This window comes from Eretmochelys imbricata, chromosome 20, assembly GCF_965152235.1.
Source record: "Eretmochelys imbricata isolate rEreImb1 chromosome 20, rEreImb1.hap1, whole genome shotgun sequence".
In the NCBI taxonomy this organism is placed as follows: Eukaryota; Metazoa; Chordata; order Testudines; family Cheloniidae; genus Eretmochelys; species Eretmochelys imbricata.
The window spans coordinates 8,067,124-8,207,371 of NC_135591.1; the positions used below are offsets into that span (position 1 = coordinate 8,067,124).

Below are 140,248 nucleotides of genomic sequence, written 5' to 3' on the forward strand. Positions count from 1 at the left end.
TATACAGTTATTGTTAAGAATCTTGATGATTCATGCAGTTAGCTAGCAAGACCCTTATTATTTGGGTAGTTTTACCTAGGTTCCCCAGGGCTGGGTTCCTCCAGCCTCAGAACCAGATGAACGAACACACACTCACACACACACACTCACTCTCTCTCTCTCTCTCTCTCTCTCTCTCAGCAAGTCTGAGTGGACTGGGTCAATCAGCACCCTCCAGCTGATCCCCTCATATGCCGCTGTAGTCAATGGACTGGGTGAAGCAGCATTCTCAAGCTGAACCCCTTATCTGCCCGGGCCTGGTCTCAAGAGGCTGGGTCGAGCAGCACTTTCACCCCCCCCCCCATATGCCACAGGTTTAACATGTCCCTATCCCACTTTCACGTCACAATTGTACTGCCAGTAACCCACTTGATGAGCAAACCCCACAGTATTTTTGGGTGCTACAGGGATCTGTAGCTTAGGTGAAAGAAGCATTGCTGCAGAGTTAAATGGTGAAGATACAAACACAAGAGTAAAGCTGAGAGAGAGTATCAACCAGCTTAACCATAAAAGTTATTTATTGAATCATAGTGATAACTACTCAAGGAGGGCTAAACAAAATAAGTTACATTATTAAAGGTTAATACCTGAGGTAGAAAAGGAAACAGAGAGAGAGGGAGGGATCTCACCCACTCCAGGAAGCTTGAAGTCATCAGGGGTCCCAGGTGACAGTGGTAGCTCAGGGTCTTGGATCTGTCAGGAGCAGATGAAATCGCAGTGTATCTGAGGCAGAGTTTGGTCTGTGCATCAGAACACTTACTGGGGTATGAGTAGCGGTTTTTGTAGAGAAAATACAATGATTGAAGGGAGGACACTAGATTTGTTTATGGGTAAACTGATGACTCAAGCATTTTCTTTAGGCTAGACAAGAGGAGCTGATCACTCCTAGCTATGGCTGATATTCCTTCAGGAAGCTCACAACGAAATTGGGCTGCTTCAGTATTTTGGACATCAGTCAAGGATTCCTTACTAGAATTGTCTGATAACTGCTGAGCTGCGTGTGTGCAGGCATAGGTTCATTAACATTTGGGGCACAGATCTCCCATGATGCAGTTGTTCCCTGCTTTTTTGGTCCCAGAGTTCAGTGCCGTTCTCTGTTCCCCATTCTGTATGCTAATGAGATGTCTCTTTTCCCCATCTTTCATGCAGATGAGGCTAGGGGATTGGCCTCTGTTCTACATTCTGTATACTAATGAAGATGGCTCTGTACCCTTGTCATGAGGGGTCTAGGTGTGTTTCACACCACCATTCACTGATAGGTATCATCTGTGACTGCAGAGATGTTAACAGGGCATTGAGTATGAAATGATCTTTAACAATATGTTGTGACTACTTACATTAAAGAAATCCATTCTACCTTGGTTTTGTAGAGAGCCCTTTGATTGACCAATAAGAATCTGGTGTTGCAGGTCCCCATAGTGCAATTATATTTGATTCTCCATTCTCAGTGCAGCTTTTATTTTGGTGAGTTTTGCACACAGATGCAGAAATGTGGACTTGTGCATCCAAAAGTTCTGCAGCCACTGCTCATGAGCCCAAGCCATCATTATTGCAGAAGATTTCTGCCCTTGGGAAGGATGTAAGATGACACAAGATAATACACTTACTGAATATTTGTGAATCAGCTTCTACACAGAAGCAATGACATGTGAACATGGGACATTAAGGGTTGGATTCACAGGCAAGATATATGCATATCAAGATATATGCAATAACAACTACTTAAATTTTTTTTTATTAGCATAAGCTATTAGAAGAAAAAATAAACAGCACAATGACATGCACTGATCAGTGATGATACAGATAAATGACGAAGTGTTAAGAGTAATAAGAGTAATAGAAATAACATTTTTAAAGGAGCAAAGCTATAATTAAAATGGATTACAAGGAAGAGAGCGCAGTTCAGGGAATCACAGCAGCTGATAAGACAAATTTGTGAACTCTTATGAGACTTCACATAGACGAATAGTTATAAGAGAGGTTTCAGAGTAGCAGCCGTGTTAGTCTGTATTCGCAAAAAGAAAAGGAGGAGTTGTGGCACCTTAGAGACTAACCAATTTATTTGAGCATAAGCTTTCGTGAGCTACAGCTCAATTCATTGGATGTATCGACGAAGTGAGCTGTAGCTCACGAAAGTTTATGCTCAAATAAATTGGTTAGTCTCTAAGGTGCCACAAGTCCTCCTTTTCTAGTTATAAGAGACTTTTAAATACTCAAAATGTGTGACGCAGAGTTTGAGGGAAAATGTAGGGAAATTATTTCACTGCATCAAGTCTCCTGTAGCAGTAAAGTAGCACCAGGTTTTTATATTTTTTGGTGGTGTCCAGAAAAGGTGCAAGGGAGTTTTGCTATGGGAGGGGTCTGGGGTCAGTACCGTGTTTACAATGGTGCCGTGGCAACAGGCCCACTCTGGGAAGTTGCCCATTACAGACCCCTCTTACCCATCCACACAGCCGGTTCTGGCCCCTCGCCTGGGGCAGTCCAGCACACAGGCCTTGCTGTGTGAGCCTCTCTCAGCCAGCAGGTTTCACTCGCCTGTTGGCGGCTCATCACCCAGCAGCTGGGGTCCACCATGCAGGCTGGGCAGGGCTGCTGGCCCTGGGGCCAATGGGTGTGGCTGGGCGGGGTGGGATCTCTGGAGTCAGGTCCCTAGGATCTGCCATGTTTCTTAGCACTGCTCCAGCTCTGAGCTGTCTCCACTGCCTGGGATCTGTGGGGTCCCACCTGCCTCCCTTCGGGGCAGAGCCACCTGGGACTGGTGCAGAGACCGGGCCAGTCTCAGCCAGTCACAGGGGACAGTGCAGGGGAGCTCAGGTGGGTCCTGCCAGGCATGTGGGTCCTGAGGGAGCCTGGCCCAGGCAGGCTCTGCTCCTGCTCCAGTTTGGCTGATTGCAGCACTCCCAAGGGGCTGGAGTTATCCTGCCCCAGGACCAGCCCTGGAAGCGCTGCCGGCTCAGCCTGGCAGACACAGTCACCTCCCATCAGGTCCAGCTATTGTGGACATGGGTCAGGGCATAGGAGAGTAGGGTCTCTAAAGGGTCGGGGGGGGGGTGCTGGGCAGTGAGGGGGTGGGGAGATCTGTGTGTGTTGGGCTGTGAAGTGGGGGAGATCTGTGTGTGTCAAGGCACTGGGAAGTGGGGGGGGGGTCTGTGCAGGGCATTGTGCAGTTGTGGCGGTGGTGCTGTGGGGGGCACTAAGCAGTGAGGGGATCTGGGGGGGGCTGTGGGCGGGAAGGTGCATGGCACTGTGCAGTTGTGGGAGGGCTGTGGGGGGTGTTTGGGTAGGGGCGCACTGGGCAGTGAGAGGATCTCTGAGGGGGTTCTGGGCAGGTGGAGGTGTGCTAGGCATCATGGTCTGTGGGAGGGCACTGGGCATAGGCATTTGTGGGGGTCTCTGGGCAGTGTGGCACTGTGCGTAGGGGGTCCGAGCCGCGCTAGGCAGGGGGTAGCACGGTGTGGCGTGGGCCCACCCACAAGGGGAAGAAGCATGGTGGCAGCGCAGAGCCCAGCAGGCCAGTGTCCATCCGGCAGCTGTCGGTTTGTAAACAGTGCCCTTGTACTGGGCTGGGTGGAGGGGGGCCGTCCCTGCCGTGCCATGACCCACCTCCCATTGCTCCCGGCCAGCCCCTCGCTCTGAAGACTCTGCCCCCCCCGCCCCATGTCCCCTTAGCCCCCATGGGGGCCCACAAATAGGTTCAGCACCAGGCCCACAAAAGGGTAACGTGGCTGTGCCCGGGGTGCAGGATCTGGGACAGCGGTTGGGTACCGGCTATGGGGAGTTTGGGTGAGGGGTGCAGGCTCTGACCTGGGGCAGGGGGCTAGGGCACAGGAGGGGGTGTGGGCTCTGGGGGGGGGGGGTGTCTGTACAATATTTCATAGCATTAAGCCTCCTGGCTGTAGCAGTAACGTAGCCCCTCTCCCGCCGCTACCCACACCAGCTTGATCCGCCAGAGGGCGGCAACGCGCGGGGGAGTGAGGGCAGAGAGAGGGCACCGGCACCAGGGAAGGGTACTGCGCATGCTCCGTTCGGGCGAGCATGCTCCGTGCCCCCGAAGGCGGGCGCTGGGCGGGGGGAGCGTTTGGTGTCGCACCGGGCTGCAGGCTGCGGCGGGGCCGCGGAGGTAGGGGCGGGGGCGGGCGCTGAGTGCGCGATCCCGAGGGAGCCGCTTCTAGGGCCCGCGGGGGGTGGCTGCACGCGCGGGCAGGGGGCAACCCCTGGGGTGGGAAAAGGGACCATGGGGGGCTAGCGGTGTGGACGGGGGAAGTGTGCGGGGTCGGTGAGTGGCCGTGCGGGAGGGGCTGTGGGGGGGCGGGGCTGGGGTGGGCTCAGGGTGGGGTTGGTGAGTGGTCGTGCGGGAGGGGGTGTGTGCGGGGCCAGGGCGGGGTGTGTGTGGGGGGGAGGGGGCTGTGTACGGCGCCAGGGCAGGGTGTGTGTGGGGGAGGGGAGGGGCTGGGGTGTGGCCAGGGTGGGGTGTGTGTGGGAGGGGCTGTGTGTGGGGCCAGGGCGGGGTGTGTGTGTGGGGGGGAGGGGCTGTGTGTGAAGCCAGGGCGGGGTGTGTGGGGGGGGCTGTGTGTGGAGCCAGGGCGGGGTGTGTGTGTGTGTGTGTGGGAGGGGCTGTGTGTGGGGCCAGGGCGGGGGGTGTGTGGGAGGGGCTGCGTGTGGGGCCAGGGCGGGGTGTGTGTGTGTGTGTGTGGGAGGGGCTGTGTGTGGGGCCAGGGCGGGGGGTGTGTGGGAGGGGCTGCGTGTGGGGCCAGGGCGGAGTGTGTGTGGGGGAGGAGCTGTGTGCGGGGCCGGGGCGCGGTGGGTGTGTGGGGCTGGGGAGGGGCTGTGTGCGGGGCCGGGGCGGGGCTGTGGGTGTGTGGGGCTGGGGAGGGGCTGTGTGTGGGGCCGAGGTGGGGTGGGTGGGCTGTGGTGGGTGTGTGCGGGGGGAGGGGCTGTGGTGGGCTCAGGGTGGGGTCAGTGAGTGGCTGTGCGGGAGGGCCTGTGGTGGGGCCAAGGCAGGGTGTGGGTGTGCGGGGAGGGGCTGTGGGGGGGCCGGGGCGGGGGGTGTGTGTGGGGGGGAGGGGCTGTGGTGGGTATGTGGCTGGCAGCGCAGGCAGGCGCAGTGCATAGGGTGGGTGCGTGAGCAAGTGGAGGGGCTGTGGTGGGGCCGGGGTGGGGTGGGTATGTGGCTGGCAGCGCAGGCGGGAGCAATGTGTAGGGTGGGTGTCCAGGGGGAGGGGCTGTGGTGGGGTCAGGGCGGGGTGTGTGTGGGGGGGAGGGGCTGTGGGGGAGGAGGGCGGGGTGTGTGTGGGGGGGAGGAGGGCGGGGTAGGTATGTGGTTGGCAGCACAGGCGGGGGCAGTGCGTGGGGTGAGTGTCTGGGCATGGGCGAAGGGCAGTTCATGGGGTGTGGTGCTAGGTATTGGGGTAGAGGGATGGTGTGCGGGAGTATGTTGTTGCCTAGGGGTGTTGTCGCAGATAGTGGGGGGTTGGTGGGGATAGGTGTGTGGGGAGGATTTCGTACTGGTTAGCAATAAGGGTTGGAGGCAATGCGTCACTGGCAGGGTGTAGATGTAACTAGTTTGTTGGGGGCCAGTGTGGGAGGTATTACTGTCTGACTAGCTAGCAGTGTGTCTGGTTGGAGGGCTTATTGGGCTGAGTAGTGTGTGTGCATGTGGGGGGTGATAAGCAGATGTTTTGTCTGGGTCCATAGGGCTGGGTCACTGGCTCTGGGTGGGAGGCCAGGGTGCCTGCTTGTGCAATGAGGCAGTGGCTTACTGGGAGAACTGGTGTTTTGTGTTCCTGACGTCACTGGCTGGTTTGGGCGCAGTGAGGCTGGGTGTCTGGTGGTGGGCCCATTGATGGGGTTGGTTGGCAGCTAGTGTTTGCTGGGCAGTGGCCTGGGACATTGGGAGTGGCTGGCTCAGAGCAGGCAGTAGTGATGAATAGTTTTGTTGGGGCAGTACTAGGGGGCAGCCAGGAGGGGATAGGTCACCAGTTGTCGCTGTGTAGCTGCTGAGGCTACTTCCAGGGGGTGGTGGGCTCTGCTTGGTTCTGGGGGAGCAAGTGCTAGGTGCTTCAGAAAGGCGCTGGGGGAGCGGGTGGCGCTGGGCAGGTGGGGGAGGCGCTGGGTGGGGCAGCTCAGGAATTGGGCTATGGTGGAACTTGGTGTGGCTGGCACTGCGCCTGCCTGGCTCTGGCACAGCAGCAGGAGTCCGGGGTCTCTGGCTCCCAGATGCCATTGGCTCAGCACATGGCATGTATAGGGCGTGCACTGCCACGCAGGATGGACCCATCTCTCTCTCTCTCCCCCCCATGACCCATCTTCTCTGGGCTGCTGCTCTTATTAGCCATGTAGCAGAACGCTCCCCAAGCCCCGCCTTGGGGCCTGCAGGCCCAGCTCAGTATGAGTGTCAAACAGCTCCAGGGCACTGATAAATCCCCCTCTGCAAGGATTCTTTCCCAGGCTCCGTGACCCACTCTCAACAGTGAGTAACTCATCGTCTGCCTCCTGTTGAGTTCTGGCAGCAGGATAGGGGCCCTGCTAAGCTGGGCACAGGCCAGAGAGTTGATTTCCAGGGGTGAGCACTTCTGTTCCCTCATCCTTGCACCAGTGCTCACTGTCACAGGGCAGTGTGATTGACAGCTCCTCTCATCCCAGGAGGAGCCAGCTGGTACATGTAGAGGGTGAGGGGATCCATCCTTGAGTGAACATGGGGGTGACTCATCATCAGCCCCACCGTGTCTGGGAGGGATGAGCTGTGTTGATCCGTGAGGCTGTTACTCTCCAAAGTGCCCCCTGGGCCTGTAGCTGGACACTGGCTCTGTGAGCTTGCAGGCAGCTGACATTGGTGCTGCCCTTCTAGCCCTTAGTGACACAGTGGGCCTGGCTAGTGGCTTTGAGAGTGAAGGAGTGGTCTGGCCAGTTGGAAACTGGTCCATGAGCTCTCTGTGCTTCTCTGAGCCATGTGGCTACTGATCATCATCAGCTCTCAAACATGCCAGCATGACCCCCGGTCTGAGTCCTGTAGGCCTAGGAGAGCGCCAAGCCCCTGCTGTGCCCAGTGATTCTGCTACAGAGAACGATGACCGGCCCTCTCAATGCAGCTCTCCCCTCTCCTTCCCGGGAGCTGACCCTTTAAGCACGCTTCTCTGGATTTGTATTAGGTGTGTTTTGTAGATTGGCCTCTCTGTGCCTCAGTTTCACAAATGACTCTCCCAGAGTCACAGAGGGAGTTGGTGGCAGAGCTGAGCATGAAAACCTGGAGTCCTGACCCCCTGCCCACCAGGCGATCGTGCTCCGCATCCCCCGGTGTCTCATCTGGTTTGACCTACATGGTTCCAATGAAGGCCTGGCTGTTCACCTGCCTTTGTAGGGGCAGTGTGCATGAAAGGCCAGGATTCCCTGAGCCTAGGAGGTGCAGCTGTTACCCTGAGTAATGGTGGGGCAGAAGGGGATTGAAGGCCAGAGCCTGAGAGGTGAGAGTCAAGGGGCTGCTCGCCTGTGTCCACTGCTAACTCTCCCCCTTGAGCGTGTTGCTTTGGGCCAGGTCTGGCAGAGTTGCAGCTAGTTCTGCACTCTGCAAGGGCTGGGCAAGCGACGGGTGTGTGATGCGATGAAAACCCTCATCTAAGCTGACAGTGCCCAGGAGACAGGCTCTGCAGCACCAACTGACTCCCAGGAGACCTCAGCTGAGTTGCTCCCCTCTGTCACATGGGGCCAGTCATCCCCCCAGGAGGGGCACTGGGGCTGAGTAGCTGGTTTGTGGTGGGCGTGGCGTCTCTGATGAAAGGCCGAGTATTAATAACAGGTGCCCACCATACCGGTGAGCTGCCTGAGTGCCAGCGTCACGAGAGTGCTGCTGCCGAGCTCTGCTGTGGGTCCAGGGCCAGGAAACGTGCTCGGGAACGGGCACTCGTGCAGCCCGCGGAGCTAACCTAGGGGCGACTGTGTGTGAGGAACCCAGCTTGGCTGTGCCAGGCTCCCTGTGTCCTAGTGCATGGGCAGCAATGCGGACGCACTGACGGCCAGGCGAGAGCATAGCCTGGGTATTCGGGCTGCTGCTCACAGCTGGTGTGGACACGCTGCCTCCTTTGCTATGCGAGAGACATGCCTGGCACTTCCCATGCCAGACGCCCTGCGGCAGCTCTCAGCAGGAGCCCTGCCTTTAGACCCTGCTGCAGCCTCATTTCTCGCTCCTGCTGTAAGGGCAGATGCTGGTTCCTAATGGGGAGCATCTGGCAGTGCCCGTTCTGCTGGGGCCAGTCACCAGGGCAAAGTGTGCTTGGCAACGAATTGAAAAGAGAAAATGGCAGAATGGATGCCAAGCTGGATACCAGTACTTCTGGGAATGCCAGCCTGGGCCCCCAACTCCAGCTAAGGAGGGTGGCAGATCTCCTGCCTTCAGAAGCCTGTCTGTGGCCAACTCCACCTTCTGTCTGAACAGCGGCATGCAATGCTGTCAGCCCCTCTGGGGGTGCAGTCAGCGTCCATCTCACAGTTGTCTTGTGGCTGATCTGCCCAGTGTGGGGGCTGCTGCACTGGGGTGTTGAGTTCCCTCCTTTGCCTGGCACCAGCTCTCACTAAGGTTGTTGGCCTTCTGGAGCATCCTCCTTTGTATCTAGCTTGCAGCCGAAGGCACAAACCTTGTGCACAGGAGCAAGTTGACACCTCACTGCCTCCCACCGGGCATTGCCATCCTGTGCAGGGGTGAGGTCACTCCCTTACCAGTTCTCCTCACAGGTCGCTGCTCTCCACTTGGAGTCTCTTTTTCACATTGCCCTTCTCAGCTAATGTGTTGTGTGTGGACACAGCCCCTAATGTGAACAAAGACCTGGACCCTGCAGCGCCAGGCCAGGCCATGATTGAAGAGATGCCATCAGTGCCAGCAGCTGCTGGGCAAGAGGGACCCTGGCTTTGATTCCACCTGGCAGTTCCTGTGGTCCTAGACAGCAGTAGGTTCAGGAGACTGGGTGTTCTGCACTCGTTAGACTCTGCACTGAGCTTTGGGAGCGGGTGGGGAGAGTGGGTGGGTGGGTGTGGGGGGGTATGTCTACACTGCCGTGAAAGCCACAGCTGGCCTGGGTCAGCTGATTTGGGCTGAGGGGCTATAAAACTGCTGGCTGGGGGACCTGTGTTCTGCTTCCCTGCAGAGAGGTGGGGGAAATCTCCTCCTCGGTTGCTAGTTGTGACTGCCCTGGCTTTTGGGGCTCCCCTTGTATTTTCAGATCCTCCACTGACATGGGTCAGTTTCAACCAGTCCTTAATGACCCATTCATTCAACTTCAGACAGCGTGACCCAACACCTCTTAAGAACGGCCATACAGGGTCGGACCAAAGGTCCATCCAGCCCGTATCCTGTCTTCCAGCAGTGCCGAGGTGCTGGAACTAGGAGTGCTGGGGATGTGGCAGAACCCTCTTGCTTGAAGTGGTTTCCCTCATATAGTGCATTTAGTTTTGCTCAGTGGCTTTGAGCACCTCCACTATAAAAATGGTGCCAGTGCCCTACAACAGTGGCCAGTGCCAGACGCTTCAGAGAGAATGACCAGAAGAAGGCAATTTTGAGTGATCCGTCCCCATCATCCAGTCCCAGGTTCTGGCGTTCGGTGGTTTAGGGAAACCCAGAGCATGGGGTTGCATCCTTGACCATCTTGGCTAATAGTCATTGATGGACCTGTCCTCCAGGAACTTCTCTCATTCTTTTTGAACCCAGCTGTATTTCTGGCCTTCACAACATCCCCTGCCAATGAGTTCAACAGCTTGTCTGTGCACTGTGTGAAGAAGTACTTCCTTAAGGTAGTTTTAACCCGCTGCCGATAAATTTCATTGGGTGACCCCCTGGTTCTTCTGACGTGAAGAGAGAACGAACATTTCCTTCTTCATTCTTTTCACACCACTCGTGATTTTATAGACCTCCCGTCATTGTCTATTTTTCCAAGCTGAAAAGTCCCAGTCTTTTTAATCTCCCCTCCTACGGGAAGCTGTTCTACCCCCTTCATCATTTTTCTTGCCCTTCTCAGTACCCTTTCCAACTCTAATATACCTTTTTTGAGATGGGTCAATCATCTGTGCATAGTATACAACTTGTGGGCATACCATGGATTTATATAGAGACATTATGGCATCTTCTGTCTCATTATCTATCCCTTTCCTAATGGTTGCTCACATTCTGTTAGCTTTTTTGACTGCTGCTGCACACTGAGCAGATGCTTTCAGAGAACTATCCACAGTGAGCCCAGGATCTTTCTTGAGTAGTAACAGCTCATCATTGATATGATAAACCCCCCTCATTTTCTATGTATCGTTGGGATTATGTTTTCCAATGAGCATTACTTTGCACTTACCAACATGGAATTTCATCTGCCATTTTGTTGCCCAGTCACCCAGTTGTCTGAGATTCCTTTGTAATTCTTCACGGTCTGCTTTGGACTTATCTGTCTTGACTAAGTTTCTATCATTTGCACTTTTTGCCACATCACCATTTACCCCCTTTTCCAGATCATTTATGAATATGTTGAACATCACTAGCCCCAGTACAGATCCCTGGGGGACACCACTATTTACCTCTCTCCATTCTGAATATTGACCATTTATTCCTATCCTTTGTTTCTTGTCTTTTAAGTTACTGATCCATGAGAGGACTTTCCCTCTTATCCCATGACTGCTTACTTTGCTTAGGACCCCCACCAAAGGCTCTCTGTCAAAGGCTTTCTGAAAGTCTGGGCACCTCATGTCTCCTGCTTTGCCCCCTGGGCATTTTAACCCTTCTGGACCCATTGGGTAACAGTGTGAAGTACAGAGGGAAACTGAGGCAAGCATAGGATTAATTAAAAATATTACAGAAAATTCCCACTTTATTACGCTCTGGTAGGTTTTAAACTTGATTCTGCCCATGGAAATGTGTCCAGCTGTCTCTCAGGCATGGGCCATGCCCCTTGTGTGCTCCTTTCTCCCCAATATCACACTTGTGACAGAGTGCTCCCAAGCAGGGCACAGCTGGGCACCTGGGAACAGAGCTGAGCCTCCCCTGAGCACAGCCAAGGTCACTGGCTCTCAGGAGAACTGGTGGATTTGTTAAAGTCTCAGCTCCTGGAGTCATGTGAATTTGTGAGAATTCCAGCTTTAGCTTAGCCAATGAAATCAGTGTCTAGCACTCATGGCTGGGGAGCATGGTCCAGCGGCTCCATGGAGGGATGAATAAAAAACCCAAATTGATCAGTTTTGTAATCCCATGATTTTGGGGGCCTCACTTGTGAGCACTGAAGCTGGTGACACTGCATAGATGGTGGGCTCTATGTGCCTATGAGCTCCAAAGTACGCTAGTAACAACCAGCACAGAGATGTCCTCTGAAGTAGCTGACACTGTTAATGAGGGGAGCTGCAAGGCTTAGCTGAGCCACTGGGTGGGAAAGGGTGGGTTGGGGGGTGGGATGCTGGGTGGGGCAGGGCAGGGTGGAGAGAGTGAGGTGGCAAGTGGGGAAGACTGACTGATCGGGGGGGAGGGAAGGCTGGCTGAGGGTGGCAGGGAAGGCTTGTGGGGAAGGGGGTGGGGCGGTGGCAGCAGCAGGTGCTGGAAGGAGGGTGGCAGGCATCGGATAGGAAGTTGAGGGGGTGTTGGTTGTGGGAAGGCTGGGTTGGGGGAAGCAGGTGCTGGGTGGGAAAAGTTGGGGGGTTGGGGAAAGGGGGGACATGGGCGGTGGGCTAGGAGGGGCAAAGGCTAGGCTGGGTTTGGCAGATGCTAGGCAGGGAAGGCTGGGCTGGTGGGGTGGGGAAAGCCACGGGCACTTTGCTTGGCCTTTCCACAGAGCATCTGTCTGTCCAGCCCTGTTATCAGGGCGTGGCCTCGCTTGCTGATCAGTCTTCAGAGGCTGTTGCTGCAGTGCAAAGGCAATCAAGAGCTGGATTAATCTGGCTGCTTCTGCCGTATGCCTCAGTGGGCACCCTGCATGAGAGCCAGCAGAGGGACCCTTGCGTCCTGAGCAAAGCTCCCTGCCAAGGGGTTCTCCCAGGCAGCTTTTCCTTCTGTGCCTTCTCCTTTTTGGGGTGGGAGGAGATGGCTGCCCTGGCAGGAATCTGGGTCCCATTGATCCAACACCCTTTGTCCCTTGGGTGGCTGTTAACAGCATCCCGGGCTCGTCTGTGAGCCTGTGTGGGATAGAGGGCGGCTGCTGTTCATTGATCCCTCACCCTCGTTATCTGTAGCCTCTCCCTGGCCGATAAGGGGGCTACAGGGTGAGGGCGGGGCCTGGAGCCTGAGCTTTGGTAACCTGCCACCAACTGCCATGCCGGTGTCACCAGGACTCTGATTTGAACTCTGCTTCATGCTGTCACCTTGGGCTTGGAGCTTCGCCACCTGGTGTTCGCCTGAAGGTAGTGAATGGTTTTCTTCTAATGTTTGAGCCAAATCCGTGCAGTTGTTTGAGTCCCACAGGGTGGGTCTTTACACTGTGATGTGGAGAATGAACTCTGCGGGTGGGGCAAGGGCTCTGCCGCTGGGGCAGCGGGGGCCTGCTCTGCAGGCCAGTTCTCTAAAGTCAGCCTTTGTATCTTAAGAACATAAGAACGGCCTGGCTGGGTCAGCCCAATGGTCCATCCAGCCCAGTATCCTGCCTTCAGAGGGAATGAACAGAACAGGCCCGCGTGATCCATCCCATCCTCCACGCCCAGCTTCTGGCAGTTAGAGGCTTAGGACACCCAGGGGTTGCCTCCCTGACCATCTTGGCTAATAGCCATTGGTGGACCTATTCTCCAGGACCCCTTGGTGCTGCTTGTGCTCAGCAAGGCCTTGATTCTGCCTCCCTGAGCTCAGTGGGAGCTATGTGGCTGATTCAAAGGGCACAGGGGCCAGCCCCAGTCCCCTTCTCATGCTCGCTGTGCTGCTCCTACCTGCAGGAGGCAGGTGGCTGATTGGAGGAAGCCAGCTGGAAACCTTGCTGATTGTAACACAGCAACTGCTGCGGTTTCCGGGGCTCGGCAAGTCCAGCTTCTCCCTGTGGTGAACTGCAGGAAGCAAACTGTGTGCGGTGGGAAGCGCTTGCTCTGTCGCTGGCTGGGGTGGAGCCCACCAGCATTGTGCTGCAGTTAGACAGTGGGGCCTTGGCAGACGGAGCTGGTGACGTGCTGGCTGCGAGCGCTCATCCTAAACCAAGTCCAGGCAGAGCTAAATGAACGTAACACCCGGGTTGCCGTATCCGTGCTCTGGAGATATTCCCATTACCCAGTGCTCCGTAGGATCTGACGTGATGAGATGTCCAACCGTTCACTGATGAGAGTCCAACCGAACCTGTAACCTTGGTGGTGAAGCATGGGGGGAAGAGGGGGGGAATTGCTGAAAGGGGGTGGCATGTCCACAGGTCTCACAGGACTGGGGCAGGGTATTGAGCAGACTCTGTGGTTGGTACCATGCACCACCTCCCTGCGTTAGCCCTGCCCATGTGCTGCCCAGAAAGGGGGCTGGGTTGATAGAACCCGCAGGGCTCACCGCATGTCCATCGTTGAGGCATTTCCTGGGCCACCGTTGGGACCAAACCACAAATGAGGGTGGGGGTGAACTGGACAGTGGGTGGCCAGTGGAAGAGAGGCCTGAGGGAGAAATGGGGCCAGGATGCAAAGGTGCAGGGTCCAGGAGCTGCCAGAGGTGGCAGGCTGAAATGGGACCCCCAGAGCAGGGCCCGCAGCACAGGGGCATTGCCCAGCTTGCGCAGGGGATGGGGAGCCCTGACATGGCAAGAGGGATGCAGAGATGCTGGCATGTCTGCAGCTCTGGGAGTGCGTTGCTCTCTGCCTTGCCCACAGCTGACCCCAGCCAAGGAGCACACCTCCTGGGTGAGACCCTGGGGCCGTGGGGTGAAGGGTATGCCTGCAGCAGGAGCTACCAGCACATGACTGGTAAGGGTGGGCTGGCCACGGGCAGTGCCTTGGGGGGTGAGGGGGTGGAAAGCTGGAGGAAGCCCCAGAGGCAAAGGGATAACTGAGTGCAATTCCTGGAGAAATGCTCCCCAATTCTGAAGCCCAGCCCCAGGGAGGGTGTGCAGTGGTGGGGGGGAGGAATCCGAACTTGCTGAGACCTGGGACTGCTGGGTTGGACAAAGGAAGTGACTCTTTGGGTGGGGTGGTGTGACGGCAAGGGGGATGCATGGACTGTAGCCCCTCTGGGCAGGGAGTGGGGGTTGGGTCTCTGCGGGCACCCATTGTTCTGTCCTGGCTCTGCAGCTCTCGGTTGAACCTGAGGGCTGCTTTTATCGGGTTCCTGCTGACCCTTCCCCCTCCCATACAGCCGCTGCACTTTGCGGGTCCGCTAGCGCTGGAGGCCAGGGCAGGGAGGAGGCCAGCTGGTAGCTCACTGCGTGGGGCCTCCTTCCTGCGCTCTGTGTTAAATGCTGGGGCTGGCAGAGAACGGAGCAGGAGCGGGGAATGACAGCGTGGTGACGTCACCGCCGCTCTGCTGCATGGGCTGGGTGCAGCCCGGTCTAACCCGGGAGCAGCTCACAGGGGAAGCTTTCCAAGGCATTGGCACTGCATCCCATCACAGAGCCTGGGGCACAGGGAGACAGGTATTGTCCCCATGGCTGAGGGGTCTGCACTCTGCACAGTGCCCTGGCCTTGCAGCCCAGATCCCCAACCTGGGGCTGGCTGGCTGGCCCTGTGGTTGTGGTTCTGCTCATATTTCCCCTCCTCGAGCCCTAGAGGAAGTGCCTTGGGGCTGAGCTTACTTGCACAATCTCCTGCGAGTGGAAGGGAGTGAGAGGTTCACAGGAGTCAGTTCCCACAACTTCAGTTACCCAGGTTGAAAACATGACATATGCCTGGGCTCCTCCTCCCAAAGCTTGCACACCAACCAGCCCCTGCTCCTCAGCCCTGGCTGCCAGACACATTGTTGGGCACTATCCCGATGCTTTCTTGCCTCTGCTGTGTCACTCCCTGGGACGGGGAAAGGGCTAAAATGGATTTCCCCAGTGGGCCTTAGTCCAAGCTCCTTTCTCACCCTGAATAGTAGCTGGCCTGAGCACACGCATCCAGCATTGGAGCCAGGTTATTCTGGGTGAACGGCCCTCCCTAGGGGACTGGTGCTGGCCCTGGCCCTCCAACAGCCTTTCCCATGTGTTCCCTGGCCAGCCAGGGCTCTGTTGGCATCCCCTTCCCCTGAGACCACAGAGCTCGGCCTTGGCTGGCGAAGGTTAAGCTGCCCCTGTATGTTGCTGCTTTGCCTGCCCTGCCCGTGTGGCAAGCTGCAGCAAGCGAGTTCCTGGTGAGGTCCTGGTGTGCAGCGAGAATGTCCTGCTGGAGTCATTTCAGCCCAGGGCCTGTGCCCGCACGGGGTGCTGGGGCAGGGCAGCACTGGCAGGAGAGGTTGCAGGGGCAGCACTGGCTAGTGCTGCTCTGATGGAAGCCAACACAGCATGGGGGAGAACGTTACTAACGAGGGATTGGGGGGTGCGGGGGGGTTGTCCCTGTTGGAGGGAATGAGTGAGTCTGTCTTATCACCCCCTCCTTTCTAGGGGCTGGCACCCCTCTTGAACATCCTTCCTCATCTGCCCCAGGCAACACACGGCCTGGGTGGCCTTTAGTGGCCTCTCCCTGCCTACGGTCTATCCCGGGGTGGCCACCCTGTGGCTCCAGAGCCACATGCGGCTCTTCAGAGCTTAATATGCGGCTCGTTGTATCGACGCCAACTCCAGGGCTGGAGCTACTGGCGCCAACTTTCCAGTGTGCTACAGGGTGCTCACTGCTCAACTCCGGGCTCTGTCCCAGGCCCCGGCCCCCGCCCCTTCCCCGGAGTCTGCCGCGCCCTTGCTCCTCCTCCCCCCTCCCCCGCGAGCCTTCGGCACGCCACAGAACAGCGGATCGCGGCGGGGGGAGGCACAGGGATGGAGAGTTAGGCGCTGGTCGGCGGTGCTGCTGGTGGCCGGGAGACACCGGGGGCGGGAGGGGGTGGCTGAAGGGGGGCTGCTGACGTGTTACTGTGGCTCTTTGGCAAGGCACCTTGGTAAATTCTGGCTCCGTCTCAGGCTGGTCACCCCTGGTCTATCTACACAGCAGCTAGGAGGTTGCTCCCTAGCCAGGTGGAGAGAGGCAAAGTTTTACGCAAGCTGGCGCGTGAACAATAGCAGTGTGGCCCCAGTGTGCGGGTGGCCACCAGAGTACAATCCCGCTCACCCCCAGGGAACATACTCAGGTGGGAGTCAACCGGCTGCCGTGGCCGTGCTGCTGTTGGAAACAGGCGAACTCCTGTGTACCCGTCTGCCCATGCTGGGAGGCAGCCCCTGCGTCTCAGTACAGGCCTGACCCCCAGTGCCCAGCCCTGTCCTGAGCTGGAAATTGCCCACTTCCACAGTGCGAACTGGGACTCTCTCCTCCACACCCCGCACTCTGCACAGCTGGCAGGGGCTTGGGGTCTGAGTCATGGTGCCTGTGTTCTTGGGCAAAGCATCTCCGGTCTGTGTCTGGTGATAGACAAGGAGGTGACTCAGAGGGTAGGTGCAGAGGGCCCATCTGCCCTGGAATGGGGCAGGGACACCCCTGGCTCAGGAGGTGAGTGGGCAGGGTCTGGACTCTGCCTGGGACCTTTCTCCTTGGCAGACGTCAAGCAGCAACACTCCTGCCCAAAACAGTGGGACTAGCACTGGTGGGGAGCCACAGGACCAGCTGCTCCCCAGGTGTGTCTGCAGTTCAGGTCAAGGGCAGTAGGGTGAGGATCAGTGAGGGAAGGGCCAGCCCCATGTTGCCCTGTGACCTGTGCTCCCAGCCAGGAACCAGCAGGAGGTAACAGGCTGTCTGGGAGGGTGCTGTCTTGGGGAGGTGGGGTGGGGGGAATGGGGCCCTCTGTGAGGGAAGGAAAACTATTGGGAGGGTGAGTAAGGAGGTATGTGGTTCTGGGGGGTCATGGGAGCTGTGCATGGTGGACCCTGGCTTCCCCCAAAGGGCACAGCATAAACGTCTCTGCTTGTTCTCAGGCACCTTGCTGGGACGGGCCTGGGACCAGGGCCAGCAGCAGACATGGGGCAGAGTGAGTCCGAGCCCCAGGATGAGCAGGAGGTAGGTGCAGTCTAGTTCCTTGCTGGGGCCCCTGGCAGTTTGTCCTCTGTAGCCTGGCAGTCACTGGAGCGAGCGAGTTCCCAGCCTCTCAACCCATCGTGCTACCCGGGCCACCCACGTTCAGAGAGCTCCCCCTTCTGGTGCTGTCCACTGGCTGGACAAGGACCTGAAGAGACCCTCCCCACCAGCACCATTTCCTGGGGGCTGTCAACACTTTCCTAGTGCAGGGCATCTTGGCTGGCATCCCAGTCAGAGTCCTCGTCAGGACGCCCACTTGCCCCAGCAGGGTGCCCCTCCCCTCTGACTTGGGAATGTTCAATCCAGCATCCAGGTCACGTTCCAGCTCCAAGGATCCCCCATCTCCCATGGGAACCTTCTTCCCAGATGTGGTCCTGGGTTTGGCAGAAACCTATCCAGAGCCCAGCGGCCCTCTGGGATGTGTCTGGGTAGGTGTGGCCTGCTGGGGCCTGCCCAGGACACAGTGTCCCAGGATTGCTGGAGTCTTGCCCTCCACTTCAATGTCCGTTCTACGTCTGCACTGTTATGTGCCCCTTGAACAGCTGTCAGCCTCACTCCAGTGGTGGCTGCATTTCAGTGGTGGGCCAGTGGTCCCTGCACACACTGCACACTCAGCAAAGTGTGCTGGGATGGAACGTGCTATAGACAGACCCTTATGCCCAGATGTTGGGTGGAGCAGCCATAGGGGTGGGCCCCTGGGCTTTGATGGCAGCATCAGCCTGCCTCCTGGCGCTGAGGCTCTGTCTGCACCTCTCTCCACACAGGATGCAGTGCTCACAGCCGTGCTGCCCAACCTTAAGCTCTTTGTGGAAGATCAGCTCCAGACCAGCATGGTGAGGAGGGGCGGCTGGGGGGTTATGCCTGGGAGGTGGGGCCAGGTGTGGTGTCTCCTGGAGGGATTGTGTTCCTGGGGGATATGGAGCAGTGTAGCAGTCCCTCCCGTGGACAGTGGAAGTGCTGGCCCGCTGGCATAGCCCACGGTCCCCAGCCCAAGGCAGCACAGCTCCTGGTGGGATGGGAGGCTCTGGTACTTGCCCAGGAATGCGCTGGCACTTTTGGGGCTCAGCCATCCCTGGGCAAGTCTTGGCTGGTGGGTGGAGGGGTTGATGGGGTCAGACACTGTCCTTGGACTGGGGGAGGGGCTGGGAAAGAATTTCCCCCTGGTTTGAGCTGTGGGGAGCCTGCTGGCTTCCAGTTCCTCTAGTGCTGTGTGTGGCTGCCCTGCCCAGCCCACATTGGTCCCTCTGACAGCAGGGGTGGGGTATGTGGCAGGCGGGAGTAGATGCTGGCCGAAGGGCAGGCTGGGAGGGGTTCTCCCTACTCTTCCCAAGACCTGGCCAGGGGCAGCCTTGCTGGTGGAGCAGCCAACCCAGCTACTGTACAGCCCGGGCACCCTACAGTGCAGCCTCCTTCCCTGTGGTGTGGCCCATGCAGTCGCAGCTGTGCAGGTCAGGTACTTGGCTTGTGATGCTGCACTATGTGCTGGGACCAGTTGTTCCTAATTCACAGGGTCTGGGGTCTGTGCCGCGTCCTTTGCAGAGCATCCTGGGGTGAGCCCCATAATGCATCAGATCCCAGGGGTCATTGTCTCTGCAGGGCAAGCCACACAGCCTCAGCACCTCTGAGCCTGGGCCTCTGGACTCCAGCGTCCCCTGCTGCTCACAGTGAGCTCATGTTTGGGGACATTTTCCCTGTCAGGGATTGCTGCATAAGCTAGTACCTGCAGTGACACTGTGTGGCCTTTCCAGAGTGGGGGTAGTAACCAATCACCTGCAATATGGTGTTGAGGACCCTTAGGTTAGCATGAGACAGTTTGTCTTGTTGGGAGCCAGGGCTGTGCCATGTCCTGATCCTTTGAGCTCCATCCTTGTGTTCTCCCCATTTGGAGTCTCTGCTCCCAGAAGCACCCTGCAGCCATCTGTTCCCCTGCCCTCCCCTGGTCTCCAGCCAGGCTGCATGCCCACACCCAGCCTGCCTCGGCTTAACAGTGAACGGCCCAGTCCTTGGGGCTCTGTTGTCTCTTTGGGATCCTCCACCACAGGGGCAGGTGTGACAAAATGGGTATTTTTTATAATATTTTTGAGTCCCACTTGCCTCAGTTTCCCCTATATTTTGCATGGCTACCCAGTGGGTGAAAAGGCTTGTTTGCTCTCAGGGCAGACTGAGAGACATGAGCGGGAGGGGTGTGTTTGTGTCCTCGCTGTCTGAGCGGACTGAAGTGGTCATTAGACAGGACTGGCTAAGGCCGACCCATATCAGTGAAAAACCCCGGTCACCAGGACATGGACAACTGGCAACCAGTGCCCCACCGCCTCTGCAAAGGGAAGCTGAGCAGAGACCCTTGCTTGAGACCAAAGGACTGGGTGGCAGGAGGTGGGGGGAAAAGAGTGCTCTTCTGGAAGAGTCTGGGAGCTCTCACTGCTTGGTCCAAGGAAGGGAGTCAGAGACAGCTGGCATGGCATTGCTCTGGGCTGGCAGGAACTGCCTGTGCTTTAAGGCTTATGGTGACCCGAGCACTTCCCATGCTGGGTTCCAGCTGCCGAATCAACCTGCCTGGGTGAGTGTCTCTGGTGCATTGGTCCCTGCGGAGTGGACTCTGCAGCACCGCAGCAGTTCGGCCTCAGGGGGCGGTGCAGCTCCGTGGCCTGCCCTGGAGGAACCTTGGCAGCAGAGGTGACACGTGGGGGTATCATGCCATACGCCCTGTGGGCTGCAGCACGGCCTCCCAGTCACTCACTGTGCCTTCTTCAGTGCCATGCAGGGCCACTTCCCAGCTCAGAACCAGCTCCTGCCCGCCCACCCTCCTCTGCCAGCCCCACCTTTGGCCGCAGGCTCCCGGTCCTGCCTGGCCTTTGGCCGCGGGATCCAGCTCCCCATGCTCTATTCCTGGCTCTGGGGTGGACTCTGTGAGGTTGGACACTGGTGTTGGTGCAGCCCCGGCGCACACACATGCCCACACAGCTGCAGGAGGTTAAATGCCAAGGCTTCCCCCTCTCTCTGATGGGGGATCCCCACTTCGCTGCCAGCGGGGCGCTGTGGCTTGCGATGCGCTTGGAGCCCCTCAGGGCCACACTGCTGGAGCAGGGCAAGCTGCTTGAGGGAGACACGCCCCAAGAGCCAGCCTCGGAGACCATCCCCGCTGCCCTGAGCCCTCCCGGATTTCTGCCGGGCAGAGGCGATGCCTTTCTGTAGCTCGTGCCGGGGCACAAATTAAAGGTTCTGGTGTGAACCCTGGTAGAAATCGGGGAGCACATGACTGCACGTCCCCCACCTCCATCTCCCCTGGGGGTCTCCATCTCGAAGGGGTTCCTCCAAGAGAGTGGTCCAAAGCTGGGGGCCTAGCACTGATCCTGTGGCTCCCTGACAGTGGGATCGGTTCAGTTCATGTGAATGCTGGTCTCCAGGCAGGTGGCTTCTTGAGTCAGACACTTTGTGCCTTCTCTTTCCCACTCGCTGCATAGCAGGACAAAGCCCACAGGGAAACTGAGGCACACACTGCTCATAAAAATATTGCCTGAATTTCCACGTCCACAAAAGTGCTCCAGAGGATGAGGGCGACTCTCGCCTGCCCTGTTCAGGCCCCCAGAGCATGGCTAGTGCTGCCTTGGACCCACCTGCGGCCTGTCTGGAAGCCTGGTCTGGAACATGCCTCTTCCCATAGGTGCTGGGTGTCATGATTGGCGTTGGTATTTCCATGTTGCTCATCGCCACCTTGATCCTGGTGCTGGTCCGTAGGCTGCGCCACAAGAGTAAGTGCCCATCCCTGCAGGGAGCAAATCTGATCCCTTTCGCAGCCATGGCTCAGGCACGCTGCTGCCCATCAGGCCGTCTTGGGCTTAGTGTCTGCATGCCTGTATAGGCAGTGAGACCGTAATAGCTAGAGCAGGGGGCTGGCAACCAGGAGTCCTGGGTTCTCTCCTACTGACTCACTGCCTGGGCAAGTCCCTTCACGGTCTTGTGCTTCAGTTTCCCAACATACAAAGGGATTGTGAGCAGTATCCAGGGACTGGTTGGGAAGGGCATAAAGCTCTTGGGGTTCTTTGCGGGCAGCCCAGCTTCCTGGGGCTGGAGTGGGGAGGGGTAGGTCAGGCAGGACTCTGCCATCTGTACCCCCAAGGCCTCTGCACCCTTCCCTGGGCTGGGAGGTGGGTTGCAATGGGGAGTGCAAGCAGGGAGTCAGATTGGTGGGGAAGGGAGCAGGCTCCAACCCTTGCTGGGGTGGGGCCCTGGGTTTCCTGCACTGGTAACCTTTCATGTCTCCCTCTCTCTCAGAGGTTCAGGCTCAGGAGACGCCCAAGTATCGATTCCGCAAGCGGGACAAAGTGCTGTTCTATGGGCGCAAGATCATGCGCAAGGTATGGGGCTGGGGCAGAGCACCATGCGCTGGCCAGGCTGGGGAGTCAGTGGGTGCTGGCAGTGAAAGTTGTGGTAGGAACCATTCCTTTCCCTGTCCGTTTGTCTGCCTCAGGTCAGCGCTGTGTGTCTGGGGACACGTCTACACTGCAATGAAAAACCCACCACTGTGAGGCTGGGCCCGGGCCAATTGACTTGGGCTCACAGGGCTAAAAATCAAAGTGTTGGCATTTGGGCCAACGCTGGAGCCTGGGCTCTGAAACCCCACGAGTGGGGAGGGCCCCAGAGCATAGACTCCAGCCCGAAACATCTATACTGCAATTTTTAGTGCCGCAGCTTCAGTCATCTGACCTGGGTCAGCTGTGGTTGGGCCATAGGTCTTTTCTTGCAGTGTAGACATAGGCTCTCCCCACAGCTCAGCTCTCCCCACAGCCACCTGGTTTTGTTCTCCGGACCCAGCCATGCTGTGCTCACCTTGCCTCTGAACCAGGTGTCTGTCTCCAGGCACTGAGGGTCTGCTGCTCAGATATGTTGATTCCAGCCCAGAAAGTCCGAGCAACTCTGTCTCAGATCCCTGGCCAGCTCTCCCATGGCCTAGGGAGAGAATGAATTCTTTCCCCCAGCGGGTAGTGGTGCCAGGGTGCTCGGTGCAGAATGGTGCAGACAGCTCATGAACACCTTCCAGAGCTTTGTCACACTAAGTAACAGCAGTGGGGTTAGCAGACAGGGCAGGGCATTGGCTGTCTGCCCAGGCAGCCAGGAGCTGGGGGCCCTGCCTGGAGGGAGGGACAGGCTCACCATGTGAGGCCCCCAGGAACCTGCCCCGAGGGGACAGTCTGGCTGGTGACAGGGACCTATCCAGGCCCATGCTCCAAAGGTGGGGAGAGTGTTTTCAAAGCACTAACATCCCCAGCCTCTGCCAGCCCCTCTTCTCCCTGCTCCCCACACCCACTTGGCCCTGCCTGAGGGCAAAGGTGGGGCAGCACTGGCCGAGATGTGGAGCGGGGGGTGTTCATGGATCAGTTTGGGATAGAGGGGCAAGTCTCCTGGTGCTGGTTGTCTCTGCAGGAAGCAGTGAGGGTGAGCTGGGACAGAACTGCGGGCGGGGAGTGAACTCCAGCTGGGAGCAGTGGCAGGAGATGGGCTCCTGCTGGGGGCATGCTGCAGCCCAGCTGGGTCATGTTGCCAGGAACTGGGGCACAGCAGCAGATAGCTCTGCCAGAGCCTGGGCCTCGGAAGGGTCCTGTGGGATCACTAATCCCAGATATGTGAGCAGGACCCCATCCCTATCACTGAGAGTCCTGTCCAGCAGCCCCCCACTGAGCTGCTTGCTGAGAGGGTCGGGGCGAGGCAGCAGGATGCTGGGCTTTCCCAAGGCCTCTGTCCCAGGCCCATCATCTGACTGCCTCTCAGGATTCAGGGTGGCAGGGAACCAGGCACGAGGAGCTGGGAGGGCTGGCACTGGAGCAGGGTGACCTGCAGGAGAAGGCCAGTTCCCCTACTGTGTCTCCTGCCTGGCTCGCTGGCAGCATGGGGCTGGCTGAGTGCCGAATCTCCTCGCCTAGACCCCTGGCTCCAGCTGGTGCTGTTTGTGGGAGTGGCTGGTGCCTTACCTGGGCTGTCTCTACAGGTGTCCCAGTCCACCTCCTCCCTTGTGGACACAACGATCTCCAGCACCTCCCGGCCCCGCATGAAGAAGAAGCTCAAGATGTTGAACATTGCCAAAAAGTAAGTGGGTTCGCTCACCCTCCATGGTGTGAGACAACTGGGGCTGGCCCAGCCCTGCTGCGGGAGTGGGTCGTATGTCTCTTCCCCCCCCCCCCCCCAGCCATTAGCACTAACTCTGACCTCTCCTTGCTCTGCAAAGCAGCTGCACCCCAGCCTGGTCACCAGCCTCGAGAACCCACCCCCAGAGCAGTTGACTGGCACCGGACCAGCCTGTGGCACGGTGCTGCTCAGCTCCCTGGGTGGGGCCCTTGGGCCTCAGGCCCCTCACATGAGGGAGTGCCATGGCTCAGGAACAAGTCCTGCCTCCTTGATGCATGATGCAGATTCTTTCCTGCCCTGGGTGTGTGTGGGGGAATCTGCCCCTGCAGGCAACTCTCTGGTTGGCCCCATCTATCCCCTCTCCTCTCTGTCCCTGTGCCCAGGATCCTGCGCATCAAGAAGGAGCTGCCCATCCTGCAGCTGAAGGAGCCGCCACCTTCAGTGCTGGAAGCGGATCTGACTGAGTTTGACGTGGCCAACTCCCACTTGCCGTCCGAGGTGCTGTACATGTTGAAGAACGTCCGGTGAGTGCCCCCATGCACCGTGGCCCCGAGCCCAGACTCAGCTGCAGCCACATTTCCCCCTCCCTGCAAGCAAGCTTGAGCTAGGATGGGCACCTCTGAGGTTCGAAATCCAGGAGAGCTGGGATGATCCTGAGCCCATGACCTGGCCAGCTGGCTGTGTGTAATGGAGCACTCTGTCCAACTGATTTCCCGGCATGGTCCTGGGAAAACCGGGACAGGTGGCCTGGACGCAGTGTGAGCCTGTCAGATCATCTAGTCCAGTGGGTCCCAACCTTTCTTCATTTGCGGATTCCTCTGGAAATTTTGAATGGAGGTGCGGACTCCTTGGGAAATCTGTCTGTACCAACAACTGAATTCTATTCAATCTGTTTTTAACCTGTCCTTTGTGGACCCTTTAGGCATAGTGTGTGGACCCCAGGGGTCTGCGGACCACAGATTGAGAACCACTGGCCTAAGCTGTGCAGGCTCCAGCCCAGGCAGACCATACGTGGGAGAGTTGCCAAGAATGCTCTGGAGCAGCAGGAATGGTGGCCCTGGTTCTCCAGTAGGGAGCACTCTTCCCTTTTGGCTGATACAGATCTAGTGCTCCCCAGGGTAGGGCAGCTGGAGGCATCCTCTGTCGGGTGAGAGCAAATGCCCTTGTGGGCTTGTGGTGGGACCCAGCACAGCGTTAGTCCTGGCTGAGTCCCAGCAGTGTTGCTGTGGGGCTATTGCATCAGACAGACTCTTCCCCAGAAGTGGCTGTGTTTGGGGTCAGGGAGAGATCTCTGTCCCTAGGGGTGACATCTTGTGGGCACTGGAGCAGGGTAGTGTCACTGGAGGCTTGACCCTCTGGGGCAGCTCCAGCTCCCCCATGCATTGAGATGGGCGGTGGGGGGATGATTGACAGACCCCGCCTAGCCAGCTGGGCTCTGGGCGGGTGCTCTGGCCCATGTGATGCAGAAGCTTGGGCTGGGCCCAAGGGCCCCTCATGACATGAGCCCCAAGTCCCTGCCATGAGTTGCTGAAGGCTTTGCTCCCCCTTTTGCCCACCATGACCCGCCCTTCCTTGCAGGGTGCTGGGCCATTTTGAGAAGCCGCTCTTCCTGGAGCTCTGTAAGCACATGATCTTCCAGCAGTTCCAACAGGGCGAGTACGTCTTCCGGCCCGGCCAGCCCGACACCAGCATCTACGTGGTGCAGGATGGCAAGCTGGAGCTCTTCCTGACCCAGCAGGTGAGGGGGGCATGTCCCAGCCCACCCTGCCGTGTCCATCTGCTGGAGGCACCTGTCTGCTCAGCAGCCACCAGCAACCCCTCCTGCCCCAAGCCAGCTGGGGAGGCTGGTTGTGGCCCCAGTGCTCTGCACCCCTTGGCTGGGTAGTCCCCTGCACCTGGGACACAATGGCTGAGGCCAGCTGCCTTTGGGATCACCGTGGCTGTAGGCATGGAGGCTCCCCAGGGCTACTTCCCTTCCAGGGAGGGGCTCATGGAGCAGGCCTCCACAGAATCTGGTGCCAAGCGAGTTTTGGTGGCAGGGATGACGAGGGTGGTGATGGGGTCCCCTAAGGAGGGTGTTGCTGTGTTGCAGGACGGGAAGGAGACCCTGGTGAAGGAGGTGTTCCCCGGCGACAGCGTGCACAGCCTGCTCAGCATTCTTGATGTCATCACGGTACCAGCCCTGTCCCTCCACCTCCTGTTGGCCAGTTGGCCCCATCCCATTCCCCTGCCCCTCTGGTGCTGGAGTGAACAGTTCAGCTCACTGGGTGATTGTCAGCCATGGGCTCCCCCCAGTTCTGCTCATGCCCCTCAATTCCAACCCGCAACCCCCTGCTCTCTTAACCCTGGGTCCCTAACGAAAGGCTAAATCCGGGTAGGCCCTGTGGGATGTGTGTGCTGACCCCGCCCCGTGATGGGTTTGCAGCCTGGTCCCAGGACCCTGCCCCGTGCTTGCCACCTTGCCCCACACGAAGTCTAGAGGAGATTAACCGTTCCTCCACTGGGTCTCGGCCTTGGCTGGCTGCTGGGCTCGGGTGAATGTGGCTGTAGGCTGCTCTCTGGACTTTTTGGCCTGAAGCCATGGGGTAGCCCCCCAGATCCCAGGCTGTCCTTGCCAGTGCCCCCCATTGGAAGGCTGCTCTCCCCGAAGGAGGAGGCCGGGGCACGCCCGCCTTGGTGCAGGGACCCATGGGCACACGGTTCTCACACAGGGGCACCAGCGGCCGTACCGGACAGTGTCTGCACGGGCGGGCGAGGACTCCACAGTGCTGCGGCTGCCAGTCGAGGCCTTCTCTGCAGTCTTTGAGAAGTACCCCGAGAGCCTGGTGCGGGTGGTACAGGTGAGTGCGGCCTCAGCCCCCGTCCCACATGCTGACACCCTCTGCTCCTCCGCATTGTGCCCCACGTTCAGACTCTCCCCTTCCCTTCCAGATCATCATGGTGCGTCTGCAGCGGGTCACCTTCCTGGCCCTGCACAACTACCTGGGGCTGACCAATGAACTCTTCAGCCATGTGAGTGATGGGCCCTGCCCTGGAGCTCCTCCCATGAGAGTGGTGGGTCCTGCTCCCTGCACCAGAACCTTCGTCCTTCCCACCCCCGGTTCCTCCTGCCCATGGCAGTTTGGGCCAGACTTGGGCCAGTGTCCAAACCCTGGTCCCACTAGTGGGGCTGGAGGCCGGCACCCAGCTGGGTAGAGGACAGAAAGAGCTAGAACCTCCCGAGCAAAGTCCTCGTGTCTGCAAGGGAGGGATCCCGGTGCAGCAGGGATGGAACAGGGCTTGGCAGGGTGCCCCCTGCTTGCAGCAAGTCACAGCGAGAGGCCTTAACACCTGGCCTGGCGGCTTTGGTGAGGTGGAGAATCCTGCGCCCCAGCGGCCCCCCTCCCCCTCCGGTACAGGCCTGCTTTTGGCTGCTGGAGCAGCGTTCCCTGCCTTGCTGGGTGCAGCGTTTGGGTCAGGGTGGAGCCAAGGCCTCTGGGAACAGCCAGGTCCGTCCTCTGATGCCTGAGGAACCAGCCCAGCGTTCAGATGGGTCACTGGGCTGGCGCTGTGACCCCCCCGTGCCCCAGCTGCCAGGGAATCAGCAGCCCGAGAGCAAGCTTTGCGGGGCTGTCATGTGGAGGCAGCACTTGGTGCTCTGGGCTCTGCGCTCTCCTTGTCTACACTGACACATCCGGCCCCTCCCAAGTTATGCAGCTCCGTGGACACGGGTCTCCCCCAGACAAGCCACGCAGCTGCTGGCGTGGAGCATGTTCCCTCCTGGGCCATCAGCCAAGTGAGGGGCAGCCAAGCCGTCCCTGTGCCCCTCCCCGTCCCTGTCCTGCCCATTCTGCCTCAGCTCTGCTCTGGGGTGGGGGCAGGACTTGCTGTGGGAGGTGTTGCCCCTGTGTGACAGGGGAGGTCAGACAAGATGCTCTGAATGGCTCCTGTTGGCCTTGAGTGGTGGGTGTGGCTGGTCCCCAGGCTGGCACTGCCCAGCCTGGCCTGGTGCTGATGTCAGCTGTGTCTGTGGCAGGAGATGCAGCCGCTGCGCCTCTTCCCCCAGCCCAGCCATGCCTCGCGCACCAGCCCTGTCAGACACAGCAAGCGCGTCATCAGCGTCTCCTCCATCGACGATCATAAGGAGAACTCTGGGAGGCCGCCAGATGCCAGCGCCAAGGACCTGGGTAAGGGTTGCCCTGGCTCAGGGAGGGGAACGCAGCAGCTGTGCTCTCCCTCAGAGCAACTGAGCTGGGCATGGACCGGACAGGGGTAAAAGAAGTCAAGAGTGCAGAAGAGCTCAGTACGGGGTGCTGTGCTGCAGGGATCAGGGTGGAGGCCCTGGCACTCCCCTTGCATGCCATGACAGCTGTGGAGTGGCTCTCGTCACCAATCCTACCCCTGGAGGTGGCCTGGCTATAGCGTCCGACCCAGGGCAGGGGAGGCTCTGGACTCCGTGTGCTCGCTGTGCCAGCATAACGGGATGTGTGTGTCAACCTCACAGCTGATCAGCTCAAGCTGGGGCCCCTGGAGCCCTCTGCAGTGCCACTGCTGAGCCGCTGCATCTCCATGCCAGTCGATATCTCGGGTAAGTGGAACTGTCCCAGGATGGGACCAGGTTGGGGATGGGACCCATGGGATCCTGAGGCAGCAGGCGATGGTGGGGGAACTTCTGGCACCCGCCCTGCCTGCTGCAGGGTGGGGTTGCTGCCTGGCCAATGGGTATGGTGGTTGCTGCCCCAATTGAGCTGGGGAGGGTTAGACTGCAGGAAGCAGGCTCAGGGCACAGTTGGTTTTGGAACCAACTGGGGAGAGCCCAGAGGCCACAGGTGCCAAGGGACCAGGGGGCAGGCGGAAGGTCTGAGACGTGCCGCCAGGACGTGGACATCCTAGGGAATGGCAGTGAAGGAAAGTCAAGGGGCTAAGCTGACTAAGGTGCGGAGCAGCCTGGCCTTTGCAGAGATCTCTGTGGTGCTGGCTGTGTTGGGCACCCGGTGGGGAGGGGCGGGCATCGTGGCTCTGCAGTGAGCGCTGCCCCTGTCTTCTCTCCTGCACAGGCCTCCAGAAGGGTCCCCGCTCAGACTTCGACATGGCCTATGAGCGTGGCAGGATCTCGGTGTCGCTGCAGGAAGAGAGCTCTGGCACCATGGCCTCCTTCTCCAGGGTAGGTCCCCCGCACACACCTCTCCGACTGGGCCAGCGCTTGGTGCCCTCCAACCAGCTGCAGAGCTGGGGCTGCTCCCTCCCAAGGCGCAAGGTGCCCAGCGGGGCCTGGTGTGGGGCAGACGCTCCTCACAACGGGGTGTGAAGGCGCACTGCCTGCTGGGGGGTGGGGCCAGCCTGTGCTCTGTCACACTCCCTTGTCCAGGACAGCAGAGCTGGCCGTCAGGCAGCAGGTGGGCAATTCTGTGGGTAGCAGAAACAGCCTGGGGGCTGCCTCCAAGGGCAGCTTCACTTGGGGTTGCCCCCATAGAAGTGTGGGGGTTTGGCAGCCGGGCACAGAGTTGGAGTGGCGGGCCGGGGGGGAGAAGGGGAGTTGGCAGCTGGCAAAGGCCCAGGCAGAACTGAGTCACTGCAAGGGATGGGGAGGTGCCCTCTGGGGTCTGGGCAGTGGCAGGGGGCAGGGGCAGAGTCAGAGGCTGTGACAGGGCAACCCTGCCATGCTCTGAGTGTCCACCCCCGTCTCTGCAGTCTGTCTCCCAGGAGCCCAAGGAGCGCAAGGCAGTGATGGTGGAGGAGCAGCCACCTGGTACTTACCACTACAACTACTGCGAGGACGACTCGGCAGGCGGCGCCTGCCCCTTTGGGCCTTACCAGGGCCGCCAGACCAGTGCCATCTTCGAGGCTGCCAAGCAGGAGCTGGTGAAGCTCATGAAGATTGAGGTGAAGGGGCAGCGAGGGGCACAGCCACAGGGGGGCAGGGCAGGGTGGACTCCCAGGGTCTGGTGAGCACAGGGCAGAGCGGTTCCCTGGGGTCTGCCTGAAAGATGAGGGGGCAGGGCTGGGTGGTTCCCCCAGCCCGGGTGAGCTGTGCCTGGGGGAGGGGGAAGGGCCGGGTGAGTCCCCGGGCTCTGCCTGGGGGAGGGGGAAGGGCCGGGTGCCCTTAGGGAGCCTGGGGTTATTCTGGCTCTGGTGGCCGTGCCTGCCTCATGCCATTGGTTCTCCCGCTTCCAGAGCCATAGGTCAGCCAGGTTGTGGCCAGTCCTGCTCTGGGCTGCACAGCCACTGCCTCCCAGCTTGGCCCTGGGCAGCTCCTGTGCATAGGCTCTGTGGAAGAGCTGGGCTGGGATGTTTGGCTGCCGGATTCTCGGCCCTTGGGGGAGGAGGGGTGGCCCAGGGTGGGATGGACAGCTGGGCTCCCAGGTGGGGAGGGCTGAGCTGCCCTGTCTGTGATTGGAGGGGCTGGCCAATCCATCAGGTCAGCACAGGGGCAGGAAAGGACTGGAGGGGAGGCCCCAGCATGGAGGGCAGCTCTGAGCAGCTCCCGTTTGGTGCAGCAGAGCTCAGCACTGCTAGGGCCCTGCCTGCAAGCCCCTCCGCCCCCATTGCTGGGTGCTCTGCCTGGTCCCTCACTGCTGCTCTCCCCACAGGACCCCTCCCTTCTCAACAACCGGGTGCTGCTGCACCACGCCAAGGCCGGGACAGTCATCGCCCGCCAGGGGGACCAGGTAGGTGCCCGGGGGGTGTCAGTGCCCAGCAGCCACGGGGTGAAACTGGTAGCAGGTTCTCTTAGCTGGTGCTGCCGTTGTCTCTTGGCAGCTGGGGCCTGGTTCCCACTGTGCTGCGGCAGCCCCAGTGTGGAGTGGGCAGGACATGCTGCCTGCTGGGGTGGGGGCACCACACCCACTCTGCGTTGATGCTGATGGCTGCGTGAGGAGCAGGGCAATGGGGCTGCCAAGCTGCCTGGAGTGGCTGACGAACGTGTGTGCCAACCTCAGGGCAGACTTACAAACCAGGGCACAAACCCCAAACTGGCTATGTGCTCTGTAAAGAGTTCACCAAGTAACAAGTGTGAACTCCTAAAGCACTATAACAGCCTTACCATGGAGTCACAGACAGTCCCGTGTAGCACCTGGATTTAGCTTGCCACCCAGGCAAGCCGGCCTTTGTGATAGACGAGCCCTTACACCAAGAATCACAGCAGTATTCAGGTTTCAGAGTAGCAGCCGTGTTAGTCTGTATTTGCAAAAAGAAAAGGACTTGTGGCACCTTAGAGACTAACAAATTTATTTGAGCATAAGCTTTCGTGAGCTACCTGCTCACTTCATCGGATGCATTCAATGGAAAATACAGTGGGGAGATTTATATACATAGAGAACATGAAACAATGGGTGTTACCATACACACTGTAACAAGAGTGATCACTTAAGGTGAGCTATTACCAGCAAGGGTGGGGGGGGGGAGGGAGCCTTTTGTAGTGATAATCAAGGTGGCCATTCAATCTCTTTGGTTACTCAATTACAGACCTAAAAGTTGCAATTCTTCAACAAAAAACTTCAAAAACAAACTCCAATGAGAGACTGCTGAATTGGAATTAATTTGCAAACTGGATACAATTAACTTAGGCTTGAATAAAGACTGGGAGTGGATGGGTCATTACACAAAGTAAAACTGTTTCCCCATGTTTATTCCCCCCCTCCACTGTTCCTCAGCCGTTCTTGTCAACTGCTGGAAATGGCCCACCTTGATTATCACTACAAAAGGTGTGTCCCACCCCCCCACCCCCACCCCGGCTCTCCTGCTGATATTAGCTCATCTTAAGTGATCACTCTCCTTGATGTAACTTTACACCATGGGCTCCAGTGATGTGATAAGTGAGATCAACATCCTACAAGCATTTCAGCATTTCTAAACACCAAACACATTCTCATCAACTTCACATCTATTCTAACAGTGCGAACAGACTGGTGAGCCAGCCTGGTTCCCGGCTCTGCATTTGTCAGTGTTCAGTGAGGCCTGGGGGCCTTGGCATGAGCTGGCACCTGGTCTGCCAGCATCACAGGTTTTGCTGCTTCCTCAGCCTCTCACGCTAAGTCCCTCCTTGTGGAGGTCAATGGCACTGCGGCCATAGGTGCTGACTTCTGCTGGTGCCAATGGGTGCTGCCCCCCTCTGCACTTGGCCCCGTCCTGACTCCACCCCTTCCCTGCCCCATTCCAACCCCTTCTCCAAATCCCCTGCCAACCTCCACCTCTTCCCCTAAGTGCACCACGTTCCCGCTCCTCCTCCTCCCTCCTGGAGCATTGTTACGCTGCAAAACAGCTGTTTTGCGGCAGCAAACACTGGGAGGTAGGCAGAGGAGCGGGAACGCAACGCGCTCGGGGAGGAGGCAGAGGTGGAGGTGAGGTGGGGCAGGGAGGGAAGCTTAGCTGCCGGTGGGTGCAGAGCACCCACTAATTTTTCCTCGTGGGTGCTCCAGCCCCAGAGCACCCACAGAGTCGGCACCTATAACTGTGGCGCACTGGAGTCCCATTCCCCCAGTTCCCCTCTGTCCTCTCCCCATGGGGAGTGAGAGCCTTCCCTGCAGCTCTTACCAAATGGATCCAGGGGCTGCTAACCCCAAGTGTCCTGCTCCGAGCACCCCATCCCTTTCCTTTGCACCTTGTTACCCCATTACAGCACCCTCGGCAGGGGTTCCCTGTGTGCAACCACTCCCCCCCCCCCCCCCCGAGGGTTGCATGCCTATTGGGCAGGTGGGATGGCAGCCCCCCCTTCTTCCCTCCCCCTTGGGTGCTGGGACTTAGGCCTAGGAAGCATTAAACCCCTGCACAGCTGGAATGGGGAGGGTTGGTTTCCATGGAGCTGGGGGAATTTATGCTGGACTGTGGCTCTGCCGAGGTTAGTGGGGTACTCCAGAGACTTCAGGCTCAGCCGGAGCTGTAGGCTGTCCCCCAGTCTCCTGGCAGCCTATCTGTGGGTGTGCACCTTGGGGGCAGGCCTGCCCCTCACCCTGGGGCTGACATTCCTCTCTCTCCTCCACCCCACCCACCAACAGGACGTCAGCCTTCACTTCGTGCTGTGGGGCTGCCTTCACGTCTACCAGCGCATGATCGACAAAGCGGAGGATGTGTGCCTCTTCCTGACGCAGCCCGGCGAGATGGTGGGCCAGCTGGCTGTGCTGACCGGGGAGCCCCTCATCTTCACCATCAAGGCCAACCGTGACTGCACCTTCCTCAAGATCTCCAAGTCGGACTTCTACGAGTTGGTGTCCCCCTTCCCCTCCTCATCCTGTGGGCAGGCTCTGCCCACCTCCCACCCCACTTCCATCTAGACTGGTGGCCCTGCCCTGGGCCAGATTGGGGCAGTGCCACCTAGAGGGGAAAGGCACCGTGTCCCATTCCCCACCCCATAAACCAGCCAGTCCCCTGCCCTGGGCTGGATTGGAGCTGCCGCCCCCTAGAGGGGAAAGGCCCCATGTCCCAATCCTCCAATTGTGCACCTGTTGCATGGGCCTGGATTCTCCTGCCCTGGTCTGTGATCTGTCCTAGTGCCATGTTTTCTTGGATGGCTCTGTTCCAGAGGAGGTGGGGTGACTCAGGGATGGGGCGGCTGCTGTCAGCGGCACACTGGCAGCAATGGGGCCACCTGTGCACTGACGAGCTACCTGGTCTCTCCCCAGGATCATGCGGGAACAGCCCAGTGTGGTGCTCAGTGTTGCCCATACTGTGGCCGCCCGCATGTCCCCATTTGTGCGCCAGATGGACTTTGCCATCGACTGGATGGCAGTGGAGGCCGGACGGGCCTTGTACAGGTGAGTGAGGCCTGTGCTAGGGGGATGCTGGGAGACCCTGGCTGGGGAACCCCAGCTTCTCCTCCTAGCCCAGGGCACAGCTGGGACCAACTCTTCCTGCTGTGTTTAACCCCTTCCGCGCCAGGGTAATGGGCATCCGTTACTCTCAGCCTCATCCATGCCCTTCCTGCAGCAAAAATGACTCCGGCATCCCAGTGCCCTGGGCAGGCGCTGTCCAGGCCAGGAGCCATGCAGTTTCCAGAGGAGCCAGGCGAGAACTGCCCAGGTGCCTGTGACCCCTCCATGGGACTCAGGTTTTCACCTGGGCTGACCTGACTTCAACCCTTTCCTGGCTGCAGGTGTTGGATTGAGAGCACCCCTGGTGCTCTGGGGATGGGGGCATCTCAGCCCAGGGCGGCTGCCAGCTGGGGCTCTCAGACTTGCCGCTCATTGCATGCGCTCTCCCTGGGGCAGACACTGGCTCAGGATCCAGACCCGCCGCTCATTGCATGTGCTGTCCCAGCCCAGCCTGTAGGGGGTGCTCTCCCTGGGGTAGGCACTGGCTCGGCTGGCTGATTCACCGCTTGCTGCATGTGCTTTCCAGGCAGGGCGACAAGTCGGACTGCACCTACATCGTGCTGAATGGGCGCCTGCGCTCTGTCATCCAGAAAGGCAGCGGCAAGAAAGAGCTGGTCGGGGAGTACGGTCGTGGGGACCTCATTGGAGTGGTGAGTTTCCTCCCAGGGCACTGTTGGGGTGGGGATGTCCCCACCTGACCTCACCCTGTCACTGCCCTGCACTCTCCCGCCAAGGGGATGGGGCCAGTCTCTGCAGACAGCGCTGGGGTGGTGGGTGGGGCCCTCTAGCACGGTGGGGTGGATAGGTGGGGCCCCCTTAAGCTTGCTGTGATGATGAGTAGCTGCAAGTCGCGGGCCAGGCTGCTCCAAGGGTGCAGCCATGGGGCAGTGTCCATTCCCTGCTTCTCCAGACCCTCCTGGCTTGGGTGCTAGGCAGATCATCACCTGCTGCTGGCAAGTGGCACTCCATCTCCAGCCAGCGACTGTCCCTTATGCTCTCACACTGCTGACTGCTCCTGGGATGTGGCTTGGCCTAGTATTGGAGACTGGCAGAGGAGTCTCCAGGCTAGAGTGAGGAGTGTGAGGCTGAGCATTTGGACTCCTGGCTTCTCTTCCCAGCTCAGGGAGGGCTAGTGAGTTAGAACAGAGAGCCAAGACACCTGGGTTCTGCACCTCTCCAGGTGCCTCTCCCTGTGATGCCAGGCAGCCCTTAGCTGGGAGGGCAAAGGACTCCCCTCCCCGGTCTGTAATGTGGTCTGTGTGCTCTTCTCTAGGTGGAAGCCCTGACCCGGCAGCCCCGAGCCACCACCGTCCATGCTGTGAGAGACACAGAGCTGGCCAAGCTGCCTGAGGGCACCCTGAACAACATTAAGCGCAGATACCCCCAGGTACCGGGGCAGGATGGGTGCCATCCCTCCCTGCAGGAAACAGCCCATCCCAGTGCCTCAGCTGGCCACGCTGTGGGTGCTGCTGTCCAGGCAAGGGCAGGCCGGGGTGGGGGCAAGTTGCGGTGATGCAGGAGCTCTGTCCTCTCGGGGAGAAAGCTGCTCAAGAGCTAGGCCTGAGAATCACACCACCACCACGAGGAGGCAGGTCTACATGACTGGGGACTCCCCTACTAAGAAGAACAGACAGGCCTGTTACCAGAGCTGATCTGGAGCACAGAGGGGTGAGCTGTCTGCCAAGAGCTAAGATTCAGGATGTGGATCTGAGGCTGAAGAGGATCCTAATGGGAGCAGGAAAGAATCCACTGATTGTCCTTCATGTGGGAACAAATTACACTAGATTCTCATATCAAGGGAGACTGTGCCAGGCTGGGGAAGATGCTTAAGGAAATGGAGGCTCCGGTGATCTTCAGTGGGATTCTCCCCTCCCTAGAGGAAGAGAGTGAAGGCAAGACAAGATTAGATGATCAATTAGAGGGCTGAGGCAGTGGTGCTAGGAGGAGGGCTTTGGGATGTTTGACTGCTGGGAGGCATTCACGAGCAGAGGACTGTTCTCATGGGATGGACCGAAACCTGAGTGGGGAGGGAAATAGCCTTTTGGGATGGAGTTGGTACAACTGGTTAAAAGAGCTTTAAACTAGGAACTCACAGGAGAGGTTGGGAGATGCTCATGTAATCTCCATGTCTGATTCTAATATTGACCTGGAGGAAAATCAAGAAAGAGAGGACACAGCAATGGAGAAGGGACCAGCAGTGGGTAGGAGAATGGACATTTAGAGGAAGGACAGTGCCCATACCATTCAGGAAGGCGATACTGGAAGCAGAATTGGGCAAGGAATGTGGGTGAAGCCAAGCAGCAGCAATGAAGATGCCTGTACACCAATGCAAGGAGGCTGGGTAACAAAATGGAGGAACTAGAGCTACTGGTGCAGAAAGTGAAACCAGACACTGTAGGGATAACAGAAACCTGGTGGAATAGGCATGACTGGAGTACAGGGATTGAAGGGTGTGTGCTGTTCAGGAGAGACAGAAACAAAGGCAAAGGTGGAGGAGTTAATGATGAGGTAGACTGTAAAGAAATTAGAAGTGATGGAATGGATAAGACTGAGTCTGTTTGGGCCAAAATCATTCTGGGGAAGAAGCTACCAGATGTTCCCATGGGCAGCGCTTGGGATGTGCTACAGACCCTCAGGATCCGATCTGGATAAAGACCTCTTTAATGTTTTTGATTAAATACTACTGGGAATTGTGTGATTATGGGAGACTTTTTAACTTTCCAGAGATAAATTGGAGGACAAGTGCTACTAATAACAGCAGGGCCCAGGTTTTCCTGGATGTGATAGCTGACAGATTTCTTCACCAAACAGTCCCTGAACCTACACGAGGTGATGTCATTTTAGATTTGGTATTGGTGAGCAGTGAGGCCCTCGTAGAAGAGCTGGTTGCAGGAGATAACTTTGGTTCAAGTGATCATGAGCTAATTCAGTTTAAACTACATGGAAGGATAAACAAAAATCGATCCGCACTGAGGGGCCTTGATTTCAAAAGGGCAAACTTTAAATAATGAAGGGAATTAGGGACGTGGGCTGGACTGAAGAACCCCAAGGATCTGAATGTGGAGGAGGCCTGGAATTACTTTGTCAAAGTTCAGAAGCTCTCTGAAGCCTGCATCCCAGGCAACAGGGCTGTCCCTAGGCATACGCAGCTGCGTAGGGCATCATACGCAGCTGCGTAGGGCATCATACGCGGCAACACCAGCCCCGGCGACTAGCCTATCCCTCGGCCGCCCCCGCCCCCTCACCCCAACTGCAAGGGGCAGGGCCATCCCTAGGGGAATGTGGGGCCCTGGACAACTCCCTCCGCCCCACCTATTACCTTTCCCGCCTGCTCCACCCCCGGCCCACCCCCATTCCCCCTCTTCCCCCAGCAACCCCACCCTCACTGGCAGCAGTGGGAAGCGGAGCAACCTGGCCCAGCCCGCTCCACTCTGCCAGCTCCCAGCCGTGTCGCTCCACTTCTCGCTGCCGGTAAAGTTGGGGAAAGGATGCCCCCGCACTCACCGGCGGTGGGAAGTGGAGCAATGCATAGTTAAGTCCTATGGTTGCGTCCCTTGAATAGCTATGCAGATAGAGCTGGCACCGGGGTTTGTTGCAGGATTTGGTTCCTGGGTTAGTGTTTTTGTTGTGTGGTGTGCAGTTGCTGGTGAGTGTTTGCTTCAGGTTGGGGGGCTGTCTGTAAGCGAGGACTGGCCTGTCTCCCAAGGTCTGTGAGAGTGAGGGATCGTCCTTCAGGATAGGTTGTAGATCCTTGATGATGCGCTGGAGAGGTTTTTAGCTGGGGGCTGTAAGTGATGGCTAGTGGCATTCTGTTACTTTCTTTGTTGGGCCTGTCCTGTAGTAGGTGACTTCTGGGTACCCTTCTGGCTCTGTCAATCCGTTTCTTCGCTTCCCCAGGTGGGTATTATAGTTTTAAGAAAGCTTGATAGAGATCCTGTAGGTGTTTGTCTCTGTCTGAGGGATTGGAGCAAATGCGGTTGTATTTTAGAGCTTGGCTGTAGATCGTGTGATGTGGTCTGGATGAAAGCTGGAGGCATGTAGGTAAGTATAGCGGTCAGTAGGTTTCCGGTATAGGGTGGTGTTTATGTGACCATCGCATATTAGCACTGTAGTGTCTGGGAAGTGGATCTCTTGTGTGGACTGGTACAGGGTGAGGTTGATGGTGGGGTGGAAATTGTTGAAATCCAGGTGGAATTCCTTAAAGGCCTCCTTCCCATGGGTCCAGATGATGAAGATGTCATCAGTGTAGTGCAAGTAGAGTAGGGGTGTTAGGAGACAAGAGGTGAGGAAATGGTGTTCTAAGTCAGTCATAAAAATCTTGGCATACTGTGGGGCCATGCAGGTACCCATAGCAGTCCCACTGACTTGAAGGTATAAATTGTCCCCAAATCTGAAATAGTTGCGGGTGAGGACAAAGTCACAAAGTTCAGCCACCAGGTTTGCCGTGACATTATCGGGGATACCATTCCTGACTGCTTGGTGTCCGTCTTTGTGTGGAATGTTGGTGTAGAGATCTTCTACGTCCATAGTGGCTAGGATGGTGTTTTTGGATTGTAGTTTCCTCAGGAAGTCAGTGATCTCGAAGACAGCTGGGAGTACTGGTAGCGTAGGGCCTGAGGTGGGATGAAATTTAATAGTGCAGATTGCAAGCTCATGGACTTAACGACTAACAAGAATTTTTGCTGTAAGCTGGGGACGTATCAGTTGGAAGTGACAGAGGAGGAGAAAGACATGGGTGTATTGGTTCATCACCGGATGACTATGAGCCACCAATGTGATGTGGCTGTGAAAAAGGCTAATGCAGTCCTAGGATGCATCAGATGTGGTATTTCCAGTCGACAGGGACATGTTAGTACCATTGTACAAGACACTGGTGAGACCTCACCTGGAATACTGCGAGCAATTCTGGTCTCCCATGTTTAAGAAAGATTAATTCAAACTGGTACAGGTGCAAAGGAGAGCAACAAGGATGATCGGAAGAATGGAAAACCGACCTTGTGAGAGGAGACTCAAAGAGCTTGGTTTGTGCAGCCTAGCCACATGAAGGCTGAAGGGAGATCTGATTGCTCTCTCTGAATACATCAGAGGGATAAATACGAGGGAGGGGGAGGAGTCATTTAAGTAAGGGCCAATGCGGACATAAGAACAAATGAATATAAACTGCACATCAATAAGTTTAGGCTTGAAATTAGATGAAGGTTTCTAACCATCAGAGGAGAGAAGGTCTGGAACAACTTCCCAAGGGAAGCAGTGGGGGCAAAAAAACCTAACTGGCTCAAGACTGAGTTTGAGAAGTTTCTGGAGGGGATCAGATGAGGGGACTGCCTACGATGGCATGTAGTCGAACTGCGACTGCTAGCAGCAAATATCCCGAATGGCTGGAAATGGGACACTAGATGGTTACTACAGAGAATTCTTTCCCAGGTGTCTGGCTGCTGGGTCTTGCCCACATGCTCAGAGTCTAACTGATCACCAGATTTGGGATCAGGAAGGAAGTTTCTCCTGGGTCAGATTGGCAGAGACCCTGGAGAGTTTTTGCCTTCCTCTGCAGCATGGCGCACGGGTCACTTGCAGGTTTAAACTAGTGTAAATGGTGGATTCTCTGTAACTTGAAGTCTTTAAATCAGAATTTGAGGACTTCAGTAACTCAGCCAGTGGTTCGGGGTCTATTACAGGAATAGGTGGGTGAGGTTCTGTGGCCTGCAATATGCAAGAGGTCAGACTAGATGATCATGATGGTTCCTTCTGGTTTTAAAGGCTAAGTCTGTGAGCTTCCAGATCTGGCTAGGTCCGTTCCCATCCAGCATCCCAGCAAGCTGAGGCCAGGGCCACGTTGAAGCCCTGCTCAGGGATGGTGACTGGCCAGGGAAGACCTGATTGTGGCTATCTCTGTAGCAGGATGGGGCTGTTCTCTCTGTCCAGGCCATGGGAGAGCAACACCCACACCCCTCATGAGGGAGTGGGGTTGGAGTTTCTGAATCGCACAGTGTTCTCCGGTTCTGGCTGTCCCCTGGGTGGAACCTGTGGCCTGACCTACTCAGCTGTGTCCCACCCCCGCATGGTGATTTGGCTCCGGTTGTGCCTGGGAAGCATGAGGGGGCAGAGGACATCTTGGTTTAGCCTGGGCTGGGTTTGCCAGCCTCTTGCTGTGTCTAGCCTCTGCACTGATTAAGGGAGAGCTCTGGTGCCCATGTCCCACTGCCATGATAACGCCAGCATTCTGTTCCCTGGGTCATCCCCTTCCTGAGTCCCACAGTGCAAAAGAGTAGCATGTGGTTCTGGGCCCAGCCACCAGGGGCCCAGCCACCAGGGAGTGCAGGAAGTGTTTCACACCTGTCTCTCCAGAGCAGACTGCACCCCGTGCCATGTCATAGAATCATAGAATATCAGGGTTGGAAGGGACCTCAGGAGGTCACCTAGTCCAACCCCCTGCTCAAAGCAGGACCATTCCCCAACTAAATCATCCCAGCCAGGGCTTTGACAAGCCTGACCTTAAAAATATCTAAGGAAGGAGATTCCACCACCTCCCTAGGTAACGCATTCCAGTGTTTCACCACCCTCCTAGTGAAAAAGTTTTTTCTGATATCCAACCTAAACCTCCCCCACTGCAACTTGAGACCACTACTCCTTGATCTGTCATCAGCTACCACTGAGAACAGTCTAGATCCATCCTCTTTGGAACCCCCTTTCAGGTAGTTGAAAGCAGCTATCAAATCCCCCCTCATTCTTCTCTTCTGCAGACTAAACAATCCGAGTTCCCTCAGCCTCTCCTCATAAGTCATGTGTTCCAGTCCCCTAATAATTTTTGTTGCCCTCCGCTGGACTCTTTCCAATTTCTCCACATCCTTCTTGTAGTGAGGGGCCCAAAACTGGACACAGTACTCCAGATGAGGCCTCACCAATGTCGAATAGAGGGGAACGATCACGTCCCTCGATCTGCTGGCAGTGCCCCTACTTATACATCCCAAAATGCCGTTGGCCTTCTTGGCAACAACAGCACACTGTTGACTTATATCCAGCTTCTTGTCCACTGTAACCCCTAGGTCCTTTTCTGCAGAACTGCTGCCGAGCCATTCGGTCCCTAGTCTGTAGCGGTGCATGGGATTCTTCCATCCTAAGTGCAGGACTCTGCACTTGTCCTTGTTGAACCTCATCAGATTTCTTTTGGCCCAATCCTCTAATTTGTCTAGGGCCCTCTGTATCCTATCCCTACCCTCCAGTGTATCTACCTCTCCTCCCAGTTTAGTGTCATCTGCAATCTTGCTGAGGGTGCAATCCACAACATCCTCCAGATCATTTATGAAGATATTGAACAAAACCGGCCCAAGGACCGACCCTTGGGGCACTCCACTTCATACCAGCTGCCAACTAGACATGGAGCCATTGATCGCTACCCGTTGAGCCGGACAATCTAGCTAACTTTCTATCCACCTTACAGTCTATTCATCCAGCCCATACTTCTTTAACTTGCTGGCAAGAATACTGTGGGAGACCGTGTCAAAAGCTTTGCTAAAGTCAAGGAACAACACGTCCACTGCTTTCCCCTCATCCACAGAGCCAGTTATCTCGTCATAGAAGGCAATTAGATTAGTCAGGCATGACTTGCCCTTGGTGAATCCACGCTGACTGTTCCTGATCACTTTCCTCTCCTCTAAGTGCTTCAGAATTGATTCCTTGAGGACCTGCTCCATGATTTTTCCAGGGACTGAGGTGAAGCTGACTGGCCTGTAGTTCCCAGGATCCTCCTTCTTCCCTTTTTAAAAAAGGCACTACATTAGCCTTTTTCCAGTTGTCCGGGACTTCCCCCGATCGCCATGAGTTTTCAAAGATAATGGCCAACGGCTCTGCAGTCACATTCGCCAACTCCTTTAGCACTCTCGGATGCAGCGCATCCGGCCCCATGGACTTGTGCTCATCCAGCTTTTCTAAATAGTCCCGAACCACTTCTTTCTCCACAGAGGGCTGGTCATCTCCTCCCCATGCTGTGCTGCCCAGTGCAGTAGTCTGGGAGCTGACCTTGTTTGTGAAGACAGAGGCAAAAAAAGCATTGAGTACATTATCTTTTTCCACATCCTCTGTCACTAGGTTGCCTCCCTCATTCAGTAAGGGGCCCACGCTTTCCTTGACTTTCTTCTTGTTGCTAACATACCTGAAGAAACCCTTCTTGTTACTCTTAACATCTCTTGCTAGCTGCAACTCCAGGTGTGATTTGGCTTTCCTGATTTCACTCCTGCATGCCCGAGCAATATTTTTATACTCCTCCCTGGTCATTTGTCCAATCTTCCACTTCTTGTAAGCTTCTTTTTTGTGTTTAAGATCAGTAAGGATTTCACTGTTAAGCCAAGCTGGTCGGCTGCCATATTTACTCTTCTTTCTACACATTGGGATGGTTTGTCCCTGTAACCTCAATAAGGATTCTTTAAAATACTGCCAGCTCTCCTGGACTCCTTTCCCCCTCATGTTGTTCTCTCAGGGGATCCTGCCTATCAGTTCCCTGAGGGAGTCAAAGTCTGCTTTTCTGAAGTCCAGGGTCCGTATTCTGCTGCTCTCCTTTCTTCCCTGTGTCAGGATCCTGAACTCAACCATCTCATGGTCACTGCCTCCCAGGTTCCCATCCCACTTTAGCTTCCCCTACTAATTCTTCCTAGTTTGTGAGCAGCAGGTCAAGAAGAGCTCTGCCCCAGTTTGTTCCTCCAGCACTTGCACCAGGAAATGTCCAAGCCGGGCAGGCCCCTGAGCCCTGCTCTCTGGTGTCCTGGCACTTGTTCTCCTCCCCACCACACACACACGCCTGGGCCCTAAGAGGTGGGCTGGCAGACAAGAGCATCTCTGGGATTCCTGGGAGGCTGGCTGGGCTGAGTTCTGCCCCTCTCCACATGCTCCACACTCATCCCAGGTCCCCTCTTCTCTGACTTGGGTTGGCTGCTGTTCCTGACAGGTCGTGACCCGCCTGATCCACTTGCTGAGCCAGAAGATCCTTGGGAACCTACAGCAGCTGTGTGGGCCCTTCACAGGTAGGGGCTTTGGGGGGAGGGTTAAATTGCAGCTTGCCCTAATGGGGGTGCAGCCTGTCAGGGTTACAGAGGCCCCAGCATGCCATGCGGGGACCTCTGTCCCTAGCCGGGGCTCGAGGCTGTGACTCCATCACCATGCAGGGGAGGTGGCTTGGTGCTGGCATTTCCCCGCTCCTCCCCCAGCCACAGTCAAGACCTGAGGAGCCACTGGCAGACCTGCTGAGGACTGACCCACCCTGGGGATTAAACCAGGGCTCCAGGACTAGAAGCAGGAGCTGCTGTGGCTGGAGCTGAGAGCCAGGCTCCCTGGCTGGGGTGGGAACTGGCTCCTCTCCTTGTGGGCCGGGCCAGTGCTGATGCTAGGTGTCACAGGGCAGAGCTCCAGGCCGGGTCCTGCAGTTGGTCAGTTGATAGGGTTGCCAATCCTCCTGGTTTTGCCAGGAATCTCCTGGAATTGGGCTCCATCTCCCAGAGGCTACTGAAGCCAAACCGTGAGATTTTAGGCCGCTAAAAGTCTGGCGGGGCTAAGGCAGGCTCCTACCTGACCTGGCTCCGCAGTGCTCCTGGAAGCAGCAACGTGTCCCTGCGGCCCCTCGCGGGGGTCTCTGCCCGTGCCCCAAGCACTGACTTTGCAGCTGCCATTGGCCGGGAACTCTTGGTTGGTGGGTGTCTTGCCCTCTGGGCCCCTCAGACGGTCGGTCACTCTGTCTTGCCCACAGGTTCCAGTCTTGGTGTGGCCTCCAGCTCGGAGCTAACCAACCCAGCCAGTAACCTGTCCACGGTGGCGGTGCTGCCAGTGTGTGACGATGTGCCCATGGCAGCCTTCACGCTGGAGCTGGAACATGCCCTCAACACCATAGGTGAGTGAGGGCCAGGGCCTCGCACTCCATCTGGTCATGCTTGGGGTGCAGGCCCAACATGATAGTCCTGTTCACTCTTCCAGGTCCCACCCTGCTTCTGACCAGTGACATCATCCGAGCACGGCTTGGTGCCTCAGCGCTGGACAGGTAGGGGATTGGCACAGGCGGTAGGTGGGCTGAAGGGGCTGGCTCCTAGTCCCTCATCTCTTCGTTCTCCATAAAACGACCCCCCACCACTTGACACCTGCAGGGCTGTGGTATGGGGCTTATGCCATTCGGACACAGAAGGTGGGGTCTAGCTGGCTGATAGCAAGGCCCTCTCCAGGAGACGGTGCAGCAGGGGATCCTTGTTGGAGATGGGCTGGAGCAATGGGCGGGGGGGTGTGGGGAACGTAGCTGGGGGGCTGCTCATTAGGAGCTTGGAATGGGGTGTCCTGCTGGTTGCTGGAGAGTAGAAGGGGATCCCTGTTGGAAGGGGTGTTGCACAGGTCCTGGGAGAACCCCTTCAGTGAGCCAGACCCCATAGGGGTCTCACTCTTCCTCCAGGGCAAAGTCACAGAGCTTCACCGCCTGCTTAGGCTGGACCTCTGAGCCTTCAGCACCCCTGCTTCACACTCGGAGCTCCACTCAGCAAGTCCAACTGAGGCAGATCTCTGAGGGAGACTTGTACAATCTCAGGGAGCAATGCTCCTCCTCCACCAGCATCCGCAGGGACACCCAGCCAGCGCTGTCACACAGAAGAGCTTATTAGTTGGCTGGAACACAGCAAAGGAAGTCCTTGGCTAGCACAGAGAAAAGGATGTTACAGCAGAGTCCATCCTGGTCAGCACAGAGCCCAGAGCTCTGTCGCTCTGATCGCTCTGTCCCAGTTCAGGTGTGCCCCCAACTGCTTCCCACAGCCCACACTTAACACCCCCATCTCCCCTCCCCCAGTTTTCTGTTCCCGATCTGGAGAGATGCAGCTCAGCCGAGAGGGGAAGTCCGTATCTCTCTGGGTCGTTGATTGCTAGGGATCCGTGTCTGGGCAACTGGATTTGCCATTGTCTTCTCAAGAGCTCAACTGATGTGGGACCTAGAGCCCCAGAGAGCTAGGAGCTGTTCACACCTGTGTTCTTTAGCCTGGCCAGAGAGCAAACAGACCTTCCTCACACACCACTAGGTAACAATGCAGCATATAGGGGAAACTGAGGCATACATGGGCTTCATAAAAATATTACAAAAAACCTCCCATTTTGTCAGAGTGTGCAGCTGGGGAACTGCATGCTGGGAACTTGTTGGACAGGTCCCCATTGGGATCCAGCAGTGGGGTAGAGGGAAGGGGGGGCTGCATGGTGGGAGCTCGGAGGAGGGCCAGAAGCAGGGGCTGGAGCAATGGAGTGGGGCTGGACAGAGCTGGGGGCTGCCCGCTGACATCCTCTCCCTGGCAGCATCCAGGAGTACCGGCTGTCAGGCTGGCTGGCGCAGCAGGAGGACATCCACCGCATTGTGCTGTACCAGACCGACTGCACGCTGACGCCCTGGACTGTGCGCTGCATCCGCCAAGCTGACTGCATCCTCATTGCTGGGCTCGGGGACCAGGAGCCAGCCCTAGGCAAGGTGAGGCTGGGGCCCGCTGTACCGTGCTCGGGGGAATGCTGCATCCTGAGCCCAAGGGGGTGGCCAGCATGGTCTGGGATGCTGCATCAGCCTGTGGAGTGCAGCCTGGAAGCACCATTGGGGCTCCCCTGTCCCCGCTCTCGGATGATAGAGAAATTAGGGTCCCTTTGTGAGCTGGACACAAGCAAAAACAATCTGTGTTTTAATGTGACTTAGTGTATATGTCTACATCTACAAGCAAAGACTGTAGGCCGTGCTGACAGGGTGGGGGGCCCTGTCCTGGGAAGCAGGGACTCTGAAAAAGACATGGGGATCGTGGTGGACAATCAGCTGAACATGAGCGCCCAGCATAATGCTGTGGCCAGAAGGGCTAATGCGATCCTGGGATGCATAAGTAGGAGAATCTCAAGTAGGAGGAGGGAGGTTTAACCTCGTATCTGGCACTGGTTCAGCTGCTACTGGAATCCCGTGTCCAGCTCTGCAGCCTGCAATTCAGGAAGAATGTGGATAAATTGGAGAGGGATCAGAGACGAGCCATGAGATGAAAAGATTAGAAACCTACCTTAGAGTCAGACTCACGGAGCTCTATCTAGTTAGCATAACAAAGAGAGGGTTAAGGGGTGACTAGATCTCAGTTCCTACTTGGGGAACAGATATTTGATACTGGGATCATCAGTCTAGCTGAGGAAGGTCTAACGTGATCCAGTCGCTGATAGTTAAAGCTACAGCCCTGCACAGATACAAAAATATATATCCGCATCTGATCCGTGATCCGCAAAAATTGTCTGTGGATCTCTGCATTCCTGAATGGGGATATCTGCAGATATCCACAGATATCCAGGGCTCTACTAACAGCTTCACAGGTCACCGTGCAGCAGTGACACAGGGCTGTGCCAAGTCCCCGACCCCAACTGCCCCGCCGATGGCTCTGTCCCTGCTGCCCCTCCTGCCTAGGGTTGCCAATTTTGGTTGGATTTATTCCTGGAGATTTCATCACATGACATAATCTTTAATTGGAGGTTAATCTTCAATTCCTGGAGACTCCGGGCCAATCCTGGAAGGTTGGCAACCCTACATCCTGCCCCACTCCAGAGAGGGAGGCTACAATCCTGAGCCCTCATGTGCAGCGCCACCCTCCCAGTGGCTCGGACAGCCCTATGCAGCCGCGGCGGGTCCAGCGCACGCAGACCCGGCCGGGACAGACAGGCTGCTCTCCTCACAGCACCGCAGTTGCCACTTGCTAATTTAAAGTACAACCACACCTCTTTCAAATGGCGCTTGGCTCACTCCCTTCTGGGAGCTGTAGTTTATCTCCTCTGCCAAGCAAGCTGGGGACTACAACTCCCAGGATGCTCAGTGGGCTAGGCCTATATGATTGAGAGAGCTGAGCTGGAGCCTGAGGGCTGATGACAGCCCCTGCCTTTGGCTTAGCATGTTCTGCAGAGCCCTGCGCGGAAACAACATCTGAATGTGCACCTGAGCCGCAAGCCGGAAAATGGTCCCCCGATAGCCACATCCCCAGATATAAAGCGGATATCCGCGGTTTTGCAGGGCTCTTCTTAAAGCTAGACAAAGTCAGAGAGGAGACAGACAGAGTGATTAACAATTGGAACAACTGACCAGCGGTGGCAGTGGATTCTCCCTCGCTCACCATTTTAAATTCAAGATGGGATGTTGTCTAAAACAGTGGTTCTCAACCAGGGGTACGTGCATAGGCACCAACTTCCCCTCTTTCTCTTGGATGCTCCACCTCTTCCATGAGGCCCCACCCCTGCCCTGCCCCCATTCCAACTCCTTTTCCAAATCCCCGCCTCTTCCCCGCCTCCTCCCCTGAGCGCGTCGTGTTCCCGCTCCTCCCCCTCCTCCCACAGCATTCTAACGCTCTTTGTTGACGGCCAGGTGGGAAGCGCTGGGAGGTAGGCGAAGGAGCAGGGATGTGGCAGGGACGATCAGGGAAGGGGGCGGAGGAGGAAGAGGTGGGGCGGGGAGTGAGGGGAGCTTGGCTGCCAGTGATTGCAGAGCACCCGCTAATATTTCCCCGTGGGTGCTCCAACCTGGAGTCACGGGGTCAGACTTTTAGCGGCTTAAAATCTCCCGGTTTGGCTTCAGTAGCCTCCAGGAGATGGAGCCCGATTCCAGGAGGCTCCTGGCGGAACTGGGAGGATTGGCAACCCTATCAACTGACCAACTGCAGGACCCGGCCTGGAGCTTTGCCCTGTGGCACCTAGCATCAGCATTGGCCTGGCCCACAAGGAGAGGAGCTAGTTCCCACCCCAGCCAGGGAGCCTGGCTCTCAGCTCAGCCATAGCAGCTCCTGCTTCTAGTCCTGGAGCCCTGATTTAATTCAGGATATGGATACGTGTACCCCTGGGGGTACACAGGTCTTCCCAGGGTACATCAACTCATCAAGATATTTGCCTAGTTTTATAACAGGCTACATAAAAAGCGCTAGCAAAGTGAGTACAAACTAAAATTTCATACAGACAATGACTTGCTTATCCTGCTCTGTACACTCCACACTGACATGTAAGCACAGTATTTATATTCCAATTGATTTATTTTATAATTATGTGGTAAAAATGAGAAAGGAAGCTGTTTTTCAGTAATAGTGTGGCTGTGACATTTTTGTATTTTTATGTCTGATTTTGTAAGCAAGTAGATTTGAAGTGAGGTGAAACCTGGGGTGTGCAAGACAAATTAGTCGCCTGAATGGGGTACAGTAGTTTGGAAAGATTGAGAGCCACTGGTCTAAAAGATCTGCTCTAGGACTCCACCGGGGAGGTGGCTCATTCTAGGGGCCCCTGTTCTGCCCTTGCAGCTGGAGCAGATGCTGGAGAACACAGCCGTGCGTGCCCTGAAGCAGCTGATTCTGCTGCACCGGGAGGACGGCCCCAGCCCCTCCCGCACCGTTGAGTGGCTCAACATGCGCAGCTGGTGCTCAGGACACCTTCACATCAAGTGCCCACGCCGTGTCTTCTCCCGCCGGAGCCCCAACAAGCTGGTACTGTCCCTCTCATCCCCAGGACTCTTTGGGCTGGTGCAGCATGGTGCCACATGACGAAGCTGTCTGTGCTAAGGAAGACAAGGCCCCATGGGGGTGGGCACAGAGCTGCTGTCTCAGAAAAGACCCCCCAGGCCAGTGTGGTCCCTGTGGTGCCTCTGCTGCCTTCCATGGCATTAACCTGGGCAGAGCCTGATGCCAGCCTGGCATAGGTCTGTGATGGCATCAGCCCTCTCTGGAATGCGGGGTACAGAGCCAGGGAGTTCCCTGTTATAAGGGGGTGGGAGGGTGCTGTGTGTGTGGGAAGGAGTTGCTGTGGGGTGGGCTCTGGGGGTGAATGCGTGCTGTATGGGGGTTGCTAGCCTTTGGGGGGTGGCAGCCGGTCTGACTCTTGCTCCTGGCCCTGCAGAGGGAGATGTATGCGAAGGTCTTTGAGAAGGAAGCTGACCGGCACAGCGACTTCTCCCGCCTGGCACGGGTCCTGACCGGCAACAGCATTGCCCTGGTGCTGGGAGGAGGAGGGGCCAGGTAGGGGCTCAGACAGGGCCTGGCTGGGGCACTGAATTCCCATGGTACTCCTCTGCACCCAGGCGCAAACCAGCCCCCAAAGGGGGGCCGTAGGCATCCACAACCCCAGCTTTACAGTGGGCTGGGGGGACAAACCCGGGGATAGAACCCAGGAATCCTCGCTCCCAGCCCCATGTCCCTAGTGGTACACGAACACTGCCTCTCAATAAGAGCCGTGGGATTGGGGCTGGGACAGTGACCCTGCTGCCCAGCACCCTGCCCGGAGCAGTGCATGCTGGGAGCACCATTGCAGACCGTCTGGCCTGTTGGAGGCATGGCAGCTGCGTGGCAGGTTGCAGAGTTTGGGGCTGTGTGATGGGCCCTGGGACAGGCTCCCTGCCTGCCATTGGTCTCTGACCCCGCCCTTCCCACCAGGGGCTGCTCCCACATCGGGGTGATCAAGGCCATGGAGGAAGCCGGGATCCCTATTGACCTGATCGGGGGCACATCCATTGGCTCCTTCATCGGGGCTCTCTATGCTGAAGAGCGCAGTGCTGTGCGCACCAAGCAGCGTGCCCGTGAATGGGCCAAGGTGAGGGGCAAGGCCTGCTGTGGGGTGGGGCAGACGCAGGGTGGGTGTGCTGTGGGGCAGGGCCAGACTTGGGAGGGTGGGAGCAGGAGAACTCCCCAAACCAGCCCCTCCCAGAGCTGCCATCCCGTGACCCAGCCTTCCCCACAGCCGCTGGCAGCCAGGCCCAGGGCTGCACTCGGAGCTGGGCATCACGGCCAGCAAGTGCAATACAGAGGTCCCAGCATGCACTGGGGCCTGATCACTCTGCCTGAGGGGGCCTAGAGACCCTCCAGGCTCTCTCTGCTGCAGGCGTCTCTGCCCCCTGCCCATGCTGTGCAGCTCTGCCCTGTGGGTTCAGAGGCAAGCCTGCAGGCTGTGGGGGTTTGTCCTCCCTTTGGCCCTGGGACGTCTGCTTGGCTTGGAGCGGAGAGCCCCATGGCGCGCCGCAGCATTGTGCTGCTAGGCATGGCAACCTCTGCTGCGCATGCAGCAGGCTCGGGCAGCAGGGGGGTTCCGGTGGGAACCGCAGCATCCCCAGTAACAAGCCGTCATGCTAGTTGGCACACAGTGCTTTGGCTGGAGGACATGCCACCCCACACCAGCAGTTCCGGGGCTGGCATGCCAAGTGGAGGGGCTGCACCAGGGCACCGCCTGCTTCACAGCCACATGCAGTGGGTGAGTGTCCTGTGAGCTTCAGGCTCGCTGCCGGCTCCCCGACAATCCTCCCTGCCTGTCCCCATGAGCCTGGACTCCAAACACTGCTTGTGCTGGGCCGTGCCCCCCGCGGAGTGACCCCTCGCCCTCCTCCTGCAGAGCATGAACTCCGTGTTTGAGACGGTTCTGGACCTCACCTACCCCATCACCTCCATGTTCTCCGGCTCAGCCTTCAACACCAGCATCAGCAAGGTCTTCCAGGACAAGCAGATTGAGGTAGGGAGATCCAGGAAGCTGGGCGGGGGTCCTGGTGGAGAACACTCAAAGTAGCGTCTTGCTGGGCAGCCCTGAGCAACGCCCCCTGCCGGCAGCGGTGTTCCCTGGAGCCCGGCCTTGCCCAAGGAGCGTGGTGCCTTGCACAGCCCCCACAGCAGCACCCTGGGCTGTAACACGTCTCTGATTAGCCCTTTGTGCCCCTGCAGGATCTGTGGCTCCCCTACTTCAACGTGACGACGGACATCACAGCCTCGGCCATGCGGGTCCACAAGGACGGTAAGCACCTGCGCCCCACACCCGTGGCGTGTCCCAGGCTGCACGAGGTGCATGGCGCCCTGGCTGTTGGGGCCCAAGTCCTCAGCATCCTGCTCCTGTGAGGGCCCAGAGCCAGAGGCCTCTCCCTGCCCCCCACCCTGAGCCAGGAGCGCAGCCTGTGGGGTGGAGCCTGGTTGGTTGCTGAGAGTAATGGGCCTCACTGGCCTGTCTCGGCCCCTGCTGGCTCTCTCCAAAGAGCCCTGCTGTGTGTGTGCTCGATGGGTCCACGTGGCCAGGCCAGGCCTGGGCTCAGCTTAGGGAGGCCTACTCTGACTGAAGCTATTTCAGGAGATTTTTTTTTTCCAACATGACATAATGTCGTTTCCTTAAAATAGCCTATCAAAATCTCCTGAATGGCTTTCAGTAGATGCCGGGGGATCGATGCTGGTTTCGGGAGACTCCAGGCCAAACCTGGAGGGTTGGCAACCCTAGCTGAGCATTGCCGCCCCTCAGGTGCTGAACCGATGTCTCTAAGGATGGGAGCAGGTTATCGCCTGCTCTAGAGAGTGCCCCCTGCCCCCCAGGAATCAGTGCTTGTAACCCCTAGCCCGCATCAGCTGGCATGGGCCACCCGACTGCCAAGCCATCTACTAACACAGTGAGGGACTGGGCTGGGCATGGCCATCTCAATGTCTTTGCCCCCACACCTGGCAGGGCCCCTCGGCACCCTGCCCTGCAGAGAAGGATAATGTTACAGGAAAGGGCTGAAAGGAGGGCAGGGGCTGTCAGGGCAGGGCTCCAGAGGTCTAATTAGGAGTGATGGGCTGAAATAAAGGAGAGACGCCCCCACCCCTGCGAGAGAGCCAGGGCAGAAGCTGCTGTTGGGGGCACAGGGAGCGCTAGCTCTGCTGCCAGGGCTGGGCTACAGGCGAAGCCAGGCTCTGGGCCACCCCCTCCTTCCGCAGCAGTGCTGTCCTGGGGCAGCAACCCTGGCTGCTCTCCCAGGGGCTGGGGCACCCCTTATAGGGAGCACTCAGCCCGAATTGACTGGGGCCAAACACCAGAGCCTGGGGGCTTCCCCCACCCAGGGCTCTGCCCGTGGCAGCAGGAGCTGCTGGCTCCCCCTAATCACCTGGCCTCAGGGCCCAGAATCCCCAAGCGGCCAAACACCATTCCTGTCTTTCTGGGGGCAGCAAGGGCCAGCCTGGGCCAGCAGAACCCAGGCCCAAGAGCTGCTGACGCTGCTCCTGGTCAGAGCTGGTCCCTCCCTTCCCCCTTGCCCATTCCCACACTCTGCTGCCCACTTGGTCACTGTCTGGCTCTTCCCCTGTTCCCTGACTGTAACAATTCTGCTACTCACTAACCCCTGGTAACACCCTCCACTCCTGACTGTGTGGAGAGAACACAAGATGGGGCTATGGGACACACTAACCTTGCTGCCCCCTGCCCCCCACGTCTGGCCTCAGCGGCCCTCCTGTCATCTGACACCCCCATTGGGCCAGCTGGATGGCGTGTTAGCAGCAGCAGCAGGGGCAGCTCTGGGTGAGTGGGGGGAGCTGTGGCAGCATTCTGTCCTTGCACTTGGGTGGTGGTGGTTGGGAGCTCTGGGTGGAGCGAGGGCCTGCTATGGGGGTGGGTGGGTGTGTGGTGAGGCTGGGGCTGAGGCAGACAAGGGGCAGCGTTCTGTTCTTGCACTCAGGCGGTGGTGGTTGGAGGCTCTTGGGGGAGGCAGGTGGAGGGGGGTGCATGTGGTGGGGCTGGGGCGGACAAGGGGCAGCGTTCCGTCCTTGCACTTAGGTGCTGGTTGAGGGCTCCCTGGAGAGGTAGGAGGGGGGAGCTGCTGGTTCAAACTCAGTCTCTGCCCTCGGTCCTCATCTTGTGCCTTGTCTGTCACAGGCGCCTGATCTCACCTGGGACATTGATCCATCCATGCCTGTCCACGGGGCGCCCTGGCAGCTGTAACTGCCTGGCTCTCACTCTGCCTGCTTGTCTGTCCTAACGCCAACTAACCCCACTCACCCCTAACTCACTGCGTCCATGGGCCAGGGGCCAGGGAGATGGGTCAGGGAGGGGCAGGGCTGGCTCTGCTGTGTGTCTGTGTGTGTGTGAGTGCTCTCTTCCTGGGCAGATGCCAGGGGAAGGCCTTCTCCCTACCAGGACCCTGCTGTCCTACCCAGGGGTCCTCAGCTGGCATCCAGAGGCATCAGCTGAAGCCCTTCCCCCAAAGCCCATGGAATGGGGCCTCTGCCTCCTGCAGTGATTGGGGACCCGCTGCACTCTCATCTCAGCATGTGCCTCCATCTCCTCCTGGGCCAGCGGTGCCCAGCCTGTGCTGCTGCCTCCGGCCCTGGACAGTCCTGTCCTGGCGTCTGAGCCCTGGGCGCTGAAGAGCTCTGTCTAAGGTGGAGGCTGCAGGCTGAGGCAAAGTCCTGCAAAGAGCTCCTGACAGCCAACTGAAGTCATAGCCTGCGCAGCCTCATTCCCGAGCTGGCCTGGCCCCCGGGGTCCCGCAGCCCCTTGAGTGCTGGTCCCAACATGCCTGTGTGCGTGTTGCTGGGCAGCCTTCTGCCAGCAAGCACACAGCAGCGTCTCGTTGGGCCAGGGCCTGGCACTGCCCCATGGCAGGGAGAGCGAGCAGGACATTGGGGTAGGTAGAATAGCCCAGCCCAGTTGTCAGTGTAGCCACCACTAGCTGGAATGGGCTGAGGGGGACGGGTGTTCAGGGAATTGGTCCCTCCTCTGGTGGGGGGCGGATTTCTGGGTATGTCACAAGGGTCTGTCCCTCTATTAGGCTGGGGGTGGCAGGGGACACCTGTTCCCACACCCAGCCTGACTCCTAGCACAGACCACCCCTTGTCTGAGCCGGTGTGCCCTCTCCCTGCCAGGCTGGGGAGACCTCCCAGTACCCCTGCTCCAAAGAAGGCATCTGGATTTCTGAAGCTTCTGTCCTGTCGTTTCCTGTCTTCTCTCCGTCTGTGCTGTCCCCGTGCCCTGTGACTGTCTCCTCTCCCTCCAGCAGGCAGTGTATGGCGCTACGTCAGAGCCAGTGCATCTTACCCCCCCTACCTGCCTCCTCTCTGCGACCCCAAGGACAGCCACCTGCTTGTGGACGGCTGCTATGTTAACAATGTCCCAGGTCAGCATCATGCGCTCCTCGGGCCCTGGGCCACGGGGATGACCTGTGTGGCTTGGAAGGGAGGGCCAGGCTGGGCCGGGGTGGCAACTGGCTGCAACCCCTGCCCACCATACTCTGCCACGGCCGCCCCAAGTTGGGCTGCAGCCACTGCCTCCTTCCATGCCATAGCTTGTCCTTCCCTGGCGAGGGCTGGTTCTGACAGGCCTGAGGGCACAGGCTGGATCCCAGCACCCCGGCCAGATGCGTGCTGCTCAAGCTGAGAAATCTGCACCTCATGGGGGCTGGTGCTGGGAGCCTCGGCCACGGGCCAGGTGCTCGGTCTCTCCTGAGGCCTTTGGGAGTCAATCCAAGGCACCGGCTGTTCCAGAGCAAGGGGCAAGGACGGGACCCAACCCCTGGCTGAGTTCTAGGCAGTTGGCTAGACTCTCGCTGGCTCCAAGGACTCTGCAGATTCCCCAGCCTGGGTGCCGAGGCGCCCTTCCTTTCCCGGGGGCTCCGGGCCTGCAAGAGGCCGTCTCCTGACTGCGTCTGTTCCTGCCGGTTAGGCTCGCTGTGGCGGTATGTGCGAGCGAGCATGACCCTTTCCGGGTACCTGCCGCCACTCTGTGATCCAAAGGATGGCAACTTACTGATGGACGGTGGCTACACCAACAACCTGCCAGGCAAGTACCTGCCGCTGATGGAGACGCTGCTCACAGACCGCGAAGCAGGCCATCGGGGGAGGCACCACCGCTGACAGAGTTCCCTGCCCCCGTCGCCTGGCTCTGCCCTGGCGCGTCTCCATCGCCCCCCTCTGGTGTCTCCGCAGCACTAGAGCCTCCTCACGGCTGAGCTGGGGCCCGGGCCTCTTGCCCTTGTGTGGGGCTGGAGGAATGTTATTGTTAAAACCAGCAACTCACCCGAAGTGGGGATCCTGCTCAGGGAGTGGGGCTTCCCTCCCACCACCCTGCGGGGCTGGTGCAGCACCTGGGCCCATGGCCAGCTGGGCAGGCTCATGTTATATGTGTGTGTAGGGGAGCAGCACTTCCCCAATGGCTCCTTTGCGTTCTTGCTGTCTGCTGTCCCTGGCATCCCAAGTGGGGAATGGGTTTGGGGGGTCGGGGGGTCCCTGCTTTGCCTCCCCCTTGGAGTCAGGCTGAGGGCTGGACATTATGGAACCGCAGTGCTGGGCCCCGGCCTGGGTGAGGGCTTCTTAAACTGGAGCAAAGGCCACGGAAGAACCCCAGGCTGCTCCCCAACTGGAACCGTGCCCAGCTCTTTACCCATGGAGGTTTTGAGCTTTTTCTTCAGCCCCTGGCCCCACAAGCCCCCGAGCAGGGACGGGGGAGGCTTGTACCTGAGGCTCCAGAGCAAACAGCCTCAGGTCCCAAGGAACCAGGTTCCCTTTGCAGCTGCGTGGAGTCGCACTGAGCTCAGCCTCGTGCATCAGCACCTGCCGATCCGGGCTGCAGCCAAATGGTGCCAGCGCAGGCAGGCAGCCCCGGGGAGGCGCGGGGTCTGGCTGCTTGGAACGGAGCACCAGCCTTGTTGCTGATGCCCTGGGCCGAGCGGGCTCCACGAATGGCGGTTCCCATCGCTACATGCAGGAGCTGGGCTGAGCGTGGGCCTGTCAGGCCCTGGAATGTCCCTGTTCCCCTTCAGCCCCAGTGAAGTGAGGCCTTGCCGGGGCCTCCTCCTACAGGGAGAACCAGGTGGTTCTGTCTGTGGACTGAGAACGCCCCCAGCCGCCTTCACATGGGAGCAGCAGGAGCAAACAGCAGCAGGCACGTTCCTTGGTCCCGATTTCCCAGCTGCCTGTCCTGTCCCCCCAGAGCTCTGTCTCTGTCCCCGTCATGGCCGCCCCCACCATTACTACTGCCGCCGGCTGCTCGGTTCAGGTCCTCACAGCTTCAACCAGTCCCCCCTCTGTCCTGGTGTCCCAGGGTGCCCATCATGCTCAGGATGCCCCTATGGTTGTGCTAGGCCTCAGGCCTCCTCTTTGCAAGGGCGAGCCCCACGACTCTGAGACTTCAGGCTCCAGCCCCCCCGCTTCTCGCCGGGGCTCCCCAGTGAGTCCAGCTGAGTGTAGACCCCGTGAGAGACTCGACCCTTTTGGCAACAATGCAGCCAGCAGGGAGTGGCAGTGACGCTGCACAGCCTGTTCAGACGATGCCCCCGTCATTAGTCACCTGGACTCCAGGACCGAGGGGCTCAAGTCTGTCTGAACTCACAGCCTTTGTTAGCAGTAGCCTCTGCTCCAATCCGCCTGCATTCTCAATCTTCCGGCTGGGCAGCAGCCATCTTAACTCCCTCCACACACATACACCTGCTCTCTTTGTCTCCGCGGCTGTCCTGCGGGGCTCCCCTCAGCTCCCACTCTGTGACAGTCACTGTCCGCTCACGGTGTCTCCGAGGCAACTTTATCCATGTGGGGACAGTTCTTGATAGTTCATTCAAACCACCGCAGACCTGCCTCTGTAACACCCACAGCTCATCTCCCTGTCCCTGAGGAGTGATTAGCCCCTTCATACCCAGGAGGTAGCATTACACAATAGGGAACCTGAGTCACACACTTTCAAAAAAAATTACAAAAACTTACAGGGAAGCCTTCAGCCCACGCAGTTCAGCTGATGGTTGGCCTTGCCATGTGACCCACCCAGGGCCTTGGGCAATGGCTTCTGTTTAGTTACCTCACTCCATAAAGGGGCTTAATTGCTCCTTCCATGGAGCCTAACAGAAGAGACTGCACCCATTGGCAGTCACGGGCTTGGGTGAAGCCTTCAGCAGGTCTTTGGCAGACAGCCATTTACACACTGCCCCTGGAGCTGCACTGGGCCCTCCCCAGCACTGCGATGGGCTGTCCCTGTCGCAGCTTGGAGTCCAGAGTTCAGCGTGGGACAGTCCTGCTGCAGCTTGTCTGGCCAGGGGTCCTTGCCTGGGACGAGTTGTGGGTTCCTACTGCCCTCTGAATGTGCCATGGAGGGGGAGCTCCCAGGCAGAACAGAGCCAGCCGGGGGAGGCTGGGTGAGCTGGACCTGCACTTCACACAGAGAAAGTCAGAGGGGGGATGGGGAAGATCTGGCCATGCTGGACCCTGCACTGGGAAGCTCCACGCCTGGCCAGTTGGGCAGTGCTAGTGGGAAGGGGTCCCTGGACTCCCTGGTGCTGCGGAGCCACCCCCACCTACCCCGCCCGCTCTCATGCTGGTCATGCCTCCCACGCAAATGGGGGTGAGGGGAGAAAAGTGGTTGCTGCAAACCTGGCTTTGCTCCCCACCTCCTGCTTGTGGCTGGGGTTCTGCCCTGCTCCCCAGCTGTGGTTGGGGCATGGGGCGGGGAGCTGCCCTAATGGCAACAGGCAGGAGCATGGGGAGCCGGCAGTGCCATTCCCTGCCGGGCCGCCTCCCCTGACGCGCTCTCTCTGACGGCAGCGGACATTGCCCGGACCATGGGCGCCAAAACAGTGGTCGCCATCGACGTGGGCAGCCAGGACGAGACTGACCTCTGCAACTACGGCGACAGCCTCTCAGGCTGGTGGCTGCTGTGGAAACGCCTCAATCCCTGGACCCAGAAGGTCAAGGTGAGCCCTGCCCTGCCCTGGGGGCTTCCGTGCCCGAGAGCCCCCTCCAAGGGGAATCTGCCCCATCTCTCCTGCTGCCTCCAGGCACGTCCCCCCAGCCACCTGGGCCGCACCTGACACATGCTGCAGGCCGGGGGGGCATGTGAGGGGAGGCAGGCGGGCCCCACCCACCCAGGGCTGGGGCTTTTCACCATCCCTCTCCCCTTCTGTGACTCTGCCCTCTACCCCAAGGGCAGCGACAGCCCTTGGTGCTGGCAGGGTCCCTTCCACCACAGCCCCTGCCTCCCAGGGCTGCTCCTGCCTGAGCATGCGGGCCTGCCTTGGCAGCCAGGTGGCTTCCCTCAGGCTGGCTGGGCACAGTCACTCCTGATGCCCCAGTAGCAGTTGCTGGGATCCGGCTCCAGCCACTCAGCTGGACTGAGCCAGCTGGAGGGGAGTCAGACCTGCAGAAAGTAGGAGAGACTGTCCCTTGCAGCCTCCTGCCCCAGGATGCTGTCCCAGGTGGGGCTGATCCAGCCCCTTGCAGGACACTCCTGTTTTTCCCCACACACGTACAGGTGCCTGACATGGCAGAGATCCAGTCACGCCTGGCCTATGTGTCGTGTGTGCGCCAGCTGGAGGTAGTAAAGTCGAGCTCCTACTGCGAATACATTCGCCCGCCCATCGACCGCTTCAAAACCATGGACTTTGGCAAGTTCGACGAGATCTACGTGAGTCCAGATGGCCTGGGCTGTAGGGGTGGGGAGTGTGGGAGGGCCTGATTAGCCGGGGGTGTCTGTGCTCGGCTGGGGGCGGGGTGGTGGGAGGCCCTACTCTGGGCCCTGGGCTGCACTGGCCTGGGGGTGAGAGGCCCTGATCTGGGGGGTGGGGGTGGAGGCCCTGATCTGGAGGGCCAGGGGAGGGTCTCTGCTCAGCCGGGGGTGGGGTGGGTGGGAGGTCCTGATCTGGGGGGAGGGCGGGGTCTGTGCTCAGCAGGGTGTGGGAGGCTGAGGGCTGCACTTGGCTGGGGAGGGTGGGAGGCCCTGATCTGTGCCATGAGCTGTGCCCAGGTAGGGGAGGGAGAGGCCCTGCTTGCGGGGATGGGTTGGAAATCTGATGGCCACCCTTGTGAGGAGCAGCCCCCCAGCTGCATCAGAGCACCCAGGGCAAATCCATGTCTTGCTCTGCAGCGGGCGCAGCCTGGCCTGGCCAGTCCCCCCCGCAGCTGGCTGGGAGGAGTGGGCCCCTCATCCTGCCCATCCATCTCATGCAGGACGTGGGCTACCAGCACGGCAAGGTGGTATTCAGCGGCTGGAGCCGCGGCGACATCATTGAGAAGATGGTGAAGGACCGGCGCTCGGCCGACTTCTACGAGAGCAAGCGCATGGATGTGAGTGAGGGGGCAGCAGTGGGGCATGGGCCAGTGGGGGATGGGTAGCTACAGTGTGTGCCTTGTCATACTCCAGCCACTTAGCTCCCTTTTGTGCCAAGCTGATGTTCCTGGCTGTGGCAGCCCTGTGGCGCAGCACCAGTGCCTGAGGCAGGGGGAACAACCAGGTCTGCCCTGGCGCCCCAAGGGGTAGGGCTGGGGGCTCCAAGAGGAGTTGTGGGGGCTTGGCAAGGAAGTGCCCTCCCCCATCAGTGCAGACCCCAGTTCCAGCAGGAGCTGCCCTGAGACTCTGGTCCCTTTGTCCTTAGGCTGAGCAGGAACCCCCAGCCCCTTGGCGAAGTGGGGGATCCCCTCAGGGCTGGACTCAGAACCACCTGCATGGGGTGAGAGCCTGACCCAAGAATTGACTTGTCCTTTGCCACAATGACCCCCACTCCTTGTCCTCACCCACTGGAGCCCTCCTGAACCACCCACTCTCTAGCTCAGCCCACATAGCACTTCTTCCCTGTGTCCCAGCCCCCCAGGGCTACCTGACGGGGACATCTCTAGACTGGCTCTCATCCCCCAGGTGCTGACTTGCCCCAGCGCAGGGTTCACTGATCTGGCCGAGATTGTGTCTCGCATCGAGCCGACCAAGAGCTACCTGTCTGATGGCTACGCTGATGGTGAGTGGGGGCAGGGGGTGTGGCGCAGGGCTCTCTGCCCATGTCACTCCAGTAGGATTCTGGGGCCCCAGCAAGGCTGTGGGATGGGAGTTAGGGCTGGGATAGAAGAGGGGACTGCGGGTAGGGATTGAGGGGCAGCAGGGCCAGGCCAGGAGCAACTGCCAGCCCCATGTGTGCTCCCATCCAGGTGAGGAATCTGACTACCTGACAGAGTACGAGGAGGAAGGGCTGGACCCCGCACGGGGAGAGGAAGAGTTGTTAGCATCGGCTGAGTGGACCCACACTGAGGTATTTGAGACTGTAAGCTCTGGACTCTGCTCCCTGGGGTGGGGGTGTGCTGGGCCCAGCTGCTTCTCCTGGGGCCCTCTCCAGGAGGGGGAGCTGGTCGAGGTGGGGCTCCGTCTGTGTCACTGTTCTGGCAGCTGTAGGGAGAGCTGGTCCCAGATGCTGCTACCCATGCTCCAGGGAGCAAGGGTGGGCCTGGATTCCCCAGCCCCTGGGACCATGCCCCCCTTCCCTGCACAAACACTGCGGGCTCCCCACAGGGTGCTCTCCACAGTCCCCCGCTCCTCTGGGGGAGAGGTTCCCATTGACACTCTCCATGTCAGCTCCTGGGCTCCTTGCTCTCAGGCTGGCATTGCCCTGCTCCGGAGCCCACAGAGGCCAGATCCTGTGGGTGGGGCTAAGAGTTGTGTGGGAGGGGGTGGGAAATGGACCTTCCCCTCTTGAATATGGGCACCAGCCCCACCCACCGCAATATGGGGCTTGTCTGGACTAGACGTTGCCCTAGATGACCCTGGTGTGCTCGGGGTGGGGAGGCTCCTGGCCACGTGGCTCGTCCTTACCCAGCTCTCACTAAACAGGCCTGAATTGTCCCTGCCTCGGCCTGGGAAGAAGCAGGGCGATTGCCCTGGGGGCAGCTCTCCTGGGACACGGGGGTCTCACTCCGGACTGGATGGAGGGATGGGGTGTGTGTTCTCCACTCAGGCACTGACTGGACTTTAGTCTGAGTTCACGCTCGTCCTGCTGGTCCTTCCTGGCCCTGAGCTCTCTGGCCTGGGGGCAAGGGCCCATCATGACAGCAGCACTGCTGCCCCCTCCTGCCCCTTGGTGGCTGGCTGGGCCCCATTCTCCCCGAGGGCTGGGTCTGTGCCGTCACACAGTGTCTTCTCCTTCCAGGATGAGGGGAAGAGTCTGCGACACCGCAACTCCCCGCCCCAGGAGTGAGCCCAGCCGCCTGCTCCCGCACTGGGACAGATGGAGCCTGCAGGCCCAGGGCTGGCGCTTGGAGACTGCGGCCTGCATGTAGCTGGGGCACTGGAGCCTATCCTGCGCTAGATCCCCCCAGCCTGCATCTGCTGCTGGAGTCCTGAGGCCAGCCTGGTTCCACTCCGTTAATGGCCAGGGTTCTGCTGGGGTCAGCAGCCCTTCTGCATCTTCCAGTATGCCGTGGGACCTGGCCTGGACGCACTGCGGGGTGGAGGGGCGGCTACTAGGCCCAGCACTCTCCATCAGCCAGTACTTGACCCAGGCCAGCGCTGCTGCAGTTCCAGGGGGGCCCTCAGCTAACCGCTGTATCAGTTGCAGGCCTATGCTGCTCGCTCCAGGGACAGCAGGGCCCAGTCCAGCAGCCTCTGCTGGTAGGGCATGAGGATAAGGGCTGGATGCTGGGCAGGACTACCCCAGCCCCCTCCCCGCCACACACACGAGGGCCCATGGCCCTTCCTTGCTGCTCCCTTTGCCTGCCTTTTGCCTGCCTCATGGAGGGCCACAGGGTGCAGCTGGCAGCCAGGGCCATGCACGCTTCCCCCATGGCCCTATGCCTGCACGCTCCTTGCTGGGTGCCAGGGCTCAGCTCCTGGCCACGTGCTGCTGCATGACCCACTCAGGTGAGGGGGGGTTTGCCAGAGGAGGTGCCTGAGGGGTGAGGCAGATGCCCCCAAGCCCTTCTAGGTCCAACCCCAGCTTCTGCCAGCTTCTCTTCCCCTGGGTTGCCACCTGGGGGGCACACTAAGTCCAGAACCTGGGAGTCCTATGTCCTGTCCATCCCCCCCGGCACCCCCCCAGGCTGAGTGCTTTGGTGAAAACACTGCCTCTCCCTCCTCCCCTACATGCACTGTGTATGGGGCAGTGTCATTTCCCTCTTGCCCTCCTCCGCATTGCTGCTGTGGGACATACCCCTCAGCATCTCTCCTACAGCTGCTTCTCCTTCCCAGCCCCACCTGCCACCCCTAGAGAGGCCTGGGCTTCCGGGGGGGTAGGGCTGGGCCCTGCACTCAGTATCAGGGATCAGCAGGGCCTGCTATAGCCCCAGCTTGCCTGGCTTGTAGGGGAAGCCAGGGGACCCATAGCCAGGGGGTGGTGGGTGATTTAGGCCAGAGCCTTGCTCCCTGTGTGTAACTCTGCCAGGTCAGGCTGCTATTCCTGGGCTCAGCAGGCATCCACCCACTCCTGGGCACCCCCACATTCCTGGCTGAGCTGCTGGGATGCTGTTTGCACCTCCCTCCAGGCACCCCATCACTGTCATGGAGCCCTCACATCCCAGCTGCGGCCAGGGTGGGAGCAATATAACCCTAGATGCTACTTATTTTTGTTAAGTTATTGCTGAGGGTGGGAGCTGCAGGGGGCTCAGGGGCTGGCACGGAGAGGCCTGGGCACTGGGATTCTGTTATTTTTTATTTAAAAGAAACCTGCTCGTGGCTGTCCGGCTGAGGTGGGGCCTGCCCATCCTGCCAGAATAAAAGCTTCCACTGGCCGGGGCTGACAGTCAGTCTCTGCCAACTCTGATCAGCCACTGGGGCTCCTGGGGCGGCCGGCAGCTCAGCCTCCTCCAGGGGAGGGCTTGGGAAAAACAGGAGTGGGCCTCTGGCTCCACGGGCCCCCACTCAGCCGAGGCTGGCTCCTTCAGAAGAAAGCCAGGTGCTCAGGAGCTGCTGTCCCTGCTCTGCTGCTGGGGCAGGGGTTGGCTTGTTTTCCCTCACACCGTGAGTCCTGTCCCACCACAGGTGGGTGCAGCCCCTGCCAAGCTGTGGGCCCACTGAGCCATGCACGGTTCCCTTCCCGTCATGGGCTCCAGCATGTAGGAAACTGGGGCCTGGCCCCCCAACTCACTGCAGGGGCCTGGCCCCCCAACTCACTGCAGGGGCAGGTGCCTGGTAGGTCAGAGGAGGCTCCAACTCCATCCCCTGTGCTGCACTGGGGCCGAGCTCCTGTGCTCGGCAGGCTCTGTGCCTGCTCATGCCCTTCACCCTCCCCCCCATGTGGTGCAGGATCAGCTCCCAGCAGATTCATGCTGTGTGGGGCTGTGCCCACCTGGCTGCAGCTCCCATGGGCCCTGCAGCCTGCATCCAGCAGCTGGGAAGGTGAATCTGCCCCCCTCCCCAGCACTGCAACTGCTCCCAACTGGGGAGCCCCAGGCCTGAATTCCCAGCGAAGCCCTGGGGGCTGCTCCTGTAGGTGGCTTTGGCCCTGGTGCCAGCTTGAGCTGCAGGACACCCTGGCCTGGGACCAGCTGCAGCTTAGGGGGTGCGTATCGGCACAGGATCTTCGATGAGATCTGCTGGCCAAGTGGTCACTCACTTCTCAACCCAAGGACCAGGACCTGTGTAGCCCCAGCTTCTGCAATTAACCTTGGTCTAGCAGCAGCAAGGAGAAATTGCAGCCACCTGATGGGCAGTTGGCCATGGCTGAGCAGGCCCCACACCCCCGTCGGCTGCTTGGCCTAGCTCTCCTGTCAGCTATTCCCCAGTTACTGCCCTTGGATCACTGCACAGGTGGCCTCCCACCTGCCCTAAGGGCCTCCCTCTGGCCCAGGAGATGCGGCCCAGTCTGGCTCCCAGCAGGGCCCAGTGGGAGTCCAGGAGCTGTCCCCCGGCTTTGCTCTAAGAAGTCTCCACTATATGGAAAAGCTTAGGCCTGCCCAGAGACCCAAACTGCAGGGTCCCCCCCTTACTGCAACCCCCAAGAGCCCCCTCCCCCAGGCACCAGGCCCCTAGCAGAGAGATGCCCCTCAGCTGGGCACCTGTGATGCTCATGCTAAATCCAGGGCCAAGGCACCCATGCAGCATGCGGGCCCCATCACCGGGAATCGATGCTCCAGGGGTTAACGGCCAAGGTGCCTGCTGCTAGTGACCAGGACCACAGTAACATGCAGCAGAGCTGGTGCCCCTCAGCCTGCTGCCTAGCGGGGAGCGTTCAGGTCTAGGGAGCTGGAACTATGAGGAGCTGCGGCTCCTAGGAAAGCCAAGACCCAATCGCTGCCCCTCTCCACCAGACCTGGGCACAGACCCCCGGGCCTGAAGCCATCTCCCCTCTGCTCATTGTCAGCCCGCCTTGCTGACACCAGGCAGTGGCTGCCTGGCCATGGTGCTGCTGCCATGTCCCACCCCACAGGTGGCAGATGAGGCGTAAAGCTGATCTGGGGCTCTGGGCCCATAAGCAAGGCCCCGAGTACCCAGGCCTGCTGCAGGCCATTCTGCAGCAGCTTTAGACACTTCCAGGCAGAGGAAATGCAGAGCCTGCGCAGGGCCACAGCGGGCTGGTGATTTCCACAGGCAGCTGACGGCGGTGTCCTCATGCAGGCTGGTCTCGCAGCGCAGCAGGATTGTGACCAGAGCCAACCGAGCCCCGTCCCACCTGGCGGCTGGAGAAACTGGGATGGAAGAGAGGGCACGCTGCGGGGCTGCAAGCTGAACAGAACCCTCCCGCTGCGGTGCTAAGAGCTGGGAAGCAAAACAGTCACTGACAGTGCAAAGGATCATGCCCTGCTGAGACGAGGGAGACAGCTAGCTCCTCTCAGAGTGACTGGCGCGGACCAGGGAGGTGGCACTGCCAATGTTCACACACAATGTGGTGGCAACAAAAGCCCGCAGAGAGACATTTCTCCAAAACGGAGCCAGGATGTGGCAGCACCAATGAAGCCATAGCAACACCGGGTGCCTGTGCCCAGCTGGCATTCCCCTCGGGAGCGCTTGGTGCAGTCAGGCCATGGGGCCCAGTGCCTGCCCGCTGCAGACATGACACAGGGCCCCTGGGAATTTCACAGGTTTATTTTCACTTTGTAACAAAACATTTTAGAAAATTCATTAGAAGCTGCTCCTGCAGCCAGCCCCCCCATCCCTCCACCCAGCCCCTCCCGTTTCCCACAAGCCTGCATTGAGTGCTGGCGTCCCCCTGCTTCTGTTCCCCAGCCCTGCACACGTCTGGGCAGCTGCAGGGCGGGCTTTGGCTTGGCTGGGCCACACCGCAGGGCCCAGGGTGCTGGAGCAGCAGCCGCCTGGGCAGCACCAGCCAGCAAAAGGGGAGAAAAATGGGGTCAGGCACTGCCTGGGCACAGCCCCCATTCCCTGAGCCCCACCCCTGAGCAGGGCCCCACCTGCAGGAAGCTCTGCCCCCATGTTTGCTACCTGGGGCTGGAGAAACCATGACTGGTGGCAGCAGCTTCACTCGCTCTCAGTACCTGGACAGGCAACGCAGGCCTGGCCCAGCCAGCCCCATTCCTGGCAGCGGGCGGGGGAGTGGCCATGCACAAGTACGGACTCTGGTCAGGGCCAGACCAGGCCAGGACCCTCCCAGCATGAGGGGGGTGGGAGTCACCGGCTGCCAGTGATGTCCCGGGGGCTGGGCTGTCACTCAGCAGCGTGCACCCGCTGGTGCAGCAGGAGGTTGGAGCTGCGGGTGTAGCCGCGCCCGCACTGCCCGCAGCGGAAGGGGCAGGCTCCGGCATGGGAGCGCTGGTGGCGAAGCAGGGCCGAGCGGTGGCGGAAGCGGCGCCCGCAGCGGGGGCAGGCGTGAGGTTTCTCGCCCGTGTGCCGCCGGCGGTGCTCCACCAGGCTGGCCAGCTGGGCGAAGTGGCACCCGCACTGGGCACAGGGGTAGGGGCGCTCCCCGCTGTGTGCCCGCTGGTGCGCAGCCAGGGCTGAACGGTGCCCGAAGGCTCGGCCGCACTGGCTGCAGCGGAACGGCTGCTCCCCGCTGTGTGTGCGCCCGTGCTCCCGGAGGTGTGCCAGCTGGGCAAAGCACCGCCCGCACTCGGCACAGGCGTGGGGTCGGGCGCCTGCGTGGCCCCGCTGGTGCCGCAGGAGGTTGGCACGGTCGGCAAAGGCACGGCCGCAGTCCGGGCAGGGGAAGGGGCCAGTGGTGAGCTGGAGCTGGTTCTCACTGGTTCGCTAGAACCAGTTGTTCCATTTAGAAGCCCTTTTAGAACCAGTTGTTCCGCGAGGGAGAACCGGTTCTAAACGGGCTTCTAAATTTAACCGGCCCAAAGTGGCGTCTAAATTTAACCGGCCCAAACCGGCCCAAAGTGCTCCAGCCCTGGAGCACCCAAGGGGAAAATTTGGTGGGTGCAGAGCACCCACCAGCAGCTCCCCGCCCCGCCCCACCCCCGGCCCCAGCTCACCTCACCTCACCTCCGCCTCCACCTCCACCTCCTCCCCTGCCGCGCTCTGCTTCTCCGCCCCCCCAGGCTTCCTGCGAATCAGCTGCTCGCGCGGGAAGCCGGGGCGGACTGAGAAGCAAGCGGCGGCTTTGGGCTTAGGCCCAGGGAGGCGGAGCGGAGATGGGCTTGGGCGGGGGGGCACGAGGAGGGCCACCCACGCCACAGCAGGTAACCGGGGGGGGGGGGTGCGCAGGGGAACCGTTCCCCGCCCCAGCTCACCTCAGCCTGAGCTGGAAGCCGCCGCCTGCTTCTCAGCCTTCCCCGGCTTCCCGCCGAACAGCCGATTTGGGGCGGCGCATTCAGGGGATGAGGCGGAGTGGAGGTGAGCTGGGGCCAGGCGCGGGGCAGGGAGCTGCCGGTGGGTGCTCTGCACCCACAAAAATTTTCCCCGTGGGTGCTCCAGCCCCAGAGCACCCGGGGAGTTGGGGCCTAAGGCGCCACTTTTGATGTGATCAGTGGGGGGAGCGGCTGTACTTCCCCCAGCTGCGCTCCCCCACCCCTAGGAGCCAGAGGGACCTGCCGGATGCTTCCTGGGAGCTGCCCTAGGTAAGCACCTCTGGGACTCCCCACCTCGTCCCCCGGCAGGTGCCTCTGGCTCTTAGGGGTGGGCACCCAGTACGGTGGCCCATGAGACCCTCCTGCCTGGTTCTGGGGGCAGTCAAGGGACAGGGGAGGGGGGTGGATGGGGCATGGGCGTCAAGGAACGCGGGGGGTTGGATGGGGCAGGAGTCCCAGGGCGCGGGGGTGGGCAACGACCCCCTCGTGGGGTGAGGAGGGAACCCATAGTTAAGATTTTGGCAGCTCATCACTGGAAGGGGCGTTCACCCGTGTGCGCTAGCCGGTGCCGGAGCAGGTGGGCTCGCTGGCGGAAGCGGCGAGGGCAGTCAGGGCAGGCGTGGGGGCGTTCGGCGCTGTGTGTCTGCAGGTGCCGTGCCAGCGTGGAGCGCAGCCCGAAGCTCTTGCCGCAGCGACCGCAGGTGTGGGGGCGCTGGCTGGCGTGGGCGCCCTGCTGGTGCTGCGTCAGGTGGGCGCTCTGCCGGAAGCTCTGCCTGCACTCGCTGCATTTAAAGGGCCACCTGGCTGCGGGGTCTCTGTGCCGCGCCGGCTCTGCAGAAGCGCTACCTCCCGGCACAGCCTCCTCCGCCCTGGCACTGCCTCCTCGCACAGCTGCCTCTGCCCCCGCAGCAGGGTCTTCGTGCCACGCTCCCCCCACCAGCTCCACACCAGTGCTGCTGCTGCCCCTTCCCGGTGCAGCATCCTCTGCCCCAGCCACGCTCGCCAGCCTCTCACCTGCAGGAACAAATGGGCAATCAGGCATGAGCCGTCCCCACAGGAGGCCAGCTAGGACAGGGCCCCTGAGGCACCACCCACGTGGCCCCGCCCCCCCCTGGAGCCGGTTTCCACACACCTCTTGCAGCTTTTTCAGGCGGCTGCAGACTCAGGCAGGCGTCAGCACCACCCAGCTCAGGTTCACAAGCCTTTCTTTGCCTCTGTGTAGGCTGGAAATATTATTTGCATTTTCAGTGAGAGCCAAGACATGGCTCTCATCTGGTTCTGGGGGCCCTGGCGCAGGTGGTGGGATGGGTGCAGTGGTGCACACAGATCAGGGAGAGGGTGGTGACAACTTCTCAGAGGAGCTGGGCCAGGAGGGCTTGCAGGGGTGGCTTTGGGGGGGGTCCCATCTGCCCCCATCCCTCTCAGCTGGGCTTATTTATCCCCCACCTGTTTGGGAGCCAGGCCAGCTCTCCTCATCCTCGCCTTTGCTGAGATCTGGGACTTGCAGCTCTTCCCCTAGCTCCATCCAGTATTGGGATTGGGGCCCTGCTGGGAGAGAACAGAGCAGGTGGGATCCAGCTAAATACCCACCCAGCTCAGCGTTCATCTGCCACTCTGGGCTGGCATGGACAGAACAGCCAGGAAACACCTGTGGAAACACAGGAGGGTCAATTCAGACACAAACAATCAGAGTGGAGGGGAGACGACCCCACGGACTCCCCGAGCCATGGTGCCAGCGAGGCCCCACAGCCGTTCACTAACACAGGGGTATAAAAGCCCCCTGCCAGCTTCAGACTTGAACCAAACTGGCTCCGTGCAGCGCCAGGACTGAGCCTCTGAACGGAACTGGTAGGAAACAGTTGCCCTGGCTAATGCCACCCTGTGTGGTGAACACCAACTCCGTGCAAAGGAGCAAGCCAGGGAAGCACCCATGTCCCGTGAGCCAACAGCCCCACCGGGGACCCCACTGCATGGAGCAGAGAGCCAGCAATCCCCTCGGTCACAAGAGGGTGGCAGAGACTCCTGCACTTTCCAGAGCAGACCGCGTACTCAGGCCCTGCAGGGGAAACAGACCACGGCCCTCCCGAAAGAGCCCCAAACCAGCCTCAGAGCGCACAGCCTGGCCATCAGAGCTCTACAGGGAACAGCTCTGTGGTCTTCTGAGCCACAGAGCCCTGAGCGCGCTCGTGCTGGAGACATCTGACAGCATCACACCACTGGATTCGACCTAGGGAGGAAGTGCCTCACACTAATGAGGAAACCCCCTCGCTCCACAGCACACCCAGGGACCCCTGCCGCTAGGACAGCACCCCAGCTCCTTGGCACAAGGAGCGTCTTCGTTCTGGGCTTGTGCAGGGCCCGGCGCCATAAGGCCTGATCTCCAAATGGCTCAGAGTACTACCATGGGCCAAAGAGCAATCACCAGCTGGTGCTGCCATTGAAAGCAGCACCTTTCCCGATTCCCCCAATCATAGAACTGGAAGGGACCTCGGGAGGTCATCTAGTCCAGTCCCCTGCACTCATGGCAGGAGTGAGCATTATCCCTGACAGGGGTTTGTCTAACCTGCTCCTAAAAATCTCCAGTGATGGAGATTCCACAGCCTCCCTAGGCAATTGATTCCAGTGCTTAACTACTCTGACAGGTAGGAAGTTTTTCCTAATGTCCAACCTAAACTGCCCTTGCTGCAATTTAAGCCCATTGCTGCTTTATCCTCAGGGTTAAGGAGAACAATTTACCTCCCTCCTCCTGGTAACAGCCTTTTATGTACTCGAAAAATGGGGAGCATGTCCCCCCTCAGTCTTTTCTTCTCCACACTAAACGAACCCAGTTTTTTCAATCTTCCCTCATAAGTCATGTTTTTTAGACGTTTAATCATTTTTGTTGCTCGTCATAAATATAAAGGGAAGGGTAAACACCTTTAAATCCCTCCTGGCCAGAGGAAAAACCCTTTCACCTGTAAAGGGTTTAGAAGCTAAGATAACCTCACTGGCACCTGACCAAAATGACCAATGAGGAGACAAGATACTTTCAAAGCTAGAAGGGGGAGAACAAAGGGTTCTCTCTGTCTGTGTGTTATCTTTTGCCGGGACTAGAGCAGGAATGCAGGTCAGAATTCCTGTAAAGGGCTAATAAGCAATCTAATTAGATGTGTGTGAGATTCTGTTTTGTTTAAATGGCTGATAAAATAAGCTGTGCTGAATGGAATGTATATTTCTGTTTTTGTGTCTTTTTGTAACTTAAGGTTTTGCCGAGAGGGATTCTCTATGTTTTGAATCTGATTACCCTGTAAGGTATTTACCATCCTGATTTTACAGAGGTGATTCTTTTACTTTTTCTTCAATTAAAATTCTTCTTTTAAGAACCTGATTGCTTTTTCATTGTTCTTAAGAACCAAGGGTTTGGGTCTGTGTTCACCTATGCAAATTGGTGAGGATTTTTATCAAACCTTCCCCAGGAAAGGGGGTGTAGGGCTTGGGGGGATATTGGGGGGGAAAGAAGTTTCCAAGTGGGCTCTTTCCTGGTTATATTTGTTAGACACTTGGTGGTGGCAGCAATAAAGTCCAAGGGCAAAAGGTAAAATAGTTTGTACCTTGGGGAAGTTTTAACCTAAGCTGGTAAAAATAAGCTTAAGGGGTTTTTCATGCAGGTCCCCACATCTGTACCCTAGAGTTCAGAGTGGGGAAGGAACCTTGACATTGTTTTTCTCCAATTTGTCCACATCTTTCCTGAAAGGTGATGCTCAGAACTGGACACAATACTCAGTTGAGAGCATATCAATGTGGAGTAGAGCATAAGAATTACTTCTTGAGTCTTGCTTACAACACTCCTGCGAATACATCCCGGAACGATGTTTGCTTTTTTTACAACAGTGTTACATTGTTGATTCATATTTAGCTTGTGATCCACTCTGACCCCCAAATCCCTTTCCGCAGTACTCCTTCCTAGGCAGTCATTTCCCAGTTTGTATGTGCGCAACTGATTATTCCTTCCTAAGGGGAGTACTTTGCATTTGTTCGTATTGAATTTCATCCTATTTACTTAGACCATTTCTCCAGATCATTTTGAATTTTAATCCTATGTTCCAAAGCACTTGCAACCCCTCTCTGCTTGGTATTGTCCACAAACATTAATAGTGCACTCTCTGCGCCATCATCTAAGTCACTGAAGATATTGAACAGAACCAGACAGAACTCTAACCCTAACCCAGAACTGATCCTCCCCACCCCCCAAACACACACACACACACCCCTGCAGAGACACTGGTCACACCACCCCCATACCCCTGCACAGACACCAGTCACACACACCCCTCACGCGTATACACAGACCCTTTTCTGGGGCAGGGAGTGGCAAGGCCTCCAGCAGAGGACCTCAGAGGGTCTGGTACACCCCTTCTGGAGACATTATACACTAGTTACAAAGGAAGGAATTTGTTGTTTGGTGAATTAAGAACGGGAAAATGGCAATATTTATCTAAATTTGTTTCATTGTGTTAATAAAAATAATTAAATATATTATTAAAGTTGTGTGTTTTGCATGTTACACAAGAAAATTCATATGAAGACAATGCTTGGGCATAGATGGCTCTCAGATAACCATGTTTATTAACTATGTGCAAACATCCAAGATCTAGTTTAACCTATCCTGCGGTTCTGAGTGATTTCTGATGGCTTCTAAAATATAGACAACAGTGAATAGCACTACAGCGCTCCCAAACTCTGTCTGTCCCATCTCTATGGGGTCGGATCTCTGAGTCCTTCTTCAACTTCGAGTTTGTCTCAAAGCAGTAGAGTGCTCACAAACTACTTAAAGAAATACTCTCCTAGTCCTAGATACTACACTAAGTTAAACCCGCTAGCATCCTTAGTGTTTTCGGGAGACTCGTACAGCAGCAATGTGGCTTGGTATGCGTTAATAGAGTTTGGAAACTCTATCATATTGCTAGAATACCTACACCTCCTTTCCTTTTATATTCCCCAAACTCCATCATAGAAATGCCAGCTCTCAGTTTGACCATGTTTGTGGAAATATACAAAGTGGTTCTCACTGTCGTATGTTACTCCGACAGCTTTGAAGCTATCATGACACCTTTGCTTTAATACATGCTACTGTTTATGCAAATAATTTTGATGATTTCTATTGAACTGATCAATAGTTGAAACATTATTTTAAATATTAATGCTACATTCAAGTTACATGGAAAAGTGCTACAGAGAGGGCAGACGAAGAATTTTGTGGGACAGTGGTGTAGTCATGCAGGATTTACATACTGCTTGCTATTTTAACTGAGATTTACAGCTCAAGCACTGGGGTAACAGTTTTAGTCAGTGGCTCTCAACCTTTCCAGACTAATGGACCCCTTTCAGGAGTCTGATTTGTCTTATGCACCCCAAGTTTCACCTCACTTAAAAACTACTTGCTTACAAAATCAGACATAAAAATACAAAAGTGTCACAGCCACACTATTACTGAAAAATTGCTGACTGTCTCATTTTTGCCATATAATTATAAAATAAATCAATTGGAATAGAAATATTGTACTTACATGTCAGTGTACGATATATAGAGCAGTCTAAACAAGCCATTGTATGACATTTTAGTTTGTACTGACTTCACTAGTGCTTTTTATGTAGCTTGTTGTAAAACTAGGCAAATATCTAGATGAGTTGATGTACCCCTTGGAAGACCTCTGCGTACCTCCAGTGTACACGTACCCCTGGTTGAGAACCACTTACATGATTCTCAACTGTAGGGACTGAGCACAGCCAAAGGAAAGGTTACAATTTTCTTATTTTCTGTTTGTTTATTTTGGGTAAAGGAAACAGAACAAAAGTAAAGCAAAAACAGGAGCATCAGCAGAGCAACTGCAAAGCTAGAGCTGGCCAAATTGGAGACTGACAAATCAAGACAGAAGCACGAATGCCAGAACTGTTTAGCTGAGCAGGAAGCCAAAGAGCGTGAACACCAAAATTGGGAAGCAGGAGCCCAGGAGCGGGAGGCAGAAAAGCAGCAGCAAGAAGACGCACACTGACAGGCTGTGGAAGCAGAAGCAGCTGCACACCAATGATCCATGGTCCTTCCTTCGCCACCAGGCTCAGCATCACCTTTCTCACAGCTTGACTAAATGTTGAGGTGTAACCTTCAGAAGGAACCATTGCAAAGGCTCCCTGCACTATAAAAGAGAGGGACAAAGACCCCCAAATGTTCTTTCACCTAAGAAGACAAAGGAGCCAGCACTTTGGCTTCTAGAGGAGATTCTGACTGAGGGTGGGAGGGACAGCCGCCATCCTGCTGGAAGACTTTGGGTGAGAAAAGCCATCTTGAACAAAGACTGTATCTTGCTAAGTTCAGTTTTAGTCACTGGAAAGCGTTTCACTTTTATCTGTTTGAAACCACTTCTGCCTTTATCTCTTATACCTGAACTCACATCAAATCCTATCTTCTTTTGTTACTAAACTTGTTTTACTTTTGAGCTAAACCAACAGTGCTGTGTTTGAATAAAAGTGTTGGCTAACTCCACTGAATGTGGCAAGCTGTGCATTTTGTCTCTTTAGAGGAGGAAACAGACCTTATTATTCCTCTGAATGCTGCAGGAGAGGGCTGGACATCGCAGAACACATAGGTTTGAGACGGGAGGTGTGCTGGGGTCACCTGCTAACACCAGCCAAGTCAGGAAGCCAAGAGTATGTCTGTGAGAAGTGGTGGCAGGCTGCTGGATGCAAAATGGCTGAATCAGAGCTATACATGAATGAGAGAGGTAAATAGTGGTGTCCCCCCACCGCAGGGTTCTGTACTGGGCCCAGTCCTATTTGACATATTCATAAATGATCTGGAAAAAGGGGTAATACAGTGAAGTGGCAAAATTTGCAGATGATACAAAACTACTCAAGACAGTTAAGTCCCAGGCAGACTGCAAAGAGCTATAAAAGGATCTCTCAAAACTGGGTGACTGGGCAACAAAATGGCAGATGAAATTTAATGTTTATAAATGCAAAGTGATACACACTGGAAAACATAATCCCAACTATACATATAAAATGATGGGGTCTAAATTAGCTGTTACCACTCAGATCTTGGAGTCACAGTGGATAGTTCTCTGAAAACATCCACTCAGTGTGCAGTGGCAATCAAAAAAGTGAACAGAATGTTGGGAATCATTAAGAAAGGGACAGATAATAAGACAGAAAATATCATATTGCTGCTACATAAATCCATGGTATGCCCACATCTTGAATACGGCATGCAGACGTGGTTGCCCCATCTCTAAAAAGATATATTGGAATTGGAAAAGGTTCAGAAAATGGCAACAAAAATTATTAGGGGTATAGAATGGCTGCCATATGGGAGCGATTAATAAGACTGGGAATTTTCAGCTTGAAAAAGAAAGGACTAAGGGGGGGGATATGACAGAGGTCTATAAAATCATAAAAGAAAAGGAGTACTTGTGGCACCTTAGAGACTAACCAATTTATTTGAGCATGAGCTTTCGTGAGCTACAGCTCACTTCATCGGATGCATACCGTGGAAACTGCAGCAGACTTTATATACACACAGAGAATATGAAACAATACCTCCTCCCACCCCACTGTAGTAAATAAGTGTTATTTACTACTTCTCATAACACAAGAACTAAGGGTCACCAAGTGAAATTAATAGGCAGCAGATTTAAAACAAACAAAAAGAAGTATTTTTTCACACAATGCACAGTCGACCTGTGGAACTCCTTGCCGGAGGATGTTGTGAAGGCCAAGACTATAACAGGATTAAAAAAAGAACTAGATAAGTTCATGGAGGATAGGTCCATCAATTGCCATTAGCCAGGATGGGCAGGGATGGTGTCCCTAGCCTCTGTTTGCCAGAAGCTGTCTGGGGCACCTGGCATTGGCCATTGTAGGAAGACGGGATACTGGGCCAGATGGACTTTTGGTCTGACCCAATATGGCTGTTCATATGTTTTTATGTTCTCATGTACAGTACACAGAACACAGTGCATGCTGGTTGAAGGCTGTGTACCCCCAGGCAGGCAGCCACAGGAGCAGAAGCATTTTGGGGCACGTAGGGTTATAATACCAGCAGTGACACAACATCTCACTGAGCTGAAATGCACTCCAGAACGTGGTACTAATCCTTATTTGAAACCGCATTGTAAATATGAATGCCATATTCAGGTTACATGAAAAATGCTCCAGAGAGGTCAAATGAAGCATTTTTGTGGGGTAGGGGCATTGCATTTTTGTCTGTATGACCAGTGAATGGTATTTGAAAAGAGGCAGGTCACTACTTTGAGATGTATTAATCAAGACACATCTTGTTTTCTTTCAATTTACTTGCCATCATGCACAGAATTCTCCAATGGAAATAGTTAAGGGCCAAAGACTTTAATCTTTCTGTGATCGGACTTAACTGCAAGTGGAACAAGTGATATGCATGGCTCACCAGTAATGTAATGATGTGCACATTCTTGACATAATCTATTAAACTTGTTCACTTTGACTCAAGAAATTGCTACTTTCAAAATATTTGAAATAAATGAGCAATTGTTGCTGTTAGTGCTGACCACCGGTAACCCCTATATTTAAGCGTTAGTGAGGATTTGTACAATAAGCTCCTGTTTTGCACAAAAGGAAAGTTTCTTCATGAATTTCTGCATGGACTTGCTGCATCATTTGGTGTTCTCTGCCTCTGCATAAAGAGTTTTTCTGGTCTGTAATCCTCACACAACCAAACACTGCATTAAACTTCCACACGGAGGGGGAAACGTTGCCCCCCTCTTTTATAGCCCAGTGAACTTTTGAAATGCATTTTCAAAGTTCAGTGCACTGTGGTGAGGAGAGGTTCCAGGGAGTCTGATGATGAAGATTCATGCTGTTTCTTTCCCTCTGGTGTGTTCCTCTATGCAAATTACTGTTTACCCACATCCCAACCTTGTCTAGTTCAAACACATTTTAGTAACATCACAGTGTGACAAAGTTCCTCCGCTGCCTTGGTGGGTCCTGTGCTTATTGGCGGATTTGCTCACCTCAGAGATTCACAGCAGCCCTCAGTTTGGTCACTTTTGCTCGTGGCTCAAACCTGCCATTCACTCAGCTAACCTCACCACTGGCCAGCATGGGGGAAACGGAGAACAATCCCCACAGTCTCTGTGTCCCATCTAGTGGGTCAGGGACAGGCCAGAGCCCTTTCCAATTTAGAACTTCCCTTCTGGTGTTTCTCACAAACCAAGTCAACTCCTCCTGTGTCCGATCAGGAGTTGGGGGGGATAGGGGGAAGCCGGGCCCACCCTCTGCTCTGGGTTCTAGCTCAGGGCCCTGTGGATAGCAGCTGTCTACAATGTTCCCTGTATCAGCTGTGTGACAACTACAACTCCCTGGGCTACTTCCCCATGGCCTTCCCCCAGCACTTCCTTTATTCTCACAGCAGGATCTTCCTCCTGAAGCCTGATCGTACTTGAACTCTTCACTCATCCAGCAGCACACCTTCTCACTCCCTGCTCCTGGCACACCCCCTTACTCACTGATGGGAGGTCCTTTTTAAACCAGGTCTCCTGATTAGCCTGCTTGCCAAATGGATTTTAGAAAGTTCTTAATTGGCTCCAGGTGTCTTGATTAGCTTGCCTGTCTTAATTCGTTCTAGCAGGTTCCTGATTGCTCTAGGGTAGCCCCTGCTCTGGTCACCCAGGGAACAGAAACCTGTTCAGCCAGTGGCCAGTAGATCTGCTTTTGACTGCTCTGCTGAACCCAGCTGGCCTGGAGGGAGACTGCTGCTGGGCCTTGGCCTCTTGCTACCACTGCCGCCACCCAAGCTGCTCCCCTGGCTGAGCCGGACACCCCCCACCCCCCTTCTCTGCTACCTGGTTGCTGACTAGCTGCTGGACTCCCCCACCCTTGGGTGCTACTGCTCCAACTACAGCCCCTTGGGGGGGGGCTGCTGGCCCGCTCCCCAGAGGGGGGAAATGAGGGGCCCCAGCCGTTGCCGCTGTGGATACCATCATCACTGTCACCTAGGAGGGGTCCTATAACACGTGGGTGTAATCCCCCCCACCCCAAACCGCCCACCCCGCAGCTGTGCCCATCTTGTCGGGCACTCTCAGGAAAGGAATAATCGGTGACACTGGGCGTGGCACTAGGTAACTCGAGGGGGTGGAAGACCACGAGTGTCGAGGAAACCCCCCCCGCTCTAGGCCACCAGGTAACTCAGCAGGGTGGAAGACCACGAGTGTCGAGGAAGCCCCCCCCCCTGGGCCCAGGCTAGCCTGAACACTTCTCCCTCCTGAAGGCTGCTGTGTCATACCTTCTGTTTGCTTTTGTTTTGTTGCATAGTTTTGCTTTATCCCCTCTGGTGATTCTTTGTAAGTGTTACACAAATAAAATTCTTTTCTGCTTCAAAAAAAAAAAAAAAAAAAAAACTGCTCTGCTGAACCCAGCTGGCCTGGAGGGAGACTGCTGCTGGGCCTTGGCCTCTTGCTACCACTGCCACCACCCAAGCTGCTCCCCTGGCTGGGCCGGACACCCCCCACCCCCCTTCTCTGCTACCTGGTTGCTGACTAGCTGCTGGACTCCCCCACCCTTGGGTGCTGCTGCTCCAACTACAGCCCCTTGGGGGGGGGGGGTGCTGGCCCCCTCCCCAGAGGGGGGGAGTGAGGGACCCCTGCCCCAGCCGTTGCTATTGCTGCTGTGGACACCACCACTGAGGGGCCCTCTCTGCCTGCCGAGCTGCTGCTGCCCTTGCTGCCTGGGAGCTGCTGGACCCCAAAGGAGGAGGGGACGGGGCCATCTGCTGCTGGGGGGGTGCACAGGGTCTCTGCAGACCACTGTGGAGGGGGCCTGAAGGCAGAGTAACTTTTGAACTGTGCTCTTGTGGTGGGGGTTTTGACTGTGTGTGGGGACACAGGGGGCGTGGCGTGGAGCCTGCCCCCCAATCCATCTGTGTGTCCCAACCCCCACCACCACCGTCGTTGCTGCCCCCTCCACCACCCCCAGTGGACACTGCCTCAAGCTCCCGCCTCTGGCACGCCGCTGCTTGCTTGGCCTGCCACCCCCTTTCTCCACCTTTTGGGCCTGAAGCAGCAGCCAGCCTGCACTGACTCTTTGCAAGCGCGCGTGGGCGCATGTGCCCCCCCCCCCATCCTGGACTGGCCCCCTTCAGCAAGCCCCCAGCTTTGTCCCTTGCTATCTGCCCCATTTTGCCCCTCGCAGCCTTTTTGCCCTCCCCTTTACCCCAGCACCTCGCTGGCTTGAGTTTGTTTGCCTGCTCCGCCCTTTTCCCTCTGCAGCCTTTGTTTGTTTGCCTTGCCCCAGCCTCTGAAGCTGCCCCCTTGGTTCCCTGTCCTGCCTCCAGCCTGGTTCCCCCCCCCTCCCCACGTGGTACCCCTGCCCTGATTGGCCCCTTCCTCAGTGCACCCATGCCCCCTCCCATGCGCTTGTGCCCTTCCCCTGTTTGAGTTTGCCCTGATCTCACTGCACCCTCCTAATGTTGTTATGACCCCCCCTCCCCAGTGCAGCTAGAGGAGCCGGATTCCTACCCTGAGTCGGTGACTGTCCCCCACGCGCCCTTGATAGCCCCCCTGTCCAGCCCACCCCCTTTGGCGCCCTCCTCCCCTACCTGCAGCCTAGCGGGGAGGATGGTTGGCCTGCCTCCCCTTTCCCCTCCTCTCTCTGGTGTTTTCCTCTCCCTCCCCGCTCATTATGGCGGTGGGACACTGCAGGTGGGGCCCCTCCCCGCCTGCCCCTCCATCACCCCCCCACCAAGCCTCTACCTCAACCGCCGTTGCCAAACACCTGCCACCGCCCCCGCCGGGGTACCGGGGTGACCTCTGCTGCTTCCACGTCCCTCGCCCCCTCTGATTCTGGAGGAGCCCCCCACAGCCAGCAGGAAGGGCCAGGGTAAGAAGAAGGGGAAGGCCCCGCTAAAAAGACCAGGCCCTCCTTGGCAGGGGCTACCCCCACTACCGCAGCCCCACCACCGGCCACGGCGTCCCTCCCCGCTGCTCCCTCCACCAGCTCTGCGGGTGCCTCTCCCGCGGCCCCCAGGGCGTACACCCAGGTGGCGGCAGCCCCCCCGCCTGCTGCTACGTCATCTCTCCCGCCCACCGCCTCCGCTACCAGCTATAGCGGCCGGGGCCCCTTTCCCACCATGACCAGGAAGCACGGCGTCCGTTGCCTCCTGGTGCTCGCCTTGCCCCACGTGGAGACGTACGTGCGGGCGTTGGCGAGGGTGGTGGGGCCCACAGCCATTGTGGCGGCCTCCAAAATGTACAGGAAGGCCGTCTTCTTCCTGGCATCGGAGGCCGCCACCCAGGAGGCGGTGGAGAAAGGCCTGGTGGTGGGGGGGGGTGGGGGGGCGTGGTCGTCCCCCTGGAGCCGCTGGACGACCTGGGTGTCTGCCTGGTCCTGACCTCCGTCCCTCCCTTCCTTCCCATGCTGCCCTGTTACCCGCCCTCTCTACCCTGGGGAAGCCCATCTCTGTCCTGAGCCCTCTCTCCCTGGGCTGCAAGGACCCCGCCCTCCATCACGTCCTCTCGTTCTGCCGGCAAGTGCAGCTTCAACTGCCGGCGCGGGATGGAGAGGTGCCCAAGGGGTCCTTCCTGGTCCCCTACCAGGGGGCCCATTACCGGGTGCACTATTCCACGGGGAGGCCCGGTGCTACCTCGCCGGAGATGGGGCACGTCCAGAGGGACCGCCCCCTGGCCCGGCAAGGGGGGGCATCCAGGACCCCTGAGCCCTGGCAGGGTGCCAGCCCTGTCATCGCCAGTGCCCCCTGGCTGCCCGGCGCCCGGAGCCACCCCTCCTCCTCCTCAGTCCATCAGTGCTCCCGCTCGGGCCCAAGGGTACTTCCCCGCAGCACGCCCAGGCGAGCGGGAGAGCCCCACCTCTGCTGCCTGCAATCCGGTGGGGCCCCTAGAGGAGGGTGAGGCAGGGATACTGCCAGGCATGGGAGAGGGCCCACCCCAGGGGGAATCTTCCCTCCCTCATGCTGCCCCACCGCTGCCTCCCACGGTTCCTGAGCCATTGCCCCTTCCCCCCTGACCCGACCCGACCCCCGTTAGCTGGCCCCCATATGATGCCATGGAGGGCTGGGCCCTAGTTCAGGGGAAGCGGGGCAAGCGGAAGGCTCGAGTTCAGCTCCTTTCCACCAGTGCGGAAGCCCCCCAGAAGACCAGAAAGGGGGGCACCGAGGCCGAGCCTTCTGCCTTGCCCGCTGGAGTGTGCCATCCACTGGTACCGGCTGGGGAAAACGTGGCAGCATGGGAGGGCAGTACCGTCCCTCCATTGGAGTCCCTTCCCTCCAAGGCCCCCGATGGAGCCCCTCCTGCCCCATTACCATCCGGAGCCCCTGTGAGCCCCGGGGCGAGCGTCTTTTCAGGCACTGGCGGGGAGACCTCTGGGGTGGTGGAAGGAGAGCTCCCCTCCATCTACGAGGAGATCGAGGCCCCGGGTCTGACCCCGGTCACCGAGGGGGAGGACAACCCTCTGCCAGCAGGCCTCAATCTGAGTGACTTCACCCCGGCCCCCCCTTCTCCATGATCCCTCCCCCTAACCGCTGCTTCTGCTCCTGCCTCCGAGGGTTCCCTGGGCTCCTCCGTCTGCCCGGCCGCGGGTGGCACCCTGCTGTTGGCTGCCGAGCCCACTGTGGCAACCGCCAGTGCCATGCGGCTGGGACCCGAGCCCCCACGGCCTGTCCCTCGTGGGCGTGGGGTGACTGACCTCCTTCCCGGGCAGGGATCCCACTGAAGATGCCGTGGCTACTACGTCGGCCGTGGTGTCGGAGCCCAGTGTCACAGAGGGCCCTCTTCCCCGCCCCCAGCTCCCTGAGCTCGATCGAGAGGGGCCATTTCTTAGCGGCCTGGCTATTGGGGCCCAGGATCCTGCCTTTGCCCCTCTCCCTGACTCCGTACCCAACCCCTGCCCTGCTCCTACTCTGGATCCCTGCTCTGCCCCTAATGTCAACCCCGTTCCTGTCCCCTCCACCTCCCGTGATATCATTGCCACCCCTGGGGCCGTCATCTCCTTGCTCCTAGAGGATAGCCCCCAGAGAGCGGCCTCTGTATTTCCCAGTCCCGACTCACCAGGGGCTGCTATCTTCCCTCCGCCGCCCCCAATCGAGCCGGGGTTTGAGGCGGGCTGCGTGGCGCCAGCCCAACGGGCGCCACGTCGGGAGTCCGCCCCTTGTCTGCCTGTCTCGGTGGGCCACGGGGCTGTGTTGGTGATCCCTCCGGAGGAAAGCCGGGGGCTACTGACCCCGGCCCCCCATACGCTGCGAGAGGAGCTGTGGGAGTTCCTTGAGGACGTTCGGGGCTCCTGTAACAAGGTGCAGCTTGCTCTCCAGCGATGCGGGGACTTCCATCAAATCCTCCAGGCTGCGAGGGCCCTCATGGGGGAGGGTAAAATCATAGAATATCAGCGTTGGAAGGGACCTCAGGGGGTCATCTAATCCAACCCCCTGCTCAAAGCAGGACCAATCACCTGAAGCATGTCAGAGACTCCCTTGTGATCCACCAGTGCTTGCAGCACCATCGAGAAGTACCCCTTGCGGTTTATATACTGGTTGGCAAGGTGGTCCAGTGCCAAGATAGGGATATGTGTTCCATCTATCGCCCCACCACAGTTAGGGAACCCCATCACAGCAAAGCCATCCACTATGACCTGCACATTTCCCAGAGTCACTACCTTGATAGCAGCAGCTCAGTGATTGTGTTGGCTACTTGGATCACAGCAGCCCCCACAGTAGATTTGCCCACTCCAAATTGATTCCCCACTGACCGGTAGCTGTCAGGCATTGCAAGCTTCCAGAGAGCTATCGCCACTTACTTCTCAACTGTGAGGGCTGCTCTCATCTTGGTATTCTTGCGCTTCAGGACAGGAGACAGCAAGTCACAAAGTTCGAGGAAAGTGGCCTTATGCATGCGAAAGTTTCGCAGCCACTGGGAATCATCCCATACCTGCAACACTATGCGGTCCCACCAGTCTGTGCTTGTTTCCTGGGCCCAGAATCAGCGTTCCACAGCATGAACCTAGCCCAATGCCACCATGATGTCCCAATTGCCACATCCCATGCTTCCAGGAACATCTGTGTCCATGTCCTCGTCATTGTGCTGTCATTGCTTCCTCGCCCGGTTTTGCAGGTTCTGCACATACTGCAGAATAATGTATGAGGTGTTTACAATGGTCACAACTGCAGCGGTGAGCTGAACAGGCTCCATGCTTGTCGTGCTATGGCATCTGCACGGGTAATCCAGGAAAAAAGGTGCGAAATGATTGTTTGCTGTTGCTTTCACAGAGGGAGGGGAGAATGACGACATATACCCAAAACCACCTTGCTCAGCCTGTAGTTGAAATGCTCCTTACTACTATCCAGGCTTCATGAGCCATGGGAGCAAGGGGTAGGCTGGGGTAGGTGTGACTGCGCGGTGCTGGTGGCTGGGAGAGCAGCCTGAGGCAGAAGCCTCCACGTCACAGGAGAGCAGAGTTGCAACGGAAGCGGTGGAGCTGTACATCATGTACGAGGACACCTCGCAGTCCTATTACACCGTCTGCTGCAGAAAAAACGTGAGAAATGATTGTCTGCCGTTGCTTTCACGGAGAGAGAGGTGACTGATGCCATGCACCCAAAACACCCCTACTGTATCCTCAAGCAGCTCCCAGAAACGGCAGCATGTCCCCATTCCAGCTCCTATGTGGAGGTGCGGCCAGGCGGTTCTGCGTGCTGCCCTGTGCACAGGCACAGTCCCTGCAGCTCCCATTGGCTGCGGTTCCTGGCCAATGGGAGCTGCAGGGGTGGTGCTTGGGGTGGGGGCAGCATGCGGAGTCCCCTGGCTGCCCCTATGCATAGGAGCCGGAGTGGGGGACGTGCCGCTGCTTCCAGGAGCCGTGTGGAGTGGGGCAAGACTTTAACCCTGCTCACCAGATGGAGTGCAGGAGCGGGGTAAGCCCCAGACCCTGCTTCCCGGCAGGAGCTCGAGGGCCAGATTAAAATATCTCGAGGGCCGCATGTGGCCCCAGGGGTGTAGTTTGCCCACCTCTGATCTAGACCATCCCTGGTAGATGTTTATCTAACCTGCTCTTAAAAATCTCCAATTACAGAGCTTGCACAACCTCCCTAGGCATTACTTTTCCTAATGTCCAATCTAAACTGCCCTTGCTGCAATTTAAGCCCATTGCTTCTTGCCCTGTCCTCGGAGGTTAAAGAGAACAATTTACCTCCCTCCTCCTGGTAATAACCGTTTATGTACGTGAAAACTGTTATTGTGTCCCCCCTCAGTCTTTTCTTCTCCAGACTAAACAAACCCATTTTTTTCAATCTTCCCTCATAGGTCATGTTTTCTAGACCTTCAGTCATTTGTGTTGCTCTCCTCTGGCAGAGGGTCTGCAGGCACAGCTGCAGACCAGCCGTAGAAATGTCAACATCTATGAGAAGATTGCTCAGGCTGCAGGAGAAGGGCTAGAGCAGGGACCAGCAGCAGTGCCAGGTGAAAGCTGAGGGAGGCATACCAGAAGGCCAACAATCAGTTTGGTGCCAAGTGGCAGGCCTGCTGCTTTTACCAAAGAGCTGCATAGAATCATAGAATCTCAGGGCTGGAAGGGACCTCAGGAGGTCATCTAGTGCAACCCCCTGCTCAAAGCAGGATCAATCCCCAATTTTTGCCCCAGATCCCTAAATGGCCCCCTCAAGGATTGAACTCACAACCCTGGGTTTAGCAGGCCAATGCTCAAACCACTGAGCTATCCTTCCCCCCATGCCATCATTGATGGAGACGCCACTCCCAACAGCACCGTGGATACCTCCAGGGAGCCTGAGTTTCAGACCCCTTCAGTGAACAGCGAGGGGTGCGGGGCAGGCAGCTGGAGGATCCATCTGTGCAGTGAGCCGGACCTGGTTTTGACTTCGCTGCTGTCCAGCCAGTGCCGCCCGGGATCCCAGTGCAGGGGAAGGAGCACTGAGTAAGTGTGTAGTTTCATTTTCAATTACAAAGTAGCAGGACTCATTCCACTGACTTAATGCACTCATGCTAGAAGAGGTAGTGGTACAACCAACAGAGGCCGAGTTGTCATCTGCTTTTCATTGCTCTCTAGAGTTTGGTGGGAGGAGCCATGTTTGTTTACTTACTTGGGGTCCCTGGAATCCTCCCTAGAGAGCTGAGTGAAAGGTCCGTGGAGCTGCTCTGCACTCCTCTGCCAAAGATTTCTGGGGAGGGCTGTCTTATTTCTTCCTCCGCAGGAGGACACTTTCCCACGCCACTCAGCGGTAACTCCAGCGGCACCATTCCAGCACGCAGGCTAGCAGCATACGGGCCTGGGCAGCTGCGTAGTTGTGCTCTCTCTGCCTTTGTTACCCTCAGGAGTGAGAGATCAGCTACAAGCACCACCCCACCACCTGTGGGAAACGGCGCCAGTATTCAGTGCCATTACCCTAAACTACTGGAATCATGCAACTGAGCAATTCCCTCCTCATGTCCCATCCCCCCGCGGGCCATACTCCCCTTGGCTGGGGCAAGGACTGGCGCCATGCCCAAGCAATCCCAAGCAGAAATGAGAATGTAGTGCTGAAAATGTCAGGGGAGTGAGTGCTGCATCTTAAGTTTCGCTTTCGCTGATAATGGTACCTCTGGGTGTTTAAACTTTAGCTGTGGCCTTCAGGGACTCCCTCTCACACCCACAGAATGCCTGTGCCAGGTGAGGAGGGGATGGAAGAGAAGAGGACACAGAATGACGTGTTCCAGGAGATCCTGCAAGCCAGTGCTGCATCACACTGAGCACAGGGCCTGGAGGGCAAGCATTGTAGACAGTCTGGGGAAGGAGCGAGCAGAGAGGAGAAAGGCTTAGGAGTCTCAGCAGACAAGGAGAGGGAGATGGACTAGGACATAGTGGGATTTCTCTGGCAGAAAACACAGATGCTGCGGACTCTGGTGGACCTGCAGGTTCAAAATCCTGGGCTCACCCCCCTCTGTAGCCCATTGAGAACTTGATATTGGGACCTTCCTATAACCCCCTCAACATTCCACATGGCATCAGGGGTCGCTGCTGTACCCCTGCCACACTCCCCCAGGGGACATTACAGACAATCACAGGTTCCCATACACTGACACCAACTGTGGCTTTCCCAGGTGTGTGTAGCTGAAATGGACCTGAATGTTCCTTCCTCTTTGTAAATTCTTCTCTCTTAATGTATTAAATTTTATTGTTTTTAATGTATTTGTTTTTAACTTGCACAGGATTTTTTGCACTGATTATGTTACAGAATAGAATTCTATTATTTGGAACATGATTTGTCTTTATTACTTCATAACATATGCTGCTGAGTGCTCAGCAGTTCTGAAAGCCGCCAGTTACCCATTACCGCACAGTGTCACACAACTCAAACAGGTGAATTGATAATGTTATATTCCGACACGTATAGCTGTCACCACAAGGTTCCTACCATAAGAATATACATAGGAACAGCCATACTGGGTCAGACCAAAGGTCCATCTAACCCAGTATCCTGTCTTCTGACAGGGGCCAGTGCCAGGTGCTCCAGATGGAATGAACAGGATCAAATGATCCTTCCCCTGTCGCCCATCCCCAGCTTCTGGCAAATCCAAGCTCAATCAGACCACAAAAGAGCAGGGCCAGGTAGAACACACTGCAACAGCACACACCACTCTGCCTCACTGTTAAAACGTTAGTCAGAACCTCACTGAGCCATGTAGCTCCACATCGAGCTCTTTTAATAGCCCTTGTGTCTGGCTGTTCAAACTCAGCAGACAGCTGTTCCGCCTATGCCCTCCATCCCGGTGGAAACTTTCCCCCTTTGCTTCATGTGGATTTCCTGTCTCCAAATGGATTCCCAACTGACGGGTAGCAATCTGGCATTGCAAGGTTCCACTGAGCAATTGCCAGTTGCTTCTCAGCTGTCAGGGCAGCTGTCATCTTGGTGTTGCTGCGCAGGAGGGCTGGGGCGAGCTCAGTGCACGGATCCAGGAATGTGGCTTTGCGCCTGCGAAAGTTTTGCAGCCACTGCTCATCATCCCACACCTGCATTACGACGCGCTCCCACCAGTCAGTGCTTGTTTCTTGGGCCCAGAAGTGGCGCTCCACCATCTGCGCCTGCTCCATGAACACCACCAACAACCTTGAACTGGTTCTCACTATGTCCCACAGCAATCTGTCTCCAAGGAACGATCACTTGGTTCTTCTTGTGGCTCTGCAAATATTCCAGGATCGTACACCCTCGTCTTGCAATGCTCATGACAATAGTACTGAGCTGTGCAGGCTCCGCGCTTCTGTCAGAGAAGGCAGACAGAGAGTAGGGTCGTGCAGTGTTAGGGGGTTTATTCCTTCACCCACTCACTTCCCTGGTCCTTCTTGCATGAACAGAGAGCAACAATACCCGAAGTCCAAAGGTGCAAACAATTCCATGTTTATTGGGGTGAACTTCCAGCAAGCATGATTCCAGTTTCCTTCCTTAGTGTCCCGCTTCCCAGCTCTGACACCTCAGAGCCTTACCTATGGCCCTGTTCCCATTCCTGCCCCAGCTAAACATGATTCCAATTCCCCACCCCCATTCCCTGTTCCCATCCCCCCACACACACACCCACGCACTCACCCACTTCCTGATTGACTGCAGACTATATAGTAAAACTTGAGTTCTTGCTTAGCTATATCTTAACCAATCATTTTCCTGAAATTTAACTAACCGATCCTAACATATTGTAACATGATTATGTAACCAATTATATCCCACTACTTTAATTAGTTTACACCCAGCAAAATTAATTATACAGCAGACAGGAACAATCACAGAACCAGACAGAGATTATACAGACAAACAATAGCAAAGTGGGAACTATAATGACAAAACAATACAGAAGTGAGGATTTCACATCCCAGCTATTGATAAGTGAGTTCTTGCCAGACAGGATGCTATCAAACGAAGTTTCTTTTACATTTTACAGGCACTTCCCTTTCTCTGGATGTGATAGGCATTATCAGGACAGGATTGTGTTCCTAACAGCCCATTAGCACCTTATTTCAATGTAAGTAGGTTGGAATGTGTCATAAATATAAAGGGAAAGGTAAACCCCTTTGAAATCCCTCCTGGCCAGGGGAAAGCTCCTCTCACCTGTAAAGGGTTAAGAAGCTAAAGGTAACCTCGCTGGCACCTGACCAAAATGACCAATGAGGAGACAAGATACTTTCAAAAGCTGGGAGGAGGGAGAGAAATAAAGGGTCTGGGTGGCTGTCCATATTCTGTCTTTGCCGGGGATAGACCAGGAATGGAGTCTTAGAACTTTTAGTAAGTAATCTAGCTAGGTACGTGTTAGATTATGATTTCTTTAAATGGCTGAGAAAAGAATTGTGCTGAATAGAATAACTATTTCTGTCTGTGTATCTTTTTTGTAACTTAAGGTTTTGCCTAGAGGGGTTCTCTATGTTTTGAATCTAATTACCCTGTAAGGTATCTACCATCCTGATTTTACAGGGGGGATTTCTTTATTTCTATTTACTTCGTTTTTATTAAAAGTCTTCTTGTAAGAAAACTGAATGCTTTTTCATTGTTCTCAGATCCAAGGGTTTGGGTCTGTGGTCACCTATGCAAATTGGTGAGGCTTTTTATCCAACATTTCCCAGGAAAGGTGGGGGGGTGCAAGTGTTGGGAGGATTGTTCATTGTTCTTAAGATCCAAGGGTCTGGGTCTGTAGTCACCTAGGCAAATTGGTGAGGCTTTTTACCAAACCTTGTCCAGGAAGTGGGGTGCAAGGTTTTGGGAAGTATTTTGGGGGGAAAGATGTGTCCAAACAGCTCTTCCCCAGTAACCAGTATCTGTTTGGTGGCGGTAGCGGCCAATCCAAGGACAAAGGGTGGAATATTTTGTACCTTGGGAAAGTTTTGACCTAAGCTGGTAAAGATAAGCTTAGGAGGTTTTTCATGCAGGTCCCCCCATCTGTACCCTAGAGTTCAGAGTGGGGGAGGAACCTTGACAGAATGTGAGGATGTGACCAGTCACTTCCCAGCTTATGGCTGCCTATGTTGCTTAGCCAAAGGCCTTAGCCTAAGAACAGGGCCTCAGACTGTCACAGTAAGAGAAGGGTCTTACACCGGCAGACAGTGATTTTGATTCTTTATATCTCTGTAACTAGCCAAGTGATAAGAATACACCTAAATTCGTAGAGTACAGGCCTTTACAGACAGGCCTGAATATCTATATCCTAACATGCAGATTTGTGGGATTTTGAAAAAAAAGCACAAAAATTATGGGATGTAGATAACTTTATGGGATGGAGGCAGTTGCAAACTGGGAACTTGACCCCCTGCTCCCAATCACCCCTATGTTCTTTGTTTTGGCCACATCAGGCATTGCCAAAACTTCCAAAAGACAGTGCACTGGATGGTGAGGTTGCTCACTGGGATACCTATCGATACACGCGCTCCTGGTGGGTATGTGGGTTGACACAAGAAGTCAAATACGCACGTGCACAAGCGATGTGCTAACTGCAGTGACTGTATGTTGACATAACTTCAGTCGACATAAATCTGTAGTGTAGATATGGCCTCAGTATGTGAGACCATTGTCAGGTGAACAGGATTGGTAGACCAGATGAGTTTCAGTGGGAATTTACAAAGAGTGTGATTCCTGGTTTAAGTCTGGCTCGACATCAGGTAACAGCTGTGGAGGATGAGGGAACAACTGCTGAGGTCTGTTTTGGATGGGCTAAGTTTTCCTTTCTTCCTGAAGACAGGGTATATTTCTGGTGCATCAAATACAAGGTGGTAGCCAGACTGGAGGAGAAGGTATGTGGTCTCAAAGCATAAGGTGCAACATTATACAGCATCTCAGAAAACAGACTTCTTAGCTAGCCATCCTAGTGTACAGTGACCTGGCCTCAGTTATTTCCACCTTTGTCACCTCTCAGCCAGAAAACAGCAATGCAACATGCCTGGGCAGGACGCCTTCAGGATTAGGGAAACTCCAATTAGTAGAGGACACTGTTGCCTATTTCGTAACTCAGGCTACTGCAAACACATCACACTTATCCTCTGCTCTCTACACCAGCTGTCCATAAGAACCCCGGGAGGATAGACTAGATCAACTACACTTAGACTTTGACACAGTACCGCTCAAAATGCTGATTTAAAAGAACTATGCAGTATCACTTGAGCACCTGTTAAATGGATTACAAAATGGCTAACTGTCAGGTACCAAAAAATAGTTGTCAGTGCGGGAGAGTTATTCAATGTGGCTGTTTCTAGGGGGGGTTCTGCAGGATCAGTACTAGGCCCAAAGTGATTCAGCGATCTCACCAATGATCAGGAGGCAACTATAGAATGACTGCTGATAAAATCTGTGGCGGACGCACAGATTGATGGAGTGGTAAATGATTATGAGGACACAGCAGTCCTACAGAGTGATCTGGATTCGAACAAAATCTGTTTGAATACATCTAGGAACAAGGAACAAAAGCCATACCTACTGAATCGGGCACTGTGTCCTGGAAACCAGTGACTTTGAAAAGGATTTTGGGGTCATAGAATCATAAAAGTGTAGGGCTGGAAGGGACCTCAAGAGGTCATCTTGTTCATTCCCCTGTGCTGGGGCAGGACCAAGTAAACCTAGACCATCCCTGGCAGGTGTTTGTCCAACCTGTTCTTAAAAATCTTCATAAATGAGGAGTCCACAACCTCCCTGGGTAGCCCATTCCATCTTATTAATTATCCTTATAGTTTGAAAGATATTGCTAATATGAGATCTAAATCTCCCTTGCTGCCAATTAAGGCCATTACTTCTTGTCCTATCTTCAGTGGCCAAGAAGAACAACTGATCACCATCTTCTTTATAACAGACCTTAACATATTTGGTAGCTTATCAGGTCCCCTCTCAGACTTTTCTCTCCAGACTAGATATGCCCAGTTTTTTTAAAATCTTTCCTCATAGGGCAGATTTTCTAAATCATTTGTCATTTTTGATGCTTTCCTCTGGATTCTCCCTAGTTTGTCCACATCTTCCCTAAAGCGTGATGCCTAGTGTGACGGGTGGGGTCACAGAAACCCCCGTGGGACTGCCACTTGATGCGCTGGAACTACCTCTGAGCCCGTTTTCCCTGGCAGCTTGGGACTTCAGTGCCCTGCCTGGGTGTGCCAGACACGCCAGCCTGCTGCAAACACAGACCCAGGTCTGAACCACGTCCCCCACAAGCTGCAGGCTTAACTGAAAACAGCTTAAGAAGTGCTCCTGTCTCCAATACCCAGTTCCCAATGGAATCCAAACCCCAAATAAATCCATTTTACTCTGTATAAAGATTATATAGGGTAAACTCAAAGTGTTCACCCTCTATAACACTGATAGAGAGATATGCACCGCTGTTTGCACCCCCAGGAATTAATACATACTCTGGGTTGGTTAATTAATAAATAAAAAGTGATTTTATTAAATATAAAAGGTAGGATTTAAGTGGTTCCAAGTAACAACAGACAGAACAAAGTGAATTACCAAGCAAAATAAAATAAAACACTCAAGTCTAAGCCTAATACAGTAAGAAACTAAATGGAGGTAAATCTCACCCTCAGAGATGTTCCAATAAGCTTCTTTTACAGATTAGACAGCCTCCTAGTCTGGGTCCAGCAACTACTGGGTTGCGGGACCTTTCCACACCAAACCAGCCAAACACAGAGGACTTTGGTTTTACCCAAGAAGTCAGTGAATAGATTCAGAGAGTGTAAGACCAGAAGGGACCATAAGATCATCCAGTCTGACCTCCTCTATAGCACAGTCCCTTTCCCGTCACCCAGAAACCCCTGCATTGAGCCCAGTAACTTGTGTTGGACTAAAGCATCTCCCAGAAAGGCCTCCAGTCTGACCTGGAAACATCAAGAAATGGAGAATCCACCACTTCCCCTGGGAATTTGTTCGAATGTAAAAACATGCCTGTTTTTAGCAGTGAAGACGTAGCCGATACACGTCACAGTTCATGTCGTCGTTCACTTAGTCTTAGTCTCACGGGGTTGTAAGATTTCTGAAAGCAACCTTAACTGTCAGCAAACTACATTTGGTCTGAATTTGTTTGCAGAGCTTTTATAGAGAAAAATTGAAATCAGCACACAGTAGTTGAAGGCAATTTCTTTTTAAATGATATCAAGAGAGGAGCTGCTATTCTGAGAGGAGAAGCGCTCCAGAAAAGTTCTTTTTAATTTTTTTAACTTATTTCCTATTTTCAATGGTTTTGAGTTATATAACAATAACACCTTGCTGTGTTCACCAGCAGGTCTCAGAGTGCTTTACAAAGGAGGTCAGGATCAATATTGCCATTTTACAGATGGGAAAACTGAGGCATAGGGTCTTACCTAAGGTCACCCAGCAGCTCAGTGGCAGAGCTGGGACTAGAACCCATTGTGACGCTCTGTACTTGGGGGAACACTAAGCTCCCCCATGTTCATCCTTGTAAAATGATTGTGTGATATCCAATGCAAAGTTTGTCATGTTGGGTGTCTTCGGAAGGCTCATGATGCACTGAGCATTGTTGCTATAGTATGTTATAGTAATTGTTACAGTAAGGTTATAGATTATAATTTCATGTATATAGTTCGCAAAAAGAAAAGGAGTACTTGTGGCACCTTAGAGACTAACCAATTTATTTGAGCATAAGCTGTTACTCTGAAACATGTATATAGTTATGAGGCTGAAAATGTATCCTCATGGCTTAAAATAAGCCCAGACAAAAACTCTCCAAAGCAGAGAGGCAGTTCACACCTCATCAGGGCAGGTATGAGACAAATCCAGCCCAGCCTCACAGGAACAAAGGACACTGGCCTAGGCAGCAACAAAAGGATCTGTTTGAGTGAGTCACCCCACTTCCTGTGGTCAGTATGGGACTGAGATGAGGTAATGGTCACCTGACTCTGAAGGGGGGCGGCAAAGCCAAGAGGGAAGAAAGGACATCATAAAAGGGAGAGACATTTGCCATGCTCTCTCTCTCCCTCTTCCACCTATATCTACAGACACCACACCAAGCGATTGAAGCACTGATCAAAGAGAAAGTCTGGCTGAAGAGCAACCAGCCAGCGTGTGGTGAGAAGCATTTATGTTTGTAAAGCATTGAAAGTGTTAAGATCAGCTTAGAATGCATTTTGTTTTTATTTCATTTGACCAATCTGACTTGTTATGCTTTGACTTATAATCACTTAAAATCTATCTTTATAGTTAATAAATGTGTGTGTTTGTTCTACCTGAAGCAGTGCATTTGGTTTGAAGCATGTCAGAGACTCCCCTTGGGACAACAAGACTGGCATATATCAATTTCTTTGTTAAATTGAAGAACTCATTTAAGCTTGCAGTGTCCAGCGGGCATAACTGGACACTGCAAGACGGAGGATCCTAGGGTTGTGTCTGGGATTGGAGATATTGGCTAGTGTCATTTGGTTGCACAGTCCCAGGAGCAGCTTACATGCCAGAGGCTCTGCGTGAACAGCCCCAAAGTGGGGGTTCTCACAGCAGAGCAGGATAAGGCTGGCTCCCAAAGTCAAGGATTGAAGTGACCTAGCTGATCACCGGTCCAGATAATACCAGAGGGGACCGTCACATCCATATCTCCTGAATGCCTGCCCTATGTTCATTTCCTCAAACTGAGACCCACATCCTGCAGCATCTGCAGCCCCTCGGGATGCACAATCTCATGCAGGATCGGGGCCTACCATTTTTGTCTGGATAATATTATTCCATAGCGTCTTGTGGAAAAGAAAACCCTGTCACCACCAGAGCTGTGGGTCGCTCCAGCCCCACTAAACCAACATGCAATGGGTTTCCTTTGCTCCTCCAGGGCACTAGTGACTGAATCCTGGGCTGTCCTATGCAATGTGGATCTGAGCTAGAAGAGTGAGTTGATTTCCTTTCAGTTACATGACTGTGTTTACATGGTTTGTTTGTTCTATTTAGGTAAAAAGTGTTGTAATATATATTTCAGAGTAGCAGCTGTGTTAGTCTGTATTCGCGAAAAGAAAAGGAGTACTTGTGGCACCTTAGAGACTCTCTAAGAGTCTAAGAGAGTCTCTAAGGTGCCACAAGTACTCCTTTTCTTTTTTAGTAATATACATATACATATACACACATACATGCAGGTGCTGCATTATCCCTACTGCAACCCAATAATCATTACCCTGATTTCTTTCAGAGTAACAGCCATGTTAGTCTGTATTCGCAAAAAGAAAAGGATGAAAAGATCATAAAAATTGTTACATTAACCTCACAAGATTCACATTTCTATATAGAGATGGGGCAATATACACTCACCTTGGCGCACGTGCCTTTTACCCCATTTCATTCTCCACCCCACAGAACTAAACACCTATGAGTCATCACTGCAATTTTAATCCCTGAGAAATTAAATCACTTCACAAAGTAATTACATCAGATATAAATGAATGCGAAAGCCAGAAGGGACCATTATGATGTTCCAGTCTGACATCCTCTATAACCCAAGTCAGAGAACCCATCCATGATTCTTGCATCCAGGCCATAATTTCTGGCTCAGCTAGAAGTCCAGTCTTGATTTAAAGAGTCTAAGTGATGGATTCTGAAGTTGTTAGGAGAGAGGCTATCACGGATCCACAGGACTGCTGCTTTGACCCCAGCTTTGGAACAGTCTCTTGGAGGAACCCCATCAGTGTGCCAGACCACCTCGGGATCTCACTCTTCCTCCAGGGTAAGTCATGCAGCCTCACTACCTCCCTAGACTGGACCTCTGGGCCTTCAGCCCTCCTGCTTCACACCGTGTGCTCCATTCAGCGAGTTCAACTGAGACAAACTCGTGGTGGAGACTTGTCCACACTTCAGAGATGAATGCACCTCACACAGCATTTGCAGTGACACTCATACAGTGTTGTGAAAACTGTTGGGTTTGTTAAGCTATGTCTACACTACAGCCTATGTCGGCATAATTTATGTCGCTCGGGGTGTGAATAAACCAGCCCCCTGAGCAATATAAGTTACACCGACATAAGAACTTTGCCCGCCAACTTGCAAGGTGGATTTTTTATGCCAATGGGAGAGGTCTCTCCCATCAGCGTAGAGCGTCTTCACCAGATGTGACGCAGCTGTATCGGTGCAGTGGCATACATATAGACATGGCTTTAGTCAACTGGAACCAAACATGAGAAGTCTTCAGATTAGCACAGAGAATTGAAGGTTAGAGTTTAGTCCATTCTGGTTCGCTCAGAGCCCAGCCAAGCTGTAATAAAACCCTTGGTTCAACCTTGGTCTGTCTCACTCTGACCTCCTTGGTCAAACTCCGGGTGAGATCCCCGAATCCTTCCAACACCCAGACCTGGTCTTCCACCTCAGGCTTCTGCAGTCTTTTGATCTCCAGCTGGGGATTGTTGTTCAGCTTCCCGAAACACAAGTTAGTGTTTGAACTTCAAATGCCTCCCATGACTTCCCGAAGAGATGGATTTGACTCCAGTAGTGCTTGCTTGTGGGGGTGCACATTAGGCCAGACCCACAGGATCTGAAGGTCCTTTGGTTCTCCTGTTCTGGTTGTCTGGGACCACATGAATCAATGACAGGAGACAACTGGATCCAGTGCTCAGGAATGTACAGGAACAGCTGATCAGGAACACGCCATCCAACTTGGACTAACTTGACCAACCAGCTTTAAACAGAAGGGACCCTCTCCTCTCCTGCATATCTGTGTGTCCTGCCCATCCTCAGCCTCTCCACTCAGTCCCAGTTTTCCTCCATTCCTTTGGCTGCCCCCTCCCCTTCACTGTTTCTCTCCATTTACTCCCAGACTCTCTGTTTCTCTCCGCCTCCTCTCTCAGGCTCCCCCCTACCTCTGTCCCTCAACTGTCTCCCTCTTCTCCTCCAAATGTCACTGCCCCTCGTCCTGAAGAGAGGGGCCACCTCCTCCCACTTTCTCAGAGAGAGGGACTACCGCCTCTCCATCGGATAATGACAGCGTATTCACCCTGACGTTCCTGAACACACCCTGAATCATACAGGGTTGAGTCCCTTCAGCATATTTACATGAGCATTCTCATTTCAACAGTGCGTAGTTCTTCCCTCTTCCTCATTGGACAGCATTCCGACCCATATGTCATGGTTGACCTGAGCATTATTTTATACACCTTCCTCTTTAATCTATTGGATATAGTCCCATCAACTCCTCCCATTTGCACCAAGCACTTTTCATGAGACTCCTAACATCCTCATTCACATTCCCATCACGGCTCAACACTGAATCAAGGTATCTGAATTGTTGCAGACTTTAACTCTATAGCATCTAGTTTTACTAGCGTCTCATTGTCCCCCTCAATGAAACATATATTCTGTCTTTGGTCACCTGAATTGTGACCCATTTGCTCCTAACACAGCCCTCCATCCCTGGAGATCCCTTTCCAGTGCATGTTTGTCTTCATAACACAGCATAATGTCACTGGTGAAAAGCATGTTCCATAGAGCCTCTCTCGTAATCCCCTCATGTCATATCAATCTCAAGACAGAAAGGGCCTGACTCATCACTGAGAGTGATTCACGATAGCCACAGATACTTCTCACTACCATTGTGCTGCCCTTGTACGTGCCCATGTTAGTACGAACGTATGTCTCTGGCAGATTGAATGACTGCTGCAGACACCCCATATTGGTTCTTTAAGAACTCTATCATAAGCCTTCTCACTACCTGTAATTCCTTGTATTTCTCCCTGTACTTCTGCAATATTCAGACTCAGCCATTGCTGACCTTCCTCGAATAAACCCAAACTGGTTGTTGGTGGCTTGGTGCTCCAGTTCCTCACAAAGTCTTTTCTCGGTTATTCTTTCCAACCATTTCACTGCGAGACTCTTTAACGTGATGGGTTGGTAATTACATTCTGGCACAGCACCTTTAAGCTTGAAGATAGAAACCAGTGTGTTCTTCCTCCACCTGGGCATTTTTCCAGTTTGGAGTATTATGTGGAAAAAGTTAATCATCACCACTCCCTCATGGCCTAATGCTTGAAATGCCTTGATTGCTGCATCATCTGGTCCCACTGCCTTTCCACATTTCATCATCTTTTGTGCTCTTTGAGTCTGCATTCCTGGTGATAAGTCTTTTGAGTTCTTGCTTGTGCATACTTCCCTCAACAGTTTCCTCTGAGTCACTTTTGAGCAGCTTCTCACCGCTGACATCTCTAAATGATTTCACCAATACTATTCCATTTTCTTCTGTGATGCCCTTCACAGCTTTCAATCGCTCAGTAAGTCTTTGCTTAAAAGAAGTACAATATTTTAAGTAGGGCAGACAGAGAAGAGATGGCAGGTTATATAATAAATGGGTACAGTGTTATCAGACTTTCCAGTATGGCATCACATGGCATCAGTAAAGTTATCAAATAACTTAAGATATAAAATGGAAATGCTATGATTATTACTCAGAGATGACACCCACTTCCCTCATAGAGCTGTTTACAAAAGGCTGGGATTTTGCTTAACTGGGGTGGTGTAATTTACATGAAGCACTGTCTGACACATTTCAATATAGTCGTTTGAACTCCTCACTCCCACAAGGTCTCACATCTCATTCCTCCAAGATCTGTGTGACAGGAGTTCAAATGACTATATTGAAATGTGCCAGACAGTGCTTCATGTAAATTACACCACCCCAGTTAAGCAAAATCCCAGCCTTTTGAAGCTATGCCCTGAGCAGTAACTGACTAGTGATTACCTGGTTCTCGAAAGTGGAGCTCAAAGGCCCAAGGTGTATAAAGAAACAGCTGAACTGTCCAGCTGTGGTCTGGTTCCTGATTTAAAAACCGACATGAACTTATAACTAAGGGGGCACAATGAGTTGTGGGGTTTGAAAGACTGACTGCGAACAGAGTGTTGTGTTGAATTTGGGGGTAACTTCTGGTAAGCTTTTAGCATGTGTGTAGATTCTTTTACTGTTTTTTATGTACTTTGTCTGTAATGCTTTTGCCTTCAGAATAATTGCAGTTTCCTTTGAGAAGGCTGAATGGTAAGTGGTGCTGGACCTGAGAGAGCCCTCCTGGAAAATCACAGCGAGGTGCAAAGGGATTGTAAGCCTAAACTCCCAGTCTCCCCAACAAGATACTCCCTCCTTGTGATTTCCCAGTACATCCTGTCAACTCTGTGTCTCTCTTTTAGATCATAAGCTCCTCAGAGCAGGGGCTGCCATATGTTGTCTCTGGTCAGTACCAAGCCAACTGTCAATGGTTGAAATTAATAATAAGGAGGCTTGAGGGGGTCATTGCTTTGGATTATATAACTAGATCGATATACAATCATTGCCTGTCTATTTCATCTACCGTTCTATGCAGTGCTGTTGTAGCCATGTTGGTCCCAAGATATTAGAGCGGCAAGGTGGGTGAGATAATCTAATTGAAGATATTGTCTCACTCACCTTGTCTCTCTATTTCATTTACCCTCAGTACCACATGACAGAATATGGCCCCTTACTTCTTGCTCTTCAGTGGGGCTACACAGTTGTAAATGAAGTTATGAAACAGCTATAACTTCTTGGTTGTGATATTTACTCACCGTCTATGTTGGTTGAAGCTTTCTAGAACAGAGTATGTGGTCACTTTGGGGGTTGAAATACCCATGATTTGGAGGGAACCAATACATCATGGACTTGTTTGATAGCATCAGGGCACTACACAACTGTGTAAACATAGTAAAATACGTAGATGGCATCAGAGACATTCTGGAAGCTTCAAGCAGCAAAGGAGAAAAGTGTTTAGATGCAGGAAGGAATTCGATTTTCACCTTTTTTTTAATCAATAACCTGGCAGAGGACGTAAAATCATCACTGATAAAGTTGGCAGATGAGATAAAAATGGGGGAGTGGTAAATAATGGAGAGGACAGCTCACGGATTCAGAGTGATCTAGATCACTTAGCAAACTGGGCACAAAAAAACAATATGCCTTTAAATACGGCTGAATGTAAATGTATGCGTCTAGGCACAAGGGATTTAGGCCACACATACATGATGGGGGATGCTGTCCTGGGAAGCAGTGACTCTGAAAAAGATTTTGGGGGTCATGGGGCATAATCAGCTGAACATGAACTCATGCTGTGGCCAGAAAAGCTAAAGCTGGGATGCATAAAAAGGGGAATCTCAAGGAGGAGCACAGTGGTTATTTTACCTCTAAATCTGGCACTTGTCTGACAACTGTTGGAATCCTGTGTCTAGTTCTAGTGCCCACAATTCAAAAAGGGTGTTGGTAAATTGGAGAGGATATGGACAGAAGAGCCACAGTGACGAAAGGATTAGAAAACATGCCTTACCGTGGTAGAATCAAGGAAATAAATCTATTTAGTTTAATACACAGAAAGTAAAAGGCTGTGTGATGGGGTTTACCTACCCCGCATTGGTTCAGCAGGGGTTAATCATGCTTTGTGGGCCGAGGAGGCCATGCCCCCTCATCTCTGCTCGGCATGCTTCAGCTGGACCCAGGATACAAAAGAGAGCCGCTCAGCTCAGGCTGGGATGGCTGCCGAAGGGAGCAGAGGCGCATTGCAGGCTCCTGCAGAGAGACTGCCAGTGCTCCAGGATTCAGAGGCCAGCCGGACTGTGGCTGCAGCTGACCCCGAGTCACCCAATGCCAGAGATGGAGGAGAGACCCCAGAATCCTTGAGACTCCCAGCTGCGGAAGAACGGGTGGGAAGCAGCCTAGGTGGACGAAGCATTGATCCAGTTGAGGTAGCGGGCTTGACTCAGCATGCTTTGGAAGGATCCCTGCTGAGTTGGTGGCGGATACCCCTGCGCCCTGGGCTGGGACCCTGTGGAATAGGTAGGACCCAGTGGAGAAGGGCTCACCACTAGGGAACACTTCCCTGCCGCAAAAGGTGGTTCTATCGACTCTGGCCACTAGGCCGCATTGCCCTGCAGCCAAGGGTGGGTCTATTGACTTTGGCCACTAGGCCGCACTGCCATCCCTAGAAGGGCAGCCCAAGTGACTCAGGCTGTTGGGCCGTGGACCCTCACCCAAGGGCTGCTGCACTGATCCTGACCATTAGGCAATGCTGCCCTAGGAGCCAGGACTGCTGTGGTGGCTAGGGAGACTAGGCCAGTTGGGCCACTCCAGATCTACTTCAATTCCTCCTCAACCTGATACCACCCTGACGGGGTGGACCTATCCTGTGACAGGGTGACTTAATTATAGTCTATAATATCTTACATGACGGACTCCTATTATATAATGGGCTCTTCTGTCTAGCAGAGAAAGGTGTCACTTGATCCAATGGCTAGAAACTGAAGCTAGACACTTTCAGACTGGAAATACGGCGTACATTTTTAATGGTGAGATAAATAACCATTAGAGCCATTTACCAAGGGCCAAGGCGGATTCTGACGATTTTTCAATCAGGATTGGTATGTTTTTCTAAAAGCTCTGCTCTGGGAATTATTCTGGGCAAGGTCTATGGCCTGTGTCATACCGACCGGAGGTCAGGCTAGATGATGGCAAGAATCTGGTCCGGCCTTGGAATCTAGGAATCCCCTGAATCTGCTTCAGTCACTACATATGGCTCCTTTGTGTGCCCACCATCTGACTTTCGCCCTCTGTTGCAGAGTCTGAGCCAGCTCTTGGAGGTCTCTGGTGAATACAAGATCCCTCTACCTAAAGCGAAGTTTCAAGCCATCTGCAGTGCTCTGCACAACCAGGTGAGGGGTGGTTTTGCTTGGATCCCTTGAGCTTAGGCACAGCAGATCTGAAGCATATTAACACTAAAAAATCGATGGAATGATCGTGCAGAGCCTGGGACCTCCTCAGGCCTTACTGATTTCTGCAGGCTCAAGAGTAAACAGGGAGCGGTCTCATTTTCTTAGCTACTATCCAGCTCAGTTTGTAAAGCAATTTCACCATAAGCCGATTACCAGGGGGAGTCAGAGTTGTAAAGTAAAAACTGTGGCTGTGTCTTCTCTGTGTCAGTTCAGCTTCTCTTTGAGTCTTGCTGTGCATGCAGGACCATCTCCCTGGGGTTCAGACCTCTAGTTGGACAAGCAGGAAGTGGAAGCTTAGAAATTAATTGAACATTTTTCTTTTCCATTGCTTCTGATTAGTTTTTCTTTGACCATTTCCCTTCTTCCCACAGATCTGTTCTCCAGCTAAGCAGCTCAGCATAGAAAACCACAAAGAGCTGTTCCATTGTGTACTTCTGCTAGGTAAGGGGAAGAGACTCTGAGTGACACTATGGTTTCTTTGTAACTTCCTTACCTTTGTGAGGTACGGTAAGAAGAAGAGTTCTGCAGACAATGAGGACGTGATTTTTTCCCTTGCAGCCCGTTCTTCTCCTGATGATTTGCTAGCATTTCTACACGAGAAGCTGGAGATTGAGCATGAGGCCGTTCGTATGGTGTCTTTAGAGCTCCTGAGGGCTATTGTTGGGGCTGACTGTAAGTAACACAGGAGCAACTGTGCCAGCTGCCCTCTTGGCCGACATGCTGAGGGTTGAGTTGAGGACATCCAGAGCTAAAAGCTTGAGCTACTAGAGATTGAGCTAAAGAACCAAGGCTGTGTAGGCACGGCAGGGCTGCAACAGACTCATCACCTCTGCAACTGGGGCACAGAGGCTCTAGAACACACAGTCACCAGTGGTTTGGAGATCCACTAAGGGACCAAATGCTGCCCTAAGTTACCCCCATATAAGTTACCCACACAGAAATCAACAGGTTCAACTAAGTGCTGAATGTAGCTCAAATTATTCTTCAAGGTCTTTTTCAACTTCAAATACAGAAGTTAACTTGGGGCTAATGCACGTTAACAATAATCACATAAAAATAGAATAGTACTCCTGACTCGAGAATCGTAAGTATTATACACTATAGACTAGATTCTGAGTCCTGTTATGCCGGTGTAAACACAGATTAACTTCAGTCACCTCAGTCTATCAAACTCTGGGAGGAGTGGTAGATACGCTGGAGGGGAGGGATAGGATACAGAAGGACCTAGACAAATTGGAGGATTGGGCCAAAAGAAATCTGATGAGGTTCAATATGGATAAGTGCAGGGTCCTGCACTTAGGACGGAAGAATCCAATGCACCGCTACAGACTAGGGGCCGAATGGCTAGGCAGCAGTTCTGCGGAAAAGGACCTAGGGGTGACAGTAGATGAGAAGCTGGATATGAGTCAGCAGTGTGCCCTTGTTGCCAAGAAGGCCAATAGCATTTTGGGATGTATAAGTAGGGGCATAGCGAGCAGATCGAGGGACGTGATCGTTCCCCTCTATTCGACATTGGTGAGGCCTCATCTGGAGTACTGTGTCCAGTTTTGGGCCCCACACTACAAGAAGGATGTGGATAAATTGGAGAGAGTCCAGCGAAGGGCAACAAAAATGATTAGGGGTCTAGAACACATGACTTGTGAGGAGAGGCTGAGGGAGCTGGGATTGTTTAGTCTGCAGAAGAGAAGAATGAGGGGGGATTTGATAGCTGCTTTCAACTACCTGAAAGGGGGTTCCAAAGAGGATGGCTCTAGACTGTTCTCAATGGTAGCAGATGACAGAACGAGGAGTAATGGTCTCAAGTTGCAGTGGGGGAGATTTAGATTGGATATTAGGAAAAACTTTTTCACTATGAGGGTGGTGAAACACTGGAATGCGTTACCTAGGGAGGTGGTAGAATCTCCTTCCTTAGAGGTTTTTAAGGTCAGGCTTGACAAAGCCCTGGCTGGGATGATTTAACTGGGAATTGGTCCTGCTTCAAGCAGGGGGTTGGACTAGATGACCTTCAGGGGTCCCTTCCAACCCTGATATTCTATGATTCTATTTCCATCATGGTAGTAGGATGGCACTATTTAGAGAAATGGAATTACTTTAGATTTACACTGGTGCAACTGAGACCAGAATCTGGTCCTATGTTTTCCCCACTGATTCTGTAGAGGAGAGAAGCTTGGCACTATTCTTAACTAGGGCCCTTTGAAATCCAGGATTAATTCCAGTGTGGAAAGTGAGTGTGTGTGGAACAAAGAAGTACTGTACACCTCTCCTTATCTTTCAGTGCCTGAGACAAGAGTTAAGAAGCTTCTGATTGTGAAGGCAGTGAAATCCACTCTCAGTGATCAGAATGCTACGGTAAGATTGTGTGTGGAACAGTGAACTATTTCAATTTTTTCAGTGTTATGGGATGAATGGATATCTGGGTGGAGCTTTCATTCAGATCCAGATGAGAGACTGCAGAATAGAGAAGGCATGTCATTCTCCTGCCGGTGTTAAATGTATCCATGTTTCTAATCCAAGGAGACAAAATCAAAAGCATAAGGACTCTCATATCATATCCTAGCTCCTATTTCAGGCAGAAGGGCTAACAAGAAGTCCTGTGTGTAATCTCTGCCCTTGCAGGTGAGGAAGGCAGCTCTTCATTTCATCAGGACGCTGCTCAGTTCAGGAAGTGTGGAGAATTGTGCAGCATGGGATCTGGTAGCATATGTTTTCAGCGAGTTCAGTGTGTCCACCAGCAAACTGGTAAGGAGAGTTCTTAACACTTAGGACTCGGTCCTACCATTCTTGCCTGCTGATTGCTCCCCTTGACTTCAGTGGGAGTTTTGACTCCAGGACAGCTGGACTGAATGAACAGAGCCAGAGTCGGATCCGTTATATTGGTCTAAAATCAGGGTAACTCCACTGACTTGAGTGGTGTTACTCTGGATTTATACTAGTGTAACAGAGACCAGAATCTCACACTGGGTATTTCCATGTAACAGAGTTATCTGTGCTGCTCCAACCTCTGACGAGTCATTGAACAGTCAGAAAACACCATTTTTCAGTGAAATGTTCTTGTACAAGGAAGCACACCTTTTTGTTTTAAATAGACTCTCCAGAAAACAGAACGATGCCCAGTTCTGTGGCTGTCAAAGCAGACCTAGACTATCAACAAAACGCTGAGGTTATGCAGGCTGCATCACAGATTGTCTCAGGAGCCTGGAAAAGCTTGCTGCATATTTCACTCACTACATGCTCTACTCTACATGGACTAGTTTAAAAATATCTTCAATCTGTATTTCTATCCATGGACACAGCCCCGGGCTCCAGACACTTTGTGCTCCATGACTGAATCCATTATATGTATGAACATAAACAGTTCAACCTGACAATAAGTTGTTGAAGATCGTAGCTCTGCCTGGCCCCTTTTCTACAATACTCTCCAAGGGCCTTTTGTCCCACACTCCCCCCCTCCAACTTAAAGAAGGCTGCTTTTTCTCATCGGACCAGTTTTGCACTCCTTTAAACTGAAATCAGTAGAGTCAATCAACATTTAGTCCGTTGTAAGTAAGAGCAGAATTAGGCCCATTGATAGAATCACACTCACCACACACAGAATGACCAATCTGGCTGGGGCATCAGAACAAACAGAGTGGATCCCTCTGGTTCTACATATTTATTTCCACTGGGAGGAGTCTGAATGTTTTTCCTCAGAGATAAAAAGATGAAACAGTATCAGAGGGGTAGCCGTGCTAGTCTGGATCTGTAAAACCGGCAAAGAGTCCTGTGGCACCTTATTGACGAACAGACAGTTTTAGAGCATAAGCTTTCGTGAGTGAATACCCAGTTTGTCGGATGCATGAAAAATGAAACAGTTTTTGAAGTTTAAAAAATTTTAACACTGTTGGGGAAACTCTTTTGTGTTCAGTGAATCATTCCCTTCACTTTAGGGTTTTCCTAAGCTTGGGATCTGACCCACCAGTTAGGAGTTCCTATTATTCTCTTCCCTTCAGACATTTGTGCACTTCCAGTGCAGTATAAAAGCAGGCATAGGTCAATGCTCAAGATGGCTTTGTAAGAGAAGGACACTGGTTCTATTGCCAGTGTCTTACTGCTAGCAAATAAGTTCTATGTAGCTATCTCACAGCAGGGTACAACACTTCTCACCCAGGGTGTTGAGGAAGAAAGCACGATCCAAACCCTGTGCATTGACATCCTGCAATGTCTGGACACCTGTCAGTGGAATGACCCAAGTAAGTGACCTCTTGCTACTGCTTCTTGAAATAGGGACGTTCTTCCTTACGTTCCTTGTACCCCTCCACAAGGAAGCTTTCTGTACAGTCAGCATAACGGAGGATCAGCATGTCAAATTCATGTCAGGGATGATGTGACCCCTTCATCATGGAGTAAGCGGTTCACATTAGAGAAAAGATATAAAGCAACTTAACTGGAAGGAATCATGTTGCAGAGATCGTCTCTTAATTCTTTCCACTGTCTGAGTGCAACTTCCCCTTAGATCCCCATGAATACTTCTGAAATGTAGAGTTGGTGATCCTGGATTTGAACAGATATTGGGGCTGGGACTGTGCCTTATATAGGTCTGTCAAGTTCTGGGTAAGCTTATGGTACTATCTAAATATCTCCATAATGCTCTAATGCTGGGAAAGAGGCTTCATCTCTGGGTGAGAGCCCAATTGCTCACCAAACAAGATAGTGTCTTTAAAAGACAGAGTGAGGGGGCACTGGACAGGTAGGGTGAGATAATGGGGAGAGAGAGATGAGGTGATAGGTTAGGGAAGGGTCCGTGATGAATCAAAGGAGAAGCTACATGACAGGGAGGGATTCAGACAGCAGGATACTGGAGGTGGGGGAACGGAAATAGCTCCGTACTGAACAGTCTCGCTCTTCTCTGCAGGTGTTATGGCCAAGGCTGCTGGAGTATGTGGTGCCAGCTCAGTACACTGGTACTTTGAAGCCTCTCTGCAGATGCCTTAGGGAACTGGCTGAGAAAAAGCAGCAGGAAGGAGAAGCAGCTGCTTGCCTCGACTACAGTGGACGAGGTTTACAACAGAAACTCTTTCATTTCTTCTCTCCGGGTACTATGAAATGAACAGGTTCAGTCTGCTCCAGTTCTCTCATCTGCAATCAGGAGGCTAAAATGAATGAGGGATGGTCTTATGATTACAACACGGCCATGGGAGGGAGCTAGGAAATGTGGGTTCTGTTCCCAGCTCGCCACCAAAATTCTGATGACCTTGGGGAAATCACTTGATCTTTCTCTCTCAGCTTCCCCACTTGTGAAATGAAGGAGTAATTCATGCCAACCTCACAGAGGTGCTATGAGGTGGAATTCATACATGTTTGTAGAGCATTTTGAGATGCTCAGACTGAAAGCACTATGGAAATGCAAATTATTATCAGCTGTATTCAACATTGGTGGGCATGTTGGAAATGGATAGGTGAAGAACATCAGCAGGACTCTCTGCAAAGCCTGGCATAATTAACGCTATTCTGTTTCTTTCCCTAGTGCAACTCCCTACACCCCAGGGGCTGCTGGCGCGACTCCTGTGAGTAAACCATGAGAATAGGTTTTCTGTGGAATGGGACAGTTAACTATACAAATTGGTTTGTAGCTAGATGCTTGACTAAGGCTGAGGAATGTGTATGACTGGGTCTCTCTCTCTCTCTCTCCGGCCTCTCCTGAGACACGCTGTCCTGCATCCTCCTACTAGCTAGAATGCTTTCTTCTTCAGGAAGGCACTGCAGTAGAAGCAACAACTCTCTTGGATTGTCTCCACAATGAGAGTCTCTGAACTATTCCCTCCCTCAGGAACAAACTGGTATTGTGCTGACAAAACTTAGCCTGTTCTTTCTCTCTCATTGACAGGTAGTAGCCTCATCCCCTTATGAAAGAGAAGGACACGGATGTGCTGCCTTGCAGTTACTAAAGGCCCTGCACCAAACTGTCCATGCAGCAGTGGGTGAGATGTGGGTAGTAAAGATCCCATCTCTGCTGCAGTACATTGAAGGTAAAGTGTTAGTTAGGAGGAGTGTGGTCCATGGAGAATAGAAGGGAAGCCAGAAAAAGCAGCTTCGTATTGACGTGTGTTGTGCCATTCCTGTTGCAGTACGTGGGAACAGTGGGGAATTGAAATGGGGCTTGTAGGCCCACACTTTTCCTTCCTCTGGATAACTGTGAACCACTGAGGCCAATTCAAACAGGGCAGAATTAGGCCAGGAAGGTTTCAGCTGAATGGAAATTTCACAGCAGTTTTCCCCACACCTTTGCTAGGTTATTTTTTGGGAAGGTCAATATGCATGAAGCTGGAGGTTAGGGAAAGATTTTGGGGTGACATATAGAATCTGATTTTGCAAATGGACTTTTTCTGAAAATTAAAGCCCATGTTTACTTTCAAGGGGGATTCAATTAAAAAACCCAGAGTTTGTCTTTCTGTAAGGAAACCTGAGCCGTAAAAGCTAGGTTGGCCAAGTGGGTGCCCTAGGGAGAATCTAGGTATTGTGGGCCTAATAATGTCTTTCACCAATTTTACAGTGGTATGAATCTATTGACGTCCATGGAAAAAACCCTTCAGTCAGCGTAGGCTGCGTCTACACGATGGCGTTACGCCAGCAGAGCTCCAGTGACGTAGCTGGGCCAGTCTAGTCTCTGTGCAGTAGGACAGACCCTAAGTGCAGCACAAGCCCGCTATTTTTCTCATGAACGTCGAACCCCCCAATGGACAAGCGGGTTTGATATTCCAAAAAAGATTTTAAAAAATGAGCTGTATCTTCCCTCCTGGCTGCGGCTGTACAGAGTCCCCAGCACTACATTGTACCGACATTAAAGAAGGCTAGGTTAGAGCTGGACACTCAGAAACAGGGCCAGATTCTCAGCTGATGTAAATCAGTATAATTCCATTGATTTCAGTGAAGCTGCACCAATTTACATCCAGTTTGGATCAAGTCCAGAATCTCTGATTCTGCCGGAAAAGTGTTTGTTCATATTAAACCCAGTCTTCTGATGTGCTGAGCACCCTCAGCTCCCCTTAAAGTCAAGAGGAATTGGGAGTGCTCAGCATTTCACTCCTGGTCGGTTGACTGACCCTGAATAAAAATGCCAGCAGGGTACGTAACATCTGACGAAGTGAGCAGTAGCTCACGAAAGCTTACGCTCAAATAAATTTCTTAGTCTCTAAGGTGCCACAAGTCCTCCTTTTCTTTTTGCGGATACAGGCCGACATGGCTGCTACTCTGAAACAGGACACTTTCTGTTGGTCCAACAAAGAACGTTGGCGCAGGTCCCTGTAACGGTGCAACGACTCACCCCTGCAGCGCCTCCTGCTGGCCATCTGGGAATTAGCTCTTTCCAGCACAGAGCACCCTCTGCAGGCCCGTGTCCCTCTCAGACCCCGGTGCCCTTTCTACCCAGGGTACTGCCCCCTGGCAGTACCCTCTCAGTCTCTATGGGTCTCCCCTCTCTGGGGAACCCCCAACCCTCTAATCCCCACCTTGCCTCAGTCTGGGCTAGTGCCAGTCATCATCAAGCCCCCACACCCTGGGGCAGACTGCAGTGTGACAGTCACCACAGGCGAGGGGGTTAGGGTCTGCTGCCTTTCCCTGCAACCCAGTACCCCTAGGGGCCTTGGACCAGGCCCGATAGCTTGGGGAGTTGCTAGCCTAGAGCTTCCCTGCTCCTCTGGCCTTTCCCCTGCCCTGCCTCATTCCCAGTCCCCTTTCTACAGGCAGGCCCTACTCCCTCCAAGACTGGAAAGAGACCTTATCCTGCTGGCCCACTGCCCTTTTATAAGGGCCAGCTGGGCCCTGATTACCCTGGCTACAGCTGTGGCTGCTTTCCCCATCAGCCCAGCTGTTGTTAATCCCTTTCCCTCCTATAGCCCTCGCCCAGGGCTGTTTTAAGCCCCTCAGGACAGGAGTGGGGTGACTCTCCCAGAACCCAATAGGTACAGTTCTATTTAGCCTTGAAAGCTCAGGTATGTTACAGCTTGGCAGACTAGGAGTTTTAGAAGGACTGATTGCAAAGGAGATACCTGGGATGACTCTTCTTGCTAATCTAGGTGACATTGTTTTGCCTCCTGATTTATAGGAAACACAGAGAATTCCCTGGACCATGCACGGTGGGAGCACATGCTGCTTCAGGTAGAGGATGGCTTTCAGATGTATTGTCACAGTCCTCCTTCCCCCCCTCCAAATGTATCAGATGGGGGAAAAAAGTTAATGATAAATTATTCATTATAAGCAAAGCTGGTCAAACCATTTCATGTACAACTTTTGTTCAATGAAAAATGGCCTTTTTTATTTTCATGGGATATTTTCAAATTTTTCAGTATGTGTGTGGGGTTTTTTTGTGTGGGTGTTTTTGTTTTTTTACAAAAAACAAAACAACCCCAACCCAAATAGAAAATGTTTAGTTTTCTGAAACTGAAGTTGATTTTTTGGGGGTTCTTGTTTTTGTTTTTTCACCTTTCATTTGTGTGTTGAAAAATCAAGAAAACAAAAAAATCCCACTTGTTTTGTGAAAATGGACTTACTATTGTTCAACCAGCTCTAGTTATAAATACCTCTGTATTACCACTGGGAACAACACAAAACTTAACCAGAAAACCAGCATGCTAATGGTGCTAATGCATCATTGGGGGACGTCTAAAGGATTTTTTTTCTATTTGCCACTCAAAAGAAAACTTGCTCTGAGAAACCCAAAAAGGAAAAGAGACAAGACAAGGTTTGATGTCTGTATCTCATGGAGAAGCCTTTCTGGTCAGAAAAAGCTCTTTACAGCCTCATGTAAACCCAAACAAGGAACATTTTTATGGCAAGGGCTGAAAATAAAAGGAAAGGAGCTAGTGACAAAGAAGCCCCAGAAGGTTTGGAGTTCCATTTGGGGTTGGATTACACTCTTGAATTTCCCATTCCAGATCCAGCCTCTTTGGGCTAAAAAATCAAAGAAGATTCGGCTCTCTTGTGAGGTTTCTGATATTTCCTGGCTGCTGTTCAAAAGTTGGGCCTGAAACAGCGAAGTGCTGAGAGTTACTAACCTCTGGCTGACTTCAATGGGAGTTGAGGGTGTGACCCCCGGGTCCTTTGGGTGCCCACAGGCAGAGGCCACAGGAGTGCATAGGATTACCAGGATTCCCTGGATCTGATCCCTATATAATCAACAGGTGTCATATAAAGCCTTTACTGGATGCCTGTGCCACACTGCTCCTCATAATCATTGCACAGTGACTGGATGGATAATATATAAGGCGTTATGGCTGTCTACTGAAATTGATGCTTTGAAGGTCTCTGAGTTGGGGCTGGTCACCAGAAGGTGATAAAGAAGTTTCTTTCAGGCAGGAGATGCTTAGCTGCTTGAATGGCTGTATGTAGACTGAGTAATTATTCACAGTGGATGCTAATCAATAGAGCAAAATTCTAATCAAGTGATTGCAAAGTCTCCAGAGGAGATTCGAGACAAGAAAAACAAGCAATAGGGGGTACCTGTTTACAAGTGGACAATGGATGCTTGGAACTATATCTGGAGGTCCGGAGGTATCCTGCACCAGGTATCCTTCACCTATTGGACGAATTACCAACTGGCTTGTCTTATGAATGGAGGATCACATTTCATCTGGGTGTTTCCTGCTGGAAGAGAGATTTGGGGGAGTTATCTCTTGTGAGACAGGGGACTGTTTGGTTATTTAAGTAGAAGCTCTAGAAGTGTGTTAGGATTTTATTTTTATGTAACCATTTGTTTACATTAATTTTTCTTGCTGCTTCTCAAATCTCTGATCTGGGGGAATTAAACTCTACTTGTTTTCACTGTCAATGTATCGAAGTGTGTGAAATGGAGCGGTGATGCTGAGGTGAAACTGGTAAGGTGGTGTGTAGCAAACCTCTGAATTCTGTGAGTGTCCAGTGGAACAGGGGCTGGACATTCTGGGGATGCCCAGGGGGCTGGGCGGTGGACTGTACTGATTACTTATCTGTAGAAGGACAGTGGAGCCTGGATGGGATGAGAAGGGTGTGCTTGTGTTTCCTGTGACTGGCAGAGTCAGGAGCTGACACTTGGCAGGCACAGAGAAGGCTTCCTCATGATAAGGGCAGGTGGTAGTGAGGTTCCTCACAACCCTGGGTACCCTCGGGAGGTGTCATAAAGGGTCCATAGCACTTCAGAGAAGGTGCCTGGTCCTTCGTAGTCCAGGGCCCTTTGTTCAAAGTTGACTAGACCCATCCTCCATCCACTCTAAAATCACTCCTCAATGGTCAGATTTCTTGGCTCCATCTCATTCTCCAATTCACTGTCCATCTGGGTTTGAGGACTGAGAGGAATCATCAGGCAAAGGTTAAAGAACAAGAGGCAGAGGAAGTCTGGGTTGTCGATGTTTATAGTTCTCAATAGGGAAATAATCTTCCCATGACATCTGAATATTGGAAAGTTTACAACAGAACAAGGAAGCAAAAAACAAACAAACAAAACCCCTAACCCCACAACAATCCCCAAATTCTTGCAATTAACCATCTGCTTTAACTCCTGTTTTATACTTAGTTCCTAAGAACATCTCTGGAGATGATAGACGACAGTGCCTGGAGCAGCCTTGAGTTGAGCTGGCAGATGGCCGGCTATGCCAGCCCCTCCAAACAGGTTTGTTCCATCAAACCGGTTTGTTCTCTGTTAAGGCTTAGTTTCTAGTTACTTTCCCTTGAAATTCTGATTGGAGGGCTGCATAAGGCTTCTCTCAAGGCTTCATTACTTTATATTTTATTCTGCATACAAAATTTGTTTGTACTTATTCCCTGCTCTCTTGCCCCCCTGCCCTTCCAATATTTGCTTGGACAGGTTGTTTGTCTGTACTGCATTGTTGGTTCTCTGGCTGGGCTAGATGATGGCATGTTTCTGCAGCATGGGTGCTTGGACTTGGCTATCTTGTTCCTTCCTGAGTGTTGCTGAGCTGGGTCTGTACTGACAGGCACGTTGTGTTACTGATATCCCAGGGCTGGTCTCTTTCTTTCAGAGTTTCCTGTATAAGGCGCTAGGAACGTCCTTAGCAGCTTGTCAGGACCTGGTCCATGTTAAATCACAGATTCATACACTTCTGAAGACAACAGATTATATGGAAGCCCCTGAGAGACAGGTGAGGCCTCTGTCCCTCTCCCCATTTTACCAAGTAATCCCTGAATGCTCCTTGTGGGGCTCAGCTCTGAGTTGGCCTGGGACAGATGCCATTTTGCTTCATATCCTCTTCATAGCTATTTCACTCAGCCCCCGCTCCCCATGTGTCTCAGGCCTGATTGGCACTTTACACCACTTTGGGTGAAAGGAATGGACTCGTGGGCTCTATCAGACACCTGGTTTGATTCTAACCAGTATTTTTCTTGGGTGACAGGGAGTCATTTCCATCCTCGCAGTCTGTGCTGCGAGCCACTTGGACCTCACCTTGAAGGCACTTCAGGAGTTTGGGGCTGCAATGAGCCAGGTTAAGATTTCTGGGTTCGTCAGCCGCCTGAAGGTAAAGGAGCCAGGGGGTTCTCTCAGACTTCCTCTCCCTCTGAAGCAGGGGCAGCAGCCCCGCGGTAGTGTCTGCTCCGGTCAGCTAGCATTGTCCCCCAATGTCTGCGTTCTACGTGATGCCGGCCGTTAAGCAGACAGGAGCACAATGTGGAGCTTTTATCGTCTGATGTCTCATGGCTTGAGCGCCCCTCCCATGCACAATGTGTGGGAACTACATCAGTTGCTTGCATGGAAAAGCATTGAAGGTATTTTTAGCTGTTTTTTATTCCAGGTTGGTAGCTGGAAATGAGGAGGTGTTGCAAGCAACATGTGGCTAACCAACCCGCTTTAGGTAGACCACCAGTGGTCTATGGATGACAATTATGAAACCTCTGATTTAGAGCAGTGGCTCTCAACCTTTCCAGATTAGTGTCCCCCTTTCAGGAGTCTGATTTGTCTTGTGTACCCCAAATGTCACCTCACTTAAAAACTGCTTGCTTACAAAATCAGGCATAAAATTATAAAAGTGTCATAGCACATTATTCTTGAAAAAAGACTGCTTATTTTCCCATTTTTACCCTAGAATTAGAAAATAAATCAACTGGAATCTAAATATGGTACCTGCATTTCAATGTGCAGTATATAGAGTAGTCTAAAGAAGCCATTGTATGAAATTTGAGTTAGTAACTTTGCAAGTGCTTTCTTTGTCGTCTGCTGTAAAACTAGGCAAATATCTAGATGAGTTGATATACCCCCTGGAAGACCCCTGCAGACCCTCAGGGGTACACAAGTATCCCTGGTTTAACACCACTGATCTAGAGAATAGAGCAGGAGACTAGGCCTCTGGGCTTCTGCCCCACCCTGAACTCTAGGGTACAGATGTGGGGACCTGCATGGAAAAAACCCCTAAGCTTATTTTTACCAGCTTAGGTTAAAACTTCCCCAAGGTACAAACTATTTTACCTTTTTGTCCCTGGACTTTATTGCTGCCACCACCAAGCGTCTAACAAATATAGAACAGGGAAAGAGTCCGCTTTGAAACGTCTTTCCCCCCAAAATCCTCCCAAACCCTACATCACCTTTCCTGGGGAAGGTTTGATTAAAAATCCTCAACAATTTGCATAGGTGACCACAGACCCAAACCCTTGGATCTTAAGAACAATGAAAAAACAATCAGGTTCTTAAAAGAAGAATTTTAATAGAAGAAAAAGTAAAAGAATCACCTCTGTAAAGTCAGGATGGTAAATACCTTACAGGGTAATCAGATTCAAAACATAGAGAATCCCTCTAGGCAAAACCTTTTAGGTACAAAAAGACACAAAAACCGGAATATACATTCCCTCCAGCCCAGCTTATTTTATCAGCCATTTAAACAAAACCGAATCTGACTAGATTGCTTATTAACCCTTTACAGGAGTTCTGACCTGCATTCCTGCTCTGGTCCCAGCAAAAAAAACCACACAGACAGAGAGACCCTTTGTTCCCCCCCACCCCCCGCTCTGAAAGTATCTTGTCTCCTCATTGGTCATTTTGGTCCGGTGCCAGCGAGGTTATCTTTAGCTTCTTAACCCTTTACAGGTGAGAGGGTTTTTTCCTCTGGCCAGGAGGGACTTAAAGGTGGTTAGCCTTCCCTTTATATTTATGACAGCTTCCATTGCTGGCCCTGCCATTTAGTCACTGTGCAGCCTTAGGCAAAACATTTAGCACCTGATCTTGTACCCACCAGTGTCAATGACTAAGCTCCCGTGTACTTCACTGCGGTCAGTTCAGCCTTTTCGGCTCTCTGGGTCAGAGTTACCCAGTGGGAATGATGGCGACGGGGCGGCGAGTTCTATGGGCTCATGGTGCCCGGGCTCCACCAATATTCAGGGCTCAGGGGCCCGGCTCCACCAATGTTTGGGGCCAGGTCTCCCCCCCCGGCTCCATCCGCTGCCCCCATGCACCTCCCCCAGCCCCACCTGCCTCCCTCAAGTATCCCCCGGCCCCCTCTTGCTGCCCCTGCTCACTGCCCAGAGCCTGCAGCTCATGCTGACTCTGCTCTGCCGGCTTCAGGTATCAACTGCTTCCGCAGGGTCCTAGTGCCCCCTCGTCCCTCCACTGGTGCCAGGGCAGGCTGCCCTTCTGCCCTAGCCCTAAGCCTCTCCAATGCCCCAAGGCCTCATCCCCCACACCCACCCCTGTGCCCTAGCCCTGAGCTCCCTCCCACACCCCAAACCCCTCATCCTCAGCCCCATAGCCCTCACCCCTGCACCCCTCCAATTCCCAAACTCTGTCCCAGAGCCAGCACCCCTCACCCCCTCCTGCAAACCCACCCCCTGCCCCATCCCAGAGCCTGCACCCCAGACCCCCTCCCACACCCAACTCCATCCCAGAGCCTTAGGCAGGTGGGGGGTGGAGTTGGGGGCAGGCGGGTTCTGGGCACCACCAAAATTTCTACAAACTTGCCCCCCCTGGCATGGAGATACTAATATCTCCCTGCCTCACACAGTGATTATATTGCTTTAATACTTTTTGCAAGTGGTTTGAGATCTTTGCCTGAAAAGAGCTTTGCAAGTACAAGCTGCTCTTGCTGCTGTGAGCAATTCCTCGGTCAGCAGCAGATCAGAATTCCAAGGCCAAATGAATCAGAAGAACTTGTCTCCAGTGATGTTTCTGATTGTCTAGGACTACCACCATGGGACAAGAGGCAAGACTCGCCGCATCCTGATGCTGACATACAGCAACATGGCTGTCCATGCTCCAAAAGAGCAGCTTCTCTCCCGAGTAGAGGCAGACGTCACAGGGAACGTCCTTCACCATTACAGAACCAGTTGTCAGGTAAGAGCTTTTGCGTGACAACTGTGAGGGGCATTACCCTGAAGTTATAGCATTGCCTCTGAGTTTACAGAGAGAGGGCTTGTATTTTCTAAAACTCTCCTTTGAGCAATCATTTGTCACATAACTCAAATTTAAAACTGTAATGGATGGAGCGTGAGCTGTCACATGTTGTATCATTTTTGTTGCTCTTCTTTGTGTTTTCTCTAGTTTTTCTATATTCTTCTGAAATTCTGTCAAGCACAGCTACACAGTAATTCACATGGAGTCACACTCAGGCTATTCAGAATAACACTCTAACTCCCCTAATATGTATGTGTATCTAGCTCTATCTTTTGCTACCCAAGAGAGAATAGTGCTAGCTTGTATTTAGTTTATTTGCTGTCACTCTGTTTCTTGGACTCACTACTTCCCTTACCTCTTCTCTGTCGTCTTGTTTGTCTGTGTGCTCATTATTTCTGTTCCCTAGGTGTCCGACTGCTGGTACTGACTCTCCTCTCTGTGCAACCTTGCCACATCACTTTGCCATTCAATTCTGCCCTGTCTAAGTGAGAATCTTATTTAGCCATTGTCAAAAAAGTTGATCACAGTTGAACCAAACGGATATCTTCCAGGAGTTCACAAATGCAAATATTCTGTAGGATGGCCCCTGATATTGACCTCTGCAAAACATCCCCTCTGGATACATTTCCTGCCTTTTGGAAGATTTAACAATCATGATTTCTCTCTGCTCCATATTCGCCAGCCAGGCCATTTTGAGGATGTGTGTTATGTGGGACTATATACATTGCTAATAGCTGTTTTGCATTTCGTTTTTCAGGTGCTGGGCATCACTGTTACGAACAAGGTAAATTCTAAATAATCTGCCCTCAGCTCTTGCATTTTCTATCCACAAGTTGCTTGTTTAAATTGGACAGAGTTTGATTTCCTTGCTACATCAAGCAGGAGTCCTGGCTGCTCTGGTGTAAGTGGACCTGGATTTCTTTCATGAACCTGGGTTTTCTCTTCCTCTGAGGTTGGTGCAGAGCCAGCGTCCTCTGCCTTCTGGGATCTGTGGACACCTCTCTCCTCTCCTGAGGCTAGATTTAATTCCTGATCTTTATCTTCTGGACTCTGGTTCTTCTCTCCGTTTCTCATCCACATCCTCTTGTTTCTCCTTCTGGATTATGTAGGACATGCACCTAAAATTAACCCTCATCCAGAATGTCATGGAGATTAGCTGTGCCATTTTGGAGACCAGAGACTCCCAGAAGTTCTAATTCTCTTACAAACTGGAGCTCCTTGGCTACATGCTGGTGAGTGATGAGGAGCTTTGAGGACTGAAGTACAAAGGAGTTTGTTGTAATGTCATCAGACTGGGTTTCCAGGTCGATGTTGTTTTATCCATTGGCTGTGACTGTACCACTGCAGTCTCATGAGCTACCTGCACGGCACCCAGAATGCTGCTGGGTCCACTCTGAGCTTGGCAGGGATGCCGACCTATTGTGGGCTGTAAGTGACAGGAATGGCTTTGTCTGGGGAATTATCTTCTGTCCTCTGTATAGCCTGCAGATGGCCCTACGGTCCATTTCTGAGGCAGAGAGCCTGCCGAGTACGGTGTCTGTTTATTACAGATCTGGCATATGGCCCTCACTGTTTGCAAAGGTGAGCCCACAGCTCTGCTAGTCAGAGATGGAGCCCTTGGGCTCCAGCCCCCCTGTTTTCACAGGCCGGGAAAGATCAAGCCCCCTCCTCACCTAGGACTCAGGTTCCTGCCAGGTTTGGCTAAACCACAAATGGCAGGGCTATGTGCCCGGCCCATTCCTCCAGGCCCCCGGTCACGGTTCTACCAGGTAATGTCCCGATTCGTACAGAACACGCCCCACCAGCCAAGCCACAGCATTCTCATAAATCAGTGCAGAGCAGTGTCAAACCCGTCCCATCCGTCTTCTCCTTAGCTCACCCCAGCAGGGCACAAAGGACGTTTCCACATGCCCCCATGCTCCTTTGCCACCCCAAAGCTTTTGGGTTTGAAACAGATCAGATCCTACCACTTCCTCCTCCCATTCATCTGCTGTGGGGGAGGTGAACCCCTTCCTCAAGCTGTCAGCCATCTTGGCTGCAGCCTGGGGTGTCCTCTTCCCCGCCCCCCGGTGGGGTAGGAAGTGAGCCCTTAAACAGGTGAGAGAATCCGGATGGGTGTCTCCCCCTGCAGAGCTGGACATAACCCAGCGGTGACTCTTGGGCTCTGGCTTCCAGGGCCAGGGGAGGCAGGGATGTAGGGCCCTCCTCAGCATTGACAGGCCCTCTCCGGGGCTTTGTCTCCACCGCTGGACTGCGCGTACGCAAGGAACCCAATGTGTCTCTTGGTTATCCATTGCCCTTACCCTGGTGAGCTGTGACGCAGGATCTCTTGACTAATGGAATCCACCGTATCCAGGGCCGCTCTCTCTGAAAAGACTTTACGTGTCTCTGGGGCTTTCCTCGCACCATGGCAGGGCTAAACACACCTCCTGCCACTGTGCAAAAGCCTCACTAGCTCCTTTCCACACCTTTCAGCCCCATCTCCTCACCCCCATGGCTGGTATGCAGCAGTGGTAGCTCTTCCCACACCTTGCTGTGGGGGGATTGTGCAGAAAGAGCAGCCTAACGCCAAGCTCCTTAATCCATATTTGGGCAGCTAAGTAAAGCCTGTGTCAAGGGTGCCTGAGCCCTTGAAGGAAGAGGTCCATTTAATTTAAATTAATTATACAGCAGACAGGAACAATCACAGAACCAGACAGAGATTATACAGACAAACAACAGCAAAGTGGGAACTATAATGACAAAACAATACAGAAGTGAGGATTTCACATCCCAGCTATTGATAAGTGAGTTCTTGCCAGACAGGATGCTATCAAACTAAGTTTCCTTTTACATTTTCTAGGCACTTCCCTTTCTCTGGAGGTGATAGGAATACAATCCTGTCCTGATAGTGCCTAACAGCCCAATAGCACCTTATTTCAATGTAACTAGTTTGGAATGTGAGGATGTGACCGTTCGCTTCCCAGCTTATGGCTGCCTCTGCTGCTTAGCCAAAGGCCTGAGCCTAAGCACAGGGCCACAAACTGTCACAATAAGAGAAGGCCCTTACACTGGCAGACAGTGGTTTTGATTCTTTCTTTTATACCTCTATCACTAGCCAAGTGATAAGAATACACCTAAATTCTTAGAGTATAGGCCTTTACAGACAGGCCTGAATATCTATATCCTAACACTCTGTTCACCTGTGACAGAACAGGGGCACTCTGGGTAGGCCTGATTAGGGGTGGGGAGCACCCGCTGTGATGTTTGGGAACCAGGAAGGGGGAATGGCTCCTCAGCCCGAACCCAGACACTGGGAGCAGGGCAGGAAAAGCTGCAGGGCCTCCCTGGGCACAGAGATTAATTGTCCAGAATGGGAAGGCCTGTGAGCTCTTGCAGGGAGGGTTCTCTCGCTTGAGGAATGGAAGGTGGAGGGAGGGGACCTGACCCCTGGAGGCAAGGGGAATGCTACAGCAAAGACTGTAAAGCATAAAGGAGGCTGCAGCGCTTTGGCTGCCCATAGTTTCGGTTGTGAATGATCATGGAGAGCCTGTGGCGAAGTCATCAAACGGGACCCAGGGCTCCTGCGCCAGCCCTTCTGAGCTCAAAAACCCTGCTGAATGATGGCAATACTGTGTTTTGCCAGGAGGTGGCACTCTGAGATAGTGACACTCTGAGAGCCTGATTTTCACAGCTGCGCAGCACTGGCCTCTCCCAGTGATTTCACTGGCCCTTGTGGATGCTCCGTGTTTCTGAATCACGGAACACTTCTATCAAAATGCCCACACGTGGATTTAGGGGCCTAACTTCAGGCTCCTAGCTTTGCTGCTCTGACCTGGTGCATGTCTGCAGGATGTTGGTTTCAGAGTTAACAGCCGTGTTAGTCTGTCTTTGCAAAAAGAAAAGGAGGACTTGTGGCACCTTAGAGACTAACCAATTTATTGCAGGATGTTGCTAACTGCGAACATCAGTATATCAATGGACATAATAAGAAACCGTAAAGGGAAGTGAAAATACACCCTCTGGGCACCGTAACCACAGTAACATTACATCCTGTAACATTACTCCCTTCACCTCTCCATTCCCAAGCCTCTGAGTGAGTCCACTGGGACTTGTTATGTCAACATAAGGTCTGGTATTTTCACTTCCATTTTCCTTCCTCAGGAATCCAGAGCTGTTCAATCTCCCAAGCACCTTGAGCCTGATCTCTAGGGCCTGGGGAGTTTACAGGTTAAGCCACTTCACCACAGAAACCTAGACGCACCCTAATTTGCTCTGCCAATGATAACAAACTCCGCAGGTGGAAATAGCCAGTGGAGTTTAGAAAGTCCAGGGTGAAAGGTGCAGCTTGTAAGCACTGCTGGAACAAAGAGTTGGAATACAGAAGCTATTTTTGCCTCCGGAGGAAGTTTCTATATAAATATTGCTACAATACTAACTCAATGACTCAGTATCATAGATCCCCATAGGCTCCCAGCTTACCAGCATTTACACATGTGTTTAACTTTGGCCATGTCTCTGTGTAAATGTGCAGGTGTGCGTGGCCGTCCCTCACTGTCAATCTCCAAGGGCGGCCACACCTCTTTGCTGTCATGCACCTGGAATGGCAGGCTCTACCAGGGGGAAATTAGCTGTCTTCAGGGCTCAAACCCTCAGGCAGGGTACAGCAGGTAAGAGTCTAGGAGCCCAGCCTTCAGGCAGGGGTGAGCAGCAAACACAGTCTAGGGGGCTCTGGCAAGGGGTGAGCACCCAACACAGTCTAGGGTCCTAGCTCAGCAGATGGGAGACTCACAGGTGAGTAGGGGGACGCAGACACACCTGACTCCATAGTGTCCCAGCCCAGGACCCTAACAGTGGCGGAATGGTCCGCCACTGGGTCAGCGGGGATCCGCCTGCAACATGCTGATTTAGTATCAGGCCAGCCACCACTCTACCAGACAGTTGTCTAGTTTCCCTGGACCTACTTCCTACTCTCCCCAGGTTTGGTACCTCGGTGCGGTGGGAATCTGGTGTCTCCTCGGGCTACACCGCCCGTGGCAACCCCAGGGAGGCCATGCCTCTGTGCTACACAGCACTACAAATTTGTGTCAATGTAAATTACGTTAGCATACAGCCATCACAGTTATTGCAGTGCGTGTGCGTGTGCACACCGCACTCCTCGAGTCAGCGGTGCGTGTCCTCACCAGGAGTGCTTGTATCACTGCAGAGTGCACCATGAGTAGCTATCCCACAGTGCAACTCACTGCCATTCCAGCACAGAGTGATTAGGGAAGTTTTTGAAATGCCTCATGGGGCTGAAATGAGTCACGCTCTGCAAATTCTGCAGGCTCAGGTGCCCTGTGCTCACAATACTCACGAGAGCCGTGCAGAGCTGTGCATGCTCCATACTTCTGTCAGAGATGGCAGACCGTGAGAAGGGACGCACAGGTTTTGGGGGATTTTGAAAAGAGGCGTGAAATATTATGGGATGCAGAACACTGCATTATGGGAAGTCGAACACATGCTCCCAGTCACCCCTGCATGTCCTCACCAGGAGTGCTTGTGTCAATTCAGAGTGCAGTGCAAGTTTGGAGTGGCTCATGATCATGAGTGCCTCACTCAGAGCAGACTGCCAATATCAGGGCAGACACCCCAAGCTGGTGGTGTGTTCTATAATTAGATTTCACCAAGCCAGTAACAACTGTGAACTCCTGGATCACTATATGAGCCTTACCATGGAGTCATAGACAGTCCCCTTAGACTCTCCAGTCTATCCTGCCCCCCAGACAAACTGGACTTAGTGATAAATGGTCACTTACACCAAAAATGACACAACATTCAAGTTGCTTCTATTCCCAAGAGACCAGTTACCTACCCCAGATCACTTGGTACCCTCGATCCTGCACCAAAGTGATGCCTGTAGCCAATCCTGTAATAAACTAGCTAAAGATTTATTAACTAGGGAAAAGGACGAAGAGCATCATTTACAAGTCAAAGCAAGTGAACATGTACAACCAATGAGTTACCATCTAACTCCTGAGAGTGACAGAATTGTCATGATCTGTGAATTCACAGTGTCTTTCAGGGCACCCCAGGCAGTCCCTGGGATCTCTGGCATCAGTTTCAAGTCTCTGGTCCTTCAAAGTTCAAACAGCCACAAAGGTGCTGTTTCTTCTTGTCAGGGGTTTTTATTCCCTTCCCCCAAAGTTCAAGGTGATGGGAGTAGGGGAAGCAGTCAAAAAAGTCTTTTGTCCTCTGATGTTCCACAATGGTTTGTCTGGTGTCTATGCGTCTTCTTGTGTTGGCCAGAAGATGACAGCTCCTGCAGCAAACTAGTATTTCACACTTGGTAATGTTTCTTTTCTCACTGTGGGGGCTTCCAGTTTCAGAGCAAACATTGAAACTTACCTTATGAATTGGGATACAGACATTACCAGTGAGATTAATGCAGCAGCAACAAACAAGGCATTTCACAGAGTCCAAACACTGAACACATTCTCATAAAACTAATCCTTATTATGAGCAAAACTAACCTGCTCTGGTCTCCAGCTCTGAGGCCATTCATTCTTAACTAATGCCTGCAGCCTGGACAACAGCTGTCTCTTGGCCTGTCAGCCTCACACTCGGTGCCTAGGAAATCACTTAGGAGTCCTGCACTTAGGACGGAAGAAACCCATGCACTGCTACAGGCTGGGGACTGACTGGCTAAGCAGCAGTTCTGCAGAAAAGGACCTGGGGATTACCATGGACAAGAAGCTGGATATGAATCAGCAGAGTGCCCTTGTTGCCAAGAAGCAAACGGCATATTGGGCTGTATTAGTAGGAGCATTGCCAGTAGATCGAGTGAAGTGATTATTTCCCTCTATTTGGCACTGGTTAGGCCACATCTGGAGTATTGCGTCCAGTTTTGAGGCCCCCCACTACAGAAAAGATGTGGACAAATTGGAGAGACTCCAGTGGAGGGCAATGAAAATGATTAGGGGGCTGGGGAACATGACTTACGAGGAGAGGCTGAGGGAACTGGGCTTATTTAGTCTGCAGAAGAGAAGAGTGAGGGGGGATTTGATAGCAGCCTTCAACTTCCTGAAGGGGGGGTTCCAAAGAGGACGGAGCTCGGCTGTTCTCAGTGGTGGCAGATGACAGAACAAGGAGCAATGGTCTCAAGTTGTAGTGGGGGAGATCTAGGTTGGATATTAGGAAAAAACTATTTCACTAGGTGGGTGTTGAAGCACTGGAATGCGTTACCTAGGGAGGTGGTGGAATCGCCATCCTGAGAGGTTTTTAAAGCCTGGCTTGACAAAGCCCTGGCTGGGATGATTTAGCTGGGGTTGGTCCTGCTTTGAGCAGGGAGTTGGACTAGATGACCACCTGAGGTCTCTTCCACCCCTGATCTTCTATGATTCTATGTCTCCATCCCATTAATGTCTCCTCACATTGGAAGGACAGTGTGTCAGATCCACAGAGTTGGCGCTATGCCCCGAGCTTTGTGTAAGGGTACTCTTGGCTCCTTACTGAAACTCGGGGTGTGTGTGTGTGTGTGTGTGTGTGTGTGTGTGTGTGTGTAGGGGTTGGTTGGCTAGCTCCCAGGACCAAAAGAAAGGAGAAGGGTCGATGGGAAATCAGGACCCTGAGACTGAGAGTCCCCAGGGGCAATGGGGAGAGGCCAGTGCTCCAGGTCAGCCTGATTGACAAGGCAGAGCAGGCTAATGAGAGAGTCAGGAGGCCCCAGGGATCCTTTCCATGTGAGCTGAAATTGCCTGGAACAGAGTGGGGCTGAGCTAAGGAGAGAGCAGGAGTCTGAGCTGGGGAGCAGAGCTGCACCAGCCAGAGCCAGAGAGAACCAGAGAAGCAACCCAGGGAGCAGATCTGTGCTGGGAGCAGGGCCACAGAAGCCGCCCAGGGAGCAGAACTGTGCTGGGAGCAGAGCTGCAGCAACCAGAGTCAGAGGGGCCAGAAAAGCAGCCCAGGGAGCTGGAGGTAGAGCAGCATCAGTGCTAGGGCTGGAGTTGGAGCAGTGAGCACTGTGAGGAGAGAGGGGAGACCCTGGACAGTGGTCGCAGCGCAGGGAGATGCCCCCAGGCAAGAGGCCTTGCAGGCCAGACTTGGAGGGGGATCATAACCCTGATGGGGGGGGTACTGACCCTGGGAAGAAGGGGCCCCACACTACAAGAAGGATGTGGATAAATTGGAGAGAGTCCAGCGAAGGGCAACAAAAATGATTAGGGGTCTGGAACACATGAGTTATGAGGAGAGGCTGAGGGAACTGGGATTGTTTAGTCTGCAAAAGAGAAGAATGAGGGGGGATTTGATAGCTGCTTTCAACTACCTGAGAGGTAGTTCCAGAGAGGATGGTTCTAGGCTATTCTCAGTGGTAGAAGATGACAGAACAAGGAGTAATGGTCTCAAGTTGCAGTGGGGGAGGTTTAGGTTGGATATTAGGAAAAACTTTTTCACTAGGAGGGTGGTGAAACACTGGAATGCGTTGCCTAGGGAGGTGGTGGAATCTCCTTCCTTAGAGGTTTTTAAGGTCAGGTTTGACAAAGCCCTGGCTGGGATGATTTAATTGGGTATGGTTCCTGCTTTTGAGCAGGGGGTTGGACTAGGTGACCTCCTGAGGTCCCTTCCAACCCTGATATTCTATGATTCTAAGGCTCCTGCCACCTAGAGCCAGAGGGCGTGTGGCTACCACCAGAGCAAGTGTCCAACCTGCAGCATCCCTGCAGCACAGCTAGGGCCGGGGCAGGAGACCTGGGAGCATGAGGGACAGACTGTGAACTGCCCTGACATTCCAGAGACGGCTGGTTGTGATGTCACCAAGCCACAGAGCAGAGTTATGTGTTTTCCTTAAACCTTTCCCATTTTATCCTTTTTTTAAAAAATGGATTGATGTTTTAATAAATTGTATTTGCTTCAAACTATATGTGACGATCAGTGGGGTCAGGGAAGTGCCCAGAGCAGAGAGAACACCCTGGAGTGGGGACATCCTAGCCCAGTGGTTTTCAAACTCTTTTTCTCGTGAAAATAATAATAATAATAATTCTCCCTGGGCTGCTTCTGTGGCCCTGCTCCCAGCACAGATCTGCTCCCTGGGTTGCTTCTCTGGTTCTCTCTGGCTCTGGCTGGTGCAGCTCTGCTCCCCAGCTCAGGCTCCTGCTCTCTCCTTAGCTCAGCCCCACTCTGTTCCAGGCAATTTCAGCTCACATGGAAAGGATCCCTGGGGCCTCCTGTCTCCCTAATTAGCCTGCCCTGCTTTGTCAATCAGATGAAGAAAATTGTCGATGCCTGTGACCCATCCTAATGATATCTTTTGACTAGAGTTTTCATAAAATCATAATATTGCAATACATTCCAGCTTAGCCCACTTTACATAACTAACACTAGACAAAGCCATTACTTCCAAACAAAACACTATAAAGGCAATCAGGTTGAGTTTCACTTACTTAATGTGACTGGCGGGCCTGTTTGTTCCTCATGATCTCATTCCAGTCAGGATCACAGGATGAAAGGGCTATCCGCATAGCAGGTCCACTGTTCAGTCAGTTTCTTCCTTTGGTTTTTAATTCTGTCATAGTTGAAAATCCCACTTCACACATGTAGGTTGTTGTGAAAGGCAGCAACAAGAGCACACTAAGGGCTTGGCTACATTTGTGAGTTAGAGCGCATTAAAGCAGCCCTGGGCGCCCTAACACACGCCGTGTCCACACTGGCAAGGCATGTAGAGCGCCCAGACTCCATGGCTGGAGCACTCCTGGTAATCCACCTCAATGAGACGCATAATGCTTGCTGCTCCCCGGCTGGAGCGCTGCAGTGCCAGTCTGGACACCCTGGTCTATTAATGCGCTCTGATCGGCCTCCAGAAGTGTCCCACAATTCCTGTTCTAGCCACTCTGGTCATCACTTTGAACTCTACTGCCCTGCCTGCAGGTGACCAACCATCAGACCCACCCTTTAAATTCTCTGGGAATTTTGAAAATTCCCCTCCTGTTTGCTCAGCAAGACATGGAGTGCTCTCAGTGAATCTTTCCAGGTGACCATGCCTCCACACACCAGGCGAGCCCCAGTATAGAGCAATGGCGAGGTGCTGGACCTCAGCAGTGTTTGGGGGAGGAAGCTGCCCAATCCCAGCTGCGCTCCAGCTGTAGGAATTACAATACCTTCGGGCAGATATCAAGGGACATGATCGAAAGGGCCTGTGACTGGGACGCACTGCAGTGCAGGCTTAAAGTGAAGGAGCTGCGGAATGCCTACCACAAAGCCTGTGAGGCAAACCGCCGCTCCGGGGCTGCCCCCACAACCTGCCGTTTCTACAAAGAGCTGGATGCAATACTTGGGGGCGACCCCACCTCCACCGTGGACACTTCAGCGCCCAGTTCAACAAGGCAGGAGGAGGAGGAGGAAAGCGGGAGCGAGGGTGCTGAGTAGGAGGGAAACAGCCCCGCATCCCTCGAGCTGTTCTCAAGCCAGGAGGAAGGTAGCCAGTTGCAGCAGCCGGTGCTTGGGGAAGGACAAACACCAGAGGAGGTGCCCGGTAAGCGGCTTTTATTTTGGGAAGGAAGTTATTCGGTGCGGGCTCTTGGGGCAAGGAGGGTTTGGGCTGCATGCATGCCTAGATGTGGAATAGGGCCTTGATGTGCTCTCTCACATCGCAGAAATCGGCCTCAGTGATCTCTTCAAAGGTCTCATCCAGAACCTGGGCAACGCGCTTGCGCAAGTTCCTTGGCAGAGCTACTGTGCTCCTTGCCCCAGTCAGGCTAACATGTCCGCGCCACTGTGCCGTCAGGGGCAGGGGGATCATTGCTGCACAGAGGCAAGCTGCATATGGGCCAGGGCAGAAGCCACATTGTAGTAGAAGACCCTCCCTTGCTTCCCAGGTCACCCTCAGCAGCGAGATATCTTCCAGGACGAACTCCTGTGGAAAATGTGGGGACAGTGTTCGGTATAGGGGCCCCCTGCAGCTGTTAGCTTTCCCCAAGGCACTGAACCCCAGAGGACAGTATGGCCGTGAATCAATCAGTCCCCCTTGCCCCTGTGCTTACTCACCATTTTGGGGCTCCTGTGGGTTATGTGCACTCACTTTGGGACGGGAAAATTCTGCTATTGTGTAGACTGTGCTTATCTTTAACTACGGACAAATCATTGCTCTGTCTGGTGTGAACAATGCTACCTTTGTTAAGTGTTCCATTTTGGCTTTACAGATGCAACCTTGAGATCTCAGCCATCCTTGTTATCACTGGACGAAAGACTCCAAAGAATTAAGAAGCGGCCACGTAGAAGAAAAGAGGACATGCTGCATGAAGTAATGCAGCAGTCCCTTAATGAAAATCAAAAAGCGCAGGAGTAGCAGGAGAGTGAAAGGAGGGTCTGCCAGCAGAATGCGGATCACCGGCACCAAAGCACGGAGCAGCTGCTAAGCATCATGGAGCGCCAAGCCAACTCAATACAGGCGCTCGCAGCAATGCAGGCAGAGCACTTCTGCACCTGCCCCCCCGCAGCCTTTGTCCCAAAACTCTTTCCCTTGTGCCCCCATGTCACCTCCAACCCACTTTGCCCCACATCCGGGTTCTTATTGCCATCAACTGCCTCCAACACCTGTAGCTTCACGACCCAGCCCTGCAAACTACAACCCTTACCCACTGCACTCAACCCCCATCACTATGCATTTTAGCCAGCCTGAAGTGCAGCACTCATTGCACGGCCCTCCAGACAGGAAGGCTGAGTATGATAACAGGACATATGCAAATATGTGATTGAACCCCACGACACCCCCTTGCCCTTTCTGTTTCCCAAGCAGTTGTGTTTCTTGTCAATAAATGAATTTTCTTTTCAATAAATGGATTTTTTTGGCTTTGAAAACATTCTTTATTATTGCATTAAGTAAAAGATACCTTAGTCCAGGAAAGCAACAGGCACTGCAAGTCAGTGTAGCAAACACGGATTCCTACTAATATTGGAACCACTGCTCTTCATTCCCATGCAGGGCACCAAACATTACTGGTGGCTTTCAGCCTCAAATTGGTCCCTCAAGGCATCCCTAATCCTTGCAGTCCTGTGCTAAGCCCCTCTAATAGCCCTGCTCTCTGGCTGTTCAAATTCAGCCTCCAGGTATTGAACCTCCAAGTTCCATGCCTGAGTGAATCTTTCACCCTTCTCTTCACAAATGTTATAGAGGGTACAGCACATGGATATACCTGTGGGGATGTTGTCATGGGCCAGGTCCAGCTTCCCAAACAGACAGCGCCAGCAGCCCTTTAAATGGCCAAAAGTCACACTCCACAGTCATTCTGCACCAATTCATCCTGTTGTTGAACCACTCCTTGCTGCTGTCAAGGCTCCCTGTGTAGGGTTTCATGAGCCACGGCATTAAAGGGTAAGTGGGGTCTCCAAGGATCATAATGGGCATTTCGACTTCCCCTACAGTGATCTTCTGGTCCGGGAAGAAAGTCCCAGCTTGCAGCTTCCTGAACAGGCCTGTGTTCCAAAAGATGCGTGTGTCATGCACCTTTCCAGGCCAGTCTGCGTTAATGTCAATGAAATGCCCACTGTGATCCACAAGCGCCTGGAGAACCATAAAGAAATACCCCCTTCCGATTAACGTTCTCAGAGGCTAGGTGGGCTGGTGCCAGAATTGGAATATGTGTCCCATCTATCACCCCTCCACATTTAGGTAAACCCATTTGTGCAAAGCCAGCCACAATGTCATGCATGTTACCTAAAGTCACGGTTCTTCTGAGCAGGATGCAATTAATGGCCCTGCAAACTTGCATAAACACAATTCCCACAGTTGAATTCCCCACACCAAACTGGTTAGTGACCGACTGGTAGCTGTCTGGAATTGCCAGCTTCCAGACTGTATAGAATCATAGAATATCAGGGTTGGAAGGGACCTCAGGAGGTCATCGAGTCCAACCCCCTGCTCAAAGCAGGACCAATCCCCAACTGCAATAGCTACCCACTTCTCCACCGGCAAGGCAGCTCTCAATCTCGTGTCCTTGCGCCGCAGTGTGTGGGGCGAGCTCCTCATACAGTCCCATGAAAGTGGTGTTTCTCATCCAAAATTTCTGCACCCACTGCTTGTCATCCCAGACTTGCATGACAATGTGATCCCACCACTCAGTGCTTGTTTCCTGAGCCCAAAAGTGGCTTTCCACGGTGGTGAGCATGTCTGTGAATGCCACAAGCAAACTCATGTCGTATGCGTTATGTGAGTTGACATCATCATCGGACTCCTCACTGTCAGTTTGTAGCTTAAGGAGTAACTCAACTGCCAAACGTGACATGCTGGCGAGACCCATCAGCATATTCCTCAGCACTTTGGGCTCCATTCCTGCAGACCGAAAGGGAAGACAGAGCGCATAGTGCAAAAAACTTCGAAAGATGGTGCCAAATGTGGACGGAAGCGCAGGGATTACTGAGATGCGAAGCGATGCATCACGGGGCATTGGGACAGGACCCAGAATCCCCTGCACCCCTCCCCTGCCACCTTCCCACAAGCCACAGGACCAGAATGGGAAGAGGTGCTCTGTGGGATAGCTGCCCATTCTGCACCACTCCCAGTGCCGCTGCAAGTGCCACAAATGTGGCCCCGCCCATGCGCTGTCAGCTGACAGTGTAAACACAGGGCAGCGCTTTCCCTGCTGCGGTCTCCGAGGGCGGGTTTAACTCACAGTCCTCTACAGCTGCAAGTGTAGCCATACCCTCACTTTACTAAGCAGTGGATAGTCTTTGGAAACACCGATCCAAAATGATGACAAGTTTACTGACTTGTGCCGTGTTTTCAGAGTGTTATCACAGGTGAGATGCAGCAATTCATTCCCTTGCTCAGGCATCAGATTTAGCTCCATTGTTGCCTCGGGGTTTTCGAAGGCAAAAGGATCTTTCACACAGCGTTTTTCATTCAAATATTCAAACTTGTTTATTGGGAAATAGCGACTAAAACTGTCAGACAGAGCAGTGAGATGTAACTGTATGATAGTTTTCATTTCATTCAGTTTTTCCTCACTGGTGTTGTTCTCCTCAATGTGTTGTAACAGTGTTGGGAACATGTCGTAGCTGGGCTGATTACTGTTCTGATGTGCTGGCCACAGTGCCAATGGCTATCACTTGTATCTCTTCACAATGTCGAAACAAATCATTGCATCTTCTTTATAACTTAAGTTTGGTTCATTTAAATCAAGAAAATGTCAGCAAGGGATGACAACTTTATTAACCAACTGTCATCGTCAAACAAAGTTGCCAAGTTAGACTCTTTCACCACCAAAAAAACATGAATCTCATTCCTGAGTACATACACCCTGGTAAGCACTCTGCCCCATGACAGCCACCTTACTTCAGTGTGAAACAGTAAATGGATGTGTTCTGCTCCCATGTCTGAGCATAGCACTTCTAAAAGCCTGCGATTAAGTGAGCTCCCTTTAATGAAGTTTACGATTTTGACTGCTTCCTTCAGTATTGCCATAAGATCAGGAGGAATACCCCTGGATGCCAAAGCTTCTCGGTGAATGAAACAATGATTCCAAACAATGTCATTGCCAGCTGCCTCAAAGATTTTTTTCACTACTCCACTGTTCTTTCTGGTCATATTTGCTGCACCGTCACTTGTTATTCCTTTGCACTTTCCAACTACACAGTCATTTGGTGCATCAAATATCTGTGCCCCTGTTGCATTTGTTGGTAGGGTCAGACAAGATAGCAAATCCTCCTTAAAAGTCATCTTGCCATATGTACCTTGCATAAACTAACAGTGTTGCACAATCTGAAATATCAGTACTTTCATCAAGTTGTATAGCAAAATCCCCAACTGACTGTAACCACGCTACAAGTTGAGCTTCCAAATTCTCTGCAATATCGTGTATTCGCCAAGACACTGTGTTATCACCGAGTGGAATACTTTTCCATTTTTCAGCAGACTTCTCATAAAAAATTGTCCACACCATATCTACAGATGCTGGAAGAATAATTTTTTCAGCAACTGTATGGGCTATTTTCGCTTTTGCCACATGATATGCGACCAAATACGATGCCAGTTGTGCTTTATTGTTCAAGGTGGTTGACCGGCTGAGAACCTGACCTGATAAGTTAAGTTCCCGTTGCTTCCTTTGAAAATAGTCCAATGGTTTATCCATGAGTCCTGTACGTTTTGTTTCTAAATGTCTGCTCAACTTTGACGGCTTTAAATTCGCAAGCACTTCAGTGCAAATAACACATCGGGGCTTTGGTTTCTTGATTTGCTTTAGCACAATTGATGAAGCCATATTACAAGAAATCAGCACTGTACACAATGCAGGGATTAATGCCCCGACCCCGTAGTTACAGTGACCCTCACACCGTGCTGTCAAAACAGTCAGGTTTATTAGTCACCTGGAACTCAGCACGGGAAGTCCTTAGGTCAACACAGAGCAGTGACGGTTAAAGCACAGACCATTCTGGTTAGCCCAGATCCCAGCCAAGCTGGAGTGAACCCCATTGTTCATGCTCTATGTCTCGCTCTCAGTCTGTCCTCTTTTCCTCGTATCTCTTCCCCCTGTGAGACTGAGCTGAGCAGGGTCCCGTTTACCAGTGCCCTGGGGAAGTGTGGCTTCACAAACGTTCTCCATAGGCACCACAGCATCTTTCCCAGCCCCCTGGTAGCTGTCCTGCCAGGCATGTCCAAGATTCCTACAGCAGTTTCTAATCAATCACATGTACAGTTTCCAATACACAGGTCAGAGCAGTTTGACTTCCTCCCTTTGGTTTGGTATGTTAGATGGCACCAGCAGGGCACACGTCAGGAGTTTTCATGCAGCCCTCTGCCCTTTTGCCACCCTGAAACCTTTGGTGTGAAACTGGAATGGGTCCTGCCACTACCTCCTCCCACCTCCTATGCCAGGGTGCGTGGAGTGGAGTGCACCCACATTCCTCCATGTGTCAGCCAGCGTGGCTGCAGCCGGGGGTATCCTGATGCCTAGGTTAGGTTATTGAGTGACCCCTTGAGCATTTGGGAGGCTCAGTGTAGGTTTGTCCCCTGCAAGGTTGGGCTTAATCCAGCCACATCTCTGGGGCTCTGATGTCCCAGAGGCTGGTGAGGCAGGGATGCAGGGTGCTTCCGTGCACTGACAGCACCCCTCTGGAGCTGTGTCCCAACCCCAGGGCTGTGCATATGCAAGGAGCCCATCTCCCCTCACACACACACTTCGGGGCTCTCTGGGTTAAAAGAACCTACCCCGGCCATGTCCACACTCTGACCAGGGGTCTCTGTTACCAGCAGTGGCTTTCTAGCTGCTTTACCTTTCTCTGGGGCTTCTTGCTTCCCTGAACAGGGGAAACACATTTAGCAGCCCCCTTTCCCTGCCTGTGTCTCCCCCATTCAGCTGGGGTCTCAGCTACCACAAGGCTCAGCCCAGCCTTTACTTTCCCAGTAAGGACATACTATGAGCTAGCTCCCAGGATCACAGCATCAGGTTTCAGGGAAGTTACTCCTGAGCCAGGGTGACTCACATCTCCACTGGGTGGGGGCCCCTCCTGTGCCCCACTCAGATCCAGGTGTCTGGTTACAGACAGGAAGGTGTCCTGAACTTAGCAGCTTTTCCCCAGTGTTGCAAGCAAGGGGAAAAAACCCTCCTCGTCCCTGCTAGCAAAGCTATTTGCATTTTCATTCACAACTCTAAGCCTTTTCATGTACTCTAAGCCTTCTGGATTAGGTTCAACTCCTGGGCTGGTACAGACACAAGGACTGTATTTTGTCTTAGAGTGATACAGTCATTCCCCAAAGGGTGTCCAAGCTGATATCCTGGGAGAACCCCAACTACCAGTCCACCCCTCTCCCCCCGCTCCTTCCTGTGTCTGCACAGGAACCTGAGCCACAGGCAGGGCAAATGGCTTCACGTTTGGGACCTTCACGCAGGTTACAAAGCCTTTCAGCAGCTGATGGGGTTGCACCATACATGGTTTGACACGGATTCTCTCTGACCCAGAATCTCTCCACCCCATGAATGTCTTCCCATTAGCCACGACCTTCTGCTCCCACTGGGGTTCAGATGTCTGAGCCCAGGAGAAGACAGCAGGACATGTGTACCTATGCCTGGAGTGGGAGTCCATCTCTCACCATCCCCCGGGCCCCCGAGGAGCTGTCTGTCTGATGGCTTTCCTCCAAACATACAGACACACTCCTGGAACCCGAGCTCAGGCTACCTTCTTGGCTGCACAGATGGATGAGTTGCTAGCCCCTTTGCCCTGGGCAAGCCTGATTTCATCAGTCCTCAGGCATTTTGCCCACTTATGCCCTGTTTTCCTGCAAACCTGATCCCCCTTGGAGGAGCTCTACCTGCATCCACCGCTCCCCCCACTTCGGGTTTACCTGAGTCCCACTTCTGAGGAGCCTCCATTGGTTTCCTTTCCCTGGACCCATGCTTAGGCCAGTCCCTTTGGGTCTCTTTTCACAGCTGGACCTGCTATTCCCAAACTCACCTGCCAAGCAGCCTGCACTGCACAGATCTTGAGGCTTCCTGGCCACTAACCACACTTTAAGCTTTTGAGGGCAGATCTCATAGAGTTGTTCCAACACAACCAGGTTGTACAAATCCTCCAGCGTGGTGACGCCCGCACCCATACACCATTTGTGGAGATATTCTCCCCTCAGGGTGGGGGCTTCCATTTAGGTCACACCCTGGGTCTTTTGCACACTTTAAAACCTTTTCCTATAAGCCCCAGGTGTCAATTCGAACTTAAGCAGCACAGCATTTTGAACTGTTCATAGTCCCCAGTATCAGCTCCATCCACCTGGCTGTATGTGTATCGCTTTGGGACAGAGTAAGGGGGTGAGATAGCAAAGCCCATCCACAGGGTGAGTCTGGTTCAAACCACAACCCTTTGCAAAGGCAGTGAGGTAGGTATCTATATTCCCCCCCTCCCCCCCACTTCTTAAGCTGGGGCAACAATTTGGTATTTAGGTTCCCTGCAGAATTGGCATCCCCACGTACCGCTTGGTGGGTCCCCTTGCCCCTCCATCTCTCCATCTCCAGTTCATGCTTTCTCTGCTTTTCCTCATGTTTTTGCTGTTCTTCATCATGTTTTCACTGCTTCTCACGGTCAGCTCGTTCCCTCTCATGGTCTGCTAGCCCCTTCACTTTCAGCTCCAACTCTCACCACTTCAAATCCATCGATGGGGACCTGATCATGAAGACACCATGCTCGATGAGGAACCAGATCTCAAGGACACCCTGCTGCTGCCTCTGTCACTGTTGGACCGTCTTGTAACCCCTCCTGGGCCTGGAATCTGCTTCTTGGACTGACCATCCTTCTCCAGCCATTCAACTCAGCTGCTCCTTGTTGAGCTTCCCAACACTTAACCCTCTCTCCTTGCACATGTTTGTGATATCCGTCTTAGAGAGATGTTTGTATGTAATTTCCTTGATGTTTCTATTGACTGCCCTTTTTTTTCTGCTGCAAGTCACTTATTGCAAAATACTCGTGGTGCATTCAGTATCCCACCACTGCCACCAACTGTCACAGATCCACAGGATTGGTGCTACACCCCCAGCTTTGGAACAGTCTTGTGGAGGAACCCCTCTGATGTGCCACACCCCCAAGGGGTCTCAGTCTCCTTCAGGGCAGGCCATGCAGCCTCACCACCTTCTGAGGCTGAACTTCTGGGCTTCAGTCCTCCTGCTTCATCCCATGAGCTCTGCTCAGTGAGTCCAACTGAGACAGCCCCTGATAGAGACCAGTCCGTTCTGCAGGGATTAATGCACCTCACCCAGCATTTGCAGTGACAATCTCACACAACGTTGTCAAAACAGCTGGGTTTATTAGCCGACTGGAACACTGGAACCCTAAGGTCAGCACAGAGAACTGAAGGCTAAAACATAGGCTATTCTTGTGAGATCAGCATCCAGCCAAGCATGACTGAACCCCATTTTCAGGCTGTGTCTGTCTGTCTCTCAGTCTGACCTCCTTAGTCAGTTCCCAAGTGAGAGAGCCCCAGCGCTTCTTCCAGAGTTCACACTTACCCCACACCTCACAATCATTTGCTCTCAAGCTGGAGTCTTTGCTCAGCTTCCCTGATGAGAGGAAAGGAACTTCATGAGTCATTGGAGCTGGTATTGTCTGTCTGGCCCCCTTGTTGATGTGGGTCAGTTTCAGCCAGTTCCATAATGATTCTTCATTCCATCCAGTCAGGAAGGCGACACACACCTATAGCTCTTTGTCGGCCCTGAGAGCAAATGTAGCCCTTCCCCACCCCACCAGGTAGCCATGCAAAATATAAGGGAAACTGAGGTACCAATAGGACTCATAAAAATATTACAGAAAATTCCCACTTTGTTACCAACCAGGGCCTTTGCTGGAGGTGGGGGAAAGGGATCTCTGATGCAGATTCGGAGCCTGCTGGGGGCCTGGAGACGAGAGACCCAGCTAGATGGCCAATGGGTGTGTGTGTGTGTGCATCTGCATTAGGAAAGAGATGTGGCCTTCACTTGCATTAGTCAACCCCCAGTGACGTACTCCGGTCGCATCCCAGAGTGGCCCAGGCAGCTGCAGCTTCCACAGTTCCTCCGGGCGAGGTGACGCTCTGGGGAAGCCTGGGCTCGGCTCAGCTCATGACCTGGTGTGGAAACTGTATCTGGCTGTGCCACACTAAGATTTAGCCTGCAGGCTCTGAACACCCCTATTCCCCAAAGGATGACGGACATCAGGTTAAAGCCCTCTATTCTCTGATACCAGGCCCCAGAAACAGGTGCTGGCAGAAGGGGCTCTTGGTCACGGGGAAGACACACCGGCTTGCAGCTTGCTCAGAGAGCGGCAGAATGGCAGGATTCCACCTGAGACAGGTGAAGACAAAAAGTCTGAGATGGGGCAGCGACGCAGCTCGCCCTGAACCAGCAAACCCCCAGTACACTGACACGTACACACACCTACATGTGTGTGCATGCCTATACACGCCTGCAGGTGCACACACACACCTACACACCCCTGCATGTGACCACACACCTACACACACCTGAATGTGTGCACATGTAACACCGACAGACCCCAATCATCGTCGGGTGGGATTGAACCTGGGACCGCTGGAGCTTAGTGCATGAGCCTCTACCGCATGAGCTAAAAGCCAACTGGCTCTTAGCTAAAACTGTAGAGCAAACTTATTAATCTCTCTCTTTAAGTGGTCTCAGTGCCATTTGATGGGACAGAACACCACATCCAGGAGGTGTGTGGGTTACACACACACCTACACACCTCTGCATGTGAACACACACCCGCATACATTCATGCTCATACGCACATGCTTGTACAGACAGTTGCCTGTGGGTGACTACAGATGCATGCACGCACAGGGGCACACGCTGCTCTCACTTTAACTCGCTCCGCTGGAACAAACCAGCCAAGCAAAACCAGCTCTCTCCAGAGCCCCGTGTGCGTCTGATGCTTCCTGCCTGGCCCTGGGCCCTTCATGGCCACAGGGAGAAGTGCCAGCCCCACATCCAGGGCTGAGGTGATCGTCATTCCATAGGAGCATGGCCAAGAGGGTTCCTACTACAGAGAGCAGCTCGAGTGCCCAGGGGAATTCCTGCGGGCACGGAGTGGGGCTAGTGGGTGCAAGGGAGCTTCCTGGGCAGGTCAGGGAGGGCAGCAGGTCAGCAGGTCAGGAATCCCTGGGGAAGTCCCGACTGGGGCAGGGAGCTGGCTGAGATGACATTAGCTGTGCAGTGAATGGGCGACGTGCCGCTGCAGTGAAGTCATTGCAGATTTCTCATGCAATCCTGGCTAATCACAGGATATATAAGAGCCACCGGAGCCTCCTACTGCCCAGGAACGCCAGGGGCAGCTGAGCGGAGAGAGTCCGGCTGTGAGGAAAAGGGGCCCGCAGGAGCTCAGCACCAAGTAAGTGCTATTCATCAGAAGGGGTTGATGAAGGCTGGATCAAGTCTCCTTTCTTCTCCTGCCCAGCTCAGACTCTTTTCTGGGACCAAGCGGAGCTGGAGCAGTGATCCCTCCTGGAGGCTGGGCACCCAGGCCTGGGCAAAGTGCCACACACATGGCTTGGTACAATTCCTGGTACAATGCCAGAACCTTCCCATGCCCCTAACACCTCGTTCACCACTGGACAGAGCGCTCCCCTCCCCACAGCACAGTTCGGTTGGAATGGGCGCCTGCTGCAGTCCTGAGCTTTCAGTTTTTCTCTGTCACGGTGACCTGGGGTGACCCACTTCCCCATGTTTACCTCAGCTCCCCCGTCTGGGCAATGCACAGTGACGCAGGAACTCAGACCAACGAGGAGGATCCTCTCCTCGGGGCCATGTGGATTCCTTGGCTAATCTCCACATGGTGCCGTGGCCATGCCAGGAGCTATGTGGACACTAAGAATCGTCACTGCCCAGGAGACCTGAGCTCCATTCCTGGCTCTGCCACCAACTCCTTGGGCAGCCTGGACTGAGTCATTTCCCCTGTCTGGGCTTGGCTGCCCCCCACCCCGATCTGTTACTGGTAGGTGCCGGTACTGACCCAGCCCGCCGAGCACCATGGAGTGAAGAGGCCAATTTTATCAGTAAGTCAGACCCCCTGCTGCCTGGGTCACCTCTTCCCCCAGGTAATGCGAGTCGCCCTCCAGAGGCCTTGCTGGGCCTGCGGGGCAGCCACAGGAGCCATGGGGATGGGCAGTGCCCAGAAATCCCCAGGCTGGGGGGTTTTCCCCTAGCGCCTGCTCCACGTTTAGGATCCATCTACACAGCAGCTTCCGCCCAAGTTAGTGCACTAACAGCAGCTGTGTGGCTGTGGCCACGGCCACACACACACACACACACACACACCCCTCCCTCCCTCCCTGGCAAGTCATTGGTTTATCTTCCCCAGGCAGGGAGGATGAACCCGTCTGACCAGGCTGGGTTGATCCGGGGCTAAGGGTGCTGGGTGACAGAGATGGGCGTTGGCTCTGGGGTGGGACTGTCACTTCCCCCTCTGCCCATCCAACAGGATCACAGCAAACAAAACCAGCTCAGCCCGCAGGGGAAGAGTTCAGTCCAGGGCCTGGTGCATTCTGGGAGCAGGGACGGAACAGAGAAAGGGCAGATACAGGGCAGCTCTGAGCACTCTACACACGACAGCCTGCCCTGTCCTGAAACCTCTGCTATCCCATCCCTGAGCACCCCAGTCATCCCGCTGCCGGTGCCCCTCACTCCTGACCTGCAGCCCCTGCTATCCCAGCCCTACACCGCCCCCAGCTCTGCCAGTGCCCCTCAATCCCGGCCCGCAGCCCCTGCTATCCCAGCCCTGCCCCCACAGCTCTGCCAGTGCCCCTCAATCCCACCCACAGCCCCTGCTATCCCAGCCCTGCCCCCACAGCTCTGCTGGTGCCCCTCAATCCCGGCCCGCAGCCCCTGCTATCCCAGCCCTACACCGCCCCCAGATCTTCCAGTGCCCCTCAATCCCACCCACAGCCCCTGCTATCCCAGCCCTACACCGCCCCCAGATCTTCCAGTGCCCCTCAATCCCACCCACAGCCCCTGCTATCCCAGCCCTGCCCCCCCAGCTCTGCCAGTGCCCCTCAATCCCACCCACAGCCCCTGCTATCCCAGCCCTGCCCCCACAGCTCTGCCGGTGCCCCTAAATCCCACCCACAGCCCCTGCTATCCCAGCCCTGCCCCCCAGCTCTGCTGGTGCCCCTCAATCCCACCCACAGCCCCTGCTATCCCAGCCCTGCCCCCCCAGCTCTGCCGGTGCCCCTCATCCCACCCACAGCCCCTGCTATCCCAGCCCTACACTGCCCCCACAGCTCTGCCGGTGCCCTCAATCCCGGCCCGCAGCCCCTGCTATCCCAGCCCTGCCCCCCCAGCTCTGCCAGTGCCCCTCAATCCCACCCACAGCCCCTGCTATCCCAGCTCTACACCGCCCCCACAGCTCTGCCGGTGCCCCTCCATCAGGACCCTCAGCCCCCTATTATCCCAGCCCTGGGCTCCCACCACAGCTCTGCCAGCTCCCCTCAATCCCAACCCAGAGCCCCTGCTATCCCAGCCCTGCCCCCACAGCTTCTCCAGTACCCCTAAGTCCCGACCCGCAGCCCCTGCTAGCTCAATCCTGCCCTCCAGCACAGCTCTGCTGGTGCCCCTCAATCCCACCCACAGCCCCTGCTATCCCAGCCCTGCCCCCCAGCACAGCTTTGCTGGTGCCCGTCACTCCCACCTGCAGCCCCTGATATCCCAGCCCTGGCCCCCAGCACAGCTCTGCCGGCACCCCTCACTCCCAACCTGCAGCCCCCAGCTCTCTCATCTCTGTCCTATTTTGCCCCTTCCCACCTCTGCCCCTGCTGTGCTAAGGCTCCAAAGGCACAGTCTGGCCCTGCTCATTTCCTTCCAGGAGCTGCCATACCAACACACAGAGCCTGGCACGTGGTGAATGGGAAAGTGCCCACCCAGCCCACAGGAAACTCAGCATGTCCTTCCAGCACAGAGAAGAGCTGCAGGGGCAAGGGTGGAGGGAAAAAAACCAAGGCAAGGTTCCTCCTGGGTGGGGCCTGCTGCCCCCACCTGAGGCCCCCTGGGCAAATGTTACCTCTTGCCCTCCCCTGACACCGAGTGCTCAGAGCAGGAAATCGGGGTGAGCTCAGGACAAGGACGATGTGATTTTCCCAGGCCAGGAGATTCAGCTGGAGTTCAAGGTACAAGCTGGACAGGCTGACAATGTTCAGTCAGGGCCTCAAAGACCCTCAGCTTGCCCCCTCCACCCCATGGCATCATGAGCCAGGAACGTGGGAGAACTGCGGTGTCCTTAGAAGCCAGGCCAGTCTGGGGGTCCCTGGAAAGCCTAGTCCTAGTGGCATAGCAGGGTCAGACCCATGCACCAGGACAGGGAGCAGAGCCCTGCTGAATGGCCACTAATTCAGCGGCACGGTTCAGGGGAGCCTGGCAGAGGTAGCTCCGCAGGCAGCCTGAGGGCTGGCCAGGGCAGGGCTGTTTGCGGGCCCGGCTGCATTTCCAGACCCGAGGGTGTGGGGTGGTGATCAGTCTGTACGCACCCACCTGGGGAGCAGCGATTTATCCCTGGGCCCTTCAGTCCTGCCGAGAGGTGTCAAACAGCAGCCAGAGGCTGGGCTTGGAAGCCAAACAGACCCAGACTGGAAATAAGGTGCAAATTACTAATTTTGGCACAGCCTAACCGGCTGGGCCACAGGGACTCCCCAGCACCCGGGATTTTCAATCCAGCCTGGCTGGTTTTCAAAGATCTGCTCTAGTCCCAGCCAGAATTGGGACCTGCCCCCCTCCCCGCCATGGCTACTTGGTGGCCAGGGGTAGATATTTCCTGAAGCCCCAGGTAAGATGCCCCATCTGGCTCTGGCTTGCCTCCATTCCTCGCTCTGCAGAGAGTAAGGGTCACCACCCTGAGGTGACACGCAGGCTCAGCTGAGTACTGCCCCCTCTGGTCTCCTGCCTGGTCTCCAGTGCGGGCTCACTGCACCCCATCGTGCCCTCCTGCCTCCTCTGAGTTACTCCGGGTGTGCAGGCAGCAGCACTGGGGCCTCCAGAGCAACAGGAAGTGATGGCATGGGAGGGGCAGGGAACCCCATGGAAGAGGGACGGGAAAGGCTATGGCAGAGGGACAGGAGGGGGCAGGGAGCCAGGAGGGGGCAGGGAGCCAGGGGGCAGGAGGGGGCAGGGAGGGATGGGGCGGAGGGACAGGAGGGGGCAGGGAGGGATGGGGCGGAGGGACAGGAGGGGGCAGGGAGCCAGGGAGGGATGGACTGGGGGGTTGCGCGGGAGACGGGGGGCAATGCACTCTGGACAGACCTGATTGGCAGCGAGTTCTATGGGCCCGTGGAGCCCGGGCACCAGGAATATTCCTGTCCCAGGGGCCCGGCTCCAGCAAAGTTTCCCACCGCCCCCCGGCCCCACCTGCCGCCCCCGGGCGATTTAAAGCAGCCCGGGGCTCCCGCCGCCACCCAGCGGCGCCGCGGGGCTCAGCCGCTTCCCGCGCGCTCGCGCCACGTGGCCGCCGGCGGGTCCTTGCAGCCCGTGCGAGGGGGTCGTGCCGCCGCCGCGCGCTGCCCCCGCCCCCAAACGCCCCTGCGGCCAATGGGAAGCTGCAGGGGCGGAGCCTGGAGACAGCCGCGTGAGGAGACCCGCTGCTGCCGGAGGGGGGTGCCCCAGGTCAGCATCCAACCCTCCCATCCACTTCCAGAGCCTGCACCCACACCCCCTCCGCAAGCACCCCCTCCGGCCCCCAGATTTCCTCCTGCACCCCCGCACCCCCTCTCGCCCCCAAACTCCCTCCCAGAGCCTGCACCCCCACCCCCTCCTGCACCCCTGCCCAGAGCCTGCACTCCAGACCCCCTCCCCGACCCAAACTCCCTCCCAGAGCCTGCACCCCTCCCCCCTCCTGCACCCCTGCCCAGAGCCTGCACCCCTCCCCCCTCCCCCACCCAAACTCCCTCCCAGAGCCTGCACTCCAGACCCCCTCCCCCACCCAAACTCCCTCCCAGAGCCCGACCTCTCACCCCTTCTGCACCCAGATTCCCTTCCAGAGCCTGCACCCTGCACCCCAATCCCCTGCCCAGCCCAGAGCCTGCACCCCAGACCCTGTCCCCCACCAAACTCCTTCTCAGAGCCTGACCCCTCACACCCCCTGCACCCAAACTCCCTCTCAGAGCCTGCATCCCCACCCCCTCGTGCACCCCAATCGCCTGAACCGCAGACTCCCTCCCCGACCCAAACTCCCTCCCAGAGCCTTCGGCAGGTGTGTGTGGGGAGGTTGCCAGGGAGGGAGGTGGGGAGGTGTTCTGGGCACCACCAAAAATTCTACAAACCTGTTGCCCCTGCAGCTCCAAGGTGAAGGGGCAAAGTCTGGGAGTACACAGTGCTGCCCTTCGCCCTCCCCTAGGCACAGCAGCCCTGGGGATGGAGACTTTGACACCTGTCTATTGATTTTTGCTGTGTCCCTGTAGGGAGCCGTGTGGCTCGCTCCGTCCTAAGATCAGGAGACTGGCGCTGCCCTTGGAGAAGATGTGCCAGACAAAGCTGAGGTTCCTCACTGTGCTGCTGGGTCTCTGCACCTGGCTGGAGCCTGGCAAAGGTAGGAGCATAGCTGGAGCTGCTCTGCAGTGGGGAGACCTGTGTGGTTGCTCTGTGGGGCCTCACCGTGGGGCCAGCCCTGGGCTAGCCGAGCAGCTCAGATGAGGTGAGAGGCTGAAAGGGACGGGAGTAAAACCACAGCTTTCCTTTTGGATACCAGCCCAGGTCACAGGGAAGAGGTGGGGAATCTCACCCTGGTGGCTCTTTGCCTGTGCGTTTCATTCAGCTCCTGCACTGGAGCCAGAGGGGTTGGTTTCATGCTAGCTTAGAGCTGCCCTGATGAATGCCACCAGCCACAGGGAGTGTTTATGTGACTGGGGAGTGAAATCGCATCTGTCCTTTCCTGATCGTCCCTTGGGGCTCAGGGCGAGCGAGGGGGCTGGGGGCCAGGAGGTCAGGACCTGGGCCAGGCTTCTGACAGGTTCACTTTGCTTCTAATCCACTTCTAGTCAATTTATCTCCTAGGCTCTCATGTACCCCCAGATGCAATGTCTGGACTGGGAAGGCTGCAGGAGAATCACACAGCCACCCCCACACGGTCAGAAATCATGAGTCTGACCCCCTCCCCCCCAAATCATGAGATTAGAAGAAACAATACATTCTGAAAAAAGAAAAGGAATACTTGTGGCACCTTAGAGACTAACAAATAAATTTTGCCACAAGTACTCCTTTTCTTTTTGCGAATACAGACTAACACAGCTGCTACTCTGAAACAAAACATTCTGAGTGCTCATTCTTTGTGTTCTGGTTTTGGAGCCATTGGGGTCATGCTGGGGGTCACCTCTGTTGGCAGGAGAGCTAGAAACTCATCTTTTTTTATAATGTCAGCTGAGATTCGGGCCTAATCCCAGGACTGCTGAAGTTAGGTCTTTAAATAAAAGTTCCGCTCTCAGCAGGCTCTGGGCAGGACCCCAAGCATGGGAACGCTCGCTGGGGAGTGTTTGAATGGCCCCTATCAACATGAAATATAATCAATTTAAGCCCAATTTGTGAAGATCTAGCTACCTCGCTCGCTGAGGCACTTCTGGCGGCCCCGTTACTGGGGTGTCTGAACACCTCTCCATCTTTAACACCTGAACGCTTACGCACCATGGGGCCGGGCAGAGCTATTGCCCAGTTTGAGAGATGGAAACTGAGACTAAGGGTATGCCTACACTGGGGCTGGATGAGCAGACCTCCTGTTCCCCCCCCCCCCCCCAAAAAAAAAATACCCAACCAACTAGCAAGGGGAAAGTGACCCTATGGGGCACAGAGTGAAAGTGATTCGCTGCAACCTGCTGCCTAAAGATCAAAGGAGCCAGTTCGGAAAGAGAGGAAGTCTGGTGGGAGTGGCTGGGGTGGGATTTATTCCCTCCAGTCTCTCTCAGTGAGTGGGATCTCAGGGGTCACCTGGGACAATAGCAGGGGATGCCAGGCATACAGGAGTGGGGGGCTCACATTGTCCCGTCTCTCTTAAGTTTTGCGTTTCTTCAAACTATTTTACAAAACAACCCTAAATCTTCAACCTCAGAGTTGGGCAGCGACAGTGTCTGCACTCTCTACACAGCATTAGCAATACAGGGACCCCACACTGGCAGAGCAGGATCCCAAACGGCCATGTATGTTAATGGTGTACGAACATATGTGCCGGGCTGCTTGGGCAGGGGTCTGGCTGGCTTCTGCAACCTAAAGACAGGGATGCCACTAGAGGGCTCCAAACTATTAAAGGGGCATTACTCAATTCCTGTACACTGCATACAGTATATAATGTCTTTTGTCTGGCGAAAAAAATTCCCTGGAACCTAAGCCCCACCCCCAATTTACATTAATTCTTATGGGGAAATTGGTTTCGCTTAACATCGTTTTGCATAAAGTCACATTTTTCAGGAACATAACTACAACGTTAAGTGAGGAGTTTACTGTACTCTTCCTCCTTTAGTGTGAAAGGGCAGGCCAGAAAGAATTACCAGTGTATTACTATCAATAATACACTCCATGCTACCAATTCCTGCCACCTGCAAAGGAATCCAAATAACACTTCAGGTCTTGTCTTCTAAACCCCAGGGGAGGTACTCCAGCATCCTCAGTGCACTCCACAT

General features: G+C 54.3%; 3 protein-coding genes across 7 annotated transcripts in view; 2 read left to right on the top strand and 1 right to left on the bottom strand.

Annotated features, from left to right (window-relative positions):
- Positions 1-4,075: 4,075 nt before the first annotated feature.
- Positions 4,076-61,206, top strand: PNPLA6 (patatin like domain 6, lysophospholipase). 5 transcript variants are annotated; one of them, XM_077838334.1, is made up of 36 exons: positions 4,076-4,159; positions 16,974-17,055; positions 17,838-17,906; positions 20,735-20,822; positions 21,346-21,428; positions 23,057-23,154; positions 23,577-23,717; positions 24,772-24,931; positions 25,286-25,366; positions 25,905-26,033; positions 26,125-26,205; positions 27,209-27,359; positions 27,677-27,760; positions 28,230-28,336; positions 28,864-29,055; positions 29,763-29,840; positions 32,166-32,371; positions 32,790-32,921; positions 33,505-33,628; positions 34,252-34,365; positions 41,917-41,992; positions 42,712-42,852; positions 42,936-42,999; positions 44,280-44,448; positions 47,267-47,449; positions 47,859-47,977; positions 48,392-48,548; positions 49,341-49,457; positions 49,664-49,733; positions 53,394-53,510; positions 56,258-56,406; positions 56,964-57,116; positions 57,659-57,775; positions 58,344-58,440; positions 58,628-58,728; positions 59,620-61,206. In XM_077838334.1, the coding sequence occupies exons 2-36, from the start codon at positions 17,017-17,019 to the stop codon at positions 59,665-59,667; spliced, it is 4,035 nt and encodes a 1,344-aa protein (XP_077694460.1). In that variant the 5' UTR covers positions 4,076-4,159; positions 16,974-17,016; the 3' UTR covers positions 59,668-61,206. The 5 variants fall into 5 exon arrangements, with proteins under 5 accessions (XP_077694460.1, XP_077694461.1, XP_077694464.1 ...); XM_077838335.1 differs by lacking the exons at positions 58,628-58,728; positions 59,620-61,206 and having other exon boundaries at positions 57,576-57,775; XM_077838338.1 differs by lacking the exons at positions 53,394-53,510; positions 56,258-56,406; positions 56,964-57,116; ... (2 more) ...; positions 58,628-58,728; positions 59,620-61,206 and adding an exon at positions 53,216-53,382.
- A 2,381-nt stretch (positions 61,207-63,587) lies between these two features.
- On the bottom strand, positions 63,588-79,496 carry LOC144277879 (uncharacterized). The gene is made up of 5 exons (XM_077838902.1): positions 79,406-79,496; positions 74,554-74,658; positions 66,599-66,697; positions 65,683-66,166; positions 63,588-64,575 (listed from the first exon to the last, which is right to left on the bottom strand). The coding sequence occupies exons 1-5, from the start codon at positions 79,494-79,496 to the stop codon at positions 64,068-64,070; spliced, it is 1,287 nt and encodes a 428-aa protein (XP_077695028.1). The 3' UTR covers positions 63,588-64,067.
- Positions 79,497-138,091: 58,595 nt separating this feature from the next.
- The window catches only part of PGLYRP2 (peptidoglycan recognition protein 2), an 11,557-nt gene continuing 9,400 nt past the window's right edge, over positions 138,092-140,248 (top strand). Inside the window, exon 1 of the mRNA XM_077838904.1 lies at positions 138,092-138,171. Within this exon, the coding sequence (XP_077695030.1) occupies positions 138,102-138,171 (70 nt within the window). The 5' untranslated portion in view covers positions 138,092-138,101. The remainder of the gene's footprint in view (positions 138,172-140,248) is intronic.

Bases quoted from the DNA above. Each gene is read 5' to 3' on its own strand.
- PNPLA6 (XM_077838334.1), top strand. From the start codon at position 17,017: ATGGGGCAGAGTGAGTCCGAGCCCCAGGATGAGCAGGAG. The intron at 27,761-28,229 runs GTAAGTGGAACT...TCTCCTGCACAG, and splicing joins CATGCCAGTCGATATCTCGG to GCCTCCAGAAGGGTCCCCGC. The intron at 47,450-47,858 runs GTACTGTCCCTC...CTGGCCCTGCAG, and splicing joins GCCGGAGCCCCAACAAGCTG to AGGGAGATGTATGCGAAGGT.
- LOC144277879 (XM_077838902.1), bottom strand. From the start codon at position 79,496: ATGGAAGTCCCCGCATCGCTGGAGAGCAAGCTGCACCTTGTTACAGGA. The intron at 66,698-74,553 runs GTGCTGGGGGAA...CTCTCCCAGCAG, and splicing joins CTGCTGTGAGAATAAAGGAA to GGCCCCAATCCCAATACTGG. The intron at 64,576-65,682 runs ATGAGCTGCCAA...CCAGCTCACCAC, and splicing joins GGTGAACGCCCCTTCCAGTG to TGGCCCCTTCCCCTGCCCGG.